At 41.0% G+C, this 117,528-nt stretch overlaps 1 protein-coding gene and 1 pseudogene across 4 annotated transcripts; both read right to left on the reverse strand.

Moving 5' to 3' along the window:
• Positions 1–3,128: 3,128 nt before the first annotated feature.
• On the reverse strand, positions 3,129–105,851 carry Btbd7 (BTB domain containing 7). Of its 4 annotated transcripts, none has more exons than XM_036205839.1 (11): positions 105,545–105,824; positions 63,556–63,743; positions 61,006–62,085; positions 37,510–37,718; positions 35,982–36,057; positions 30,807–30,967; positions 19,613–19,756; positions 17,536–17,725; positions 13,897–14,075; positions 10,560–11,009; positions 3,129–8,299 (listed from the first exon to the last, which is right to left on the reverse strand). In XM_036205839.1, the coding sequence occupies exons 2-11, from the start codon at positions 63,635–63,637 to the stop codon at positions 7,484–7,486; spliced, it is 3,387 nt and encodes a 1,128-aa protein (XP_036061732.1). In that variant the 5' UTR covers positions 63,638–63,743; positions 105,545–105,824; the 3' UTR covers positions 3,129–7,483. The 4 variants fall into 4 exon arrangements, with proteins under 4 accessions (XP_036061732.1, XP_036061733.1, XP_036061734.1 ...); XM_036205840.1 differs by lacking the exon at positions 105,545–105,824 and adding an exon at positions 104,992–105,034; XM_036205841.1 differs by lacking the exons at positions 3,129–8,299; positions 13,897–14,075 and having other exon boundaries at positions 10,914–11,009; positions 105,545–105,833.
• LOC118595612 lies at positions 21,636–22,122 on the reverse strand (annotated as a pseudogene).
• Positions 105,852–117,528: the final 11,677 nt, after the last annotated feature.

Below are 117,528 nucleotides of genomic sequence, written 5' to 3' on the forward strand. Positions count from 1 at the left end.
CTAAAGCTGTGGCAGCTTTGACATTTGAGACCGGCATCAGGAGGGTCCGCTAACTAGTCCTAGAGTGTGGTGGGTATTGTGTTCCCTGAAATATTGTGTGTTCCCCAAAATAAACATATCTGGGGTCAGAGAACAGACAGCCACTAGAACAGAGCCAGAAATGGTGGCTAGAAAATGGGAAGAGTAAACCATAACAGAAGTTGGGCGGTGGTGGTACACACCTTTAATCCCAGCACTTGGGAGGCAGAGCTAGCTGGATCTCTGAGTTCAAGGCCACTTTAGAAACAGCTAAGCATGGTGACCCAAGCCTTTAATCCCAGAAACATAACCTTTAACACCAGGGAGTGGGGGCAGAAAGAGAAAGGTATATAAGGTGTGAGGGCCAGGAACTAAAAGGAAATAAGCATGTAGTTAGTTTAAGCTTTGGAGCAACACAGTTCAGCTGAGATTCTTGCGGAGGAGGACTCAGAAGCTTCCAGCCTGAGGAAGCAAGATCACCTGAGGAACTAGCAAGGTGAGATAGCTGTGGCTTGTTCTGCTTCTCTGATCTTCCAGCGTTCACCCCAATAACTGGCCTTGGGTTTGTTCTTATTAATAAGAACGCTTTAAGATTCATGTTACATCTGGCACCCAACGTTCGTGGTACGAATTCATGAAATAGCCTCTTGCCTGTGGCCTTGCAGGCCCAGCTCAGGCCCGAGGTACACTCGGCCGGCTGTGGTGGCACATGCCGGTAGAATTTACTGAAGAAGGCAGAGGCAGGAGGATCCAGAGTTGAGGCTGGCCTAGGAGAAGCTTTGGCCGGGTCAGAGACACAAACAGTGTTGGTGGGACCATGGAGGCAGTGGCTGCTGCTTCGAGTTACCGGCTGCTTCTCATCGTGTTGGTGACTTTGGTGATGCTGCTACCTGGGACAAAAGGTTTACTGCTGCTTGTTCAGAGAAGAATTGCCAGGACCAGCATGTTACAAGAAAGCATAGGCAAAGGTCAGTTTGGAAAAGGTTGGCAAGAGAAATGGTGGGGAGAAATTGCTGTGAAGATTTTCTCTTCTAGGGAAGAACGTTCATGGTTCCAAAAGACAGACAGACATGAGATTGTGATTGCTCCAAACCACAGAGGAAGCACCAAAAAAAAAAAAAATCTAAAGGGAACCATGATCATGCCTAACAGTGACTTTGAAATCTTCAAAAGGATGATGGGACTCCACAATGGACTATGATGCCACATGGACTATGGTAAAGCCATTAACACCATGGAAAGATCGACTCTGGACTACAAACAGCTCAGGACAATTTCTAGATGACTGGCTGAGATGATACAGCCTGACAGACTACCTGAACAAGGACTTGAAACAAGCCCTGCACTTTCTCATTATGCAGCGGCGGGACAAATGATACAGGACTTGACAATTAACCCAAAAATTTTCTTTTCAGGATCCTCTAAAGATGGAAGTAATTTTAAGAAGATGACGCCCACATCCCCAAAAAGAGGGATGGGAGGTTTTCGGTCGTTTAATGAGTTTTGGATATTGTCATTGTTTATGATGATTGGTTGCAAGTTGTTAATTGTTAATGGTCAGGAAAAAAGCTGAACATGAAGATTAGATTCAGAGGTTTTGTTAAAAAAAGAAAAGGAAAAAGAGAAAATAGATATGAGGTAGATCACTGAATCTACCCTGAGAAAAAAGATAAAGAAATAATAAGATAAATGGGTAGATCACTGAATCTACTCTAAAAAGAAAAAGGAGAAGATATAAAAATGACAAAAGGTAGACTACTGAATCTATTATGAAAAGAAAAGATAGGATAAGTAATGAAAAAAAATTTGTCTGAGTTTATCAAATGTTACTGGACTGGACATTATAGATAATGGAGTTTTTCACCTGAATCTGTCAAATGTTAATGGACTAGACATCATTAATGTAATCTTGACTGTGTATATCATATATACTTATTGGATATGATTTTTCTTGTATTAGTTATAACCTTTTTTTTAATTTTAGACAAAAACAGGGGAAATGTGGTGGGTATTGTGTTCCCTGAAATATTGTGTGTTCCCCAAAATAAACATATCTGGGGTCAGAGAACAGACAGCCACTAGAACAGAGCCAGAAATGGTGGCTAGAAAATGGGAAGAGTAAACCATAACAGAAGTTGGGCGGTGGTGGTACACACCTTTAATCCCAGCACTTGGGAGGCAGAGCTAGCTGGATCTCTGAGTTCAAGGCCACTTTAGAAACAGCTAAGCATGGTGACCCAAGCCTTTAATCCCAGAAACATAACCTTTAACACCAGGGAGTGGGGGCAGAAAGAGAAAGGTATATAAGGTGTGAGGGCCAGGAACTAAAAGGAAATAAGCATGTAGTTAGTTTAAGCTTTGGAGCAACACAGTTCAGCTGAGATTCTTGCGGAGGAGGACTCAGAAGCTTCCAGCCTGAGGAAACAAGATCACCTGAGGAACTAGCAAGGTGAGATAGCTGTGGCTTGTTCTGCTTCTCTGATCTTCCAGCGTTCACCCCAATAACTGGCCTTGGGTTTGTTCTTATTAATAAGAACGCTTTAAGATTCATGTTACACTAGAGCCCTCATGTGCAGTCCTTGCCACCCTAGGCTCTGCCCTCCCCTGCCCTCCTTTGGCTCTTAAGCCCCAGCAGTAGTCCGATCTTTCTAAAGATCACCCTGCCAAATCTTCCCATCCCAGCTCCCTTTTAACCAGTATCTTTTCTTCCTGCAAGTTAGAAAGTCAAGGCAGAACTAAGGACGTCTTCAGGTCAAGGTCTTCCATGCTTGGAGACCTGAGTACGTCTTTGTCCTGCTGACTGACCACAGTGCAGTTCAGGTGCCTGGTATATACACATGGGTGGAACTTCCTCTGGAGACCATGGCTCCAATTTGTACAATGAAATCACTCAAAAATGTCCTGGGTGAAATAAAAGTCAACTTGACTATAAGGATGGATAATTTCCAAGGAAACCATTACCACCATCAACAAAATGTTTCTGAAAAATGGAAAACATGAGACAGAAAATCTAGAAAACCTCCAGAATCTACCCTCAAGTGGCCCAACCACACCTGGAGATAAAGACCACATGCTGAACTGCTAGAACAGACTATGTCCAACTCCGCAGGTTCTATACAAGCCATTTATTTGAAATGTCAACTCTATGTAGGATAAAGTCAGTGTTACATGCTTATCAGTAACAGTAGAAAAATAGAACCAGTGAAAACCTCTGTACAACTGTGATGGTACTCAAAAAAGAAATGTATCGTTTACAATGCTTCACACAGACGAGTTCAAGTTTGGAGGTACCTAAATAAAAATACTATATATTTCTTTAAAAAACACTATGTACAATTGAAGCGTAAACAAGTTTTACAAAGTACTGGTTATGCAGGTTGTAGAAAACACTTGCATAGGACATGAAATCAGTTTAAGAAAGATTTCTGAGCCTTTAGCATTGAAGGCACTTGACTTTACCATTAACAGCACAACCACAAGAAACTCGGTGGTGGAGGCCAGACGTGGCACATACATGGCAAGGGGAGCTCAGGAACCTTGGGTTTTCAGCCACCCCATCTAAGAGCTGAATTCCCTAGGGCCTACCCAGATAACCTGGACAGTCATGTGCAGGTACACCCAGGACTCTTCCAGAGCATATCTGATCTCAGAGCTCACATAAACACACAAGTAGAAGATATTTCCAAGACACGAACTTGCAAACAGTCATTCTACAGAAATGGCCGCAGCATTATAATATTCTGAATATGGAAGATTGGTACAGTCATGGATATATTTTTTAGGGAAAACAAAATCAAAAGACTTGCCCAGACAATAACCACACAACAACCAGTACAACTGATGGGACAAAAAAATTTACACATCACAGAGCACTGTTCACACAGCAGTGTTGAGAGAAGATAGTACAACACCTCTAGGGCGTGCAGAATAGCTCTTAGCAAGATTATCTGAATGAGGCTTGAAAGTAACTACATGGTAGACACTGTGAACCACTGCAGACCCGGGAATAGCACCCATCACTGCGGCATTAATAGTCTATTGACTACAAAGAGCTTAACTCAGCTCTAAGAAACACATAAATGCCTTATCATTGTAAAACAATGGCCTTATGCAAATTTTGTGAAATGTATTTTTTCCCTTAAAAGGCAAGTTCAGTATTATGAACATATCTCTTTCACTGTAGACATGGGGAGTGTTGATCCTTTAACTCCCGAGAATGCGCCTGAGGTCAGCTTCGGCCCAGCTGGCGCAACATGGCATTCACCGGCTTCCATTAAGTTCTGTAGCATCAGCTTCATTCAAATGTACAAGGGTTGTGTCCATTGCTAGAACGTCAACAAGTAATGAAAGAAAATGCAATAAAGGATGACAAATGTTAAAAGCCCAAACAAAACAAAACAAAATATTCATAAAACCAAAGAGGACAGCCAACAAGGAAGCAAAAATGAAGAATTAGGTTTAGTGAAAAGGTACAGAAAGACAAATATAATCATAATCAACACAGTAAGCCCTAAAAGCCCAACAGGTCACTAAAACGCTAGGCTGGCTTGGGCCGAGGGACCGCACTCAGAAATAAAGCTAATGGTGCTGTAAAAGGGAGATGGTATATGGAAATTTAAGGATCTATATTTTGGATGATTTTATTTTTTCTCCTTACAAGCCGCAGGTGACTTTAAATGTAAGTTATTTTTCAAAATTACAAAACTAAAACAAAAACACAAGAAAAGGATCAACAGCATCTTGAGAACCTAAGCTGGTTCTCCAGCCTCAGCACTCAGAGGGGCTGGAATGGTGATTGTCCAAACGGCCTGATTGTCTCTGGCCTCAAAGGGAAATCTGGGATTTTTATGATTTGGTTCTCATTAAATTTCTATACTAAGAAAAATGCCAGTTCCTGTGGCCTAAGTTTTATATTATACATAAATACCTTCTTTTCTGAGACTGACCCTACCCAGACTTCACATTTGTAAGTACAGCATTAAAAAACTTCATAGATGGGTTCACAGCCAGAGGCACACAGTCTAATGTCCCACTGACACTTATTCTATCACACACGAAACCACATCAGTCCACAATCCCACAGATTAAAGCAAGACTTCCCTCTATTCACACAGTTTGGCCAGGTTATCTACTAAGTCACTAAAAAAAAAAAAATTATAAATTAAGTAATACTATGAACAGTGTCCACTAATTTCTCTATAATTACATCATGTGGCTAGGAAAGCACATTTAATGAATTTTCAAGAAAATGAAAAATATGAGATCAATGGTCCTAAAATGTAGAGAAACAAAACCTGTCGAGGTGAGAAAGCGTTAAGTGTACCTGCTTCTCTCTGCAGTTCCCTGCACAACACAGTCTGAACTGGAACCACCTCAAACTGTAGAAAACGATGCCTGTCAACAGGTCCCAGAAACACAGGAGGAACAGAATGGAATTGCTTTTTACTTCTGTGACACCAACTCTTAAAAATGAGCAGAGCCCCGTGGTTATGAAGGAAAAGAGCCTTCAGGTGATTGAGCCCACTTTACAGCAGATGTGCCTGCCCTGTGCAAGCCTCTGAGCTCAGGATGTCCATCATCAGGGTCAGCCACAGTCAGCGGATGCATGAGCTGCAACTAACCTGTCAGGCAACAGAACTATTGGCAGTGCCTGCCGGGGTATACAGAGATGGACACCTTCCCATCTATGAGATTATCGACTGTTACAGTTGTTGAAATGTCAGATCATTCCTGAGTGTATATCCACAGGGTAGGGTGGGGAAAGACCGTTAGAGAAACTATAGTTTCAGGAGAAATCAGATTGCCAATACCTAATAGAAACCTATTTACTTCAAAGTGCATGGAATTCACTTATACGGTAGCTCATGAAGGCTCCCTAGCCCTGCATAGTTTTAGAGTGTGAATGATTCCTAATTATATGTACACACACAGAAAAGAGGTTCCCAAATATCTTCTCCACAAAGAATGTTCAGGAAGTTTCTTTTCCTCTAAGTGCTACAGCTGTGTGTGTTTATAAAAATACAAAGTGAATGTCTAAATGATGCTGAAGTGATCTAAAAACTTAAATAACAATATATTTACATTGGAGAATAAGAAAAAAACAAAATAAAACAAAACTAAAAGCAGTCCTTAGCTTACACATTGCCCTTCCAAGGGAAAGGATTGTGAAAAACCCCATGTGTTCAGTAATTCAGAAAATGCCAAACCAGCACCTCCAGTGGAGTTCAAGTAGGACATGTAGTGTTTAACTGAAAACCAAATAGTTTTTTGGTGGTAAAGCACTATGCAACCTTCAACTTTGAATATGACACCAAAAATCCAGACATACTTTGAAAACATTAAGAAAAACGTATGCTTACAAATACCAAATGACACTTAAGACTGAAGCCCTTTTGGTTTTTTTTTTTTGTTTGTTTGTTTGTTTTTTTCCACAAAATGCAAGACAACCCAAGGCAGTCATTTCCCCCAGCACAGTGAATCACATGCAGAGCCAAACCCCTGTGTGTGACATCACCATCTCTTTCTCTTTCTCATTTGTTTTTGAGGCAGGGGCTCACATAACTAGCCTTAGTCTTGAGTTCACTATGTAACCCAAGATGACCTTGAACATCTGATCTGCTGCACACACCTCCCAAGTGCTGGGATTACAGGTGTGCATGCACATACCCAAGCCCAGTTCTACTGTTTTCTAATACTAAGGTCTAATTTCCTTAGACCTTTTTGGAGTGAGTGAGTAACTCTACTCCAGACTCTACAAGGGTCTTGATAATGCCCATACTATAATTACAGTAGCCGCAGACTGGGCACCAAGGTTTTCCTCCTTCCCGTTCTTTACTGAACCCCAAAACTTCATGGCCTGGACTAGACTCCTGCTGTGGGGAATGAAGACTGGCTTTCAAGACTCATAAAAAAGAATGACATCAGATTTATGGAGACTGAGCAGGAAGATGTCTGAACTGAAACAATCACTGAAAGAGAGAGGAGCGTTTGATGTGCTGTTCTTTGGAATTTCTATAATTAAAAAATAAACACAACTATTTTGTAAGAAAATACATCTTAGTGTGCAACCCAATGCACGTGGAAACTGGTAGATGATAGGTAAAATGCAAAAAAGTATGAAAATACAGTCCTTTAAATGTGGCAATAAAGTTTAACACACTGTTATAAAATCAATACAAATAAAATAAATGTACAAGTGCAAAAAAATTAGTCATCTGTAAAGAAGAAGAAAGCGCCAGCTTGCTTTCTCTTTAAGATGCTTCCCACCCAACTGTTTCACACAAAAGAGACGGATGCAGCATTCAAAATAACCCTCTTAGCATGCCATGTATAATAAACATATATACACATAGAAACTAGAATAAAATGTGAGACTGAGCTGGCATCAATAAACCGGTCAGTAAGTTGTTGGGTTACATCATAAAACAGAATGTTTCACATCTCAGGCACAGACTCGAAGCTGCTTTCAGAGGGCAGACTTTTTGTAGAGGAAGTCTGGCTTGCTTGGTGACCTCCTTCCTCTGCTTATGGAATCATCCCTTTCCAGATCTGTGTTTCTCTGAGCTCCGTGGCTCAGGGACTCATTGTCTGTCAGTCTTCTACTGGATCGCTCTTCTAGAGCTTCAGAGCTACATGCAGAATGGGAAGGTCTGTTAGGTGTCAGCCCAAAGGTCAAGTCAGTTTCTACTGCAGTTCGTGCCCTGACATGAGCTGGACCATTGCCAGCATTTTCTGAGGCTGCCGAAGGAAAGTCTGACCTCAGGGGAGGCTGCTCAACAACATCCAGGCGAATTGGCTCACTCTTCTGCTTGTGGAGCTGTCCATCAGGAGAAAGTGGATATTCTCTCCTAGCGTCTTCCTGTTTTTTAGGAGAGGTCTGACCAGGTAGGTAAGCTGACTTTAAGCCATTTGGTGATGCCTTATTGTGGCTGTACAAGTCTGGACCAAAATGTCTACCATGGGAAGGGGAAGGAGTGCGTCTGCCTGGAGCAGGGGTGGAAGGTCTGCAAGCAGCATTTGAGAAGTCATAGAGATCTGGGTATTCCTGCTGATTTTCTCTACCATCTGCTTTCTGCTCTAGTGTGTGTTTTTTTCGAGACGTGTGTGTATGTCTCTGTGGAATACATGAGAGATGCTGGGGAGGCCCTGGTCCTGCTTCAGAAACTGGCTGGCATAATTCTGTGTCTGCTGCAAGCTCTGGGAGCCTCCTGTCCTTGAGTGAGAGTGTGGACACCCCCATTGCGATATCTGGCATCAGATCATTCAGCACAGGCTGTGTACACTAAAACAGAAACAAAGGGGAATGATTAAAAAGAAAAGGAATCACATATCTCTTTCAAATCCTTTCAAGATTACAAAGTACATGCTTGTATTTAGGAGTCATAAAAATACACAAAATTATACACATAAGAATAATACAAACAACTACACTTTCCTACAGAGGTTATTGCTGTTAGCATTATGTAGCTCTCTAGCTTTGTACCTATGAATCTGTATTAATCTCAAAATTTAATGTACATACATCATTCAATTTTCTTTGAGATTACTTGATTACCAAATAACATTTTACTATATTGGTGAGATATAATTTAATCATTCTCCTACTAGGTTTCTCCCATCTCCCTTCTCTCTCCTTCACCCTACCCCACTCTGAGACAGGGTTTCTCTATGTACCCTGGCTGTTCTGGAACTCACTCTGTAGACCAGGCTAGCCTTGAACTCAGAGAGATCTGTCTGCCTCGGCCACCCAAACACTGAGATTAAAGGCATGTGTCACCATTGCCTGGCTGCGGCAGGTTCTCTTAAACAAACCTAGAACTCACTGATAATGGCTAATCTGGCTAGCCATCTTACTCTGGGGAATCCCTTTTCAAGCTTCTGAGGCTGGAATTAGAAGTGGGTTGCCACATCTTCCTGTCTTTTATGTGGGCTCTAGAGATCTAAACTTAAGTCTGGAGCTAGAGAGATGGCTCAGTGATTAAGAGAACTGTCTGCTCGTCCAAAGAACCTGGGTTTTATTCCCAGCATCCACATGGTGGCTAACAACTGTCTATAATTCCAGTTCCAGGGGATCCAATACCCTCTCCTGACCTTCATGGACATCAGGCATGCATGTGGTACACAGATTATATGCATGTAAAATAATCACACACACACACACACACACACACACACACACACACACACCAAAACAACAACAAAAAAACCAAAACCCCCAACAATTTGGGTCTTGCTTGCACAAGAAGACTTGACATGCAAAGCCACTTCTCACACTCTTGGCCTGGCCTTCGAGACACGGTCTTATTGCGTGGCTGGCCGGCCTGGGGTCTGCAGCAGTTCTCATTCTCTGCTTCTTGCGCACGGGGATTAAAGCTGTACCACTACGCCAGCTTTTGAATTTCCATTTTCCAAGTGTCCAAGTTGAACCCATCTTTCTACCTCAAACTCCCACAGCACAACCCTAACCCTGACCCTGAGGGTGTGCTACCACACCTAGCTCTACTATTAGAACTTTGGGTTATTTACATTTTTTCACTATACTCAGGACTGTATGAGTGAATATATTAATAAATAGCCTTTAAAGGGAATTGTACTTAAATTATAAAATAGAACGCTGGGTGGTGGTGGTGGCGGCGGCGGCGGCGGCGGTGGCGGCGGCGGCGGCGGCACTCGGGAGGCAGAGCCAGGCAGATCTCTGTGAGTTCAAGGCCAGCCTGGTCTACAGAGTGAGATCCAGGACAGCCTCCAAAGCTACAGAGAAACCCTGCCTCAAGAAAAAAAAACAAACAAAATAAAATATAAAATAGAACTTCTGTAAACTGTAAGGCTTGGCCACTGGAAAGCAGAGAGAGAGGGAGGGACCAGAAGGGAGAAGGATAATAATCTGACCCATATATATAGTATATACTAGCTCATCATTTCCTATGAGGTCTATTTTATTTTTCCCCATTGAATGCTGCTGACAGCACATGACAGAATATGAAGAGTTAGAAGCCATTGTTGTTTTTCTCAAATCTATTACATAAAACAGAAGTCCAAACTCTAGAAGCTCAAAAATCAGATGAAAACCCTTCTCTCAATTATCACCTGCTCGACATAGCAACCAAAGCTGAGTCAAATGAGGATCTGATGGATTAGCTGGCAGTAGGTGGACCCATGTGTGAGGACTTTTATTTCGGCTGTTTTTTTAAACGGGGAGACTTTGCCACACCGGCCCTGATGGACTATCGGTCACAGTGCACAGGAGAACAGAAGATGCTACCTAAGTGCTTGCACAGAGGGTCAGGCACTGGTATGCACATGTGCACTGCTACTCACTGCACTGCATCCACCTGGCAGCGATCAGAACGCCACTTCAGACACCTCAAGCGTTTCCTATCTGTGCTTGTCCTCCTTTTCCATTCCCCAGAAGGGAATGCTTCCAGCTAGTCAGTAACACTTCTGGGTGTTGTTGAATCCCAGCAGGGTCCCTGGAGCTGGAGAAATAGTTCCTGAGGTCCCATACCTTTGATTTAGAGAAAGTTACCCAAAGGTAGACTTACCACTTGCTTCTCAGGTATTACTGCTGCTGAGGCGGCAGCAGCTGCAGCAGCAGCAGCAACCGTCTGTCTTCCCAGGCCTGTGGTGTTGGTACAATCAGGAGGGGCTACTTTAACCACTGGCAAATAGACTGGGGGAGGGCCAGGTTTAGGAGCTGTTCGGGAGTGAAACAGTGAATGATTACAGGGGTAAGAAAATGAACGAGAAGGGTGATGACTGGGAGGCCGTGGTTTCCAGCCTGTCTTGAGCTGGTTATGGATTGGAGTGGCTGGAGGGTGGTATGGAGGGGGAGGAGGGGGCAAAGGTGGATGGAAGGCCACAAAAGAGTCCAGGTCTGTAAACATGGTTTCTGCTGCAGGTGTACTGTTAACACGACATCTCCCAGGCTGTCTCATTGTCAAGAGCGGACTTTCATCCCCAAAACGTTCATCAGGAAAGAACTTGTGAGGATTCTGAGAAAGATTAACAAAAACAAAAAGTTAGCATTTTAGCCTAGGCTGCCCTTAAACTTGTAACATAATTAAGGATGACCTTGAGCTTCCTATCTTCCTGCTTCAGCCTCCCTACTGTTGGGATTACAGGTGTGTCCTGAAAACTGACCTTCTCTGCCTCAGCTTCCACGTGTGGGGATTCCATGTGTGTGCCACTCCATCTGGTTTTAGGTTTGTATTTTTATTAGCAGAGTTAATAAATGGAAATTTACAGGTTGAGAGAGTTAAGTCAGGTACTTTAAAAACAAGCAAACAAAGCTTTTAGCAGAAATGAAAGCCTTACCATGGTTTTCTAGGCCAGAAGCTGGAAGGAAAAATGACTTTATTGAGAGTACAAAGGGCTGGAGTGAAGCCGGGGCAGACAGCCAAAGCTGCTCCACTGAATCGTCCAGCACCCACGCCAGTCAGCTTTAATACGATCATGTGATGAAGCCAAACTCCAGTAGTCAGACAATTCAAATATGCCACTGCTAAAAACATAAAACCAAGGAAGGGCTGGGCAGGTGGATCTCTGTGAGCTCAAGGCCAGCCTGGTCTGTTACACAGACGTTATTTGGGGGTGGCAGTGGCAGGGATGGGGCAAGGAAGGATCTTTCTACAAAGTTTCTATACAACATCTAAGTATCTATCTAAAGTAAATACAGAATATCATTCTTTACACATTATGTATCAGTGAGTTTGATTAAGATACTGATAAATGGGCTGGAGAGATGGCTCAGAGGTTAAGAGCACTGGGCAATCTTACAGAGTTCCCAAGTTCAATTCCCACCAACCACATGGTGGCTCACAACCATCTCTAGTGAGATCTGGTGCCCTCTTCTGGCCTGCAGATGTACATGCAGGCAGAACACAGTATACATAATAAATAAATCAAAAAAAAAAGATACTACTAATACATGTAGAATATTTCTATACAATTTATGAGATTAAGATACTTTTTTGTTTTTTAAAGACAGGGTCTTTGCTGGGCAGTGGGCACATCCCTTTAATCCCAGCACTTGGGAGGCAGAGGCAGGTGATCTCTGAGTTCAAGGCCAGCCTGGTCTACAGAGCTAGTTCCAGGACAGCTAAGGCTACACAGAGAAACCCTGTCTTGAAAAAGCAAAAATAAATAAATAAATAAATAAACAATTTAATAAACAAATAATAAAATAAAACCAACCAACCAACAAAACAAAACCCAAAACCAGGGTCTCACTATATAGCTTTCACTAGCTTGGAACTCCCAATGCAGGCCAGGGTAACCTTCAACTCAGAGCTCTGCCTGCCTCTGCTTCAATTAAAATGCTGGAATTAAAAGCATGTGGCCACACACCCTTTCAGAAAATACAATTGAAAATGGCAAAGAGAATGGAAATGACCCTAACAAGGATGACACCAACAGCCACGCTAACACTGAAGGTGAACACTCGCATGGCCTTGGCCATGAACAAGGAACTGTGGGCGACTAAGGAGTGCTGCGAGTGGGGGAAATACTGTTCCCCAGAGAGGAGCCCAGCAATCTGCTATCCAACACCAAATGGTCAGTCCTGGAAACATACACGTAAGCAAGACAATATACACTGAGCAGGTCCTATTTACAAAGCTAGGAATACATACACATACATACATACCCCAACAATAATCCCTCCCCCTCACAGGGTGTCTCTGTGTAGCTTTGGAGTTTTTCCTGGATCTCACTTGGTAGCCCAGGCTGGCCTCGAACTCACAGAAATCCACCTGCCTCTGCCTCCCAGGTGCTGAGATTAAAGGTGTGCACCACCGCCAAACAATAATTAAAGAGAGCAGGGGGATACATGGGAGGGGTGGGACAGGGAGAAATGATAAGACTATAATTATAATCTCAAAAAATAAAAAAAACTATATGAAAAAAGTTAAATATTATATTGTATAGCCTTATTGATGGAAGCAATAGTAAAGACAGACCTAAATTATTTGCTGCCTTGCCAAAGGACACCATGCCACATTAACCATTTGCATGGGTCAACTAAGGTTAATAGTATTTGGGGGCAAGAAAGTTTGCATCATTTAGCCAGATGAAATTAAATTTTATTTAGTTATCATTTAGATATTTTCATTAGACTATTTTATAAGCCCTGTTTTAATTGTAAAACTGTTACTGCTTTTGTATCCAAATTACTAGACATGAGGGATTTTTTCTTGCTAGGTTAAAAAAAATAAATAAAGGCACTTGTTCCATGAGTCTCAGGCTTGCCCTCTCCCCCAGGGTTTCTCTGTGTAGCTCTGGCTGTCCTGGAACTTGTTCTGTAGACCAGGCTGGCCTCAAACTCAGAGATCAGCCTGCCTCTGCCTCCCGTGCTGGGATTATAGTCGTATACCACCACTGCCTGGGTAGGCTTGTGTTTGAAAACAATTCCTAAGAGAGAAGAGAGAAGAAACAAGAAACCTGAAAGACCTGTGAGCATAACAGAAAGCCAATCCAGAAATCCAGTGACCAGCGAATGAGCAGTGAGATCTGGAGTTTTCTATTCTCTCTTCAATCTTGACTGAGATTCTGCAGTAAGCACTTACTAGATGCTCATTATGCCCCAGGTACATTGGTGCTTTCTATCACGTCCTAGCTTCACTTTACAGGTGAGGAAAGAGATGTTCGGAGTGGTTAAGTAACTGGATCTACTCAACAGTTTAGGAAGCAGCAGAGCCAACTCTGCTCAGGCTGCTTTTTCACACTGCCTCTCACCAGGAGAAACTGCAGAAACCCGCAGGCTATTACAGACACCAGAACAGCAACAGAGGCAGCACAGAACAAGTAGGAAGAAAAAGCAGCTCAGGTAACACACCTGCCTGACATTCCAGGTTCCCTCTTCCCCTCAGTATTGTGTTCTACCTGCAAGAGCTCTGCAGCAGCATCTGCAAGACCAAACTCTCTCAGCACTCGGATCTGGATCTCATAGCTGACGGTGGCGCCCTCCCCGCAGTTCAGTGCATAGGCTCTCTGCACCTGCTCCGTGTGCCGCAGTTCCTGCAGGCGCCTCACCATGTCTTTCATAATGAGGAGACGAGGAACTAGAAGGAGAAAGACAGGATTCTTGAGCTACACAAGACTACCCAGCATGCACAAGGAGAAACATGCTATGGCAGAATCTTCTCAGACACCTTTTAGTTGCTTGGAAATGTTCAGTTTATGTCGCCAATTATTTTCCAAGGTTTGAAAACTTCTCTGAGCCCCCAAAGCTCTGGATTATACTAAACAGCTTCTGATCTTGTATCTTTTTTTTTTTTTTTTTTTGGTCACAGTTTCAAATAAAACTTTACTGGTATGTCCCAGCACTAAGAAGGCAGAGGCAGGTGGTTCTCTACTTCAAGGCCAGCTTGTTCTACATAGCAAGTTCTAGGACAGCCAGGGCTACACAGAGAAAACCTAACCAGACAAAAACCAAAAACTAAATCACTTTACTTGTACCTACTCTTTTCAGAAGGTGAGGGTATCTCAAATATATTCACTATTAGGGCTGTAATGCAGCTCAGTGAGACAGTGCTTGCCTAGCTTCAATTCCCAGCATCACAAACAAATAAATGTCAACTGACTGTTTTGAGTTCTGACCACACACCAGGCAGGGACATTCAAGGTTACAGAACAAAAGGCATGAACTCTGTTTTAAAAAAATTCTGGCTTTCGTTACAGTAAATTAAGTAAGCAAATACAGTGTAGGAAGCAGCACCAGGCTTGACTGAGGGCAGGAGGAAGGCTTCTTAAGACAAGCAGAGTCTTGACAAATGAAGGTTCTGGAAACTAAGCAGGCAAATAAAGCAGGGAAGCTTTCTGAGCAGACGTCAGGTGCATGTAACATATGCATGTGAGAGACAGCAGGACACAAACAGCTGGCTCCACAGAACTCAGTGCTCAAGGGTGCACACTACAAGATTACTGACAGACGACAGGGGAGCAATTTAAGCACATTCTGTGTACATCAGAAGTCATGTAAACAGGGGATAATAGGACCAGAGCTGTGACTCTCAAGAGTACTGACAGATAACAGGTGAGCAATTTAAGCACATTCTGTGTACATCAGAAGTCATGTATACAGGGGGGATAATAGGACCAGAGCTGTGACTCTCAAGAGTACTGACAGATAACAGGGGAACAATTTAAGCACATTCTGTGTACATCAGAAGTCATGTAAACAGGGGGATAATAGGACCAGAGCTGTGACTCTCAAGAGTACTGACAGATAACAGGTGAGCAATTTAAGCACATTCTGTGTACATCAGAAGTCATCGTATACAGGGTACTGACAGATAACAGGTGAGCAATTTAAGCACATTCTGTGTACATCAGAAGTCATGTATACAGGGGGATAAATAGGACCAGAGCTGTGACTCTCAAGAGTACTGACAGATAACAGGGGAACAATTTAAGCACATTCTGTGTACATCAGAAGTCATGTAAACAGGGGGATAATAGGACCAGAGCTGTGACTCTGTGACCAGCACTCTGAAACTATTTAACACAAGTGTGAACTTGACACAGCTGTAGTTACTGCAGAGGAGGGAACCTCAATTGAGCAAATGCCTCCATAAGACCGAGCTGCTGGCTTGCCTGTAGGGTATTTTCTTAATTAGTGATTGATGGGGAGGGCCTAGCCCATTGTGGGTGGTGTCACCCTTGGGCTGATGGTCCTTAGTTCCATAAGAAAGCAGACTGAGCAAGCCATGGGGAACAAGCCAGTAAGCAGCACCCCCCATGGCCCCTGTGTCAGCTCCTGTCTCCAGGTTCCTGTCCTGTTTGAGTTCCTGTCCTGACTTCCTTCAACAATGAACAGTGATGTGGAAGTGTAAGCCAAATAAACCCTTTCCTCCCCTAGTTGCTTTTGGTCATGGTGTTTCATACAGCAACAGTAAGCCTAACTAAGAGAACAGGAGAACCAGGCATGGGGGCACACACCTTTAAGCCTAGCACTTGGGAGGCAGAGACAGGTGCATCTTTATGAGTTCGAGGCCAGCTTGGTCTACATAGAGAATTCTAGGACAGACAGGGCTGTTACACAGAGAAATTCTGTCTTGAAAAACAAAACAACAACAGCAACAACAACACACAACAGGAGGAAGCAAATGGCCTGGAGCTACCCTTACTGTAGTTTTATTGGAACACAGCCATACTCTTTCATTTGAGTATCAACAAACATATTTGTGTGACCACTTAGTAGCTCTGAGTGAGGTTATATGGCCACAGAGCAGAAACTAGAGTAGAAGACAGGCATAAAAACCACTTGGGAACTGAACTGAGGCAAACAGGTGATGGAAGCCTACAGATTCATGACATAATTGCTAGAGTGGGAGCTACAGTTTCCTGAGTGCTTACTCTGAACCAGGCAGACTCCTAAGAATACAGCTGTGACACTTCATTAAACCCTCACAATGATGCTAGAGAAGATGCATTATCTGCATTCCACAGATGAGGAAATTAATGTTCGGTCCAAAGTCATGTAATAAGTGGTACGCTAGACAGTCTTCTCCAATAAGCTTCATAACCTTTTCGTAGTATGTTGAGAAGGACAGAAAAAAAAAAAAACCTTGATAGGGTCGTGTCTCATTAGCTAAATGACAGAGACAAGTTTTACTTTCCTAATCATACCGTGAATGTTTTGGGATTTTGAAGTTAAATTCTAAAATGAAGTTATACTGGCATGAATCTGCACTGTCTCAAATGTAAAGAAAACACTACAGGCTGGGTGTCGTGGCACAGGTTTTTAATCCTAAAACTTGGGAGACAGAGGCAGGTGGATCTCTATGAGTACAAGGCCAACCTGATCTACACAGTTTCCAAACAGGGAAGAAAAGAAAAAGAAAATAGAAGGCACAGTCACTGCAGCAAAGCTTCAAACTGTAGGAGAGTCTAAAAACTCTCTCTTCACATTGTTACCCAATGTACACCTAAGCAACCTACAGTAGCCAGATACGCTAACAACTGATGAAAGATTACAGTTCAGAATAGCACCGTGGATCTGATGGAAAGTTCTGTCACCATGTTGCTCATCTTTCCTGAGCAGAAATGAATGGTACTATTTATAATGCCACAGTTCGTTGGATTTATTTTAAATCCTGCAATGGCACTGGCAAGGTCTAGCAGTTAAGTTTCTGACCACTACTTACCACTCTCTGCAGGAGCTAACAGTGACAGCATTTGGGAAGAGGACAGAGCAGACTACATCACCTCTTGAAGGTTTTTGTTTCTAAGACAGGGGTTCATTATGTAGCTCAGGATCTTCTTGCCTTTCTTTTCCTCATGGGTTCTAGCATGACAGGTGTGCCATCATGCCTGCCTTGAAAAGACTCTCATAGAAAAAAATATAAAAAAATCTGAACTCCTGTAAATCAGTTGTTCTTAACAGGAATGATTCTGCTCCGCAGGACCTATCTGGCAATGGAACAATGCACAAAGAATACTGAAATGTGGGAAGAATTAGCATGTGTAAGAGGGTTAAAACAGCAATTATACAAAGAAATCAAATAGGTAACGAATTACCTGGAATTTCATTGGCTACAACCGATGGAGGGCTTGACTGGTTACTGCTGCTCTGCTGGTGGCTAATCATGTGGCAGCACTGTGGCACGGCATTGCTGACCATGTAAAGTGTGTCTGGGACGTTGGACATTCGAACCATTCGTAGCCGCACCAGGTCTGTCTGTTCCACCATCATCTCATCCAGCACTGACTGAACATTGAAACAGAGCTGGTCAACCTGCACACTTGCAGCAAGACATCATCATCATATGAAAAGAAATGAGGCTATTGTTGCTCATGTTTAAATTAGTGGTGAAAGGAATAATCTCTTTTTGAGTATCTTGAAAAGATACAATCATCTTCTTCTGAAAAGTTTGACTATAAGATTAATCAGAAATAAATTATAAACAAACCATAAAGTGTTTACATATGCTAAGTATCAGAAGCAACAAAAATGGTCAAAATACAAAATATTATTAGGCCAGACATTGTGATACACATCTGAGTTGAATATAATTGGCCCCCACAAGCTCATAGGGAGTGGCATTATTAGGAGGTGTGGCTTTGTTGGAGGAAGTATGTCACTGTGGGGGTGGCTTTGAGGTCTCACGCATACCCAAGGCATGCCCAGTGCCTTGGTCTACTTCCTGTTGCCTGCAGCTCCTTCTCCAGTACCATGTCTGTGCGCACACTGCCAGTCTCACTGCCATGATCATATGGACTAAACCTCTGAAACTGTTAAGCCACCACCTCAAATAAATGTTTTCTTTTATAAGAGTTGCTGTGGTCGTGGTGTCTCTTTATAGCAATAGAAACCCTAAGATATCATCTTTAATTCTAGCACTTAGGCTGCAGGGACAGGCAGGTCTGTGAGTTCTAGGCCAGCCTGGTCTACAGTGATTTCCAAAATAGCCAGGGTTAGACAATGAGGCCCTGTTTCAAAGGGTAATATGTCTCATATAAAAATTATTGCTACTTAACAGACCTATGAATAAGCCCAATTTTGTTATATAAGTTCTAGTGCATCTATCTCACTAAACCGCAGAATGGCCCAAATAACATAGTATATGAACATTCTCCACATTTACAGAGGAACTCTTCTTAGGCACAGGCCCAGTGCCACACCTGGTGAGTGTTCTGGCTGCCCAGCCTTGGAGCAGGAGAGAACAGGTAGCTGTTGCATGAGCAACATCAAGTGCTGCACTTACTCCAGAGAGGCCAGACCCAACCACTGCGCCTTTCTATTTTAGATTTGCTCACAATGTCGACCACTCCGGAAGTTTATTCCCTGGGACCCTTGTAAAGGTGGAAAGAGAGTAACTGACTTCACCAAGTTGTCCTCTGACCTCCACTCACGCTATATAGCACATGTGCCCACATGTATATTATGCGTGTGTGGCTGGATGGGTTAAGGGCACTGCTTGTGTTGGCTTTTTGCCAGGTATAGTGTGGTGCACACCTTTGATTCAAGGACTTTGGAGGCAAGCAGACCTCTGTGAGTTAAGAGGCTAGCCAGGGATACAAAGTGAGACACTGTCTCAAAAAAAAAAAAAAAAAAAAAAAATCTTGTTGATTTCAAAGACTTTATTAGTTTCTCAAACTCCACACCAACATTATGTGTGAATACATCTAATAAAACTTAGTGTTTTGTTTTTATATTATTATATTTTCTTGGAGAGTTCTCTATGTTAAAGTAAACACAGAGCCTGCTACTTACTAACAAGCTTGAAACTTAGTTTAAATGCTTACCCTAAAACTAAACTGAACTCAAATGTCGGCTATTCTGGAAGATTACTCTGAGGTCACATGTCTCTCAGTTTATGAGGAAGATAAGCAAATGCAGCCTCCTTCAGACATTTCCCTGCTCTCTAGACCATAAAGCACAGCTATGTCATGCAATTACAATGATTTACAAGGCAGTGAGGGAAAATACATCTCAACAAGTTTGAAAAACATCTTTGATAATTAAACATTTCAGGAAATTACTGACAAATTAGAATTTACTTTCATTTTCCCTATTACTAGAAGTCTGGGCCACTTCCAAATAGTAAATTAAATTTCTGTGCATGTGGTTGGTAATAAACTCCTCTATCATTACCTTCGCTTCTTCCACATAGGGAGAAAACAGCCGAGGACGAACATATATGCCAGCATTCTTTTGACGTAACCAGGCATTTGACTTTCCTCCTTCTGTTGTAGGGAGCATGTCTGATGGGGGAGTACTGATCAAGCCTCTTTTCATCTTAAAAACAAATAAATGTTTTTTTTTAAAGATAAATATATGCAGCACAATATTAGTAACACAGCAATATTTACACCTATAAAACACACTGCACAAACTTTACCACCATTCAAGTAAGAACTTAGGAATGTTATTATGTAAATTTAGCAATACCCTAAATGTTCGGTAGTAGTAAAGAATTCAGCACTAAGAAAGTACCAAAATTGTCCATTTTCCTTTAGAAGGATGTTTTTACAAAGACACAAATACAAACTCATTAATTTAGATTAATTTGCACAACATCTGATAAAAGCTGATTTCCCTCCCTTGTTCATTTTCCTTCCACCCCTAACCAAGACAAGATAACATGGAGCTGGCCTTACTTTATAGCACAGGACACTAGATAGTGCATGCTCTTCTCAGGGAGTGTGACCTGGCACCAACCCCAAATTAGTGTGGTTCTGGAATCGGGGATTAAGATTAAGTTGTTTAAATGTCACCTTGTGCTTCCCTCACTGATGCTATGACCCATAAATCAGGCCCCTTAGGTCTTACTGTCACGGGAAAGATCAAACAACAGTCACACTAAACACGTGCTATGGTGTGCACTTGCACCTACTAAGAGAAAGAACATGGCAGTGTACAGCCACAAGCAAACTTATATTGGGCTAAGTCTGGAATGAAGAACAAACAAGTACATCGTTCTTTTTTTTTTTTTTTTAATATTTATTTATTATGTATACAGCATGTTTGACTGCAGGCCAGAAGAGGGCACCAGATCTCATTATAGATGGTTGTGAGCCACCATGTGGTTACTGGGAACTGAACTCAGGACCTCTGGAAGAGCAGCCGGTGCTCTTAACCACTGAGCCGTCTCTCCAGCCCCCAAGTACATCGTTCTTAAACAATGTCCCAACAATACTTTTCTAGATAAAATACAAGAATTAATCTTGGCCGGGTGGTGATGGCGCATGCCTTCAATCCCAGCACTCAGGAAGCAGAGGCAGGCAGATCTCTGTGAGTTCGAGGCCAGCCTGATCTACAGAATGAATTCCAGGACAGCCAGGGTTACACAGAGAAACCCTGTCTTGAAAAACAAAACCTACACCTAGCAAGCACAAGGTCCTGGGTTCGATCCTCAGCTCAGAAAAAAAAAAAGGAGAAAAACAAAACCAAGAAAAAACAAACAAACAAACAAGAATCAATCTGGTTTGAGTCCAGAGTTTTAAACAGAATTGCAAATTATTTCCCCAGGTTTATTCCTTTTAAATATAACAACATCTACCTGATACGTTAGTTTATAAATTATTTTAATAAGACATAGTATAGTATTTTAAAAAGTAGAGGAAAAAAAATCAATATCTGTTATAACTGATTCTATTGATATATTTTCTTTTAGATTATTCCAAGTAAAGTTTTGCCTAACTGAATTTTAGACTATATAAAAATGTATTATATTTTTTAAAGGGTTTTCAAGGCAGTGTTTTTTCTGTGCAGTCCTGGCTGTCCTCAAACTCATAGATCCACCTGTCTCTGTCTCCTGAGTGCTGGGACTAAAGGTGTGTGCCACCACATCTTTTTTTGTAGTTGTTGAGACCAGTTCTCACTATGTAGCCCTGTTTGGCATGTAACTGAAGAGATTTGCTGTCTCTGCCTCTAGAGTACTGGGATTAAGGGTTTGTGCTACATGTCCAACTTTTATATCCTTTTAAAAGATTTATCATTAGCATTTTTTATGTTGCTGTATCAGTCTTTGTTTGTTTGTTGAGGCATGATGCCAGTCTCTATTTGACCACGCTGGCCTAGAACTCATATATTTGCCTGCCTCTGCCTCTGGAGTGCTGGGATTAAAGATGTACACCATTCTGCCTGGTGCTGTGATACTCTTTCTTTTAGTACATTAGGCCATGAATTTGTACTGAGTGGGCTCCAGCAGCTCAAGCTCCTTCCTGTTAGTCCTTACAAAGTATGCTTCTTTGGGTGGAGCAGGCTAGCACTTCAGCTGAACTCATTGCTTTTCTCTTTGGCTTCCTTTTTCTTCTGGTCATTTTCCTTCACCCACTTCTGGAAGCTGTCTTTGCTCTTAGAGTGCTTCAGGTGCTCAATCTGCACATTAATTCTCTTGGCCAGAGTCTTGCCCTTAACTTGCTTACAATGAGGCCCACGGCATGCTGGGGTGACATTGTGGACTCTTCTGGTTTTGCCATGGCAACACTTATGGGACATTCCTTTTTGAACAGTGCCCATTCCCTTAATGTCTACAATCTCACCCTTCTTGTAGATTCGCATGTACGTGGCCAAAGGAACGGCTCCATGTTTCCTAAAAGGCCTGGAGAATATACAGTGAGTGCCCTCCTCTCTCCCTTTGTGTTCGGCATTTTGGCGAGTTATGAAAGATGGCTACTGCCACCAAAAAGCAGTACTCTTATTATTCAAGGCAGCAAAATATTCTCTTGGATAGTCATATATATGAACATATTGAGGGCTCCTGATAGCATGAATAACTGCTGTACAGACTGCTGCAATCAACAAAGATGCCGCTGTACCTCCACCTAGGATAGTAGCAGTATTCCTTTCCTTTCCCCCCCCCCCCCCCCTTTCTCAATACAGAGTTTTGGAGCCTGTCCTGGAACTTGCTTTGTAGCCCAGGCTGGCCTCGAACTCAAGAGATCTGCCTGCTTCTGCCTCCTAAGTGCTGGGATTAAAGGCATGCGCCGCCACCATCAGGCTTAGTGGCAGTATTTCAAAGCTTACTAGCTCCCTAAGGACAAATAACTTACTACTTTATAATATTTTTTTCTAATTAGAAAGTTCGTAAATTCTCATTTCACATTTTCCAGATTTAATCATTTAATTTTTTAGTATTAATATTTACTTATTCTTTGACAGTGTTACCATGTATATAATGTAATTGTCACTGCTGTTACCCTCTCCCATCTTCCTCCCACAAAACCTTGTATTTCCACATCTTTTGCTTGCTGTTTTTGTAAGCCAAGAGTTTAAACAGAGTTGTTTGCATGAGCGTGGATGAGAGACTGTTTACTGGAGCATGAGCAACTTAGCAGTGGCTACATTCCAGAAGAAGACAACTTCTGCCCCCAACCCCCAGCAACCATTAGCTACCAATACCTCTCTCCAGGGATGGGTAGGGCCTCTTGAGCCCCCTTAACAAGTACCAGTTTTATGTGCAACAAAAAATATGTTCTGTTTTGTTAAGGAGATAATCTAGTACCATACTTATTGATGATATTATGTACTTAATTCTTACTTTGATTAGTTTTTGTCTAGGCTACTTTGCCTTACTTTGTTAGATATTAGTGTACGATATGTCTAGAAGAGTTATCTTCTTCTTTACTGGAGAATTCTAGAAGAACGATCTCTAAACATTAACATCATACCCCAAGAAAATAAAAAACAGAGCAAGAACCTGCCTAGGGTTATCTGGCCAGTCCAAGAGTTATCTTTTGAAAAAATAAAGATTGCCAAACCTCAGCCAGACTAAGAAAAAAGATTGAAATAAGTAAAATTTAATAAATGAAAAGGGAGAGCCGGACAGTGGTGGCGCACACCTTTAATCCCATCACTCAAGGCAGAGCCAGGTAGATCTCTGTGAGTTCGAGAACAGCCTGGTCTACAGAGCGAGATCCAGAACAGGCACCAAAACTACACAGAGAAACCCTGTCTCAAACAAACCAACCAACCCTCTGCCAAAAAGGGGAGACATTACATTTGACTCCACAGAAATAAAATGGAGCATGAGGTCATCATAAACAATATATACATGCCAACAAACTGGATAATCTAGAAGAAATAGATCAATTCACAGACATATACAATTTATCACAACCGAATCACTAAGAAATAGAAAATCAGAGCTGCAGAGATGGATCAGAGGGTAAGAGCATTGGCTGCTCTTCCAGCGGACGTGGGTTCAACTTCCAGTTTATCCACACAGTAGTTCATAACCATCTCTAACTCCAGTTCCAGGAGATCTGACAATCCCTTCTAGCCTCTGTGAGCACCAGGCACACACATAGTATACAGACGTAACGCAGACAAAACACTCTGTATTGGTCCATCTTGGTTGTCAACTTAACTACATCTGGAATTAACTAAAACCCAAGCAGCTATACCAAGGGGTACCAAGACTGGGTACACCAGTGAAGGATTATTCTTTTAAATTTATTTATTTATTTATTATGTACACGGAAGAGGGTCCCAGATCTCATTACAGATGGTTGTGAGGCATCATGTGGGTGCTGGGAAGTGAACTCAGGACCTTTAGAAGAGCAGTCAGCGCTCTTAACCTCTGAGCCATCTCTCCAGCCCCAGAAGGATTATTCTTGATTCAATTATTTGAAGTGGGAAGACTCACCCTAAAACCAGGTTGTGTGAGGTGGGAAGATGCACCTTAAATCTGGGCCACATTGGTGGCAGTGTATATAAAGGATAAGGAAAAAGGAAATGTTTGCATAGATGGATTCATTCTATCAGTTCTGTTCCTACAGAGAACCCTGACTAACATATACCAACACACATAAAATAATAATAGTAATAATAATAATAAAGAGGAAGAGGAGGAGGAATAGAAAAATCAGAGCTAAAGAAATGGCTCAGGCATTAACAGCACTTGTTTACCACATGGCGGCTCACAACTGTCTGTAACTCCAGTTTCAGGAAATCTGATGCCCTTTTCTGACTTCCCTGGGCACCAGACACATGTGTAGAGAGCACAGAAATACATACAGGCAAACACATGTATAAAATAAAAATAAATAAATCTTCAAAAACTATAGGTCAGGCATTGGTGGCGCACGCCTTTAATCCCAGCACTCGGGAGGCAGAGGCAGGCGGATCTCTGAGTTCGAGGCCAGCCTGGGCTACCAAGTGAGTTCCAGGAAAGGTGCAAAGCTACACAGAGAAACCCTGCCTCGAAGAAAACCAAAAAAGAAAAAAAAAAAAATAGAAAATCTAAACAGACCATTGACAACTGAGGAAATTGAAAGTTGTCTAGGAACTAGGAAAAAAAACATTTACTATTATTTATCCCCAAGATAGGGTTTCTCTGTGTAGCTTTGGCTGTCCTGGAACTCACTCTGTAGACCAGGCTGGCCTCGAACTCAGACAACCTCCTGCTTCTGCCTCTAGAGTGCTGGGTTGAAGCTGTGTACCACCACTGCCTGGCCAGAAGTCCTTTTCCAACAATAAGCAAAACTTTCTCTCTCTATAATAACGAAGTTCCAAGGATTTGTGCAGGAGGGTGGAACAGCAACAGACTGGTAGATAATGTGAAATCTCATTTTGCTTTGAGCTGTTGAGAGATCTATTAACTATACAGAGCACTGGCTGCTCTTTCAGAGCACCCAGGTTCAATTTCTAACATCCACATGGCAGCTTAAAACTGTCTGTAACTCCAATTCCAGGGGATCTGACACCCTCATACAGACACACATGCATGAAGAACACCAACGTATATAAAATACAAATAAACTATTTTAAGGGGCTGGAGAGATGGCTCAGTGGTTAAGAGCACTGACTGCTTTTCCAGATGACCCAGGTTCAATTCCCAGCACCCACATGACAGCTCACAACTATCTGTAACTCCAGTTCCTGGAGATCTGACCTGTTATACCAATGCACATAAAATAAAGTTAAATAAATCATAAAAAAAAAAAAAAATCAGCCGGGTGGTGGCGGCGCACGCCTGTAATCCCAGCATTCCGGAGGCAGAAGCAGGTGGATCTCTGTGAATTCGAGGCTAGCCTGCTCTACAAAGCGAGTTCTAGGGAAGCCTCCAAAGCTATAGAGAAACCCTGTCTCGAAAAACCAAAACCAAAACCAAAACCAAACAAAACCCCCCCCAAAATAAAAATCTCTTTAAATTATTAAAAATGAAAAAAAAAAAAAGAAAAAAGAAAAAATATCCACCATCATCAGATGGCCATCCCAGGGATGCAAGGATAGTTCAACTCTGATGCACCACACTAACATAACAAAGCGCAAATATATACTGTCCACAGATGTAGAAAAAAATACAACAAAATCAAGCTCCCTTTATGATAAAAACTAAACAAGTTAGATATAGAAGAAATTTATCTCACTATGATAGAGGCTATGTATTACATACTCATGGCTAATATCATACTGAATGGGGAAAAGATGGAAGGTCTCAAAGGAGACAAAGATGACCATTTTTCGCATCTCTATTCAGCATAGTACTTAGGTCCTAGCCAAAGCAATTCTGCAAGAAGAAGAAATAAAAAGGATTCAAGATGGAAGGAAGTTAAAATGTCCTTGTTGGTAGATGACATGATCTTATTTAGAAAAAACCTTAAAGATTCCACCAAAAACTGTTAGATCTTTGAATTTAATAAACAAATAAAGGCTGGGCAGTGGTGGTGTACATCTTTAATCCCAGCACTTGGGAGGCAGAGGCAGGCAGGTCTCTGTGAGTTCAAGGATAGCCTGAGCTACAGAGTGAGTTTCAGGACAGCCAGAGCCGTTACACAGAGAAACTCTGTCTTGAAAAACAAAACACAAAACAAAACAAAACAACTCCCCTCCCCCCCCAAAAGAAAAGTAGTAGGATACAAAATCACCACAGAACAACTAATAGCATTCCTAAACCTAAATTCCTAAATATGAAAAAAAGTTGACAAAACCATTCTATTTATAATAGCTAAAAATAAAAGTAAAAATTAAATTCCTAGGCATAGGGGTTGAGGATGCAGCTAGTTGGTAGAATATTTATCTAGCATTCATAAAGCCCTGGGTTCAATTGCTAGCACCATATAAACTGGGTGTGGTAGAACATGCCTGCAACTCAGGAGGTAGAGGCAGGAGGCTCAGAAGTTGAAGATCATCTTTGGCTACATGAAGGCCTATCTTCATTTAAGAAAAAAAAAAAAAAGAAAAGAAAGAAATTAAAAAATATACAAATAAATGGAAAGATAACCTGTTCATAGATAAGAAAAATACTAAAATACCCATAATATCCAAAGCAACAAGTATTGTTGTACTGGTTGTTTTCTGTCAATTTGACATAAACCTAAACATATCTGAGAAGAGGAGATCTTAATTGAGAAAACGCCTTCATAAAACTAGCCTATATGCAAGCCTGTAGGGCATTTTCTTTTTGATGATTGATGTGGGAGGGCCCAGCTCAATTGTGGTCAGTGCCACACCCTGGCTGGTGGTCCTAGATGGTACAAGAAAGCAGGGTGAGCAAGCTTTAGTTCCAGGTTTACTTCCAGGTTTCTGTCTTGAGTTCCTGATCTGACTTCCTTTGATGATAGACGTGAGTTGCTTTTGGTCATGGTGTTTTATCACAGCAGTAGAAACCTTAACTAAGAAAAGTATCAATGGAATCCTTAATTAAAACACCAGCGGCATTTTCAAAGAAGTACAAACCTGTTAATTTACAGTCAACAATCTGCAATAAAGAGGGAAAAAACACCTAATGGGGAAAGGACAATCTTGAAATTTAGGGAAAAGCTGACTAAACAGTCACTTGCCTTAGTTATTTGCTTTTACTTTTTGGGAACCAGAAGATGGTTCAGAGGCCAAAAGCATTACTGCTCTTGCAGGGGACCTGATTCCCAGCTCACAACCATCTATAACTCCAGTCCTAGGAGATTCCAATGCCCTCTCCTGGTTTCCATGTCCACCAGACACACATGTGGTGCACAGACACACATACAGGCAAAACACTCATACAAATAAAATAAAAACAACATAATCCATGATGAATTATGACGATAATGACTGCCTTGGTTATTTTTCAAGGATATAAACATCATTTTTACAGAAACCATCAAGCTAGCATTTAGGTCTAAGCAAGTATCCAAAAGGTAAAAAACGAAAACCTCATGCTCAGACTATGCTAGAGCTCCATTTTCTGAACGTGCGTGCTTCTGAAGACCAAAACCAAGATCTCATTACACTGTTGACTGATTAGTTCCTTTTTCTGTGTCTTAAATCACTTGGCTTCTTTATCCCCCAAACATCCCAAAGCAGATTTGAAACTAGGGTTTCCTTTATCATGCTAACTTAATTAGCCTTGAGAATAAACTCTTTCAAAATTTGTCTCATGATAGGCATACTGTTTGGTAGACAAATATGCCTGATTTGGTAGTAGCTTCATCAATAAATGGTGTTTGGAAAACTGAATATCCATATGCAGAAGAGTGAATAGACTCCTACTTCTCACTCCTCACACAATCTAACTCCAAAAGACATGAAACCATGAAACTTCTAAAATAAAACACAGGTAAGACCTTTTTGGCAAGGTTTGCACAGGCAACAAAAGCAAAAAGAGACAAATGGAATTGTAGCAAACTGAAAGTTCTGCACAGCAAAGCAAACGAGAGTGAAGGACAGCTTCAGAGTGAAATGTAATACTTGCAAACTTACATCTGATAGAGATTACTATCCAGAATATGAAAGATACTCAACTGTGCTGGCTAGTGTATGTCAATTTGACATAAAGTAGGATCATTTGCAAAGAAAGAGGCTTAACTGAGAAAATGCCTCCACAGGATTGGCTTGTAGGCAAGTCTGTAGGGCATTTTCTTGAATGATAACAATATAGGAGAGCCCAGTCCACTATGGGCAGTGGCACCCCTGGGCTGATGGTCATGAGGGCTACAAGAAAGCAGATTTAATAAGCAATGAGGAGCAAGCCAGTAAGCAGCATTCTTACATGGTCCCTGTATCTGCTCCTGCCCTGACTTCCTTCAGTGATGGACTGTGCGGGGAGCTGTAATCAGAAATAAACCCTCTCCTCACCAAGTTGCTTTTGGCCATGGTATCTGAAACCTTAATGAAGACATCAGTTTAGTAGCAAAAAATTAAAAATAAAGACCCATAACAGACATTTTTTCAAAAGAAGACATACAAAGGGTCAAGAGGGTATAGGAAAACATGTTCAACAACACTAAACATCAAGAAAAGGCAAATTAAAAACATGAGAAGACAAGAAGAGTGGGTATGTTGGTAGTGTCTACCTTTACTCAGCACTCTGGAAATGGGCAAAAAAAAAAAAAATTCAAGCAATTCTAGTAGTTAAAAAACATTACTTTAGGATAGAAGGCTCTAGAGCAATCTTGAGTACTGAAGTTTAGATTCCAGCACTCATGTTTATAAGCAAGGTATCTGATGCCCTCTTTTGGCCTCTGTGCTTAGGTACAAGTACACACACACACACACACACACACACACACACACTCACTCACTCACTCACTCACTCTTTTTATCTCTCTTTTTATTCCCTTTCTCTCTCTCTCTCTCTTTTTATTTTTTGAGACAGGGTTTCTCTGTGTAGCTTTGCTAACTCACTTGGTAGCCCAGGCTGGCCTCAAACTCACAGAGATCCGCCTGTCTCTGCCTCCCGAGTGCTGGGATTAAAGGTGCCACAACCACCCAGCCACAAACACACACACACACACACACACACACACACACACACACTTTTTAAAAAAGTAATTTAAGGGGTTGGGGATTATTTAGCTCAGTGATAGAGCGCTTGCCTAGCAAGCGCAAGGCCTTGGGTTCAGTCCTCAGGTCTGGCCAAGAAAAAAAAAAGTAATTTAAAAATTATGAGTAACATAATTAATTCCATTAATACATATTGCTCCCCACTTCTGTTATTTTCTTTTTTTCCCCCCCTGGACAGGGTCTTGCTATGTAGCTCTGGCTGTTCTAGAACTCACTCTGTAGTCCAGGCTGGCCCCAAACTCACAGAGATCCCCCTGCCTCTGCCTCCTCTGCTGAGTTACAGGCGTGCACCCCCCCCCCCCCCCCCCCACCCCCCGGCATATAGCCTGTGCTCTTAATGGCTGAGCCATCTCTCCAGCCCCTAGGTTTTATATATAGATATAGATTACACAAACACACACACACACACACACACACACACACACACACACACACACGCACACACACTATGAACTATATCCCTAGCCTTTAGTTTTTGAGACAAGGTCTCATTATGTAGCCTAGAATTTCCTCCAACTCATTATGTAGCTGAGGCTAGCCTTGAACATACGATCCTCTTGCTTGAGCCTCCTTGTGCTGGGACTGCAGGCATAGGCCGCCATGCTGGGTTCCTGTAAGACCTTCTTGAAAAGCAAATAAAGTCATAGTCCTGTTGTTGGGAGGAAAGACTTCCAAAGTCACAGGATGGTTTTGAGCGTGTTGGTTTTGATTTTTGTTTGTCTGTTTGTTTTTGAAACAGTGTCTTACTAGTAGCCCTGGCTGGCCTGGTATGTTGTGTAGACCAAGATGGCTTTTAACAGAGATCCACTTGCCTCTGCCTCCTGAATGCCAGAATTAAAGGCGTGAGTAGAGTTTTCCTTTTTTTTTTTCCAGATCTGAGGACCGAACCCAGGGCCTTGCGCTTGCTAGGCAAGTGCTCTACCACTGAGCTAAATCCCCAACCCCTTTCTATGTGGACCCCTCCCCCCCCAACAGGGTTTCTCTATGTCTGTTATTTTCAAGACAAGGTCTCTTATTATTGCCCTGGCTGTCTTCGAATTCACAGAGAGCCACCTGCCTCTGCTTCCTGAGTACTGGGATTAAAGTGTGCCCAGTTCTATAAATTTCAACTTAGTCTAAAATGCACTCAAATGGCTCATGTATCTTACATACAGGAGCCAATGTCCCTCCTCTGATTTACTGCTGTTCTGCAAAGGTAATTTCTCTTTTCTTTTCATAGAGATCAAATTGATTTATACTGATAAATGACCAAATTAATTCCCTTAAAACTATGTTCTTGAGACAGGGCAACACAGAGAAACTGTCTTGAAAAAACAACAAAACAAAACAAAACAAAATAAATAAAAACCCCCAAAATCAAAACACAAAATAAACAAACAAAAAACTATCAGCACTAAACACACTTTTTTGCACTATGTCAGACACTGGGAACATAACATTATACCAAACAGATATTTGTTTCTCTCCTCAGGTAATCTGGTTTCAAGTACTTTACTAGTAGGAGAAATTATTTATAAGAATTAACACAGGATAAGCTTGGCATTTTTCTTTCCCTGAAAGGAATGAAGAAACTTACAGCATCACTTAAGACCTCACTGTTTATAGGCAAGATGTGTTCAATCCGCACAAAAGGCAAGAGAGAAGCAAGGACCTCTCTAAGTTCTTCCATGTCCAGGTCTCTTCTTTTCACACCTCTTTTGTTCACACTATGTGCAGTACCACTCAGTAAGTTTGGCTCTATGGAACAGAAAAGAAAAAGCCTTCAGCAAAACCCCAATTTTCACAGACATAGTCTTTAAGGAAATTTTTATGTGCATGTTTGTGGGGGTATGTATGTGCCACGACATTGAGTGTGAAGGCCAGAGAACAACTATACAAACACTTTTACCCACTCAGCCACCTTGCTGTTCCTAGGGACAGCCTTACTTTACTCTCTATTACATAAAATCTTAGTACCAGACTTTGTATGTAAGAGTATTGGCTTTAAGAAAGGTTATAAATAAGTTTAATACCCAAGTTTTTGGACAAACAGAAAGTACACTGTCTACAACACAGGAACATTCTTAATGACTTCTGTACTAAATGAATCTTTTTATGGATATTAACTCAAAATAAGAAAAATGACAATCTGTTAATATCAAGACTGTGACCGGTTTTTAATATAAGGGGGACATTGTAAAGCATTTGCTATTTCTAGTCATGGTAGCATGTGTAGGGGTAGGGGGAGGTCTCATGTAGTCCAGACTTTCTGATCCTTCTTCCTCTACTTCCTAAATTCTGGGATTATAGACATGGACTACCATGCCAAACACAGGCTACTTATGTATAAAGGTAATTTAATAATATATTAACCAGCTGTATCCAAAGGAGCAAAATCTAATGTAGTCTACCTAGTTCTAAACTTCTAAATTTCTGTAACATGGGTCTGTTACTGCACATGGGTCAATCTTTAGTATCTGACATTTAATTCCTCTGTCCTGAGCAAGAGATAGTTATTTTTCATAGGTATTAATGTGATAGGAAAATCTGAAGAAAAATAGTATGCTTATGACACTGAGGTATGAAGAAAATGATAACATTTGGAAATATTTAATTGTATTTTTAATATCTAAATATTTTTCTTAAAATTTGATAATTTTTACAATGAATATGATCTTTATTGCTAATAGTAAAAGTGACAATCTTTTGTTTGTTTGTTTGTAGACAGGGTCTCACTACATAGCCTTGGCTGTCTTGGAGCTCACTATGTAGACTAGACTGGCCTTGAACTCAAAGAAATCTGTCTGCCTCTACCTCCCTAGTGCTGGGATTAAAGGTTTGTAACACCATACCCAGCCCAAATTTTTATTTTATAAGCAAATACATCTTTCTTAAATCATGTGAGGGAAATATATGAATATAGTCTCTCTATATAAAGACACATATAGAGAAAACAACTTATATGTTTGTGATATTGAGGATAGAATCTAGGGCCTTGTACACAAGGCAAGTCCTTTACTATTGTTGAATATCTCCGACTCACAATTTTTTTTTTAAAGCACTGTGTTGTGGGATATTTGTACAATGTGTGAAGATGTATTAATGTGATTGTTATAATAAAAAGCTGAATGGCCAGTAGCTAGGCAGGAGGTATAGGTGGGACTTCCAGGCAGAGAGAGGAAGTAGGAGGAGATGACTGAGGCATAGAGGAGACGCCAATGAGACATGGAGGAAGTCGGACACACAGAATGAAAGAAAGGTAAAAAGCCACATGGCAAAATGTGGATTAATAAAAGCAGGTTAATTTAAGTTTTTTTTTGGTCTTTTTTTTTTTTTTTTCCCCAGAGCTGAGGACCAAACCCAGGGCTTTGTGCTTACCAAGCGCTCTACCACTGAGCTAAATCCCCAACCCCTAATTTAAATTTTAAGAGATAGTGGAACAAGTCTAAGCTATAAGCCCAGCTTTCATAATTAACAAGAGGTCTCTGTCATTATTTGGGAGCTAGCTGACAAGGCAGAAAAACACATTTCTGGATAATCTTATACAAAACCTTTAAGCAAGGGCAGACCCATCCATACACAAGTATGACTAAAGAAGAGTGGCCAGTGCATGCCTGGTGCCCTCTGAAGACTGAAGAGGATGTTGAATCCCCTGGGAATGGAGTTACAGACTGTGGGGAGCCACCAGGTATGTGTTCCGAACCAAACCTAGGTCCTCTAGAAGAGAAGCAAGGGCTCTTAACCATTGAGCCATCTCTTCAGCCCCCCAAACTACTTTAAAGGAAATTTTATCCATGAAGGATTCTCATTACCTGCCCAAATAAATATGACCTTTCATCATGACCAACCTTTCCTCATTATTAATCTGTATCAATCAGGAGACCAATGGCCTATAGTAATTAGGCAGTTCAGGTGTGGTAGTTATGTCATTCACAAATAATTAACAATGAATTAACCACCGATCCTAGAAGTTAGTTTCCTGTCTGTGGGCCTCTGGGCACAATCATTTTGCCAACTCAGCAAGACATAACTTTGTGTGCTTCTGTTTAAAGGCTCCTTAATACATATTTATTCATTAACACTGAACTCAGCCAGGCGGTGGTGGCACATGTCTTTAATCCTAGCACTTGGGAGGCAGAGCCAGGTGGATCTCTGTGAGTTCAAGGACAGCTTGGTCTACAGAGTGAGTTCCAGGACAGGCACCAAAGCTACACAGAGAAACCCTGTCTCGGAAAACCAAAAACCAAAACATTGAACTCATGGCTAACAGCCTGTAACTTATGCCTCAATGAAGTTTATCAAACACACTCTTATTTTCTCCATAAGGACATCTCAGCCTTCTTGCATTTCAGAATTTGAGACACTTTAGACTCACTTGGCAGCCATATTAAACTGAGATCATGAATACAAAAACAAAAATGTAAAAACACATTAGATGGGGCTGGAGACATAGCTCAGTGGTTAAGAGTACTTGCTATTCTTGCAGAGGACTGGGGTTCAATTCTAGGTACCTACATACTGGCTCACAACCATTTGTAGGCACATTGTACACATATAAAGATGCAGGCAACATACTTAAACAATAAAGATAATTCTAAAAAAATTATTAAGAAAAACTCCAACATATTAAGTAGACTATGAAAAGGACAAGCATTCATAATAGATCTGAAAATAAGGCAAAGTATCAGTGTCTTAATTCATCTTCAGGTTGAGAATGTGTGTGTGTGTGTGTGTGTGTGTGTGTGTGTGTGTGTGTGTGTGTTGTTGTTTTTGAGACAGGGTCTCTTCTACATAGCACTAGCTGTCTTGGAACTCATTATGTAGACCAGGCTGGCCTTGAACTTAAGAGACCACCTGCCTCTGCCTCCTGGGTGCTGGGATTAAAGGTGTGAGCTACCATGCCTGGCTTGAGAATTTAATTCTTGGTCACTCAAAACACTTATTTTGCCACTCTGTGCATGTCCATGAATAACGCTGAAAGTGCGTGAATAAAGATTTGAGGTTATGGACTGAAGAGATGGCTCAGAGGTTAAGAGCACCAATTGCTCTTCCAGAGGTCCTGATTGCAATTCCCAGCACCCACATGGTGGCTCACAACCATCTGTAATGAGATCTGGCGCCCTCTTCTGTGTACATAATAAATAAATAAATCTTAAAAAAAAAAAAAGATTTGAGGTTACAAATAAATTGTAATAAGTTGATAAATTTGCAAATACAAAATCTATAAATGAGAGTGTATGTTGGTTGGTATTCAGAAATCTTTCTATATTGATTATAGTGGTTTTGTAGTGGTTTTTCAAATTTGAGAAATGCTGAAGACTTTTGAAGGTCACAGAAAAGTTAATTAGGAGAAAAGTAGGAGGCCTGCCTCTTCCTCGACTGTTTAGGTAGCAATATATGACAGGTCTCAGCAGTTCAGAGAACTTAACTGCTTTTGAGGAGGGCCCAGGTTTGCTTCCCAGCACCCACATAGAGGCTAAAAACCATCTGTGATTCCAGTTCCAGGTGATCTGATACCCTCTTTTGACCTCTTCCAGTACCAGGCTTGTACATGGTACACATATATGCATGCAGGCAAACATACACATAAATAAATCTAAAATCAGATTTTAAAAAATCATCCCTGGTTACATAGGCCTGGGCCATATGAAACCCTGTCTCAAAATAAATACTGAGAAATGACAGGAAAGGGAAATTAATTAATTTTCCTAATTGAAGCTTACTGATTTGGATTCAGTATGTAGAGGAATACAGCACTAAATGAGAGGAAGGTGACAGGTGGGTGATCTAACATATAAAGACCAGTACAGAATCCTAGGTTTCAGTGAGTAAAGGCACCTGCCACCACCCAAAAGCACTTGAGTAAATCTCTGGTGGAAGGACAGAACCTATTCTTGCAAGTTGTACTCTGACTTCCACACATGTACTGTGGTGTGTGCACACTTCCGTGTGTGCATGTACACAAACACAAACAAAAACGTAATAAAAATGAAAAGAAAATGAATCATGTATTTTCAAAACCAAGAGCCCAGATTGTATATGGAACTACCCAGAAGCAGACTCAGCTGGAGGTGATTTTATTAAAAACAAACTACACAAAATAACACCTTTGTGTTGCTCAATGTCCCACATTCTAGGGCCTCCCATCTACTAAATAAGCGCCATGCCACTGAGCTACACCCTTCATCCCTCTCCCCTTTCTAGGCTTTTTGAGACAGGCTCTTACTATACACCTTAGCTCTGGTTGGCCAGGAACTTACTTCATAGACCAGGCTGGCCTTCAATTCACAGAGATTTGCCTACCTTACTTCCCAAGTGCTGAGATTAAAGGTGTGTACCACCATGCCAAAGCCTCTGCATCTTTCTTAGTTGAAGTAAAATTTATACAACACAAATTCACCATTTTAATCATTAAAAAAAGTACATTCATATTATATATCTATCATAATTAATTCTAGAACATCTTCAACAATGTTTCTCTCTAACACCTTAATCATTACATGACATTTTCATTTTTGGCATTCCATGAAATTAACATATCACAGACATAAATGTAATAAAATAATCTTTTTTGGAAAATAATTAAAAAAAAACTGATATATTTATCAACTCCCCTTCAACTCCACTGGAATACTTTACTGATGGTAAAATCCTCTACTTCCTTCCATTCACATTATGTTTCCAAGACTGATGCATGTGTGTCTCAGTAAGCCACTGGGAATATTAAAACCATACAGACGCTGACTGGCGCAAGTGTCCTTTCTGAACTTACCTCTGTCTGCTATTCTTTTCATCAACTGATGCTCGCCCCATTTAATCAGATACTTAAGAATATCTTGTTCACTTGCCTAGAATAAAAATTGATTATTATTTATTCTAATAAAATGATAAACGTGTTTATTTTCACCAATGGTTTTTCCTAAGTTCTAATGTACATGTGGAGCACAACTTACCACATTGCTCTCTTTATATCAGCTATGCGAAATTTTAGAGTTAATCCTGTGGTCTATAAACGATGATGTTCCAGATAGCATCAATTTATTGAATAACTTCAATCTTCATTCCAGCTGATGTTTTTATTATTACCATTGTTTTTCTTTACTATGTATTATTTCCTACTTTTAAATTTATTTTATCTTATTATAAACCTTCTGTATTGCTGATGTTTTCGGGATAAGATGAAGATAAACACATTCTATTCTCCGGTGATGGAAAATCAAGAACGAGGAATTTTCCAGGCAGATACAATCTCTATAAGGTATTTTGTAGGCTGAGGAGGGAGGGGATCCTACAGGACAATTTATGAAATGGCATTGTACCTCTCATTTCTTATTTTATTTAGAAGCTTACAGCAAACAGAGGCTCCTCCAAGGTGCTTTATGTGTTATGAAGGAATGCATAGCTCATGACCAACAATGGGACAGCACTGATATGTGTTCCAATAGACACGTGGAACTGACTAGGACAGTGAGACAAAGTTAATGAAGAAAGACCCTCCTACAAATGAAGACCAAGTGTTTCAGCATCTATTACTGCAAACAAAGTAACGTTGAAGAAGCACAGTGGACAATTCAGTTGTTGTTTTTTTTTTTAATTTAGTATTTTCTAACTATGGTAATGCCATTTTATAGTTTATGTGGTATACACACAAAGAATCAAATGGCTCAAAGAGTTTATAGCTTCATAGCATTAAAAGCTGTTGTATAAATTTTAGCATAAAATTAACCCAATGTAAAAACAATTAAAAACATGTTACCTTATAGAATTTTTTGCAGTATTTAAAATCTATTATTAAATTACAAGCTAGATTAACATGTAAGCCAAAGACACAAGAATTGACTGAAAATATAAAGTAGAAAATATAATTATGCTTTAGCAGAGCAGACACTCTGAGTTTTTATGAGTTGAACAGATCAGAAATGGAATTTCACTCTTGCTCTGTGCTGCCTAACCTATGGTCTACAATCTAAGTATCTGATAGTCTACCAAAAGAAATTATTATAGTTAATAAGTATCAGTGGAAGGCAGACGTTCATTTTCAGACTGTGCTTCTGACCTGGCCTATCCTCTTTAGAGTATAGCTGGTTAAGTCCTGGGCTTGTTTACAGTGTTGAGTCATGATAGCAGTGTGCATGAAAGCCCAATGTGCCAGCAGGCTTTTAGTGCACAATGGAGCAGAAATTCGCTAAGCAAAGCCTGTTTGTTTCTCTCTGCCCCACCCTGTACAAGTAACAGAGTGCGGATGAATTTCTTTGTGCATGTGGAATGACAATGAACTAGAGAGGTGTATAAATGATTACCTGTAGGTAGTCAGACTGGATAGCAGTAAGCAGATGGTCTTTGCTGAGTTCATAAAAAACATCCGAAGTCATGACTTGGGATAATTCCTCACAAAGGAAATGCAAAGCTTGTCGGTGCACCCACTTAGAGCCATATGGATGTGAGCTCCACTTGAGGATGGCAATTAAGGTATCTAATGAGATGCTCTCAGCAATGATATCCTCACAGCCTAAAAGAGAAGGCAAATACTTCTTAAGATTAATCAGAAATATTACTTATTGAACATTATTAGTGTGTTAGGCTACACACTTAAGAAGTGGCAGCAATAAAAAAAAAAATTCGAGGAGAAAAACATCTCCTGGAAATCATCAAGACTTCCTTGGCTAGGATAACAAGAGATATGACATCTATAGGAAATCTGATGCCTATACAGAGACAGATCTACAGAGAAAAACACATAACTGAATAAGACAGTACAATGGAGTCACTGGATCAAAGGGGAAGAAGTGTAGACTGCAGATGACAGAGGAAGAACATGGATGACATTTGATTGACAGAGCACAAGGTCTAAGGAGATGATTTAAGCCCTTAGAAAATAGGTAAAACATGTTTGATATTCTTTTGAGTTTAATTCTGGCAAATTAAAAAATAAATAAGTGAATAAACTAAAAATCCAGAAAAGCAACGACGGCATTTTAAGAGCTAAAAGCAGGAAGTAAAGACATCTGAGAATAGTCAGTTATTCTCCTTAGGAGAAAAAAAATCAATATATAGGACCAGGCATGGTAGCATAAACCTTTAATCCCAGCACTTGCGTAGCAGAAACAGAAAGTTCTCCATGGGCTTGAGGCCAGCCTGGTCTACATTGTGTGGTTCAAGGCAAGCCAGGGCTAAAAAAAAAAAAAAAAAAAAAAAAAAAGAGACCCTGTCTCACTCCCTCTCCCCAAATATGAGTGACAAAAATTATGGAAGGGATATGACTAAAATTGAATAAAAATTTTTCACTGTTTATTATAAAACATGCCCTTTTCTGGCATGCAGAAGACTCATACATAAAATATAAGTAAATAAAATTAAAACAACAACAAACCCCAAGCATTTAAATACAACTACTGACACACTGTGCTGTACTCAGAGCCTTATGAAATACAGATCAAATATTATCAATGAAGTCTACAGACTTTTCAGAGTCTGAAAGTTCTAAGTTCAAATGATAGGAGTGAATCCCATATTCAGGTGATACAAGACCATTAGTGGCCATATGGCACCTATTTACCTTTTCTCTCTTTTTTCTGATACACTACCAGATAAGGGGATGATACATCACAAATAACTGTGCCACACGATTTCCACAAAGCATTTAACAAAATACTTCCTGATGCTGCTAGTACCACAAACAGGGATGCTGTCTTCAGTGTAGCTTTATAGCACCTTTTGCACATGGTAAGCAGTAAAACGTGTTAAGGACACACGTGAAATCCTTGCAGATAAGAGGTACAAAACAAAAGAGAACAGTGCTTAAAGGATCTGCTTGTAAAAAGCACCAATTAGAGTGTAGGGGATAGGATGAGCCTGTTTTTGCCATGTTGATCATGAGCTTAGATGAAGATATGGAAAGCATACTTCAAAATCTGTAGATGATTGAATCTGGAGAGCACAGTTCCCAAGATGCTGTACAGCATAATCACAACTGGCTATAAAGATCAGTCAAAATGAAGTTCAAATAAAGCTGGGAAAATGAGGACTTTCTACACTTTAGAATGATGAAAATCAGCTGCACAGTGGATGACAGAGGTGAACTAGCTTAATATAGAGCAGTATCTGGGTATTTTACCTACATGAAAATGAAATGTGGTATGGTTGTTACAAAACTGAAGCACTCCTGGGTTTTAGTTCTCAACAGAGCCTAATGCTGTACTACTCTCTTGTGTTGGTCTGAGCCCCATGTTTAGATGGGCACCGATCAAAAACACAAAATGCTAAGAGGTGGTAACAGAGTACAAGAGGGGAAAAGTTCTCGGCAAACATATTATACAACTTACACAAGAGAAGGCTAAACAGAAATATAAGAGATGTTGTTACATGCCCAGTGGGCCTTCACCAGACAGAGAAAAAAGACCTGACTGCTATTGCTTTAAGGACAGACACCAACAATCAGCTGGATGTTAAAAGGAGAGAGATCATGGCTCAATAACAAAACATAATTACAACCACAATTTCTCTCTTCTTTGTTCAAAGATCCTTCTAGAAAAGTAGGAGTAGAAACTGGCTCAGCAAGTTAGGAACAGAGTACAAAGAACTCTGAATGGGAACCAAGATCAGAAAATATCTAAGCTATTTTACTTTTTAGAAAATAGTAATTGGGCAAACACAAAATTCATTTATCTAATCTAAACATTAAAATAACATCTTTGAAGGAGAATCACATTTTTAGAGGATGTGTCTACTGACAGGTTCCCATGCTACAGGCTCCACATCCCATACATATTGGCTGCACTGACTGAACTTAGTGGACTGTTTAAAAAAAAAAAAAAAAGGAGAAATTGTGAGGGTAATCTACTGGGAGGGATATGGGAGAAGTTAGAGGGGAGTAAATGGGAGGCATACATGATCATATTTCATTGCATACATGTATAAAATTCCCAAGAAGAAAAAAATTTAGCCGGGCGGTGGTGGCGCATGCCTTTAATCCCAACACTGGGAGGCAGAGGCAGGTGGATCTTTGTGAGTTCCGAGGCCAGCCTGGTCTACCAAGTGAGATCCAGGAAGGGCGCAAAGCTACACAGAGAAACCCTGTCTCGAAAAACCAAAAGAAAAAAAAAAAAAGAAAAAATTCCTCCTAAGCACCAGTGAGATGACCACAATGAGATAGATATGCTTGTGATAGCAGAAGGCACACATGCTGAAGAAATGTGCAAAGCATGGAAAAGTTCAAGGACACTCTGACTTCAATATCTAGTCCGTATGTTCCAATGACTCTTCCTTCAAAATACTCATTAGCCTCTTTCTCTTCCATTCCCACTAGTATCACCTTACATCCCAATATCAATATCCCAATATATTCCCAGGATCAACTCCTGAAGTTTCCTTCTTACTTTCTGCATTCCCCAAGTGTTTCAATCCACACCAAACACATGGTGGAAAGGTCTGTGGAACCTTTTTAACTATCACATCATCCATCCCTATTTAACTATCTTAGAAAGGCAACAAACCGAATGGGATATGCAGGCTAGAAGACAAGCTAACCTGTGCCTCTGGTGTAAACTCCCAGTTTTTGGACTCTGCAATGTGTTAAGATTGGGGGTGGTGGCGACTGTTTCTTTACTCTTCCTCTGGAGGACAATTCTTGAGAGTCTAAACTCTCATACTGCCCTCCCGTTTTCCCAGTGTCACTCCTTCCTGTTCTTGGGGAATATTTACCAAATGAACATCCTGTGTGCAATCACTTGAGCCAGGCTTTTGGCAAGGGCTGTGGGAAATGGGAGATTCCCAGACAAGAACAGCTAGTAACAGAAACACCCTAGAAAACCACCGTTCTTGGGTGAAATTCTAGAACTATGGATGGCTCTCAAAAGGCTACCACCCGACATGTAAGTGGGAGGTGATAATGTCATGCTGTGTGTATGACATCATCAGTTTCTACCAGAAGCAGATAAACACAAGCAGAAATGGAGAATGAACTAGCTCAGCAGCAAGTGGTGACTCAATGAGAAGTTTAAGATCCTGGTGCTGGTTGGCTTTAACTAAGTCACAAAAGCCCTGACAAAAATAAGAAGGGAGGGAGGAAGGAAGGAAAGACAAACTAAGGGCTCAGATCAGCCAATTCTCAAATGCAGACATTTCATCTTTAAAAGTCTGAAGATTTCCAGGTCAGTATTAAAAAAAAAAATAATCCTATTTCACTGCAACTGCAAATGTAGACTGTATACCTCAAGATTAAGTTTGGCTCAGGAACTCAATTACAAAGACAACTCACAGGAAACCCCCATAGTCATCTGGATTAAAAAGTCTGCATGCACACGTGGACACAGAAACCTAGAGCAGGGGTATTTGTATGGAAGAGCCAAGACAGTTCAGCTCCAATTCAACCCCATATTCTAGGCTATTAGAACAAACTCCTCTAACTCCACATTAGAATCAAGCAGATGTTTGTTTGTTTGTTTGTTTCTGGAGACACTGACTATGCCTGTTTAAGTCCTTGATGGTTCTCTTCAAGATTTGCTGCCTCTTCTCACTACCTTGTAATTACTAATCTGGATCAGGTTTGCAGTACACACTCCGAGTAGGAAAAAACAGTTTTAGAATGCAGTCAGTGGATATGCAAAGAAAAGCAAGACCCGTCCCTCCCCGGTTGCAGTACTCAAAAGAGTGGTTCCCTTTGCTTAAGCAACACAGTAGAGCTGGCCCTTGTGGCATGGGCGTGGCCCTGAGGCTGTGAGCCTGGGAGAGTTGGCCCCGCCCTTCGACTGGGCAGTGTTGGAGAGGTTGCAAGGGTGGAGGATGGATAAGGAGAGACAGGAGATGAGTGGGACTGGGGTATAGGAAGTGATATTCACAAAGAATACTAAAAAAGTTAAAAAGAAAAAGAAAAGTAAGAGTTGCCAACTTACACTGGCAGGTCTACTTGTGGATGTGAATTCTTGAGTGTGTTAGATCAGCAAAGGGCTCATGCAGAACCCAAAGGATTCACTGAGCATCTTCTGGTGCTTCCTTGTCTGGTGATAACAAAGAACTAGCAATGATAACAACTGAAGAGAAAGAGCTCAGCTACCTCTGGGATGAAGGCTGGCCTACCTCACTTGGTAGCCTCCCTAGATCTGCTGAAGTATTGGCAAAGGAAAAAATAACTCTAGAACAGGTGAGGGAAGAGGTTGCACTGACTTTAGTGTTTCAATTAGCATAAGCTTGAACTATTTTCCTCAGTGTCCATCCCAGCACAGTTCCGAGTTAGTTAGCCCAAGGAGGGACATGCAGCTCAAAAGGCAGAGGACATTAGCAGTCAGTGTTCTCTAAAATCAGTCACCTCAGCAAGGTACAAGGAATGGTAGACGAAAACATGCCCACGGGCTGGAGAGATAGCTCAGAGGTTAAGAGCACCAATTGCTCTTCCAGAGGTCCTGACTTCAATTCCCAGCAACCACATGGTGGCTCACAACCATCTGTAATGAGATCTGGCACCCTCTTCTGTATACATAATAAATAAATAAATAAATAAACAAATCTTTAAGAAAAAAAAAAAAAAAGAAAACATGCCCACAAGTACTGGCTTGTGCTTGCTTCTTCCCTGCTCTAAGATCAGCTCTTCCCCTTGGTTTCACACCGCTGCCACCACTAGGTTCCATGGCCACCACTAAATGCACGGCAGTGGTTCCTGCGTCTCTTCACAGCTGCACTTCCGAAGCTGCTGAGCTTGGCTTTTCCAGCTTACAACCTATCCAGACCCGGCTATCGTTCATTTTAGAACTTTATTTCCTCAGCTTCCCCCACAACTGTGTAAAACTTAGTTCTGATAATAAAAATGAATCAGAGCTCCCAATCAGTTTTGGTAGCTGGACTCTGGCTAATTCTGTCATCTTTTGTACAGGCCATGTCACCAGGCTGACTATGATGAATTAAGTTTAACCAGCCATACAGATTGATCTGTATCAAAGAAACTGAATTTAGCAATCCTACCTCACACCCTCTCTGCCTTCTACTACAGCAAGCCAGTTTTAAAAGTCTAGATTACCAGACCTTGCTCCAGCCACAACGTTGTAAATTTTGCTTTCTGCTATGGAAATAATGGCATTCTGGTGTAGTCACCTCCAGGAATTTGCTAGATGCCTAGACATATGCAAACTCCAAGAAACACTTTCTTAGCAGGGATGGTGGAGGATGAATGTCCCCCCTTCTTCCCTATGGGCAATTCTGAATGGTATTCCATCCCTTCTGCTCCTCAGAGGGTTCCAGCAATTGGCCAGAACAGTGATCATCTCAGAACATGCAATTATATTAATTCTCTCATTCCGCTTAACCCTTCCTAATCACACATTCTTATTTTCTGCAAGAACTTCCCAGAAGAAACCATTTACAAGCAAGTCTTTATCTTAGGAACCAGTTTATGGGGGAAACTTAGAATAAGACACAAGGGGCTGGGAGATGATTCAGTGGATAAAGGTACTTTCCACATCAGCCTGATGATCTGAGTTCAATTCCCAGAAGACACACAAAGGTGGAAGGAGAGAATCAATTCCACAAAGCTGTCCTCTAACCTTTACCAACTTCTATGTGTGTGTCTCTTCTTCTCTCCCTCCCTCCCTCCCTCCCTCCCACATACCTCTTGTGTTTATACAGGTCTACAAGTAATAATTATAGTCAGATAGGTTGCTCATGCCTGTAAATCCTAGCACTAGGAAGGTTCGACAGGAAGACTACTGTGATTTCAATTCAAAGCAAGTCTGCGCTACCCTGTGACACTCTGTCTCGTAACACCAATGAACAATCCAATTTTGTTCCTCTCTGGGATTTTGATCAAATAAATGGATCATTTGGCCTTGGATTCCAGGTTACCTTCCTATTTTTCATTTTAAAAGATTCACTTGTTCAGTTGTGTGCCAAACTCTATACTGGATAAAATGTGATCAAGACTATATAGCTCTTGATCTCAAGAGGCTAGCAATTTTCTAGAAGAAATAGAAACAGATTTGTTATCTTTACTATGCTATGTCAGGAGTGTACAAAAGACTATATGGAGAAATTGAAAGTATACAATTTTTTTGGAAAACAAAAACTGCATTCTAGGAGTAGAAAAGAACATGTGCATACGGCCAGTTGTTAAGAGTGCAAGAATGCACAGCTCTAAAAAATAGCTTGTTGAAAAAAGAATACTTAGAACATTCCCATGGGCTGGAGAGATGGCTCAGAGGTTAAGAACACTGGCTGTTCTTCCAGAGATCCTGAGTTCAATTCCCAGCAACCACATGATGGTTCACAGCCATCTATAATGAGATCTGGTGCCCTCTCCTGGCATGCAGGCATACATGGAGGCAGAATGTTGTATACATATAGTGATATTTTATTTGTATTGAAATGTGATTTTTATTTGTATGTTAATAAAGTTGCCTTGGGGTCAGAGCAAGCCAGAGAAGAAGCTGGGTGGTGGTGGCGCACACCTTTAATCCCAGCACTTGGTAGGCAAAGCTAGGTGGATCTCTATGTCTTCTAGGATACAGCCAGCATGGCGACACACACCTTTAATCTCAATACCAACCATAGAAGACCTGGAGGTGTGTACAGACAGGCAGTGACGAGGAGGTTATGTGGCTGGGTTTACAACCAATGAGAAAGCAGAACAGAAAGTCTATAAAAAGAAAACACACAGAAGTAGCTCTCTTGTGGAGAGGAAGGACAGCAACAGCAGTGAAGGGTAAGGTTTTCAGCTCTCAGCTATTGCTCTGACCTCTTGGTTATAAACTCTGTATTTGGCTCTGTGTTTCTTATGTAACAAGACGGTTATATCTACATCTACATCTACATAATTAAAAAAAAAAGAACACATTCCCAATTCTAGCTGCCTGTAATTCACCAATATTATGAATTTGCCACCCAGAGTGCTTCATATAGCTTCAACCCATTCTTCTAGTAAGAAACCAAACTTGCTTTACAAATCAAAGAAGTACTTATGTGTTTCATCAAATTTCAATTCCCTCCTAATTATTAAAACCTAAGAAATTATTAGCGTTAAACAGTTTTGACCTAAGAAAATAGCATCAAATGGTTAAATAATGTATTAGTTTTCTATTGCTATATAATAAACTACTACAAATTACTGGGTTAAAACAACACACATTGATCTGTTCATACATTCTGTGGGCGGTGAGTCTGGGCATTATGATCTGGGTCTCTAGCCAGGACTTCATTAAGCATGAAAGAAGGGAGTCAGCTGGGTTTTTTACTTTGTCTGAAAGCTCAATGGGGATCATCTGCCTCCCATCTCATTAAAGAATGTTGGCAGAATTAGTTTCTTGTGGCTACACGTCTATGGACCCAGCTTCTTGTTAATGGCTGAGGAATCACATTCAATTCTTGCCATATGATTCTTTGGTCAGGCCGCCTTACCACACAGCTGCTTTTCTTCAAAATCAGCAAGAAGTGTGGAAATGACTGTTATCAAGTTGGAGTCCTCTAAGAATGTTATTTCATCATCTATGCCTTTAAAGGTCACACCCACATTTAAGGAAGGAATAAATGTCAATACAAAAAAAAAAACCCCAAAAAACCCCAAACAAACAAAAAACCCAATGGGGACTACTAAGTGCTACTTAGACAGTGTCTACTTGTCCTAGTAAGTTTCTGAGCACCTCAGCAAACACAATGGCAGCCTGGATGAGCCTCATCATTTACTCTGCCCTTAGCATCCCCACTCCTTTGATCTATTTCAGCTATTTTTTTCCTCTTGATATAGCTAAGTGAGTAATTCTCTGAAGAATGCTGAGGCAAATCAATACCTTAGAAAGATTCTTTAGTTCAACAAAGCAATCAAGAAAACAACTAACCCAAAAGGAAGCTGAGTGTTTCTGGGTTTTAGTTCTTATACTTTTGTAGCTAATACTCAGAATCTGGTTGTTTTTGATGAGTAGAAAGACATACTACAGAAACATAGTTGTTTTTGGTTTGTGTTTGTTTGTTTCAATGCTAGGAGTGAATCTAGGGCCTAACCCAACAAGCTCTCTTGAAAGAGTAAGATATTTAACCACACGGAAGTGCATCTTCTAGGGTTCTGTCTCTCTTAGAAACCTTGTAAGTTTTTTGTTTTTTGTTTTGCAATAGCTGAACAACAGAAGCAGTACTATTAGAGATCTAATTTAAGTAGCTACATTTTCTTTTAGTTTAGTTTAATGATTATCTCCCAAGACACTCTGGATTGCTTATTGGAAAGAATCACCAGAACTACCATGTAACAGTGGCTGCTTCTGTAGTACCAAGATAGAAGGGTAGAGATGTGCAGCTTTGAATTTTGTTCCATATGAATGTATTCCCTACTGAAAACATTACCACCACCAGGCTATGAAAACTGCCAGGAATTCATTTGTTCCCTCAGTGCTCAGCAAAATCCATCACTGACCACAAAGTCCAGGCAAATATTAGTAAGGAAATGAACAGGTTTTTTTATCCTGAGAATATTCTTCCTTTTGACAGGAAGAAGGCAATCACTAAGATTCATGCAGTGAATGTGTAAAATGTGCACTTTGTGCCTGTGCTCTTTACCCTTGGTGTCAACTGTGTGGATGAAAAATAAAGGTGGATGTCTTAAGTTGATGTTGTATAGCTGTGAAGAGACTCCATGACCAAGGTAACCCTTACAAAAGAAAACATTTAATTGTGGGCTGGCTTACAATTTCAGAGGTCAGACCATTATCATCATGGTGGGGAGCATGGCTGCATGCAGGCAGACATGGTGCTGGAGAGGTAGCTTAGAGTTCCACATCCTGATCTGTAGGCAGAGAGAGACACTCTGGGCCTGGCTTGGGCTTTTGAAACCACCAAGCCTACCCACAGTGACACACTTCCTCCAATAAGGCCACACCTCCTAATCCTTTTAATCTTTTCAAATAGTGCCATTCCTGAAAACTTGAAGGAGCTTCATTTAGTAACTTAGTAAAGGAAGATGTTAAGAACACAGACAACTGAGAAAAAGATTTCTAAGATCCCTTTCTAAGCTTCAAGTAGACACACCTAAGAACTCTCACTATGCTTAAATGAATACAGACCGATATTTCTTTATGATCATTTATAAACGATGATTCTTTAACATGGCATTTAAAAGTACTTATTTTGAGACAGGGTCACACTATATAGTCCTTGGGTGGCCTGAAATTTGCTCTGTAGACCAGGATGGCCTCAAACCTAGAGAACCAAGTCTCTGCCTGCCTCCCAAATGCTAGGTAGGAATAAAGGTGTGTGCCACCACACCTTGTCTAACAAAGCATTTTAAATGCTCACACTACCAAGTTTTCAAATAATTTGAAAATTAATGGGAAAAGCATTCCTGAGAATGTTGGTTTTGTTTTGAGAAGCCACATTCTGGAGAGAAACAGGATATATCACTAAAACTTGGACTGACAAGGGACCCATCTCCAATTGCCTTTAGCTATATGTGTGAAATTTTGCCTGCTCATTTGAAAAATGTAGATAATGCCATCTTATTCATGAGACTGTCCTTAGGCTTAGAGTAATTTATGGTAAACATGAAAAAAGCACTGACTATGCTTACAAGGGAAGTAAAACTTCCTTGGAACTATGCCTGCTCTACTGATATATTCTAATCCAAAAACAAGCACAAGATTGGTGAGGGGTGTGAGAGGGTGAAAGGCAGTCTCACAAAAACTAGCCAAAGATTTCAACATAAAGGGAACAGAAACAGTGACAACTTTTTTTTTTGCCACAGATTTATTAAAGTGTTAAAGAAAAACAACCCTGAGAAGTACATAGGCTTACACTCATTTATCTAAAACTAAAAGATGCCCATTTTAGGAACTGGAGAGATAGCTTAGCGGTTTAGAGCACTGGCTGTTCTTCTAGAGGACCGTGGTTCAATACCCAGCACCCACATGGCAGCTCATAACTGTACCAGTGCACATAAAATAAAGTTAAATTAAATGTTTAAAAAAAAAGATGCACATTTTAGTCGGGTGGAGTATCACATGACTTGAATCTGAGCACTCGGGAAGCAGAGGCAGGCTGATCTCTGAGTTTGAGGCCAGCCTAGTCTACAGAGCAAGATCCAGGATGAGCAGGCTACACAAAGAAAGCCTGTCTAGAAAAACAATACTTACTTTGGGGAACAGGCTAATAACTGTACCTTGTTCACTACTATATCCCAGTGTCATTACTATCACTTTCACTGCAACAGGAAAAGAAAAAATCTACACATTTTGGGATAGGGCTGTTTTTCCAGACCACCCAGGTTTGAGTCCCAGCACCCACATGGCAGCTCACAATTTTCTGCAACTCCAACTCCAGGGGATTCAACACTCTCATGCAGACATACATGCAGACAAAAACACCGATGTACATAAAGTAAAAATAAATAAATCATTAAAAAAAGACTTCACCTGTAATTCTAGGTGAGTAACAATTTATACATGGCAACTGGACCTACCACAGTGAGTAAATAAATCCTTCTGAATAAATAAATACAGTACAAGTAAGAATTAGTAGGGGCTTGAAGTCTGGTTCATTGGTAGAGTGCCTGTAAGCATGTAAAAGGCCCTGGGTTTGGTCCTGGTGTACACACACATACACACATACACACACACACACACACACACACACACACACACACACACACAAGAAAAAGGAAAAAAAGGTAATTTTGACCTACTATAGATTTGTATCTGCTTAAAATTATGTATCTAAAAAAATTACCTATTTTCAGAACACTTCTCATCTCTGTATCTTGTAGCCAAAGAGTTTTCCATTTTATGCAAATGGCATTATTGGAAGACTCAGCATGGTCTACAGAGCATTTTATAGAAGCCTTGTTTGCCTCTGTAGCCTATTTCTTGCCATACCTTTCTTATCTTTGTAATGTCATCTTCCTCCAACCAAAAGGGTCTTTATCCTTTCTGTTAATATTCGGATCCACCCCTTGAAATCCCACTCCTTGGCTCCGCCCCACATCCTGCCGTAAAAGCCTCATTCTAAGGAAAAACTCATCCCTTTCCCCTCCCTCTCTCTCTCCCACAAAGTGTGTACCCCCCACCCCCCCGTCTCTTCATCTCTCTCTTTCTCTCTCTCTCTCTTTTTTTTCCCCCCAAGACAGAGTTTCTCTGTATAGCCCTGGCTGTCCTGAAACTCACTTTGTAGACCAGGCTGGCCTCGAACTCACAGAGATACACCTGCCTCTGCCTCCCAAGTGCTGGGATTACGGGCGTGTGCCGCCCGGCTCATCTCTCTATTATAATAAACTCTCCACGTGGATGCAGTGTCTGGGTTGTGAATTACTGGCCACCGCTGCCATGCCTGCATGGTGTGCATCTGCCCTGCATGCTTCCCCGCAGAGCAGGATACCATCTGGGTCATTGCCACCCTCCCCCCCCCCCCAATAATTTATAACTTTCCCCTTTGTATCCAGACCTCTGTCTGGATCTATTATTCCTTCTACCTCCAATCATTATGGGACTATTCATTCTCCAGGTCTTGTTTTTCTGGCAAGTTCCTGATCGTGTCTCCATATGCCAAGTCTTTCCACTGGGTTCTGTGGTTTCTCTGCCTCAGTTCATTGCTTTGCTCTAAGAAAGCACTTTTGCTATAATTACCTAGTGATATCACTGGACTGCTGTATTCATTCCTTTAATCTAAGAGCTTAGCAAACAGTAAGAACTCATTAAATGTGCTAAATGAAAAAAAAAACCAGCAGTCATAATACTAATACTACACTGGGATGCTATATGAATGGAGAAGCTATAATTTTTCCACCTCCAGTATCCCACTTTTGCTTTTACTTGTTTGAAAACTCACATAGCAGTTATGGCCTCAAATTTACAGATTCATACTATCCATCCACTATGCATATGTATATGGTGGTATTGTATTCCCCAAAATATTGTGCACCCTAATAAACTTATGTGGGGTCAGAGACAGAACAGCCACAATATTAAACATAGAGGTTAGGCAGTGGTAGCACACGCCTTTAATCCTAGCATTCCAGAGGCAGAAATCCATCTGTTCAAGGATACAGCCAATCATGGTGACTCACGCCTTTAATCCCAGGAAGTGATGTCAGAAAGCAGAAAGGTATATAAGGTGTGAAAACCAGGAACTAGAAGCATTTGGCTGGTTAAGCATTCAGGCTTTTGAGCAGCAGTTCAGCTGAGAGCTATTGACATGAGGACACAGAAGCTTTCAGTCTGAGGAAACAAGATCAGCTGGGGAATTGGCAAGGTGAGGAAGCTATGGCTTGTTCTGCTTCTCTGACCTTCCAGCATTCACCCCAATACCTGGCTCTGGGTTTGATTTTATTAATAAGATCTTCTAAGGTTCCTGCTACATATGTATGTGAGTGATACTGGGGAGCAAACACAGGGCCTTGCTCACTCTATGCAAGTGCACCAATTACCCCAGCCCCAGCTACTTTTATTTAACCTAGTTAACTAAAAAACAAAACAAAACAAAACAACAACAACAAAAAAACCAAAAAGAAATCTGGCATAAAAACATAGAAGTGGGGGTTGGGGATTTAGCTCAGCGGTAGAGTGCTTGCCTAGCAAGCGCAAGGGTTGGGTCCTCAGCTCTGAAAAGCAAAAAACACAAACCCATAGAAATGGTGTATTTATACCATTAAACACTTTAAAAAGAAAGATCTTTTGGGCTGCAGAGATGGCTCAGTGGTTAAGAGCACTGGCTGTTCTTCCAGAGGTCTTCAGTTAAATTCCCACCAACCACATGGTGATTCACAACCATCTATAATGAGATCTGGTGCTTTCTTCTGGCATTCAGGCATATATGCAGGCAGAAACATTATATACATAATAAATAAATAAAATCCTTTTTTTATATGTATGAGTGTTTAGATTGCATTTATATGCATGGTGACTGTGGAGGCCAGAAGAGGGTGTTAGGTCCCATGAATCTGGAGTTCTGGATAGTTATAAGCCACCATGTGGATGCTGGGAATGAAACGCAAGTCCTCTGCAAGAACAGAAAACGCTCTTAAGCAATGAGTCATCTCTCCAGCCCCTGAGTGCTTACTATTTTTACTGCTTACAACTACAAACCAACAAAACATCTACCTAGTTTATTTATTCTTTAAAAACTTTGTTTTGTGTACATGTGTGTTTTTGTGTCTATGTCTGGGCATGTGTGATGAGGTAAGAGGACGGCTGGGGGAGTTAAGTGCTCTCCTTCTACCATGTGGTCTCAGGGACTAATCTCGGGTCATTGGGCTGGGCATCAGGTGCCACCTCCTGAGCCATCTCTCTGGGCCTATTCATCCAGTTTTAAATTAATATGAATAGAGAATAACAAATTAATTACCCAGTTTAGCTTAGGGCATTTTCTGAACCTTTCACAGTAAGATATAAACTCAAATATCAATATATTTAGAAAACAATAAGATCCATGTATTTCCTGGAATTCTAGTCAAACATAATTTTAAAAGTCAGCACTGTTTTTTGATGAACGCTTCAATTTGGGAAGAACACTGATAGTGTAAGCCTCATTTTATTTTATTTTATCTATCTATCTATCTATCTATCTATCTATCTATCTATCCATCCCCGAGACAGGGATTCTCTGTAGCTTTGGAGCCTGTCCTGGACTAGCTCTGTAGACCAGGCTGGTCTCGAACTCACAGAGATCTACCTGCCTCTGCCTCCTGAGTGCTGGGATTATAGGCGTGCGCCACCACCGCCTGGCTCTCATTTTATATCAAATCATTGGAAAAGGCTTAATTATCACAATTAAAGAGGAACATGTTTGATAACATACTTCTTTGATAACAAAAACATTTAAGTGTGTAAATGTATTTATGTTTTGTGGTATTAGTTTTATTTTTTATTTTTTTGAGACAAGGTCTCACTATGTAGCTCTGGCTGTCCTGGAACTGGCTTTTTAGACGAGGCTGGCCTTGAACTCAGAGACCCGACTGCCTCTGCCTTTCAAATGCTCGAATTAAAGGTTTGCGCCACCACCGCCCAGCTTTTGGTACTAACTATAGATATGTAGGTATTTCACCTTCAAACATGAACATGTAAAAACATAGCACACATACATGAACACTAAGCACAAAATATACAAAAATGTTTTATATACATGTATATGCAAAGGCCAGAAGACAAATGTTTTTTGGGTACTTCTACCTTTTCTTGAGACAGGGACTTTTACTGACCTGGAGCTTGCCTGGCTAGCTACTGTGCCCGTGGGATCTGCCCTTCCCTTTCCAGTGCTGGGACTGTAAATGCATACCAACATACCCAGCTTTTTACCTTGATTTTGGACCTTTATCAACTGAGTTATCTCTTCAGCCCTTAAAGTCTTAATACATCAAAGTCATTTCCTTCATGGAGACGTATTTAGTGAGACTAGAATCATGTCAATTTGTACTAGAAAAATGGCTGAAGATGTGTTTCTGGCCAGGCTTTAGTCACTGAATGTTTTAGTAGTTCTATAAACACACTTGGAGACATTCACAAACAGTATCTTTGTTTGTGAGGAGCCAGGACTGGAACCCAGGTCTAAATTCAAAGTTCATGTTTACAAAACACTGCATCAAACACTGTTTACTTACTACTAAACCTGCATATGTTTCTCAGGGTATTAAAGACCAAGTGAAACAACTTATATCCAGTGCTGTCATGAAGCTAGGTACACCTTGGCATTCAAAGATTCTCTTTCCCCTATTATAAACTTGAATAACAATGGTGTCATAAAATTTTGTTTGTTTGTTTGTTTTTTGAGACAGGGTTTCTCACTCTGTAGACCAGGCTGGCCTCAAACTCAAAGAGATCCTCCTGCCTCTGCCTCCTGAGTGCTGGGATTAAAGGCGTGCGCCAACACTGTCCGGCATCAGTAAATATTAACCTGAAATTTGAAAATAGTTTATACTTGCACCAAAAGTTCTGGTAACTTGATGTTTTAAATTTTTATGCTTTACTTTGAAATATAAATAATATGTAGAAAGTATAGTGAATAGATCTTTCAACAACTCAAAGCAAAATGAGACTCTACGTTATTATCCATCTGTTGCTATCTCATTCCTGCACCAATCCTTGGAGCTTCATTATTATATACTGGCTGTGGTAGCGCACGCCTTTAATCCCAATGCTCAGGAGGCAGAAGCAGGTGAATCTCCAAGTTTGAGGCCAGAGGAGTTTCAGGACAGTCAGAACTACACAGAGAAACCTTGTCTCAAAAACAAACAAACAAACAAAGTAAAAAAAAAACCAACCAACCAACCAACCAACCAACCAACCAACCAACCAAAAAAGGACTTCTGATTAAGCACCATATAACTTTAAACAGACATTCAACAGGTTCTGCAGCAAATGAATTGCACATATTTTAGAAATACTTGTTATGGCTACAAAGTAACAGATACACACTTATATTAAAAATGTCATACAATAAGTCATAATATCCATTACTGTGGTGCTATTTTATTTGTGCTGAAATGTGGTGATTTTATTTGTATGTTAATAATTAAAGTTTGCCTGGAGATGAGAGGAAACAGCAAGCCATTTTAAGTGAACACAAGTCAGGCACATGCCCTTAATCCTGATCACTTGACAGGCAGGGATTGTGTGTGTGTGTGGTGTGTGTGTGTGTGTTTTCAAGGCCACACTAGGGAACAGAGCCAAGTGGTGACACACACCTTTAATCCCAGGACCAACCATAGAGACCTGGAGGTCTGTACAGACAGGCAGTGACAAGGAAGTGAGGTAGCTGGACTAAGAGCCAATGAGAGGGCAGAACAGCAAGGCAATAATAAAAGCCTGGGTAGACAGGAAGTCTTGGCATTTGTAAGCTGCAGAGCTGGTGAGGTAAGGTGGCTGGTGGCTATTCCTATTTCCCTGATCTCTAAGGCTTTCACCCCTATATTTGGCTCCATGTTTTTTATTTAATAAGACTGCTTGGAAATTTGGCTACACATTACTATACACATTTTAAGTATACAAATAAGGGAAAATAAATATTCCATTTTCAATAGAAAATAAGTATTGGCAACTGCTTACAATTTTATTTTCCTTAATAAATGAAACAAGACAACTTAGAATGAGAATTTCCAAGTTATGGGGACATTTAGTTATATAAATGATTACAAATGTGAGTAGCTGTCATTACTGTAAATAATTTATTGCTGAATTTTAGAAACATAATTAGTTCTTTGATCTACATTATAAATTAGATCAAAAGGTTAAGATTGCTCTTAGAAGCCCTACATGTGGCATACACCTTTAATTCCAAAGAGAAGCAGGCAGATTCTGAGTTCAAAGCTAGCTTGGGGGACTGGAGAGATGGCTCAGTGTATAGGCACTTACACACACATATAAAAATAATAAAACAAATTAAAAAAATAATTCACAGTACACAGTGAAGACTCTACTAAGAGCAAAGTACTATTCTAGGTTCTTGGGGTGATTTGAATACTATCAAGATTTTGATTCTCTCTTTAGGGAGCATATACTATGTGACCAGAGGAAATCAGACAGTATACAGGCATTTCTAGAGCCTAGTTAGAAGATGGAGATACCTAACAAATACAAATGTTTGAAAGTTCTCAGAAAATTGAAAATACTTTTTAACTTGGAATGGCTAATATAAAACAGGGCATAAAAGCACTTGAGTTTGTTCTTAAAGGTTAATGCAGTATTTGGAGATTTAATGATAAAAGACAAAGGTGCCCTGGACAAAGGTGACATCAGAGGGATAGAGAGAAAATCTATAGTCTACACCAAAAACTGTTTAAGGTTTCAAACAGGATAGGTAAGATTTCAGAACTCTACTCAAACTTGCAGCAAAACTGTTTATAAATGCTAACACTCCTTGATTAGATATGCATCACCTCAGTCACTTGAACCCAAAGTAATTCTTTATGCTTCATGTTTGACTGACTGCTTTGATCTGTTGTAAATGGTCTTTAGCTTAGTTCACCATTCTTTTAGAATTATAGTCAGACTCATTTGCTAAAGAGGGTACAATTACAAACAAGTAAAATGAATTGTCAGCTTCACTGAACCTTGACAAAAGGAAAAGTGTCAACATGCAGGATAATGGAAAGAATGGAAAGAGGAGAAATGGAATAGTGAATGGGGACAGTGAGTCTGCCTTTTTGTATTATTCCAGGCACACACTCTTGGAAGCTGGCCAAGTTGTTAAGGGTTTAAAATTAGGTCACTGTTTTGGGGAGGCTTATTAAGATTTTTAATTCAATAAAATATAATCACATTCATAATGACTAAACATATGGCAAATACAATATACAGTCCATTTTAAAATGCAGATCATAAATAAATTTCATCTTCCAAAGGTTGAAAATGTATTTCTGATCCAGATAAGAAGTTTAAGAGACGTCTGCAGTGCAATGTCTGACAGTGAAGGACACATAGTACTTATGGTGGATACTGGTACTACTCTGGGCTATTTTGTTCTGAGGTCAGCAATATTTATGTCAAAGACAGCAGTAGACCTGTGGATTGTAAGACATTACGCTTCTAAAAAGTGGACTTTTCTTCACAAAGGAAAAAAGGCAGTAATAGTACACGTTCACTTCTGTTCTCACAGTGTTAGAACCACTGCCCAGCAAATGCCACGGGTGCTGTAAAACGCCACAATGGTAAAACATTTGCCCATCTTTCTGGCTTCTCCCAATTCAATAATCTATTTGGGGATTTTAATTTTATATGCTAATTTCTCTTTCCTTCCTTCTTTCCTTCCTTCCTTCCTCCCTCCCTCCCTCCCTTCCTTCCTTCCTTTCTTTTTTTAAATGGAGCTGAGGACTAAACCCAGGGCCTTGCGCTTGCTAGGCAAGCACTCTACCACTGAGCTAAATCCCTAACCCCTGCTAATTTTGTTTTTAGTATAGGTACTAACTATCAATCAGGCTTCTGGAGTAGCAACCACAGAACAATTCCAGGTACCTTAAGAAGAAAAGGGATTTATCTGAGGCTTTGTGCTAGTCTCCAGCATTGCTGGGAAGGCTAGTGACTAAGCTCAGCAAACAGGCTGGAACAGAGATGGCTGTAGAGCGAACATTCTACCATGAGTTATCCCAGAACCTGGGCCACAATAGCTCCTAACCTGTGGCAGGACAGTGGTGACTGTGACAGTGTAACCCTTTGTCTTTTGTAGACACTATTGCTCCACTCTGCTTCCAAAAGCATTCTCAATAGCCTCTGCTTTCTGTGCTACTAGCTCCTAACCTAAAAAGCCTATGTTGAAACCTAAGCAGTGGAGAAAGGCTCAGGAAGCCCTTTCTGGCTTTTCTTCTGGGAGGCAGCCTCTCCCCTCTATTAAGACCTATGCAATGCTGGGTGGTGGTGATGCACACCTTTTATCCCAGCACTGGGGGGCAGAGACAGGCGGATCTCTAAGTTTAAGGCCAGCCTGGTCTACAGAGTAAGTTCCAGGACAGCAAGGATTACACAGAGAAACCCTTGTCTCAAAACAAACAAACAACAAAATCTACCCAAAACCCCAAACAACCAATCAACTAACCAACTAAAACAACCTACATAAAACTGGGAAGGCTCTAGTGCTAGGAAGCCAAAACCCTCTAGTGACCCATACAGAAAAGCAGCCTATTCAGAATGGCTACAATACAGCAGCCTCTGTCCTCTGAGTAAGTGCTCTGGATTCCAGAATCTAGAGCAGTTTGAGCAGCAAGTCCCTGCCCCCACCAATCATCAGTCTACCTACTTGGGCCACTACCTCCTACCTGAGCCCTGTCAAACTGGTTCTCACACTGCCCCCTTTCTATCTCCCACATGCCCAAATTCTTGGGCTTAAGGGTCAGAAGAACTACTATGAGTTATGTATGTAAAAACTTTATTGCGTACAGGCTAGTTATTAGTTTCTGAACGCATCAAACTTGGAGGTTGTCAGGATAATTAGACAAAGTAAACCAAAATTACAAGCACGATCTCATTTGTTATCAATTTTCATGAAGCCGAGAATATGGTTTGGTTGGTAGAGCTGTTGCCTGACATGCACATGGCCTTGGGTTCTATTTCCAGCATCACAAAAACAGCAGGTGTAGTGGTATATGCTATAATCTCGGTGCTTGGAAGGTGGGAGCTGAAGGATCAGAAGTTCAAAGCCACCCTCAGTTACTTAGTAAATACAAAGAGACAAGACTATATAAGGTCCCGTCTTAAAACAAACAGACAAAATACAAACAATGAAAAAAAACTTCATATTCATATAACAGCAAAACAACAATCTTCATAAATGATGGCTTCTTAATCTTTTTCCCTAAGGACTGTGGCCTCTTCTGGAGACCTCTGGATCTAATGGGCACTGATGTCATATCTTTATTTTAAAAATTCATTTTGGGGTTAGCAAGGTGGTTCAGTGGGTAAAGGCATTTGCCACCAAGCTTGACAGACCTCAGTTTGGTCCTGAGGCTCTACCTACCTCCATGATAAAAGGAGAGGACCACATTCCACAAGTTGTCCTGATCTCCATCAGTATGTTTGCTGTGGTACATGAACGCCTTTAGACACATTCACAAACATAAATGTAATAAAATTAATTTTGTAATTAAGTTTAATATGCTTGCCCTAAAAAACAAACCCCTATACTACCCAGTCCTGCTCCCAATTAATTCTTTAGCTCTTTCTACTGCCATGTACTTCCACATATTCTAATTTTTATTAAGTTAATATTCTGTGTTCCTATTATAACAAATATTTAAATACTAATTACTGCTGAGCCAAGCTCTGTACTAGTATTTTATTTTCTCTCATGTCGTTTAAATTTTTCTTCAGTATTAACTTTATACATTTGCTTCATTGTCTGAATTTATTCCCAATTCTTCCTAAATGCACTAAAAGAGTCATCAAATCTCAATGACATTTGCTCCTTACTGTTCAAACATTAAGTAACTGATACACTAGACTTCGTGGGGATTTTTGTTCTGGTCCAGTCTAGACAGGATACATTCTTTCCCCTCTCTAAGCCTAACTTGACTGATACCTAAACTGCACTTAGCTTCCCTCCTTGCATTTGAATGCCATTTCCTGACCCCACTTCTCCATTCTTAGTCTGCCCCCCCCCCCCATAGGGTTTCTCTGTGTAGCTTTATGCCTTTTCCTGGAACTCACTTGGTAGTCCAGGCTGGCCTTGAACTCAGAGATCCACCTGCCTCTGCCTCCCAAGTGCGCCACAACTGCCCGGCAGTTTGCTCTTTCTTAACTGAGCATCCTCATTTGAATCACAGAACAAAAAATACAGACCAGGAGGCTAGAGATATGGCTTAAGAGCACTGGCTGCTCTTCCAGAGGAGCTACGTTCAATTCCCAGCTCACAACCATCTGTTACTTCAATCTGAGGGATCCAGCGCCCTCTTCTGGCCTTCTCAGACACTAGGCATGCACATAGTACATATACATACACACAGGCAAAACACATAAAATAAATACAGACTAATCAATTCTCTCTAAAATAGTATATACAACTAGAACCCTGAGACACGCGTGGAAAGATTCAAATTGATCACATACAATAGATGCCTGAGCACAGGTATCATTGGTATGTAGAACTCCTGTTGGGAAAAGCTAACTGGAAAGTGACAAGTAGACCAGTAAGAGGTAGAAACCAACTTAAAATTGTGATAAAATTATAAGAAAAATCTTAAAACTAATAATTGTCTAAAAAGAATCTATGAAATATACTGAGTATTGGGCTTAATTAATAAAATGATTTTTAGAAAAGACTGTGTATCTAGGGATGAAGCTCAGCAGGTACAGTGCTAGCCTTAGCCTAGCACAGAAGGAGAAAGGAAAAAGATGACTGCAGCAATGAAGAATTACCTGCCTGAAAGATTAGCAACTAATATTTATTGAATGCTTATTACATATCAAATACTGTTCATATCAATTAACATCTATGGTTTCCTTAATCCTCAGAATATTACTTTATAGGGTTATTATTCTTTTTGTAAATCAGTAAGACAGAAAATTAAGAGCTATATGACTCATTTGGGGTGAAATGTGTTAAGACACTGTTGAGGAGGATTCAAAACTAGTCCATTTGGCTCCAGACCTGAACTTTAAGCTTTATCACATGAAATCCTTCCACAAGTGAACTACATACTGTCCTCCTCATGGAAATGAGGTAAGGCTATGTTGAAGGCATAAAAGGCCTAATATGAATCTATCCTAGGTATGAGGGAAAGGTATGTCTCACAAAAAGCACAAGAAGCTAACGTGAAAACCATGGCTGCAAATGTTGAATGAGCTCTTACTTGTTTAGCCAGATTGAGACAAAGAAGGGACATTTTAGATCTTTAAGTGTCTTGCATAAAATGTAATTTCCATGTTAATGACAGAAAAAATTAACTCACCAAAGAAAATAAAAGAGCTCCAGGTAATCGAGTACCACCAAAGACCTAAGAGCTAGCTTGCAATTTCACTTTTCATTAAAAACTAAAAAGTTACATTGAGATATGTTCTCTCACTTTTAAAAACAGTTAAATATATAAGACACACAGTTTGAGAAAAGAAAGATTTGTCATACCTTTTTGGTGCTGTGGCAAACTTCAAAATTTTCTGTAGAAGCATTTTCTCACAAATTTGGCTTTATAGAATAAAGGAATGGTAGGTCAAGCTGCTAGGTCATTTCTGATATTGTCCCTATAAACTGGCATCTCTAAATAGTCAGCTATTAACATAATGATTATTATCTTAAATTAATAAAAAACATTCTTGCTGTGACAAAAACAAAACTGTTACTGAAAGACAATGGTAAATTAAATCTTAAAAGGCTATGTAAGAGAAATTGTAACCTTTGTTCCTTTATCAATGCCCAATTCTCATCTTATTATTAATGTAATCTACTAGGGTTTTAAAAAATTAGTTTTCAAAGTCCTATTAATTGGTTGATCTGGCCATGTATTTTTCAAGATAGAAAACCATGGTAAGTTTTCCTTACTGAAAATGATACATTCTCTTCTAGCTGGCAGCTTTTAAAAAATCTTTTAGTGACTCTGCACTAGCAAAATTAAATTTCTCAAATAATACTGGGTCATATAACTTGCTTTATTTTATTTTATGGCCACAGAAAACTAAGTATACACTCCCTTTGTGTAGGAAAGGAAGGTCTCTTTCCAGCGCTGAACTGTTAAGATTTTAACATTTGCCAAAAGACCTATACTTCTCTTAACACAATATTCATATACTCATTTGCTTAGAACACACAAAAAAATATGCTATCCAGATAGGTAGATAGATAGACAGACAGACAGATGATAGTTTGTTTTGTTTAAAATAAATGAAAAAGGTACGTGGGTCCGGCACTAATAAGCTAATGCCTCATGTACAAGCCAAACTTGAAAGTTAAATACAAACTATTTTAAAATGCAAGTCAGACTTAATTAAAATAAATGTCAGTGTGTTCTACCTTTTATTTTTATAATGAATCTATTCTAACTATAAGCAATTAAGAACCAACAAGGTGTTAAATGTAAATATAGGAATCTAAACTTGAAATCTGGGGAAATGGGCGGGTTCAAAGTTAGAGCAGAGATGGTGTAGGTGGCTCATCACATAGCCCCACACCCATCATCTTACATTATGCAAGAACAAGGCTGCACTCTCAACAATATTCTTTATCATCAGTACTGAATATTTGATTTTAATAGTAAATGAAGAGCTACATTAATATGACCCTGAAGTTGTCTCAGCATTCCTAATTACAGACTGAGAAAAAAACTAACCCTATATATTCTAGACACTGATAGGAATTAAAGTAGTTGTGTTTTTAATTTGATAGACAAATATATAATTTTAGAAATAAAATTTAAAGTCAGAATTTCATACCTTGTGCAAGCATGTTAAATTCCAAGAACAGTGCTATGTGGTAAAGTTCCATGGCTTCTTCTGCTCTGGTCATGTTTGGCTTCCCTGCAACGAGAGCCTGAACTTCACTGAGACTCCCCACAGAAGGGCTACAGTGCAAAACAGAGAGGTCCACCACGTCAGTATACATACAGTGTAATATCACTTTTGCATATTTTTTTGGTATAATGGACTCATCTAATATAATTCTTGTGGGAGTTCTCAAAGTTCGGTCTGTGATTTCTTCACCAGTCCGTATCCTCCTTTGTAATAAATTTCGGAAAAATGGGGACCGTGCAGAAATAATAGCCTTGTGGGCTTTGAGCTCTTCATCTAAACAGTTCTGATTTCCACCAAAAGCTTCAACTAGTTCAGAGTCTGAAGAAAAACTAAGAACGACATCATAATAACACATGTAATCAAAGAGTCCACGCATATCTACATCAAGGGAATTTGGTGTTCCAAATTCTTCACTAAGCTGAACAAGGATATCGACATTCTGAAACCTTGAGTCCTCCACTCCAAATTCTCCCGTGTAAAGGTAGTGTAACAAAGCAGAAAACATGGACATATCAATACCAGCTGTACTGATGTCCATTATTATCTCTGCCCCATACTCAGGTGAGGAAGAAAGCAGTGTTTTAAAAAAGGGACATCTTGCTGCCAAAATGGCACGATGAACAGGAAAACAAGTTTCTTGAAATATTAAGTCCACATCAGTACAGTACTTATACTCATAAAGGTCAGCCATATCCTTCTGTAGTGTCCGGGCTTCTGGTCTGGCCAAACTGGCTTGCAGAGAAAGCTCCTTTAAGGCTGAAGTTCCCTCATATTCTTCTACTAGTGCATTGACGTCTCTCACATCCCACCCAGAGAGGAGTTCTCGCATCTGCTTGGCGTGATCAGCCGATCTATTTGATTTTCGGCGTTTAATAAATTTCTTTTTGAGGGTGGCAAGGCCAGAGGTTCTCTTTTTTTTGTCTTGTGGTTTCTCATGGCCATGGTCAAGGCTATACAACTTTGATTCACAACCATAGCCTTGCTGAGAATAGGATGATGTTCCTAAGAAGAAAATTAAGCAAATCATAATTTCTTAACATTCAATTTCAACATTTTATTTCATGCCTAAAATTTTTATAAACACATTCTGATACAACTCAAATAAACTGAACATTGTTTTTTATTAATGAAAATAACTCATTTTTATATTAAGAAAGAGGGCTGGGTATGTGGGGCAGACTTGTAATCCAGCACTTTAGAGGCTGAGGCTAGAGGTCAAGAGTACGAAAACCGCCTAGGCTGGAGAGCTCCTATAAGGGTGTGCGTGCAAGGGTATGTGTGTGTGTGTGTGTGTGTGTGTGTGTGTGTGTGTGTGTGTACACGCACGTGTGTACATGCATGTGTTTGGAGAAGGGAGCAGAGAAATGGCTCAGTGGATAAAGTGCTTGCTCTGCCAGCATGAAGACCTAAGTTCAGATACCCATCAGACACATAAAAGCTAGACACAATGGTATTGTGTTGGGAAGCTGGAGACAAGCAGATCCTAGGGACCACAGGCCAACTATTGTAGCTAAAAGATGAGCTCCAGGTTCAGTGACAGACTCATCTGTATGTAGAGGAGCTAGAGATATGGCTCAGTGGTTAAAGAACTGCTGTTCTTACAGAGGTCCTGCATTGGGTTCCCAGCAACCCCAACAGGCAGCTCATGGCCACCTGTAATTCTAGTTCCAGAGGATCCAATATCCTTCTGTGGACTCTGCAGGCACTTGTCACACAAACATATATTCAGGCACAAACACATACATATAAAAGAAAATAAATCTTAAAAGTAAAATAAAGTGGAGTGTAATTGAGAAAAGATACCTGATGTCAATGTCTGCCTCCCTGTGTACACACAGGCAACTATACCTGCACACCCATGCATATAATACACCATATATATGCAAAATAAAATAAAATAAATCTATTTTAAAAGGGCCAGAAAGATGGCTCAGTGGGAAGTCATTTGCCACCAAACCTGATGTCCTGAGTTTGATTCCTGGTACCGACATGGGGATTAGGAAAGAACTGACTCTCACAAATTGTCCTGACTTTTATGTGCCATGAATACTTCCACCAGATTAAAGTGTTCTGTAACAATTTTTAATAAAAAGGAAGGTAAGGAGGGACGAAGGAAAGAAGAAAACAACAAATAGAAACAAAATTTTATCTGAATTTTTAAAAATGTCTTTGGTTTTCTAGTAATCAAGGACTATCTTAAGGGCTCACTCATGGATTTTTAGTAAATGAGAGGCAGTTTGCAAATTAAGAATATTGTCTATAATTGTGAAATGTTTTTCTCTTCAACCACACTAAGGCTGCATTTATAATAAGCCTGATTAACATTGGGGTGGGCAGGGAACATAGATATCGCAGAATTATTACCTATAATAATTTTTCTATGGCTCAGCACTCTTCATCTAAAAAGATAACTGTTGACACAGTCCTATTTACAGTCACAATAGAAAATAAAATTTAGAAATGCAAAGTTACCTATGAAAGTCTGCTGGGCCTGTGAATTTCCCCCTACCCGTGGGGAGCATGAATGAGGATAGTTAGATGCATTAGCACCCATTTTCTTCAGTCACTCCGGCATTCCATCTGCTGGTTCTTCAGAGTGTAATCCCAGAGGCCTTTACGAACCTTCAACCCTGGATCCAGCAGCCTCTTTTCATCCATTTCTTGATGGAAACAAAAGATAAAGTATTTATTGTTTTAAATTATTTTAAACGAACAATTAAAAAAAAACAAAAACAAAAACAAAAAACTCTTGGGCTAGAGAGATGGCTCAGCGGTTATGAGCACTGCTTGCTCTTCCAGAGGACCCAGGTTCAATTCTTAGCATTCACATGGCAGCTTATACCTGTCTGTAACTCTAGAGTCAAATACCCTCTCACAGATACATGCAGGCAAAACAACACTGCATATAAAAATAAAAATAAAATCTAAAAAGCTACCACAAAATGCATTTTTTTTTGTAAATAATATACGGTTAGGCCACACATACATTTTTTATTTTTATTTATTTATTTTGTTTTTTTGAGACAGGGTTTCTCTGCATAGCCCTAGCTGTCCTGAAATTTGCTCTGTAGAACAGGCTGGCCTTGAACTCAAAGATCTTGCCTCTGTCTCCCAAGTCCTGTGGGATTAAAGGTGTGTGCCATCACCATGTATATGTCCATACACACTCTGACAAACACTTATATGGAAATCTAGTTACAGTGTTCAGTTAAGGCTGGAGATTTTTTTTACCTAGATACAGATACTAGGTAAAGCAGAAGTAACTGCAGTCAAATGACACACTTATATACGCACATGAATAACCAAATGTTTTCTAAAGTTTGATGCTTGGTGACATTACATTTTTAGTAGCTCAGTAGTAGAGTACTTGTATATGTGCACAAAGTCCTGGGTTGGATCTCTAACATCACAATTAAAACAACAAAAAATAAAATAAAGTTTATATTGTTCTTTAAAAAAAAAAAACAAAACAAGTAAGTCTAAGAAATCTTAGTTTTCAGGTTAAGCTTTACCGAAGCTTCAAGATTCTATGAGCCATTTTCTAAAAAATATTTTTATTATTTTTAAATGTGTGTGTGTGTGTGTGTGTGTGTGTGTGTGTGTGTGTGTGTGTGTGTGTGCATGTGAGTTCAGGTGCCTGGGGAGGCCAGAGGCACTGGATCCCCCAAGACCCAGAGTTACAAGAGGTTGTGAGCTGCCTGACATGGGTGATGGGACTCAAATTCAGGTCTTCTGGAAGAACTGTGCATGTTCTTAACTATCAAGCCATCATCTTTCTAACCCCATTTACTAGCTACTTTAACCATTCTTTGAACTGAAATAGGTCCTATGAACCAAAGTTGTACCCTTATTTATAGGTCTAACCTCACTCTTCTTACTCATTAAAGACTTAGATTTAAAGCTAGGTGTGGTGGTGCACACCTTTAATCCCAGTATGTGGGAGGTTAAGGCAGGTAGGTCCCTATGAATTTGAGGCCAGTCTGATCCACATAGTGAGCTCCAGGCCAGCCAAGGAAATACATATATTAAAAAATTAGCCGGGCGGTGGTGGTGCACGCCTGTAATTCCAGCACTCGGGAAGCAGAGGCAGGTGGATCTCTGTGAGTTCGAGGCTAGCCTGGGCTACAAAGCAAATTGCAGGACAGCCTCTAAAGCTACACAGAGAAACCCTGTCTCGAAAAAACAAAAAACAAACAAACAAACAAAAAAAACAACAAAAAAAATTATATATTGAATAAAAACATCATACAACAGCAAGTCTACCAAAATACTTGGGAAATCCAAAAACTTTCAAAGATGAGCTGTGAGTGTGGCATAAAGATGGATGTGAGAATGACAGGTCACTTCCTAAGAGTGCAATGACATGGTACTGCTCAGGAGCTAAAGCTGATTCTTGCTTCCTTTACTCATTCCTGAAGTCATGTTGGCTCTATTTTTGTTTGTTTGATTTTTGCCTTCTACTGACTACTGAGAAACTTCACTGACACAACACAAAGCATGCCAAAGGCATGAACTATTCTGAAATACAAGAAAAATGAGACTAGCTTCTAGACACAAGTGTCAGTGGAAGTGGACACAGTCCACTACTTTTGCTTTTAACACACACAAGAATTATTTTCATCTGAGAATCTTAGGTGCTTTGCTCAAGACACTAATACTGCTGGGCTCTGTGGTGGACACCTGTGGTCCTATCTACTTGAGATGAGAAGCTGAGACGGGAAGATCCCTTAAGCATAGGAATTAAGACCACGCTAGAGAACATACAGAAACCCTGCCCCCTAGATAGATAGATAGATAGATAAAGTAAATGAGTCACATTAATCTGTTTAATATATAAACGTTTTAAAAACATCCTTTTAAGAAAAAAGATTTAAATTTTATTATGAACATAATTAAAGCAACAGGTAGGTCATACAACATCAGTTATGCAGGATAAATGAGTATGTAGCAGGTACCAAGGAAGTACCTTTGGCTGAGCTAAAGATCAATGGCCATCACTCCTTCCCTAAGAACAGAGGCAGAAGGACCTTGAAGCCAAAATGAAATACCATTGAAATTCAGGGACAAAGTCTCTGCTGTGAGGCCCTCATCAATGGAAGCACCCTTGAAGATGAACTCATTATCTCCTATAGGAGCTCTATTACAAAACTGAAACAAGCCTTGGAAAGAAATGCGAAGGACTCAGAATCAGATATAGTCTGAAGTCTACCCCTTGTCTAAAGCAGTCCTAAATCCTCAGGGTAATCCTGGCTTTGCAGATTTAACACTAAAGCTATAATTGTTCTTAAAATTCTGAAGGAAGCATTTCCTTACTTTTCGGGCAACCAACAACCTATCCCAAATGGTACACAGTAGTACCTATTACTTATTTTATTTTTGAGACAGGGTTTCTCTATGTAGTTTTGGTGCCTATCCTGGATCTCCCTCTGTAGACCAGGCTGGCCTCAAATTCACAGAAATCCGCCTGGCTCTCCCTCCCAAGTGCTGGGATTAAAGGCATGCGCCACCATTGCCTGGCTATTACTTAATTAATCAGAATTTCAATAGCCCAGGGATTGTTTTCTTTCCAGGCAAGCCTTGGAAATATCTTCTCCAGCCAACAGGGTAAAATCCAATTTCTGGCTGATGTAGCAGGAAAGGTTAGAGGGCTTTTGGGACTGGGGAGGCCCAGATGACAGACACAGCAAACCAAGAGAGCTGCTAATAAGTTCCTTTTCTAAAGTCACCATTTTTGGGAGATTCCTTTGTTAACCCTCAACATGATCAATCCCAATCAAAAGATGTGAATTTTAAATATGTCAGCTGGGTGGGAAATCTCACACAGAATGAATAAACAATTGAACGAGAATTTTAAAAAGTTAACACATATACCAAGCTCTTCTTTCCCCATCATCCACCAAAGTCTAAATTAACATTTCCAAAGATTCTCCCCCAAATTTGGAAAATGCAGGGTTAAAAAAAGCTAGGTTTATTTACCTCAGGACTTTTCAGTTCTTTCAAATGTTAAGGTACACTGTGAAGAGAAGTATTCAGCATGATCTAAAGGAGCCCTATTGCTCTACAGATCACCAAAGAAATGAACTTCCAAATGCAGCCTGGAAAAAAAATGCTGATTGCAGCTCTCAAAACACTTTTTACTGCTTTTAGCAGAAGACAGACAGTAGAAGAGTAACACGAAGCCAGGAGGTGGTGGTGCACACCTGTAATCCCAGCACTCGGGAGGCAGAGCCAGGCGGATCTCTGTGAGTTTGAGGCCAGCCTGGTCTACAGAGCAAGATCCAGGATAGGCACCAAAACTACACAGAGAAACCCTGTCTACAAAACAAAAACAAAACAAAACAAAGACACCCCCCTCAAAGAATAATATGAAAGTTAAGCCACCTAAAGATGGAAATTACACAAAGAATCTGGATACTACATATTACTATATTGTTTTGGGGATTTTTAACTGCAGAGAAACATTCAACTGTAGGGGTTACCAAGTTAAACCAATGTGTATATTTTAAAGGTATCTTGACTTCAAAATTTATGTCTAAGGATATGTTGCTTTGAAAAGAGGTTCTGCTTTCGTTTCCACAGAAGATGAGATCCTGTGGATTGCTTCCAGACTAATATGGTTTGATCAACCAAGAGACCCCCTGAAAAGTCTATGACGACAGCCATGGTCCAGATGATCCAACATCCAAAACAGCTTCAAAGCGACTGACTGAGATGATCCAGCCTTGCAGATTACTACAGCCATATTTAACTATAATTCTTAATTTTCTCATGATCTCCATAAGATTAAAAGTGCCCCTAATCAGCAGGAAGTAGCCTAAAGGACTATGCCCACATTTCCCCACCCCTAAAAAAAATGATTATGGATGTTTGTCTTTGTTTAGGGGCTGGTTACAAATTGTTATTTGTCATAGTCAATCTCTTTCTAAAAGAACAAATAAGGAATATGATATAGAAATGATAGGAAAAGAGGGTAGATTATTAAATCTACTTTTAAAGAGCAACAGCTTGTTTGGAATGTTTTACATTGCTATGGATTTTAGTTTATTGATACAAATTTAAAGTTAATTTTGTTATTCTGTATATTTCTACCCTTGTTTAAGGTATTATGTTTATGCAATTCATTTAAAATTGTAAAACATTATGAAAGACACATTAATAGTAATCTATGATAATCAAGCTTGTAGTCATGTTAGTTAAGTTTTTTAGGTATACAAAGGTGTATTTCAATTAGGTAGGTAATCTTCAAACACTTCAAAGAACTTCAGAATATGGTATTTAAAATGTTTTAAGAATTTCTACTTTTCTGGACAATGAGACATGTCTGCTCCTGGCAGTACCTATTACTTCAAAGAGGATGATAGGCATCAAAGAAACTCATTATGGAGTTTGCTTTCTTCATGGAAAAAGTTAGCTAATGGGCAAAAAAGTGCTCTTGGCTTGACTGCTTGACAGTATGCTGTACAAACTGGACAGGAAGGACCCACAGGAAGGTGACCACTGAACTTTGCGAGATGAGAAGGTTCTTCAGGTTCCTGCTTTCCAGAGGAAATTGCCAGACATTCTACAGGACATAGGAAGAAGTGACTGATGAACTTTGCCAGAATGGGTGGAACAGTCCTTAAAATTTCCTGCTTCACTGAAAGCTATGCCAGAGTCTAGGCCTGTAGGCTGAAGACAGATGCTCCAACATTACAGAGGAACTTTGGATGACTGTCCAGACAGCTAGGTATCTCCGTTATTTCTAGAATTATGGAAGTTGCTTGCCATGTACTTCCTGTTTACTTAGGTAATATTGTATCCTTATGGGGTTTTTGATATAGTTGAAGACTAGATAGTTATAATTTTCCTTAGTTGTGATAATAGATAGATTAGATATAAAACTTTGGACTCAACAAATATAAGATGGATGATAGAATGTTTTCTTTAATTTTGCCAAGTACAAATAGATTAGATACTGTAATTCTTGTTTGATAACTGTTTTATTATATGTAATTTTACTATGTTAAAGTTAAAATCTTCCTTTTTGATTAGACAGAAAAGGGAAGTGCTGTGAGATGTCTTTCTGTATGCTGTGAATATGTGTTGCTGATTGGTTGGTAAAGAAGGCTGTTTGGCTAATAGTGAGGCAGAATAAGGTTAGGCAGGACATTTGAATTGGAGAAGAAAGGAGAAAGGAGACCCAGCCCACTGACCAAGGAGCAACAAGATACCAACAGACCAGTAACACCAGCCACGTGGCAACATATAGATTAACAGAAATGGGTTGCGTTGTTATAAGAGTCAGTTAACAACAAGCCTGACCATTAGGCCATACAGTTTGTAAATAATATAAGACTCTGTGTGTTTACTTGGGACCAAGCAGCTGTGGGACATGGGAGGGAGAGATTCGTCCCGATTGACCACGGGCTGGGTAGGACTGGAGAAACTTTCGGCTACACAATATCACTTACACACAAGGTTGTTTGAAGAATTAAGCAAATATATAGTGCTGCTGGAAAACTACAACAACAGCCTAGCATAAGAGGAATGTCACTGGAGGGATCATTTGATTTGCACCATGGATATGGAAAGGATGAAATGTATGTTGAAGATGTTGAAGTAGTTTCAAAAACTTTACTTTATTCAGCATTTAAAGCTAGATACCAATTCCCAGAAGGTGAAAAATGGACTTAGCTGCACTGTAAAGATTGGGAAGCTTTACTCAGTTTATATTCAAAATAATTTATCCAGACCTACAACCTCAGAATGAAATTCTACTGAATTGAGTGTTAGGAAGTGGGTAGAGTGTAAAAGCTGGCCCCATACACTGCTTGTTTAGCCTCCTTATTGTCATCGTTGACAGTCTGAGTCAGAATAGTGATGCCTACAGTAGCCACTGCAGGAGGCCTTGGCCCCATTACTACCCCCAATACCAAATCCTGTGTTGGCCTCTCCTACTAGTCATACTCCCCACACTGAAATGACTCTGGAAGGAGCAGGGAGTTTCCTGAAAAAAAGAAAAAAAAAGAGCTATAAGCAGAGAGTGAAATCAAATACGAAGCCCTGCAAGATAGCTTGTAGAGCTTATTGAATCAACTGTCATATAAGGTAATGATGTCATAAGTAACATTTGTTTATGACTGACTGTCTTTGAGCAGGTCATATATTTGCCTCAACAAATGAAATCTTGGTTCTAGTTAAAGGACAGTGACTTTTACTGCTGGCTTAGTAATGAACAGAAAATAGCTCCAGATGACTTAGAGAAGTGACGAGAAGTCTGAGTTCACATGTGAACTTATAAAGGATTTCAGGAAGAAATGCAGCTGACCTCAGAGAAAACATTGAAAAGAACTTAATTTAAGTGAAAAAAATTCTTATAAACTAGGTATTTAGATTTTCTTAGAGCAAACTGCTAATAACTATTAAAAATATAAGGGTATAGACTGGTATAAATAGTAGTTCCAGGCTAGCCAGGACTACATAGTAACTCTGTCTTTAAAACGAACAAACAAACAAAACAACAGCACCACAGCGGAGAGTGGCGGCACCTGCCTTTAATCCCAGCACTTGGGAGCCAGAGGCAGGCAGATTTCTGAGGACAGACTGGTCTACAGAGTTCAGTTCCAAGATCGCCAGGACAATATAGTGAGAACCTGTCTCTAAACAAGCAAGCTTGGCATGTAAACCTGATGATAGTAAGTTTGAGATTATGGCATGAAATGGGGAAGAAAACAGAAACACAAAGACAGATATTCAAAGGTGCCTGGGCAGTCACCATTAGGACAGTTCAAGTTCCAAGCTGATGGATGGATCATAAAGGGAATAGTCATGTGAATGGCATTTTAAATTCTTTGAAATGGGAATGTGATAATGATTAAGAGTTGGATATAATTTTGTACTAAAACTCAAATTTACTCACATATTGAAGCTAAGAGAATCCAAATAAACATGGGGTGGGAGGTTATTACTTAAGTTTTCAGTGAAAAGGAACTGCAATCTCTATACAACAGCTTGCTTAATAATGGCCATCCCAGGATCCCGAGCTTCCACCTGTCCACCAGAGCACCAGTTATCTACAGAAAGTTCTGCATGACAAATGAAGAGTCGTTCTTAAGTTTCTTTTCCCTCTCAAGTCAACAGTTAAAGTAAATCTTGTGTATAGTGGTTCTAGTATTTATGGGGTGGATGGTGACCACTTTTGTGAAACTTTAGGTATTAAAGAGTCTCTGGCAGAGACACTAATAAGGCCTGTTAGGAAAAGTAAGAGGTGGAAACATCAGAAATTCTTTTTTTTTTTTTTTTTTTAAAGTTTACTTATTTTTATGTGTATGTATGTCTTGCCTATGTATATGCATGTGAACCACATGCATGTCTGGTGCCCAAAGAGGTCAGAAAAGGGTAGTGAACCTCCTGGAAGTTGAGTTAAGGATGGTTATGAGCTATTACATGGGTACTGGAACTGAACCTAAGTCCTCTGCAAGAGTAGTAAGTGCTCTTATCCACTGGGCCATCTCTCCAGTTCCACCAGAGAAAATTCTTAACCTCATCAGCATTATTGGAACTATCTTTAAGTTTTTCCTCTTCCTTACTGCTCTTATGCTAACTACTTGTTATAGCAGATACAGTGAGTGGGAAGCTAAACATTGTGGCAGATACATGTAATCACAGGTCTTGGGTGGAGAGCAAGACCAGAAAACTGTGAGGTCAAGACTAGTCTGAGCTATGAAGGGAAATCCTATCTCAAAAAAATTAAAGTTTCCCAATATTAATGTTTCAGTTTCTAAAGGTAAACATATTTAACATAGTATTCTCCCAGGATAACATTTACTTTTGACTATTTATTTATAAATAATAGTTTAAAACCAGATACACAAAGAGTCTAAGATGCAATGGTATTCATTTCTTGAAACTCAAAGCCATTTCTGACATAACTTCATTTTAGTACATCACCCAGTGAAACACAGGCTGTTATGAGATCTGCATGTGCCTGAACCATACTTGTATTAATTTCATGTTCAATATTAGTCACTTATTTGGCTATTATAGTTATTTTATCAGATAAGGGTTTTTTTTTTTTAAAAAAAATATTTATTTATTATGTATGCAGTGTTCTGCCTGAAATGTTTGCCTGAACACCGGTAGAGAGAGATACCAGATCTCATTACAGATGGTTGTGAGCTACCATGTGGTTGCTGAGCATTGAACTCAGGACCTCTGGAAGATCAGCCAGTGCTCTTAACTTCTGAGCCACCTCTCCAGCCTCCCAGATAAGGATTTTATAGGTTTTCACTTTTGGAAACCTAGATTCTCTTGATTAGTTGTCTCATTACTGCCTTCTCTGAATAGAAAATAATATACCTTTGGATGTACTACATATGTCCATATGCCAAGAAATAACACCCAGAACAAAACAACATACCTTGCAGCATCTTGCTCCTCACTACCTGTCTTCAGTTTTCTTGTGGTTTATTTTTTCTACTGGCCTCTTCATATGGGACTGGAGACTGGCTGAGACAGACATTTGATTACCAACATGTCTCCCAAAAGAGCACTCATCAGTCTTACCATATTCCCTTTGTCTGGAACACTTTCCCACCAGTTCATACTCTTACTAAAGTTTTGCTAAAATGCCCCTTTCTCAGAGAAGGCTAATTTATTAGTCCTATAAAATAACATTATATCTCATCATAACCTATCCCTTCTTTTCAATATATTTTTCTTCACTTGAAATATTAACATAAACTTTTTTTCTTCCTAATTGTTCTATGCACTATAATATAAATTTCATGAGGGCCATTCCTTCACTTAGTCTCGAAAACAATTGATTAAGTTTTTAAAAGACGTACTGACAGGTAATCACAAGTTAGTCTTTGAAGCTCCAAAACTGTTTGTTTGTTTGTTTCTTTTTTTTTTTTTTTTTTGGTTTTTCTGAGACAGGGTTTCTCTGTGTAGCTTTGCACCTTTCCTGGAACTCGCTTTTTAGACCAGACTGGCCTCGAACTCACAGATATCCACCTGGCTCTGCCTCCCAAGTGCTGTGATTAAAGGCATGCGGGACCCAAAATTGTTTCTTTGGAACCATATTCCTTGTTCATAGTCTTAAACCTCTTAGAAAAACATTTTCAGGAAAAGAAAGGACTCATGGATCAGTGCACAAACAGCACAAATGTGACTACTTGGATGTTTCAAATACATAAGTGACCATTAGTTTTAAAAGCACAGCTTCCTCAAGTAGTAAACACAGAATTATTATTTGATCCAGCAATCTTACTTGTGAAAATCTACTCCAAATTATGTTCCTATGTGCACAGCAACACTCTTCGTAACAGCCAAGGGTGAAAGCAACTCAAGTGTCCAGTAATGAGTGAATGGAGAGACAAAATGTGATACATACATAGAATACTTTTTATGTAATGAAAAGTCTTGTGATAGAGCTAAGTGTTCATCTCATTTTGTGTGAGGCCTTGGGCTCAATCCTCAGAAATTCATGTTTTTTCTTTTTCTTTTCTTTCTTTCTTTTTTTTTTTTTTTAAAGAAAGGGTCTCATTATGTAGCCTTGGACAGCATGAAACTTACTAAGACAAGGCTGGTCTTGAACTCACATAGATCTACCATGTGCCACTACATCTGGCTGCACTAAGCTTTTTCAATTATTATCTCCCCCCCCCCCCCAAGAACTGAGGACCGAACCCAGGGCCTTGCACTTGACTTGCTAGGCAACTGCTCTACCACTGAGCTAAATCCCCAACCCTCAATTTTTAAAAAGGAAATTCTGCCCCATGCTAAAGCATTGATAAAATGAAAGCATTGTGGTAAGTGAAAGGAAACCCATCACAAAAGGACAAACAGGGAATGATTATACTTATATGAAGCATAATAAAATTCAAAGACAGAAACTAGAATAGTGGTTGCCAGAGTTTGTGAAGCTAGGGTTTAATGAACAGACTTTCTTTTTTTGAGACAAGGTTTCCCTGTGTAGCTTTTTGCCTTTCCTGGAACTCACTTGGTAGCCCAGGCTGGCCTCGAACTCACAGAGATCTGCCTGACTCTGCCTCCCAAGTGCTGGGATTAAAGGCGTGCGCCACCACCGCCTGGCCATGAGCAGACTTTCATTTGTAGAAAATGAGGGTGCTTTCGAGATGGATGGTGGTAATGTCTGCACAACTATCAGTTATTTAATTGTGGAGGGGCCCCCAAACAGCTTGTCCACACAGCAGCCATGACAGGCTTAGGGGTCTAGACACAGCTTCTGTGGCAGGCTTACTGGCAGGCAACACCCAGATTCAGTAAAAGCCTTAAGCTGATACCAGCCAGGGATCCACCCTGGGATGAGGAAGTACTGGACATCCCAAACATTCCAATCATTAGATAGGGTGGCTAGATGTCCCTGGAGTCTAGCACACACCTATTTTTGTTATATAGATACCCCTAGACAATTGTCAGCCAACCAGAGTCCTGAACCCTAGAAATCCTCTCACCCCAACCTCTGCTATGATTAAAAACTCTGCCCCACCTAAGCTCAGGGCTCTCTGCTCTCACAATTGCACCAGACAGACAGAGGGACCAAGCCCCGGAGCTTGAAGTAAGGGCTCTTTGCTTTTACATATGGGATTCGGTCTCTGTGGTGGTCTTTTTGGGGTCCCCGAGATCTGGGCATAACATTAATGTCATAAACTATATACTTAAAACTGGTTAGAATAGTAATTATGTATTTTATGCCACACAGAAAATGAAAACATTAATAGAGAAGATTCGTGTTTTTTTTTTTTTTTTTTAAATCTCTCCAACTTAAAATTTCTTTTCATGACTGTAATGGGATTATTACACAACAGAATAGGGATGCAGAATTTTCAAAGAGCTTTTTCATGCATTTACTTTTCAAAACAAGTTCACCATGTAGACAGAACAGGCTGATGGTTATGATAAACGGCACTGGTTACCGGCAGAAAGTCACGGGCCACAGCCACGACTACCAGAGTTATGAAGAGCTTTATTAGAAAGGAAGAGGGGATAGGAGGGAGAGCCAGGCCTGGACAGAAAGGAAGATGGTGGGAGCAGAGAGAGAACACACAGAGAGAGAGAGAGCGCGAGAGAGCGAGAGAGCGCGCGAGCGGGGGGGGGGGGTGGGGGGGTGGGGGGGTGGGGGGGGTGGGGGGGTGGGGGGGGGGTCCGTGTCTGGCTTTTTAAGGCAGGGATGGCGTGACCATGCAGTGGGTATGGAATCACCAGCACCCACTGATGATGTAAGATGTAAGACACAGGACCCCGAGCTGTGCATGTACAGAATCCTAACACAGGCACCACTTTTCATTCTCTGAATGAACATGTTAAGGTGGAGGTTAAACTGTTAATCTAATGTTGATTTTGTTGCTGTGATATATCTTGACAAGAGCATCTTTAAGGGAGAAAGGATCTATCTGGCTTACTATTCCGGATACAGTTTCATCACTGTTGGGAAATTAAGACAGGAACTTGAAGCAGTTGCTTATATCCAGTCAAGACAGAAAGAAAATGAATGCATGCACACTTATTGCTCAGCTTGCTTCCTTTGTTCTTATACAACTCAAACCCAGGAAATGATACATTGCCCACTTTTAGGTTAGGTATTTCCTCATCAGTTACTACAATCAAGATAATACCTCGCAGACATGCCCACAGGCTAAATTGATCTAGACAGTCTCTCACTGAGACTCTCTTCTAAGGTCATTTGAGATTGTGTCAAGCTGACAATTAAAATGACTATTACAACATGACTATTACAACTATCTTACTCAAAGTTAAAGGGAGTAAAATGGGAAAGCCAAGACTAGATGCCAGGGATAGAAATTCTAATCTTGTGTGCATCCCCTCCTAACAGGAAGGCATCTCAAAAGCCTTCATTCCAAACAGTCTTTCTGAAGGGTAATGCTGTGTCTTATGCTTTCCACATCCACTACATTGTTATTTTTAGTCTTCTATTTTTATGCTGCTAAAGTTTGTATTTTATCACTCACCTGAAGTTAAATGGACCAATCATGGTGTGTTTGTGTGAGTGGTGTGTATACATGTGTGCATACGTGTGTATGGAGACTAGAGGTCAATCTCAGGTATCATACCTTAGTGCCTTCCACCTTTTATTTGAGATAAGGTTTTTCATAAGCCCAGAACTTCACCAAGAAGGCTAGGATGGATGGCCAGTGGGTTCTAGGTATCTACCTGTCTCTGCCTTCTACCTGTCTCTGCCTTCTATTTCACCATCCATGGGATTAAAAAGGCAAACCATCGCATACAGCTTTTTATGTGGGTTCTAGGGATCCAAATTTCAGGTTCCCAAGCTTGCAAGGCAAGCAGTTTACCCACTGAGCTATCTCTGCAATCCCAAATGGACTGATATAATACTCTGAATCGTCCATGAATAGTGACGTTTCCTGACTGTGGATTAACATATCATAAATATCACATCTCTTAACATTCAGATACAGAAGACAATTCTCAGTCCCTCTTTGCAGGGGATATTTTTGCATTTCTATAGAAAGAATTTGTACAAATATACACAAAAGTGGAAACACTAGGTCCATCAGTAAATTTCAAAATTAATTGAATGGTAGCAATTTCATATCAACTCTAACAGAACCGTCCCCCTCCAATCCTGAAATATTTTGATACGCTCTCAGATAGAATATTGTTTCATTTGTAAATTCTGTATATATAATCTCTAAAAGGAAAGATATAAAGCAACTACAGTATCATCAACTAACAGTAATTTCTTATTAAGAACTTCACAGACAATACATTTTCCCCCTTACTATTCTTAAGTTTGAATCAGGGTCTAAATATGGTCCACACACTGTGAGTGGAATGATGACCATGAACCTCAAATCTTCAAGTGTCTCTTCTTCTGTGTCTCAATTTCCTTCATGTAATTTTCTGATGTTTATTAAGAAATAAAGTTAGCTGGGCGGTGGTGGTGCACACTGGAGGCAGAGGCAGGCGGATTTCTGTGAGTTCGAGGCCAGCCTGGTCTACGGAGCGAGATCCAGGAAAGGTGCAAAGCTACACAGAGAAACCCTGTCTCGAAAAACCAAAAAAAAAAAAAAAAAAAAAGAAAAGAAAAGAAATAAAGTTAACTGACAGTGTTTGGATTTTGCCAAATAAATCACTTCAGTGAGATTTAGTAGAAAGGTCCTCTGGCTTCTTTTACAATGAGCTGACATATCTAGAGATGTGGTCAGATTCAGCATTATCCTTGTGTTTGTGTTTATGTGTGTGAGAGTAAGTGTGGGCATAGGCATGCCAAAACACACATGTATATAAGACAGACAGCCTTAGTGTTGGTCCTCCCCTACCACCTTATTTAAACAAAGTCTTCTTTTATTTTGTTGTGTAAGCCAGGCTAGCTGCTCTGCAAGCTTCCATCATGTATTCTTTTGTCTCCATCTCCCACCTCCCAGGAGGGGCATACTGGGATTAGAAATGCTGTGCTACCAGGATCTGAACTCAAGTCATTAAGCTTGTGTGGGCAAGTTCTTTACTCACTCAGTTACCTCCTCAGCCCTCAATATTATTACTGTATGTATTTATTTAGCCAAGATTGCCTCATAGGTAGTTGTCACAGTTAGTTTTTGTCAACTTGATATAAACCTCGACATACTTGGGAATAGGGAATCTCAACTGAGGAATTGCCTTCATCAGATTGGCTTGTGAGCATTTTTTTTTAAATTGAAGATTGATATGGGAAAGCCGGAGCAGGCAGGGAATCAAGGCAGTAATCAATGCTCCTTGGGTGCTCTCTGCTTTAGTTTCTTCCACCTTGAGTTCCTTCCTGCCGTGGCTTCTCTTAATGATAGGATGTAGGCTGTAGGACGAAATCACTCCTTTTTTCCCCAAGTTGCTTTTATTTAGGGTGTTTATCACAGCAACAGAAAGCAAAGTATAACAACCATGGAATGTACTTCACACTGTTGGTAGAAAATTTCTACTCCCAATCTTAATTCTCAATCTTTAACAGTCACTATTAACTAAAGTCATTACTTTGTTAGGGTTTGCAAAATGGTGACCTTTAATCATTAGCTGAAAGAATTCTGTAGAACTTGTCAATTGGTCAGTTCTGCAATTTGCATAGAAGGGGCAGAATATTTTTTGCCTGTTCTTACTAAGTTTGAAAATAATCAGTGACAAACTAGTTTTTCATTGTCTTCTAAAGGTGGCCAGTGAAACATACTTTAAAACATTTAAAATATACTTTTAAGAGTTCCTGAGTCCACATATCTGACATATTCTAATTCCTTGTAACTATCTCATGTTACTCATACTGTCTCCTGAGACCTTATAATTCTGGCAGTTTCTTTAGTTTCTGGGTTCACAAGCTAGGGCTAGGGCTGGAGCTCTCAATCCTCCTGCCTCAGCCTTCTGCATGTTGTGATTACAAGGTTGCATCAGCAAACCCAGTTTAGCTAATGGATTGTCTCAGTATTAAAGCTACAATTAAATAAAGCATTTCCAAAATGACTAACTACTATCTTTATCTACTCTATCCTAGTTTTTTCTTTATCATACATAATCTTACTTACACTTTTACATTTAATTCCAAATCCTTTTTTGAGTACTATCCTTACAATATCAAAGTTAGTAACTCTTGCCTTTTATGTCTCATGCTCCAGTACCTAAGTATATTTTTGTTAACAATTGCTAGATATTGCCAATTAGTGCACTTATTCTAATATTTTATAAGTTCTCCACTTTTTAGTATGTGTATACATGTACATAGGAATAGGAAGCATGCATATATGTGGATGCATGTAGAGAAGTTGACAATGGGTGTCTTTTTTTTGCTTGCTTTCTTCCTTCCTTCCTTCTCTCTCTCTCTCTCTCTCTTTTTTTTAAGACAGGGTCTCTTCTAAGTAGCCCTGACTGTCCTGGAATTCTCTATGTAGACCAGGCTAGCCCTGAACTCACAGAGATTCACCTGCCTCTGTTTCCCAAGTTTTGGGATTAAAGTCGTGGGCCATTATGTCTGGCTCTCACTTTATTTTTTATGCAGGGCATCTCACTGAACCTGGAGTTTACTGTTAGAATTCTGCCCTCACTCCAGCTACATTACCGCGCAGTTAAGCAAAGGGTCTTACGTCACCAGTGTGCGCTGGTGATCATGTACGCAGTGTGGTCACACAATCAGCGCATTCATGACAGAGCTCTGTAAGACCATCTGTGCCTTAAAGAGCCATGATTCAGACCCCACCCTCTCTCTGTGTTGTGTTCTTCTCTATCTCTCTCTCCCTCTCCCCCCATCTCTGTCTCTCTCCACATGCTTTCCTCCCCAGGCCTGGTCCCCCCCACCACCCCATAAAGCTCTAAAACTAATACTGGGTTCTGTTGTGACTGTGACCTTTCCACTTGGTAACCAGTCCCGCTTATCATTCATTTCATTTACCTGCTTAGTGAGGTTAGTTGGCTGGTGAGTGAGCCCCAATGATTTTCCTGTTTCTACCTCCCCAGAGATGTAATTGCAGGTACCTACTTTTTATGTGGGTGCTAAGGATCTGAACTTAGGTCCTCATGCTTGTCTGGCTGAGCCATCTCTCATCCTTGTTTATTTTTCTCATTGAGTAGCTCTGGCTGGCATCTAACTTGCCATTGTCTGCCTGTCTCTGCCTCCTGAATGCTGGGATTATAGGTGTATGCCCCCATACCCAGCTTTCTCTCCAGTTTTGATAATTAAACTTACAGAATTAAACTATTGAGTGAGTACATATTAAAATGTGTTTCATTCTTAGTTCTACTAACAAAATAAGCATTTAATGATTATAACCAGTTTAAAGCTCTGAACAGTAATGTTAAAAATATGTCATGATTCTTTTGAAGCCAGATATATACTAAGTTCACTTTTCCTTTATTTATTTATTTTTCTTTTTAAAGAAAGCAGTATTGCCAGGTATGTATTCCCAGTACTTCAGAGGTAGAGGCCAGCCTGGTCTACAGTGAGTTCCAGGACAACCAGGGCTACATAGAAAAACCCTGTCTCAAACAAACAAAAAACAAACTCACTCACTCCAGGTTGTATCAATATCTGCCATCCAATCTCAAAATGATGTTAACACCCTGGGATTACAAATTATAAAACAGTGTGCACTTATTAAATTGCTCAAAGTCATATATATAAAAATAATCAAGAAAAGGAGGAAAAGAGTTGGAGATGTAGCTCAGTTAGTTGGTAGGTAGAGTGCTTGTCTGGCATGCCTGAAGGCCTGGGTTCAGCTCCCACACTGCATAAACTAACTGTGGTGGCACATGCCTGAAATTTCAGCAATTAGGTGGTAGAGGCAAGAATGTTGTAGAATATTATTTTAATGTGTGTTACTTTTGTTTAGCTCCGTGAAGCTGTGCTACTTTGCCTGTCTAAAACACCTGATGGTCTAATAAAGAGCTGAATGACCAATAGTGAGGCAGGAGAAAGAATAGGCAGAGTGGCAGGCAGAGAGAATAAATAGAAAGAGAAATCTGGGAGAAAAAAAGAGTGAGCCAGAGAAAGAGGAAGACTCCAGGGGCCAGCCACCTAGCAACACAGCAAGTCACAGAGTAAGAAACAAAGAAAGGTACACAGGAATAGAGAAAGATAAAAGTCCAGAGGCAAAAGATAGACTGGATAATTTAAAGTTAAGAAAAGCTGTCTAGAAACAAGCAAAGCTAAGGCCAGACATTTATAATTAAGAATAAGCCTGTGATTTATTTGGTAGCTGGGTGGTGGGCTTCTCAAAACAGCCCCAAGAGTAAAGAGTCAAAAGAGCAAAAACAGCCGGGCGTTGGTGGCGTAAGCCTTTAATCCCAGCACTCCGGAGGCAGAGGCAGGCGGATCTCTGTAAATTCAAGGCCAGCCTGGGCTACCAAGTGAGTTCCAGGAAAGGCGCAAAGCTACATAGAGAAACCCTGTCTCAAAAAACCAAAAAAAAAAAAAAAAAAAAAAAAGGAGGTAAAACAAGCAACAGCACAAGAGGACTTGGTGTTCAAGGCCATCCTTGACTACAAAATGGCTTTGAGGTCAGTCTAGTCTACATGAGACCCTGCCTCAAAGAAAAAGAGACAGAGTTTGGAAGGAGGGGAGGGAATGTAGGCCTTTCTTCCCTTGTCTACTTTCCACTGAACAAAAGAGTAGCCCGAACACTTTTTTATTTGTGCACGTTAAAGGTATCTACCTCCTCCCTGCTTTGAGACAGTTCTCACTATGTTTCTCAGCTAGTCTCAAAGCCCTTGAGCTCAAGGATTCCCTGTGCCTTCAACATGCTAAAATAACATGTGAATATACTACCACACCCAGATTTAAGATAACCTTATGAAGCTCCTATGGGCTTTTTAGAACATAGCCTATTCTAACTCAAAACAGCTGTCAGTTCCCTGGTGATATTTTTCTTACTCTATTAATTTTTTTTTTCTGGGTAGTGGTGGCATATGCCCTTAATTCCAGCACTCAGGAGGCAGAAGCAGGAGGATTTTTGTGAGTTGGAGACCAACCTGGTCAACAGAGTGAATTCTAGGATAACCAGGGCTACACAGAGAGACACTATCTCCCCACTCCCAAAAAGCATTTTTTAAAAGAACATAAATGCACATAACATCTCACTTATCTGTTCAACATTCTTGTAAGTGTAATTGTAAGATATTTTTTGAACCAGAGGATAAGGAAATGAATGCAGAGATATGAGGTGAATCTGGTTCTTAGAATTTTGGCTCTATGAAAGAAACTTATTTTAATTTGGGGGAGTGGGTGGTATTTGAATTTCTGGCTGACTTCTGCTCCTTAAATGAAATTATATATTCTTAGTGTTCTTGATTTTTCTAGTTATGAAATATTTCTCAAATTAATTATTTGGTAAAATATACATGGTCTGCAATTTATCTCTTAGCTCTTAAAATTATTATTATTGTTTTTAGAGACAGGATCTCACTATGTAGTCTTGGCTGGCTGGAGCCTGCTATGTAGGCCAGGTTGGCCTCCCAACTCACAGAGATTGACCTGCCTTTGCCTCCCTAGTACTGGGATTAAAGATATAAGTCACCACACTGGGCTAAGATTACTTTTAAAAAAAAAAAATCTTCCAAGAGTCACTTAGGCAAGAGTTTGAGGACAGCCCAGGTGACCTAGTGACAAAAGAAAGCTCAGGGGTGAACATCGGTCATGGGAATGAATCTCAGAGAAACCCTGTCTCAAAAACCAACCATGGAGACCAGAAGAGGGTTCCAGATCTTCTGGAACTGGATTTATATGTAGTTGTTAGCTGCCATGTGGATGGGTGCTGAGAACTGAACCTGATCCTCTGAATGAGCAGATGCCCTTAACTACTTCGTCATCTCTTCAGCTCTCTCTACATCTTATTTTTTGAGTCAAGGTCTCTCACTGAACTTTTGAGCTTGGCATTTTGGCTAGACTGGTTGGCTAGAAAGCCTCCAGGAACCACCTGCTTGTTCTCCTCAAGATGCCTGCCATCATACCTGGCTTTTATTAGGTTTTGGGGACCTAAACTCAGGTCTTAACACTAATACAGCAAGCACTTCACCCATGAAGTCATTTCCCAAGCCCCAGATTATTCTTAATAGGGTTGGAGAAATTCAATCCAGCAGGGCATACTAGGTTGTAATCTTAGCATTTGGGGGGTAGAGGCAGAAAATCAGGAGTTTCAGGCCAGCCAGGGGTACAATGAAACCCTAGCTCAAAAGGGGGAGGACTTCAAAGCAATGAATCTTTAAAGAAGATATTTTACATTACTAGGAATAATTTTTAAATATAGTTATTTGATTTATAAAAATTAAAATTAAATCTTAACCTTGAAAACTATTATGCATTCAGATGTGCATTAAAATGTGACTATTGCAGACTATCCTTAGGTTTAGCCAAGTGTTTCTGTGTACTATTAGAGCTTGAAAGTGCCAGTGCACTCTGCTGAGTCAAGATAATCTTAAACGCTATTTAAATGGATCATAAAGTCAAAGAGTATATATCTGCTCAATGTTCTCTTCTCCCTTCATCTCAGAATTAGAATTGTCCCCTACTCAATTATGAGAATAATTTGTTGTTTAAAACTGTTTGCAAATATACAGAACACTACATAAAAAAGCAATTCCTTATACCTGCCTCTCTCCCCAAAGACAACTTGCAATAACTCAATTCTTCCTTTCTTAGGATTTGAACATAATTATTATTTTGGGAGACACGATCTTCCCAACATAGAGTTCAGGCTGCCCTCAGATTTGTGATCTTCTGATCTCTACACTGATATTAAGTCATGTGACTCCATGCCTGGCATAAATTAAACAGTTTTAAGTAAGTTATCTCACAGATAGGGATCCCATTGAACCATCCTGCTGACCCTCCTTGCCCACTTTTTATAAAAAATTCAGTTGTTCTTGTTATTAATTTGTAATCATTCTATATTGATGTTAAAATACTAAGAGAGAGGGGCTAGTAAAAGCACTTGCTGCTGTTCCAGAGGACCTGGTCCAGTACCCACATGGTGGCTCATAACCATAACTATAGTTTGAAGGGATCTGATGCCCTCTTCTCTTTTCTGTAGGCAATGCATACACATGATGCACATTCATACATGCAGGTAAAACACTCATACACATAAAATATATCAGAGAATATACAAATGAATCTTTTAAAACTACTATGTTTTTTTGTCAGTGTTTACACACTTCTGTATAGTCAATTCTGTCAATACTCTTTAACGTTCTGATACACATGCTTTTTGCGGTACTTTGCTGTGCTGGGATTACGGGCAGCCTACCAAAAGGGTTAAGTACTTAACACACAGTGGATTTTCAGGAGGTATGTTTGAAACACAGGGTAGGGCAGAAACCCCAACTCTTTACGCAAGTATCTTTCTAAAGAAACACCACGTGCTGTGGATGATTGATAAATAAAACACTGATTGGCCAGTAGCCAGGCAGGAAGTATAGGCGGGACTAGCAGAGAGGAGAATTGAGAGAACAGGAAGGCGGAGAGGAGGAGACGCCAGCCTGCCTTCCAGGGAGCATCATGTAAAGGCAGCCGGTAAAGCCACGGAACATGTGGAGACATATAGATGAACAGAAATGGGATGAGTATAAGAGTAAGAGCTAGATAAAAATGGTAGGCCTGAGCTAATGGCCAAGCAGTTTAAATAATGTAAGTGACTGTATGTTTATTTTATAAGTGGGCTACGAGACTGCCAGGGCTTGGCGGGACCCGGAGAGAAAAACTCTAGCTACAACCATGGACAACAGGAGACAGAACTAGGCATTTCCCCCTCCTTCTCCTTCTCTATACAAAGTTGGTTCACAAAACTTAGACCAATCATTTACTTCAAAATCGTGTGTATGTCTCTCTCTACCCCACTACACCAAAAATTCCCATTAGCATACCAACAGACTATTTTGTTTAAAAAAGAAAAAAAAAAGGGAAAGAAACCAGCTTCAATTAAGAGTAAAGAATAAGGGATACAAAGATGGCTCAGAGGTTAGGAGCAGAGGACCTGCTTGATTCCTAGCACTCATACCAGCCAGCTCATAACTACCTGTAACTCTCCCTAGCTCTAGGGGATCTACCTCTGGCCTCCACACACACACTCATATGCACATGCCCACATGCAGATACACACACATACACATAATTAAAAGCAAATTCCTAAAAAAAAGTGCAAATTTCTTGTTGTAAATCCCATTTCCTGTTTATACTGTACATGTCACATATGCATAAATTATTTTAGTATTTGTATTATTTATTATGTGCATTCCACCACAAAAAGGGGGTCAGTTTTGGAGACCTACACATTACATAGTATCTGAGTACTAACTACACGGTTAAACAAGTGTTGGTCTTAATGATCTTTACAGTTGAATTAGAGAAAACAGAAATCTAAACAAATAATTACATAAAGTTAAACAATGGGATCAATGCCATGAAAAATATAGGCTGCAACAGAGAAGGATGGATAGTGATATATTATTGACAGAAGTGGTAATTTGGGGAATTAGGGCAAACAGTTGTGCAAATTAAGCAAATGGGGTGGAGAACAGACACGAGACAGGTAGGATATGCTTAAGGCAGTGAAACCAGATGGCGGCGCACATCCTGCAAAGGGTCCTCAAAGAGCTGCAACAAGCCTTTCCACACTTAGTGGTACAAACTTTTCTAGCAAAGCCCAGTAAAAAGCTATGTACAATGTTCCATGGAACATATTTTCAATCATACCATGGAAGTCATTAGCACTGAGCTGACGTTGATGTATTTTGAAAGAAAATAACAGAATATGATATTGATTAAGAAATAAAAAGCACTATGCAGAAAGCAGTGAACACAGGTAGCAGGCTTTGGATCACTGTTCTCAGAAAAGCTTGCTTACAGGTTAACCCTGGCAGTATCTAGGTACAGGGGTCGGGGGTGTTGTTTCCATCCCTTAACTGTCTGACAGGGTAGTTCACAGAGCCTCAACAGTTTGGGTAAACAATATGATACATACTGGATTCCTGCTTTCCTCATCTGAGCCTAGAATTTAGGCAGAAGTAAAGTCAAGAGTCCTATGTGACCAGATGTCAATAAATACTCTGTGCACTGTATCACCAATCAACTTACATAGGAGATAACACTTCACATGTACTGCCACACTTTCACACTGGTAGGATGAAATGTGTCCTGCATGTCTCCTCTAGAAGACTCAAGAAGCCTTCCTTTGTTTTCCTTGGGACTGTATTCCATGATCCCTTTCCCTTTGTATCCTTGTTCTATATTTCTTGGCCATGTAAGAGTTGTACCATGCAGAGGCCTGTGAGACTTGGTGAATCACTACACCTGAGTTTGGCTTTGAGGGTCTGTCTTGAAGGAACCAGTATCACCTCAGGTCACTCCAAGACCAAGTTCTTAGCATAAAGGAGATTTATTTGCTCCAGAGGGACAAAAGGTAGAGTGTAGTACAATATTATTTTAAGGTATGTTACTTTTGTTTATGTTGCATTTGTTTAACTCTGTGAAGCTGCGTTACTATGCCTGTCTAAAACACCTGATGGTCTAATAAAGAGCTGAATGGCCAATGGCAAGGCAGGAGAAAGGGTAGGCAGGGCTAGCAGGCAGGGAGAATATATAGGAGAAATCTGGGAGAAGAGATCAAAAGAGAAGTAGCCAGAGAAGGAGGAGGACTCCAGGGGCCAGCCACCCAGCTATACAGCAAGCCACGGAGTAAGAGTAAGATTTACAGAAGTAAGAGAACGGGAAAAGCCCAGAGGCAAAAGGTATTTAAAGCTAAGGAAAGCTAGCAAGAAATAAACCAAGCTAAGGCCAGACATTTATAATTAAGAATAAGCTTCTGTGTGTAGCCAGAAGTTTCTCCAGTCCTGTCCAGCCCTTGGTCTCAAGTAAACACACAGATGCTTCCTCCTCTGCCCCGCCTTGTGGGTGTGATCATTACTGAAGCCTCAATGGGGGGTTGGAACTTCCAGGCCAATGCTGGGATGGCTATCCACTACAGTTTATAAAGGTAAAAGGGGAAATACATGTTAGGATGAGGTGTTTAATTTTAAGTGGGCATGTTAATTAGGGTAGCCACAAGGGGGCTTTTGATTGTTGGATTTCAATACTTTGATGGCAGGACCTTGTTAGTCTGGCTCAGCAAGAAGTGTCCAAATAAAGGAATAGACCTTGATGGGTAGCTTCAGAAATGTAATCAGTTTTTAGCAAGGCAGAGGGAAGAGAAGGGCAAGGCCTACCAGAGCCATGTTTGCCATGCTGGGATCAGCTAGACTCCTTAAATGTCTTATGGTTTCTATTACTGTGATGAGACACCAGGACCACAGCAACTCTTTTCTGATTATAGAATCTTTTTTATTTTTTAATTTTTTAATTAAAATTTTCTCTCTCTCTCTTTCTGTTATCAGCCCGATACAGTACAAATCCTTATCCTGATAGTGAAATGTTTCACTGAGGCTTGCCCAGTGATTGAGTAATACCAAAACTTATTATAAGCCACAGTCATCCTAGCCCCCCACCCCCATGTAGCCTCCCTGGTTCTGTGGGTCCAGTCTGATTGTTCTTTGCTTTATATCTAGTATCCTCTAGTATCCACTTATGAGTGAGTACATACCATGTTTGTCCTTCTGGGTCTGGGTTACCTCACTCAGGATGATATTTTCTAGTTCCATCCATTTGCCTGCAAATTTCATGCTGTCATTGTTTTTCTCTGCTGAGTAGTACTCCACTGTGTATATGTACCACATTTTCTTAATCCATTCTTCAGTTGATGGGCATCTAGGTTGTTTCTAGGTTCTAGCTATTACGAATAGTGCGGCTGTCAACATAGTTGAGCATGTATCTTTGTGGTATGATTGCGCATTCCTTGGGTATATGCCTAAGAGTGGTATGGCTGGGTCTTGAGGTAGATTGATTCCCAATTTTCTGAGAAACTGCCATAATGATTACCACAGTGGTCACAGCAACTCTTATGAAGGAAAACATTTAACTGGGACTGGCTTACAGTTCAGAGGTTTAGTCCATTATCATCATGTCAGGAAGCATGGCAGTGATTAGGCAAACTTGCTGCTGGAGAAGAAGCTGAGAGTTCTACATCTGGATCTTCAGGCAGCAAGAAGAGACTGCCACACTAGGCATGGCTTAAGCAGAGAACTCAAAAGCCCATCCCCAGTGACACACCTCCTCCAACAAAGCCACACCCACTCCAATTAGGCCACACCTCCTAATAATGGCACTCCCTATAGGTCAAGCATTCAAGCACATGGGTCAAGCATTCAAACACATGAGTCAATGGGGGCCATGCCTATTCAAACCATCATAGGGTCCCAAGGCAAGAACAGCATGGGGTACCATGAAATATCATCTTCTAACTCCTTCAGCTTCTCCAATTGAGAGTATATTGTTTTGAGATAAGTATCTAATTGATGTTCAGGCATAAAGCTATTTTTAGCCAGGCATGGTGGTGCACACCTCCATTTGAGAAGCTGAGACAAGTGGCATGCTATGTGAGTTCAAAGCCAGTATGGGCTACAGAGAGAGACCCTGTCTCAAAACAGGTTTTTTAAAAAATTGTTATGCTTCGCGGGCAGTGATGGCACACACCTTTAATCCCAGCACTCGGGAGACAGAGGCAGGCAGATCTCTGTGAGTTCGAGGCCAGCCTGGGCTACAGAGAGAGTGCCAGGAAAGGTACCAAGACTACACTAAGAAACCCTGTCTCAAAAAACCAAAAAGTTATATTTCAGCTGAAACCCTGAAACTGATCTATTTTGTAAAGAAAGGGCAGAGAAGAATGATTGGAAAGCTATGTTCTGGGCCTTAGGAAATAAGGAAAACATTAATCAGGCTGGGTGGGGCCAGAACAGGCTACAGGAAGAAATGGCATTTAAACGGGGTTCACTTCAAACTGAGAGAACTCTCCTCTTCTCTGAGGCCAGGAAGTACACGGACTTCAGCTGCACTACTCTCCCTCTGTAAGGGATACACTGTCTAAGCCCTCAGCAGACTAAGTCCCCAGAGGATTAGAACTGTGTCTTACTTCATTAACTATATATGCCAAGGACCTTCAAGAATGCCTGGCTGGTAATGAATGCTTATTAATAATGAGGTGCTTAGGAATGAAGACTGCAATCGGAAAAGACCCACAGAACAACTGGGAAGACAGGAACTCATATGAAGGATTCCATTTTCAGTTTGAATTCCCTTTACTTTTCCTTCCTCCTCCCTTCCTTTTGTCTCCCTTTGATAACTCTGCAAATACTAGCCATGCAGCCAGTACATGTGCAAGGCACGTAGCCAGGTAATGTTGGGGAGGGAACCAATTTCGCATACAAAAATGACATGACACACAGGGTACAGTGAATATAGAGAGAAAGATTATGGCATGAAATTTGAGGAAGGTGATTAGACTTTCTCTGGCTGTCCCTTGTTAGACTCTAAACAAGAAATGTAGATACAGGCTTTTCAGCATGGAGGTCAGCTTATGAACAAGTGTCAGGCTTATGTACCACCAATTACTGGAGTAAATGATTTAGTACTTTTCAAGATTTTTCCCCAGGCTACTCTGGAATAATTTTCTAAAGTTTTGACCAGACTACCACAATGCTTAACCCCACTTTGACCCCTGATTCTTTCTAGTTTTCCTATAAAAAACTGCCCAAGAATTCAGCAGGCTTGTTCTAAAAAATGTTGATAAAGGACCTTCATAACCTCTCAACCTTAGAGAGAGTTCCTTACCCTCCTAGAAGGTCTTCCCTGGGCCTTGGACCGAAACAGAAGAATCTTATGGGAGACCAGAAGTAGTATTCCCTACAGGCAGAGAGGAGTGAACATTTCTATCTTTGTAGAGACAGCAGAGTCAAAATTCAGATCTCCTGAGCAGCAGATATCCCTGGCTTGAAAGAAGATAACTAAGAAGCACTAGTCTTCTGGAGAAGAGAGAACCAAGAGTATGAGCTCAGATATCCCTGAAATTCTTATGGATGTCATGGATGAGGCCCTTCCCAAGGATGCTAGAACATGGAATGGTATGACAAAGGGGTGACTGCAGCATAAACCTTACACTTTATTTCCTGCTAGAATTTCATGTAGCAAGCTGGAAAGCTACAAGAGACTGAAAAGAATAATTTTGAGTAAGATACATATGCTGAGCTCTATGATGTATCTCTTTTCTACTAACTTTCCCACCTCTGCTCTCAGAACCTTTTCCTACCTTGCCACCAGTATCTGTGTAGTATGATGTAAATGAAAACACTTCAATACATGTCTAGCTTTTGATTTGGCCCAAATAAGTGTCAACAAGTCTCAAGTGCTCTTGTGCAGGCTGTGGGGTGGAAGTGAGTTTAAGAGATATAAAGAGAACAGTGGGTAGCTGAGTTACAGTGTAGTAATTACAGTAAATTGATTTCCTGGTTTGCAAAATTTTGCAATAAGAGGAAATGTGTTATTGGAGGTAGTGGGACAGGTATCTTAAGAACCAATATGTATAGACAACATGAATGTCCATCAACAGATAAATGTCAAAGAAAATGTAGTGCATATGTAAACTGGAATACTATTTGGCCTTGAAGAAGAAACCATTTGGCAATATGGATGAATCTTGGAGACAGTATGCTAAGTGAAGTAATATAGTCATATAAAGAGAAATATTACATAAACTCACTTACATGAGGTATCTGTCTAGGCTTTACTAGCTAAATTCACAGAATCACACTGAACAGTAGCTATCAGTGGTGGGACTGAAAGGAATGAGATTAGCCATCAGGAATAAAGTTATAGATAAGCAAGAAAATTAAGCTCTAGAAATCTGCAGTACGACAATGTACCTAGGTCAATGCATTGTGTACTTAAAAAGCTTAAGATGGCAGATCTCATATTGTTACTAAAATAAAATGTAATTTAAAAATACAAATATGTTGGGGCTGGAGGGATGGCTCAATGGTTAAAAATGTATACTGTTCTTGCCAAGAACTGGAGTTTGGTTCCAGGACCCATGTCAGGTGGCTCACAACCACTTGTACCAGCTCCAGGAGATCTGATGTCTCTGCATGTGCACATACCTACACACAGATATCATTAGAAATAAATCTTTAAAAAATAGGAATATGAGCAATAATATATAAGTCCTGGTAAAGAGGTGAGGCAGGAAGACCTAGAGAAAAAGAAAGTGATAATGCCATTGTTCTTTTAGGTAAAGCTGATAAGCGAAACAAAAATGAAGATACAGAAGAAAACCAGAAGAATGTAGTGCCATGGAATTTAAGGGAGGAAAACTGCACTGAAGTGAAAACCTGGAAGGCATTTATTCTGATTCTACACTGTAAGTACAAGAGCATGAAGGTGAAGGGAAGCAATGCAATCACAGAGGGGATGTGGTATTTAAAAAGATGTGTGTGGGCTGGAGAGATGGCTCAGGGGTTAGGAGCACTGGCTGCTTTTCCAGAGAACCCGGGTTCAATTCCCAGCACCTACAAGACAGCTCACAACTGTCTGTAACTCCTGTTCCATGAGATCTGACACCTTTACATAAATGCAAATAAAATAAAATTAAATAAATTATAAAAAATATATAAAAATATGTGTGAGAGGGAGGAACAGCTATTAAAGATGGTCCCTCTGGACATTTAGTAATATCTGGAGGAGAGAGTACTATGCCATCCACTGGAGAGACACTGCATATTTTGAAGTAAAGCACAGTCCCCACAACAAAGAATTGTCTGGCCAAAAATGTTAAGAAGAGGCTGGCAAGAGGCTCAGTGGGTAAAGATGTTTGCTGCCAAGCCTGAAAACCCCAGTTCTACCCCTGAGACTCACATGGTAGAAGGAAAAAGACTGGTCCTGAAAGCTGCCTTCTAATCTCCACGGGCACACGACGGCATATATGCACCTAAGTCTCCCCCCCAATAATTAAATAAATCGATAAAAATTGATTAAAAGTATGTCAGTAGGGCCAAGATTCAGAAACCTACAGACCAATGTAAGGGATTCAGAAGGGAGAAAACAAAGCAGCAAAGCCTTTGGTAAAGTGAGGACACACGGGGGAGGTAGACTTTTCTAGGTCTCTATGTGGTGACATGATGGAGAATTATAGCAAGATCTTGGAAGTAATTTTAAGGCTTTATTTGCAAAGTTAATTGAGGTATGGTATCCCAACTTCTCCAAGAAATACAAGAGCTTGTGTATATGCCTTAAGTCTTCCAACTTGTGGTTGTTTGATACAGATAAAGTGCTTAACCTGTGGAATACTGTCAAGGTTTAAAATATTTGGGATACTGAGATAGAAATGTAGCTCAGTGGTAGTGTCTGCCTACCATTATATAAGGCTCTGGCTTGATTCCTAGCAACACACACACACACACACACACACACACACACACACACACACACACACACTATGAGATACACTTTTTAAAGAATTCTACATGCACACAGAAATTATACCCATTAAAGGTTAATAGAAAGCTGGGGATGCAGCTTAGTAGGCGAGTGCTTACTTTGCATGCACAAAGCCCTGAATTTGAACCTAACACCACATAAACCAGATATGGCATATGCCTGAACCTGTGAGATGAGATAGGATCAGAAGTTCAAGGTCATCCTAGGATACAGAGTTTGAAACCAACCCTGGACATCCAACCCCACTCCAATCCCCAACACCCTCTCTGCTCTGAAACTGAAGATAACTTTTTGGCTGGAAACAGACAGACAGATAGACATCTCCTAATGGTAAGGTACATGCCTACCTTGTGTGTGAAGCTCTGGGTTCAAGCCATAGGACTGTCAAAACCAAGGAAGATACTTTTCATTCAACAAAATATTTTCCTGGATATTTATGTGCTGAGCACATTGGTGACATAAAATGAACAAAGAGTAGCATAATTTTTGTTCCAAATGTGCCTAAAGTCTAACAGAACACATCAATAAACAGACAACTATACTGCAGGGGAAGTGTAGACCAGTGAAGATGAAGAACTCTAGAGCCAAGGTACCTTCTTTTGGATCTAGCTCTGCCATTTCTAAACTGCACAATCTTGGGCAAAGTTTCCTCCTTCTCTCCTTCTCCTTTTCTCTTTCTCCTCTTCCTCCCCCTTCTGTTTTTTTTTTTTTTTTTCCGAGACAGGGTTTCTCTGTGTATCTTTGCGCCTTTCCTGGAACTCACTCTGTAGCCCAGGCTGGCCTCGAACTCACAGAGATTGGCCTAGCACTGCCTCACGAGTGCTGGGATTAAGACGTGCGCCACCACTGCCCAGCTTTAACTTCTTTTTGATGGTAATGAAAAAGTCTATTTTATAAGATGGTTAAGAAAATGACATATAAGCCAGGCACATGTCTTTAATTCCAGCAAGAAACAGAAGAAGCTGGATCTGAGTTTGAGAGCAGCCTGGTCTACATAGTGAATTCCAGGACAGCCAGGGTTACACAGAGAAACACTTGTCTGGGAAAAAACCAAAACCAAAACCAAACTGCAGGAAAATGGATGGAACCGGAATACTGAATGAAGTAACAAAGGCCCAGAAAAACAAGTATTGCCTATTCTCTCTCATATGTGGATCCTAGCTACACATTTTTACAGTAGTGTGATTAATAGTACTGTGTGCTGGTAAAGGCCAAAATCTTGAAAGGGGCCATTAGAGGGAGGGACTAGGAATGGAACACATTGGACATAAAGTGGAAGGGGGAAATACTGGGAGTATAGAAGTCTACCTAGGGAGGCAAGCGGAAAGACAGGGACCAAAAAACTATAGCTATATGAAAAAGCCATACAGACATCTACTCTATAAGCTTATTGAAAAAACAATGATACCCTCCACAGATATAGAATACTTTAGTCAAAGGATAGGGAGAAATCAGGCTGGAGCTGAGCTGAAGCGTCTTCCCTACCAGCTAGGCTTCATGGTGCCAGAAAAGTCCTATGTAGGTGGCTGTTTCAGGGTTGGGGATTTAGCTCAGTGGTAGAGCACTTGCCTAGCAAGCGCAAGGCCCTGTGTTCGATCCTCAGCTCAAAAAAAAAAAAAGAAAAGCAATCAAAGCCGGGTGGCGGCAGTGGCAGCGGCGGCGCACACCTTTAATCCCAGCACTCGGGAGGCAGAGGCAGGTGGATCTCTGTCAGTTTGAGGCCAGCCTGGTCTACAGAGCGAGATCCAGGAAAGGCGCAAAGCTACACAAAGAAACCCTGTCTCGAAAAACAAAAACAAAAACAAAACAACAAAAAACCCAAAGAAAAGTAGTCAACAGTTTTACTTAATGAAACTTCTCTATTATTAACAGTTGCTAACATTTGACACAAACTTATCTAGATCTGCCCAAAGCATTTTGCTTGCAAGAAAAATTTTCATGCTTAGTCTCTGTAGTTGGAGTTTTCCTGCCTGGCCCAGTCAGGACAAATCTCTCTTACCTGCCATGTGCCAGTCTCACAGTCGCTCAGACCCAACCAAGAAAGCACACAGAAATTTATATTGCTTACAAACTGTATGGCCGTGGCAGGCTTCTTGTTATCTACTTCTTCTATCTTAAATTAACCCATTTCTGTTAGTCTATACTTTGCCACATAGCTTGTGGCTTACCAGTGTCTTTACACATTGCTTCTCAAGGCGGCGGCTGGCGGTGTCTCTCCCCAGCCTTCTACATCCCAGAATTCTCTTCTCCCTTGTCCCGCCTATATTTCCTTCCTGACCACCGGCCAATCAGAACTTTATTTACACAGAGCGATATCCACAGCAAGTCTCAAGCAAGCAAAAAATAATTTGGGAAAGTCTAGGTAAGAATATTTAAGTCTTATAAAGCATATCATAAAATTCTCTAAAACACAACTCATAAATAATCCTAGCTAGAACAGACCTAAATACAATTTCAAAACACATATTATCCAATGTATATATAAATCAAAACTTTACACTGTACTTCATAAGTATATGTAAATATTTTGGCAATTTTTTTTAAAAACTTTTTTTTTTTTAAACATTAAAAACAAAACCAGAAAAAACCCAGACACAATACTGAGGACCATGCTGCTCTGGGGCCATACTGCGCTGCTGCCTGGGGTCATGGTGATGTCCAGCCCAAATTACTGCTAAGGGCCATGTCTGGGTCCATGGTCCTGCTGCATCTGGGTTCTGTGTTGATGTCCATTGGCCGAGTTACCATTGGGGGCCATAGGAAACACACCCACTGAAATCCCAGGGTGGCACTGAGCTGGCCCCATCCTTCACTGACCCTCAGATAGCTTGCCTTGTCCCTCCCTGGTCACTGTAGAAGGAGAGCCACCCCTACCTCTAATCCTTACCACAGGCATGGGAGAGGTGGCCTGATGGCAAAGGCTTAGGAGAGCTGTCTTTGCCCCTTGCCTAAGGGGGTGGTAGTCCTAGCAGCCTGGACTGACCAGCTTAGCTACCACCCAGACCCACATCCTGGGACTTTGGTTGGCCCACCCTAACATCTACCTCATCTATGACCTGCTGGCATGAAGGGGCTGGTGCTGCTGAAATGATACCCAGAGGATCTCCATGACTCGGAGCAACAGCAGGATATCTGAGAGGAGTTTCAGTGAGGGTCCAGTAATGGTGTGTGTGCCATCATCAAGCCTTAAACCAGACCAATGATTCACTGCAATGAACATTTGTGGATGGGGCTGATTGGACAAAAGTTGTGTATGACACACTGCAGCTCCCAATACCACTAGGAAGGATGAAGAAGTGTTGGAGAGGCAGGAAAGACTAAGGAGCAATGTAGGTTTTTTTGTTTGTTCTGTTTTTAATTAATTTTTTTGGAGGGGGTTTATTCTGGGGTGGGGACACTGAAGGGGGAGGGGCATATGGAGGGACTTGGAGGTGAGCAGGACTGGGGTACATGATGTCAAATTCCCAAAGAATCAACAAAGAATTTATATATATATATATATATTACACAATAGAGACTAGGGAGATGACTCAGTCAGAAAGGACCTGACTTCAATCTCCCCACCTATGTTTATTTAAAAAAAAAAAAAAAAAGCCAGGTGTGATGGACTATGCTTTTAATCTCAGTGCTAAAAATGCTGAGACAGGCAGATGCTCAGGACTTGATGGCCAACCAATTTAGCTTAATTGTTGAGATCTCAACTGATGAAAGACTGTCTCAAACAAGGAACAACATCTTTATGGAACAACACCTGAAGCTGTTCTCTGGGCTTCATCCACATGCATGTGTACAAACACGTGGACACATATACAAGCACATATACACAATATATCTGAAGTTAGTTCTGGCATATAAGTCTCCCTCTTAAAAAAAGGAAAGAATAGTACAATAATAGTACAATTTAATACTGCTCCTTCCAGAAGGGACTATGACAACATGAGATCCACCTTTTAAAAAAAGATTTATTTTTGTATTATACATATAGTATTCTGCCTGCATGTATCCCTGCAGGCCAGAAGAGGGTACCATATCTCATTACACATGGTTGTGAGCTACCATGTGGTTGCTGGGTATTGAACTCAGGACTTCTGGAAGAACAACAAGTGCTCTTAACCTCTGAGCCATCTCTCCAGCCCCATATTTTCTTTTTTAAAAGAGACATGAGAGATGATTCTCTCTCTATGATTTATTTTATTTTTAAATCATTGTGTGTCTGTGTGTGGATGTGTGCATGTGTATGTGGGTGCCTGCAGTAGCCAGAAGAGGGCATCAGATCCTAGGAACTGGAGTTACAGGTAGTAGTAAGTTGCCTGATGTGGGTGCTGGGAACCCAACTCCAGTCCTCTGTACTTGCTTTTAACTGCTGATAGAAAACCCCACATTTTCTATCTAAGTGAAAATATCTATCCAATCATAGTAGCTCACATAGGTAATTCCAGCATTTAGGGGAGGATGGCAAAAGGACTGCCATGAATTCATGACCAGCCTCGATTACAGAGTAATTGTCTCAAAATATAAATTCCAGGTAATAATTAAGAGCCAGCAAACAATGTCTAGTCTAAATTTTCCATTTTACCTTGACTTAAAGATAATAACACACCTTACATTTATTTTAAACTTGCTTACACAGTACTAATATAGTCATGTTATTTTATCCTATCAGGTTACTTGCTGGATGTCTATTAGGAACAGACACTACATTACATTCTGTATACTTTGATTTAAAGTCAGACACACCAAGTGACTGATTATAATATGCTATGATATGGATGGGAGAGAGGTCTAAAGTGCCAACAGAGTTGGTAACTGTTAGTAGAGGTAACATAACTAGACCTTCAGAATAGAGAGCACTGTACCAACCAGAACATTTTTTTAATTCCAAGGAGCTGGTTTAAACAAGAAATTTGTGGCTGAAGAGATGGCTTAGTGGTTAAGAGCACTCACATGCTGCTTTTCCAGAGGAGCTAGGTTTGGTTCTCAGAACCCACATGGTTAACCAACTCCAGTTCCAGAGGATTCCAAGTCCTCTTCTGGCCCATGCATTTATGTAGTATACAACATGTAGTCAAAACACCCATAATACATACATATATAAACAAACAATGACTAAATGATGCCATCAAGGACTCAAGAGCCCCTCTACCTCTGACCTAACATCTTTAGGGGTGTTTTACCCCTGTGGTTAGAGGACAACTGCCAGCAGCAACAGGAGCCTCATGTCCTCTAGGTTTTGAACACCAAGGGAGAGAACCATTTTCTCCAGAAATAGTCTGTCTTCTTCAGTTCAACCTGACTGGGACAGGTAACAGATTACAGGGGAATGCAATGAGCTGACTGGCTTAGACCAATCAAAACCTAACCCTGGAGTTGGTGATGAATCATCTCTAAGTGTTCTATATTTATGAATAAAAGCATATTTGTCAGGAAAGGAGATAGATGATGGGCAGCTAACAGAGTTGATGACAAAGAATAAGGAAACTCTAAGCACTTGGATAAACACATGAAAACCACAGACAGAAGCACAGGAAATAAACAGCTTGGTTCAGCTGGAGTCATGGGAAATGTAAGATCAGATACACCCTGCACTCTTTTTTCTGAGTTTGGCCTTTATCCCACAAGACAAGATATAGTTAACATTTTTTATTTTTATTTTTTGGCTTTTTGAGATAGGGTTTCCATGTGTAACGAACAGTCTTGACTGTCCTGGAACTCTCTTTGTAGACCAGGCTAGCCTCAAACTCACTGAGATCTGCCTGCCTCCGCCTCCCAAGTACTGGGATTAAAGGCGTGTGCCACTACCACCCCCGCCAGATTTTTTTTTTTTTTTAAGTAGAAAGATACTACTATTAGGTTTTCCAGGAGTACAACTGAGGAAGTATTATCAAGAATAGTCAATGGTTGGAGAGAAGGCTCAGTGATTAAGTACATGAAGTTGGCTCTCAACCACCTGTAATTCCAGCTCCATTGGGATCTGATATCTATGGCCTTTGTTGGTACCTGCACTCGTGTGCACATATGCCCATAGACACACATACACATAATTAAAAATAAATTTTAAAAATAGCCAGAGATAGGGAAGAGTAAGGGAAAAGAAAAAGTAGCACAGCTTTAGTTAGAGTCTATTCAACAATAGTCCAGACTGGTAAGGAGAGGAATGGAAAAAGAATATGACAGGATTTAAAATCCACACAAGTGGAAAACCTAGGCAGGAGCATTCTATAATTTTTTGTTTGTTATGTTTCTTGAGATAGGATCTCACTATGCAGCCTTGGTTGGCTAGGAACTTACTATGCAGACCAGAGCTAGCTTGTAGATTATAGACATCTGCCTGCCTCTGCCTCCTGATTACAGGTGTATGCCACCATATCCAGCCCTATAAAAAAATTGTATGTATACGTGGTGATAATTTGTACTCTAACAAATAAAATTTGTCTGAAGATCAGAGGACAGAGCCAGTCACTAGATTAAACACAGAGGTCAGGCAGTGGTGGCACACATCTTTAATCCTAGCACTCGGGAGGTAGGTCTGGATCTCTGTGAGTTCAAAGCTACCCTAGACTACAGGAGATTAATTCAGTCTAAAAGAGAAGCAGAGCGAGGCAGTGGTGGCATATACCTTTAATCCCAGAACTTGAGATCTCATTCTTCTGCTACCAGTATTTGGGAAGCACACACGCCATTAATCCCAGCAATAGGAAGGCTGAGACAGGAAGTGATATGGCTGGGCGGAGAAAGACATATAAGGCGGTAGGAGACAGGAACTCAAAGTCTTCTTGGCTGAGGACTCAGGAACATTCAGTCTGAGGATTTACAGAGACAGGATCTTCCCTTTTGGCTGCAGAGGTAAGAAGTGGCTGTGGCTTGTTTCCTCTGATCTTTCAGCATTTACCCCAATATCTGGCTCTGGGTTTTTATTATAAGACCAATTAGGATTCGTGCAACATATGTATATGTATTCCTGCTCTTCACAATACACGTTGGGGTCAGAGGACAGCTGGTGGGAATCAGTTCTCTTCTTCCACCATGAGGATCTCAGGGATCCTCATCAAACTCAAGTCATCAGGCTTAGTAGCAAGTGTTTTTATCTGCTAAGCCATCTTGCTGGCCCCTATTTCTTTTATAACAAGAGAGAAAATTAACCTTCAAACAGATTAGGCAACTTACTTGTGATCATGAAGTGATAAAAGTCTGGTACAGTGGTGTGTATTTATAATCTCAGCTACTGGGGAGGCTGAAACAGGAAGATCACTTTTGCCTAATAGTTCAAGAGCAGCCTGGGTAACAACGTGATGCCATCAAAAATAAAAAAATCATAAGACTATAGTCAGACTGTAAACAGAGGTTTGGTGTCCAAAATCAGTGTTTTATTACAGAACAAACACACATGAAAGTGGTTTTTAATGTTTCACAAATAAGTTTGACAGTGGCTTGCACCAATAATCCCAGCACTTGGGAGGCCGAGGAAGGGGTTAGTTAGAGGCCTTTACTAGTTAGAGGCCAGCTGGATTACACAGTGAGTTCCAGGACAGTCTGGTGTACACAGCAAGACCCTGGCTCAAAACTACAACAATCATGCAAATAAACCCAGTACTGCCATATCGGTCTGCCAATGACACTACAATTTTCTCATTTACCAGGATAGACACTCTTGCAGAACCCACATTTTTTAAAAAAAATATACCAGCTCAAATAATAAATCTAGACTATAAGAAGACTAACTCGCCAGGCGGTGGATCTCTGTGAGTTCAAGGCCAGCCTGGTCTACAGAGTGAGATCCAGGAAAGGCACAAAGCTACACAGAGAAAACCTGTCTCGAAAAACAAAAAACAAAACAAAAAGACTAACTCACATAATAAATGCTGCACACAAAAAACTTGTGCTAACTTTTTTCTCAGTGGAGTCTGGGCTACATGAGACGTGTGTGTGTTTGTGTGTGTGTGTGTGTGTGTGTGTGTGTGTGTGTGTGTGTCTCAATGGTAAAGACTGAAAACTTTCCCTCTAAGATCCACAACAATCTAAGTAGGGCCACTTCCACCACTTCTAGTCAACACAAGTACTAAGAACCCTAGTTGAGCACTAAGACAAAGACTAAGTGAAAGGCATTCAAATGGGAAGGAAAAAAAAAGATGTAAACTGACTGCTTTTAGATGACTTGATCTTATTGGCAGAAAAGAATTATACATTCCCCCCACCCCAAAAAGAACATGTTAGGATAAACACAACAAAGATACAAAACACAAAAATCATTAAAAGTGAGATGTATTTTTATTTATTTATATTTTTTAAAGATTTATTTATTTATTATGTATACAGTGTTTTGCCTGCACACCCAGAAGAGGGCACTAGATCTCATGTAGATGGTTGTGAGCCATCATGTGGGTGCTGGGAATTGAACTCAGGACCTTTGGAAGAACAGCCAGTGCTCTTAACTTTTGAGCCATTTGTCCAGCCCCGAGATGTATTTTTATATACTAACAATAATCCAAAATGAGCCTGGTATGATGGTTTAGACTAGAATTCCTGCACGTGGGAGGTGAAGGCAGAAGGATCACACCACAAGTTCAAGGCCAGCCTGGTCTGATCTACATGGCAAGTTATAAGCCATCCAGGGCTACATGGGAAAGCCCTGTCTCAAAGCAAAACAAAACAAACAAATAAACAACAGCATCAAAAAGAATAAAATACTTGGGAATAAACACCAACTTGATGAGAGACTTTGACATTGAAGATTGAAAACCACTGCTGAAAGCACTTATTTCATCATTACATGTGTGAAACAAGAGATGTAAGCATGGCCTGTGGGGAAGAAGGAGAAAAGCTGAGCATAAGCATACCTGTAACTCCAGCACTTGCCAGGCTAGAGACAGATATCAGGAGTTCAGGGACTGTCTGGGCTACATAAGACCCTGACAGAGAAAAGGGGGAAGGGGGAGAAGAGGAAGGGAAGGAAGAACACTGCTGAAACTCAAATCGAAGATTTAATGTTGTTAAAATGCTAAGATAAGCTGGACGGTGGTGGCTATGCCTTTAGGTCCAGCACTCAGGAGGTAGATTCAGGAGTTCAAGGCTAGCCTGGTATACAGAGTGAGTTCCAGGAGGCTAGGGGTACACAGTGAAACCCTATCTTGACACCCTCCACACACACAAAAAAGTAAAGACTGGGTCATGGAGGGTAAAAGTTATCGCTGCCAAGCCTGAGGACCTAAGCTTGATAGCCAGAACTCACAAAGTGGGAAAGAAAGACCCAATTTCCACAAGTTGCTCTGGCTTCCACAGGTACACAAGAACACTGACACACATGTGCAGTTACAGTCTTATACACACAATCATACACACACAACAAATAAGTGCAAAAAGTTAATAATACCCAAAGCAACTTACATATTTAATAAAACAACAAAATCCCAATAGTTTTCATTAGAAAAATCTATTCTAAATGTCTATAGCATCTCAATAGATCCCACTGCAAAACAATCATAAAAAAGAACAATGCAGAGGATCATGTTTGTTGATTTTAAATCTTGACTACAAAGCAGATATTAAAACAGCCTAGAAACAGGCAAAGGAGCTGAGCATGTCTCCAGCACTAGTAAAGTTAAGCATTTTAATGCTAGCCTGGGATTCAAAACCTCTCTCAAAAAAATCCAAAGGGGCAGATGAGGTGACAAAATGCATTACGTAGAGGAAAGATACTCACCACTAACCATTAATTAAATTCAAGTTAAAACACAATGATACTATTCATAATAGCCAGAACCTGGAAACCTAAAAGCCTGTCAACTAAAGAATGGATTAATAAAATGTGGTACATATACACAATGGAGTACTACTCAGCAGAGAAAAACAGTGACAGCATGAAATTTGCAGGCAAATGGATGGAACTAGAAAATATCATCCTGAGTGAGATAACCCAGACTCAGAAGGACAAACATGGTATGTACTCACTCATAAGTGGATATTATATGTAAAGCAAAGGATAATCAGACAACAACCCACAACTCCATAGAAACTAGCTAACAAGGAAGACCCACAGGGGGATGCATGGATCGCCCTGGGAAGGGGAAATAGATGAGATCTCCATGAGTAACTGAGGATGAGGGGTGGGCAATGGAGGGCAGGGGATAGGGGATGAGAACATAAGGGAATGGGATGGTTGAGCTGGAACAGGGATGGAGTGGGAAAGCAATGAAAGAGATACCATGATAGAGGGAGATATCATGGGGATGGAGAGAAACCCGGTGCTAGTCAAGTGACCAGGAATCTTTAAGGATGACCCCACCTTGGACTACTAGAAATAGTGAAGAGGGTGCCTGATCTGAACTGGCTTACCCCAGTGATCAGACCGGTATATACCCTGTCATCACAGAGCCTTTCTCCAATGACTGATGGAAGCAGATGCAGAGATCCATAACCAAACACCAGGCAGAGCTCCAGAAGTCCAGTTAAAGAGAGAGAAGAGGGATTCTATGAGCAAGTGCATCAGTGCATAATGATGAGGAAACCTGCAGAGACAACCAAACCAAACTAGTGAGAACACATGAAAGCTGGATCAATGGCTGTGAAGCCTGCATAGGACTGGACTAGGCCCTCTATATGGTGGGACAATTGTGTAGCTTGATCTGCTCGGGAGCACCCCCTGGCAGTAGGATCAGAATCCATCTCTGGTGCATGAGCGGGAGTTTTTGGAGCCCACTACCTAAAATGGGACACCTTGTACAGCCTTGAGGCAGGGGGAAGGGCTTGGACTTGCCTCTATTGGATGTGCCTCCCCAGGGGAGGCCTTGCCTTCTTATGGGTAAGTGAGAGGTGGGTTGGGAGGGGAAGGCTGGGGGGGGCAGGAGGAGGGAAGAGGGGAATCTTTGATTGGTGTGTAAAATGAATGAAAAAAATTTAATTAAAAAAAAAACCCCACAATGATACCATATCACACTCTTTAGAATGGCTTAGTATAAAAGGAGGGGAAACCCTTCACCCCGTCTCTCACACACACACACACACACACACACACCCCAGGACATAATCTTTGTGCATTATTGGTGGAAATGTAAACTTTCTTGAGCTTGATAAACACCCAAAATAAACTAAAGAAATGGCTTGAACAGGTTATTTTTATATTATGTTCATACCAGCATTATACAGTGGTCAAAAGATGAAAGCAACTCAGATGTATAAGAACAGATGAATAAACAAAATGTAGTATATACTTAGAATGAATTCTTCCACCTCAAAAAAGAAGGAAATTCAGACACTGTACAACATGAATGGACCATCAAGTCAGTTGCAAAAAGACAAATACTATTGGCTCATTTTTTTCTTGCTTTCTTTTAACTCAACCTGTGGATGACAACTTATAACAAACAGCATCTTTAAAGGGTTGTTATAACTTGCATAAAAGAAAAATCCAAATCTCAGTTTGGCACTAAAACCCTTCTACAGAGATAACCTTCTGTCTGTCTAATGTTTCCTATGGAAAACATCTTCCTAAGAAACTCTACTGTCTGCTCATTTGTCTCCTTCTATTCCCCTTTCCCAGTGCCATCTCCAGTTTATACACTTGTTTTTTCTCATAAAGTAACTGCTCCAACCTCTCTGTAAATATAAACACTCATTGGCCAGTTGAAGTTCCAAGTGTCCCAGGAAGTTATTTAAACTCCTAAGTCCCTGCTAGAACTTCCTCTACCCTGAACTTCCACAGCATTCTTTGTATTAGTAGAACTCACTAGATTGGCTTCTAGACTCATGTTAGTGCATCTTTTTCCAATAAGAACCTCGAGGCAAAGTCTATTACATATTACATTTCTTTACTTCCTCCCCCAGCTCTGGAATAATTCAAACACAAAGCAGACCTTCAATAATCACTTGAGTAATCTGAGCTCAGTGACTAAAACATGAAAACAGAATCACTTGCTTCTATTATATTTCTGAAAGTTGACCTGTGACACACCATAAATAAAATTCTGTAGCCCAACAAAAGGAGAGAAGGAAACTAGGTAGTATAATCTGGAAAACCACTGTGTTTTAAATCCTAAAGTTAAAGCCAGATAGATAGAAAGGACTTCCTGAGACGCTCATCATGTTGGAACACAGAACACTATAGGAGTTAAGTTTAACAGAACAAAATACTGACCTGTGGGCTTTACTAAACTCATGCAAAAATGAGCCAGGCTATAATTTGATGAAAACCTAGTCATGCACCTAAGAAAACCTCAAATGAAATGTCAATTTTTAATAAATATGGTGTGTGTGTGGGGGGGGTGGCCTCTTCAGCAGTTACTTTGAGGTAGCTGCCAGGTTTCAGAGAGACATGCTCATTTCTGCTTTCAACTTTATTGTGCAAAGGCCTAGTGATTGGGATGAACAGTGGTGAAGAAAGAAATGCACGAAGAGTAGGGAGTGCAGGAGTGGAGTGAAAAGAGCGCCCTCTATAAAGGGTCTGCAGGAGCCTGGGTTCCAGGTCAGGCCTCACCCTTCCTTAGCTAAGACCCATGGCAACTCACCTTTCAGGTTCCACTTTCCCCACTTTCTAAAGGTTTCTCTGACTCGGAAATTCCAAGACAAGTCTAATCACAGCTGTTCTTAAGGATGTACGGTTCATAGAACTTCAAGTCTTTCTTCCACACTTAACAATGTGAGGAATCTTTGAAAAGACAGGAATGCTAGCTACTCAGGGACAAAAGAGAGCGTTTGCTGGAAAAGCTAACAACTGCAAAACTGCCTCCTTGCTCATTACAGTGCGATGTTTAAGCTGAGGAAACAGTGCGCTAGGAAAGAGAGCCAAGACTGCCTTGTAAATTAGGCCCACTCCAGAGTACTTATTATGCGTGCTGCTATGTGAAGAGGCGCTGTGCTAGTTCAAAGCAGATCCAACACTCCTCGGAGTTTCTCCTAAGACGGTGAGAAAGTTCTCACCCTAGAGTGCGAGAGTGAGTGTGAGTGCGTGGAAGGGAGTAAACAGCAGAGCCCAAGAGAAGGCGCTGGGAAGGCACGCCTTTCGCCAAGTACTCGGGGGAGCTCAGCCTCCGCTTCTCCATCAAACGCTCCCTCCGTATTGTCTCTCCACCTACCTGTCAAAGCTCCACGCCAGTTTCCTTCCTCCCATAGTCACTCTCCCCGGACGAGTTCACTTCGCCCGCGGGGAGCGGCCCGCCCCAGGCCCGCTCCTCCCCACGCTCCGGCCCTCGGGCCTCAAGCCCACCCGCGCGCCGCCCCGCACCCCGTAAACAGGCGTCCGCGTCGGGAGCGGGTTCCCCGGTCCAGGGTGCGGCGGGTCCCGCCCCTCCAAGCCCAGGGCAAGGGAGTCCGTCCCCGCCGCCACTAGGGCGGGGGTGGCTGGGTGGGAGGGGCGTCCGATGGCCCCGAGCGCCGCGCCTCTGCCTCGGCCCCGGTCGGACGCGCGCTGTCCGGCCCGCCCCTCTGGGCGCTCGGACCGGCCCGTCCCGCGCCGGCGCACTGGGCCCTTAGACGGCCGGCTGGCCAGCGCCTCGGCAACTCCCGCGGCGTCCGGGCCTCAGCCGAGGCGCTACCACGCCCAGCCACGGCCCGTTCCTCCGCCGGACGTCCCGCACCGCGCCAGACAGCGAGGCGGCTCCGCAGCTCCAGCCACCGAGGGACACTCACCTCGGAGGCTCCTCCCGCCGCGGCTGCTGCTGGGACCGCTGCCGTCGCCTCCGCCGCCGCCGCCCCCAGCGCCGCCGTCCGCACTGGCGCCAGCCCCCGCGGCCATTCTCCTCCAGCCGTCGCCGCCGCCGCCCTCCCCGCTCCTGTCAGTGGCTTAGGCTCCCGGACTGCTCCAGGTTCCCCCTGTCGCCATTTTGACTCCGACAGGGAGCAGGAGGGGCTCGCTCCGGCGCGGCCCTGGCGCGCCTGCGCCGCTCTGCGGAGCCGGACGGCCCCGCCCGCCCCCGCTGTCGGCACGCCCCGGTCACGTGCCCCGACGTCGGCGCGCCGGGTTAGGGGGAGGAGGGGCACGCTGGGAGGCGCGTTCCCAGGGGTACAGGCCCAGAGGCGAGTGCGCGCGCATTCTTCTGCCTAAGTCGGCCGGAGGCGGCTGTGAAGGGGCGCTGGGTACTTGTTGCAGCACCCTGCCCAAAACCTGGCATTGTAGCATATTATTCATTGTATCTGAATGGGATAAGCACCACTAGGCACCGGAAAGCCAGTTCCACTGATTCATTTCCTTTCGGCGGCCGCCATCCACCGGGTGTTGTTGGCATACGATGCTTGCCTCAAAAAGAACTGCGATCCGGAGGAAAACTCCTTCCTGGCTGACTTTGCGTTTTGGTGGCTTCTTTTTGTCAAGATTTTCCTAAATCATTTTGTCGTCTTGGTACTTTCATAAGTAGTACCTTGCTAGTTACCTAGTAGGCGAGAAAATAAGACACTGTAAAGTTTCAACAACAAAGAACTAGGCTGATGAAGCTCACGGTACCCCCGTGGGAGAGCCAGCTCTCTCCCATCAACAGCTCTTGTTTATGATTTTGCGATAATTCCAGCGATGCAGTTACAAAAACGACTTACATTTATGGAATGTCCTACAGTTTTCAAAACACAGTTAAATACATGGTTTATGTCTGAAAGCCAAAACCGCCCTTTGAGGTAGTTGGGACAGGCGTTATTATCACTTTTACAGCTAAGGAAGCGGGCAAGCCAAGACAAGAATCCAGGCTGTGTCCTCCAGGGATTTGCGTTTTCCGTCTTTCCCCAGTCTTTCCGAAACAAGTTTACTGTCACACTTCTTTTTGATGATGTTAGATTTATTTTTATGTGTATGAATTTTTTAAAAATATATTTTTATTTATTTATACACTCGCCAGAAGAGGGCACCAGATCTCATTATAGATTGTTTGTGAGCCACCATGTGGTTGCTGGGAATTGAACTCAGGTCCTGTGTATGAATGTTCTGCCTGCATGTATGTGTCCAACGTTGCCTGCCTGGTGAGTGCTAGGAATCCAGCGCAGGTCCTCTGCAAGACCAGCAAGTGCCCTAAATCACTGATCTTTCTGGCCCCTTTGTGGTCTTTTTGAAAGCATCTCTGAGTAGAAGCACTTGCCCTAAGTTCCTGAATAAACGGACTCGGTTTAACCTATTTCACTTCTTAGTTCCAGAATAATCTTTTAAAGACGTAACTGGCCCTTAAACACATCTATCTATCTATCTATCTATCTATCTATCTATCTATCCATCCATCTATCTATATTTGTATCTCTCTCTCTCTCTCTTTCTCTCTCTCTCTCTCTCTCTCTATATATATATATGGTGGTGTTTGTATTGAGACTTTTATGTAGCTCAAGCTAAACTTTGACTTCTGAAATTGACCTTGAACTCCTAGTCCGACTTTCATCCATAGAGCATTGGGATTACAGGGTGTATCATTGGGTCCAACAATTCACTTTCCTTGATGAGTTACTTCCTTCAGTTGACTATATGCATCATTTCTGATGTATGGGTCATGATGGTCAAGTTATAGCTGATGGAACTTGATCCAATAAATATACCCTTACTCAGTTTTCTGGGAAGTGGATTTAAAACTTGCGCTAGAGTTTTCCTGCACTTGACTCTCTATGAATAAATACCATGTTTGTTTTGGTTTTTCCAGACAGGGTTTCTCTGTGTAGCTTTGGCTGTCCTGGAACTCTGTAGACCAGGTTGGCCTAGAACTCAGAGATCCGGCTGTCTCTGCTTCCCAGTGCTGGGATTAAAGTGTGTGCCACCGCAACCGGCAAATATTGTGTTTTTCAAGTCATTTTTTCCCCTGTGGTTGGCATACTGTGTACAGGGAAAAATGGGCATAGCTTAGGTAAGAATGCCAACTTCAAAGGATAAAAACAATGAAATTTTGTCATGGGTTTGGTTTCTGATTTTCTTTCTGTTTTGTGGTAAAAAAAGGACCCCAGCCCTTTGATACGTGTTTTTGTTTTGTTGACTATATGATGTGTGTGTGTGTGTGTGTGTGTGTGTGTGTGTGTGTGTGTGTGAATGTGGTTGTGCAGGTCAGAGGACAAACTCAGGAGTCAGTCTTCACTTTTCACTGTGAGACAAGGTCTCTCTTTTTCTTTTTGTCCAGCTGGCCTGCAAGCTTCCAAGGACTCTTCCATCGCTGCTTCCATCTATCCATGGTACCGCTGAGATTAGAGATGAAGACACTATGTGCAGCCTTGTGTGGGTTCCAGAGATTTGAATTCAGGTCCTCATAGTTGAAATTCGAACATTTTACCCACTGGGCTGTCTTCCTAGACCCTGTTTTTAAAAGATATTTTGATCTTTATTGTTTTAGACATTAGGTAAAGGACATCGATTGTTTCTGTCAACTTCCACTAGAAGAACTTTTATTTCTCTGAATATTTTCCTGAATTATTTTTTGGACATTTTTCAAATGTATTATTTTTTCTTGTGTTGATTCATTAACTCCTTTCTTTCAAAAAAAGAGCTCTTCCTGGATTTATTGGTTTACTTTTTCCTCTTGCTCCCTCTATGTGGTCTCTATTCTAATCCATGAAGAGCTGGTGACTATAGCAGGGACTCTAACTGATGTTCACAAAAGGAATCTTGTTGTACCATTTTTCCTCCCCTCTGCTGGGGCTGTCTATGAGGTGGCTTCCATCTCCTATGAGACATTATGGCTGCCCCCAGATCTCTGAAAAAACCTAAGATCATGAAAAAGAGGACCTAGAAGTTCACCCACTTGACCAGTATGCCAGCGGGAAGTGTAGCTGACAGAAGGTCAGAGAGACTGACAACAGGATGTGTGAAGACCCAGGAGCCGGATGCTCCACATGGCTTATGGTACACATCGCCCCCTGGTTTCTGGAAGTTCCTGGTGCACATCGTCAAGGAGCTGGAAGACCTTCTGATGTGCCGCTGTGATCACTCAGAGCACTTCCTCCAGGAACTCAAAAGGCATCATGGGAACAGCGGCACAGCTGGCCATCAGAGTAACCAATGCCGTGCAACAACCACAATGAATGAAAAGTGTTTTGTTTTCACTTAAGTAACACCACAAAAAGTGTCAAAAAGTGGAGAGAGACTCCGCTATAGTTGATGAATATATTCAACTGGTTACACAGCTGGGAGCAATAGATAAACGGAGAATGGAAAAAAGAAACGTTGAGGAAAACTGGTCCATCTAGTTGGAGCTGATGGGTAATTAATTCTTCGTGCTTACCTCCTGCCCCCCTCCACTGTAATGCTAGCCCACAACTGCATGTTATCTACACTCAGGCCTTCACCACTATTTTCTACTACTTCAGCTTTATTTACAGCCATTGAACACTCACTAGGGGATGGAGAGATGGAGAGAGTTATTAGCACTGCCTGCTTTTTCAGGGGACCCAGGCTTGACTCTCAACACCCAAGGCTCACAATTGGCCTTGACTTCAGTTTCAGGGGATCTGATGCCCTCTTCTGGTCTCCGGCAGCAACGTGTGTGCCTGTGCTGCATGGACACATTCAGGCAAACACTTGTGCACATAAAATACAACTTAAAAAATATTTCAAATGAGCACTCACAAACTTGCTTTTACTTATCTATAAACATAGGAAAAGGACTTATTTTGTGTTGTGGTGCCAGAGTTTCAGCCAGCAGTCTTTGGTCTCACTGCTTCTGACCCTGTGATGCGGCACACTGCCCTGCAACATGAAATCTAAATGGCCTTTTAATAAAAAACCTGGGGGTTGGGGAATTATCTCAGTGGTAGAGTGCAAGACCCTGGGTTCGATCCTCAGCTCAAAAAACAAACAAACAAACAAACAAAAAACCTGATACCAGATATTGGTGTAAATGCTGAAAGATCAAAAAGACAAAGGAGGGCTGGAGAGATGCCTCAGAGGTTAAGAGCACTGACTGTTCTTCCAGAGGTCCCTAGTTCAATTCCCAGCAACCACATGGTGGCTCACAACCATCTGTAATGAGATCTGGTGCCCTCTTCTGGCCTGTAGTCATACATGCTGTATACATAATAAATAAATAAATCTTGATGGGGTTGGGGATTTAGCTGACTGGTAGAGCGCTTGCCTAGCAAGCACAAGACCCTGGGTTCGATCCTCAGCGCCACAAAAAAAAAAAAAAAAGAGAGAGAGACAAAGGAACAAGGCACTGCCAAGTCTCACCTCACCAATTCCACGACTCCTGTGACTGAAATCCTCTCAGTGCTCACCTGAAAGGCTCCAGCCCAAAAAACCTCTAGCTGAAAGGGGTTCCTCAGCTGAAAAGCCTTCTAGTGGAAAGGCTTTAGTACCTATCTCTTCACGCCTTATATACCCTTCTCTGCCTGCCCAAATCATTTCCTGTCTCAACTTTCCTAGTGCTCGGATTAAAGGCGTGTGACTCCCAAGATGTAACACAAATTCTAAACGGTCTTTTGATAAAAAACCAAGTATCAGATATTGGTGTAAATGCTGAAAGATCAGAGAGACAAAGGAACAAGCCACCTCTTACTTCTAGGATTCCTCAGCCTGAAAAGCCTTTAGTTCCTATCTCCTCATGCCTTTATATACCTTTCTCTGCCCAGCCTTCCTAAGTACTGGGATTAAAGGTGTGAGCCACAACTGCCTGGCCTCTATGTTTAATCTAGTGGCTTGTTCTGTTCTCTGATCTTCAGGCATATTTTATTAGGGTACATAATACATCACCACACTGCCCTGTGATGAGGCACAGTGCCCTGTGATGAGGCACACTGTGGCAGTAGAAGCATGCAGCTACTTGCCTTGCGGATAGATAGCAGAGACATGAAGAGACTAGAGACAGAGTTAACCTTCAAAGACAAGCCCCAGTGACCGACCGACCTTCCTCCAGCTATGGCCTACTTCCTGAAGTTTCCACCAGTTCCCAGAATAGCACCCCTGATAGGGACCAAGTGTTCAAAACATGAGCCTATGGAGTGTACAGCTCATACTTAAATGAAAACGTAGTCAGAGGTAGATGACCACGTGGACACAATCCAGCCAATGAGAACTTTTTCTGAAAAATATTTTCCCTAAGGAAGTATTTCTTCTCGCTGGATTCTCTGCAATTACAGGACCTTAAAAGACAATGTTAATTGTTTTCCTTCACTAAGATGAGAATGCACACACATCAGGAAAGGAGGAGGAGCAGAGACAGACACAGAGACACTGAGAGAAAAGCGATGGCAGCATTGTAACACTTGTGCTTAGCTCTCTCCAAATCTAAACCACCCCCAACTTTTGTGGTTTTAGAAGCCATTATGTGGTCCTAACTCTTCATTTTATCTTCAGCTATTTGAAAGTGGATAAAAGCAGTGGGCTTCTGTTGCTTGCAATCCAGAGGTCTGAATTCATAGCCAATTCTTCCTCCTCCCTTCCTCCTCCTCCTCCCTTTCTCAGAGTCTTATTTACATGGTCACTAAAGTTGAAAACCTGAGACATTTATATCTGTGAATTCTCTAGGATCTTGTGTTTCTTTTTCTTTATATATATATTTTTTGTGTGTGTTTACATATGTATGTGGCCATGTGCATGTCACAGTATGCATGTGGAGGTCAGCAGACACCCTGAGGGTATCTCTTCTCTCCCTCTGCCATGTGGTTCCTAGGGGTCTAGCTCTGGTTTTCATATTTGACTAGAAGCACTTTTACCTAGTGAGCATCTCATCAGCCCAAACTCTAATATTTTCTTCCCAATGTACTTGCTTTTCTACCATTCATAATAATTTACTGAAGGCCCTTCTCAAACCCCTTCCTGAAGTATGCTATGGAAACATTTTTTTTTTTAAAAGTCTTGGAGAAAGGCCAATTGCATTTCCTACAATTGCTTTGCATATGATACTACTTCCACACATTTCTTTTAAACTTCCTGGAGTCTAAATAGTGAGAACTGAAATACATATGCTAAAGTGTCAGGGCTGGAGAGATGGCTCAGCAGTTATGAGCACTGACTGCTCTTCCAGAAGTTCTGAGTTGGATGCCCACCACACACATAGCAAGCAGCTCACAGATATTTGTAATTCCAGTTCCAGGGGATCTGATGCCCTATTCTGACCTCAATGAGCACCAAGCATGCCTGTAGTGCACATACACACTTGCAGGCAAAACTCTCGAACACATCAAAATAAATGGATAGATCTTTCAAATTGTTTAAATGTCCAGGGCAGTAATTAATGTTATAGTGCTTAATAAATTAATGTTTATGAATTATTAAGTTAATAAGTAATAAGAGTAATAAAGCTTCTAGAAAATAATATTGGAGAATATCTTAGTTGAGTTGGGGAAGGAAAGATTCTTTTCTTGAGATAGGGTCTCATGTATGTAGCAGGGGCTGGTCTTAAACTCTTTCTAGCCAAGATGATCTTGCACACTTAATCATTCTGCCTATATCTTCCAAGTGCTGGGATTACAGACCTGTTTTTTTAATTCAAGGGACAAAAACCAAAACAAACCATAAAAAAATGTAAAGATAAGGTTCATAAATTCAACTGCATTTAAATGTTAACTTCAGAGCAGAGTACCATTTGTGTTCATATTCCAAACTCAGACATGAGGTAGGAGAATCAGGAATTCAGGAGTTCAAATCCAGCCTCCAGTTAGCAGTAGGTTCAAGGCCAGTGTGAGCTACACGAGACCTTGTCTCAAAGGCTAATAAAAACCAACCAACCAACCAACAAACAAACAATACACCTTTAATCCTAGTATTTGGAAGGCTGAGGCAGCAGGAGTTTGAGGCCAGCCTGGGCTACATAGTGAAATTTTGTTTATAAATAGTGAGGTCTAGTTCTTCAAAATATATAAAAGAGTATAAGGAGATAAGGCATGCAATGAAGAGAGGTGTTTATACTTTATAATCAAAGGGAGCTGAGAGAACAGCTCAGAGGTAGACTAGTTCTCCAGCATGTGTGAAGACCATGGATTCAATCCCCAGCATGCCTAAGCCTACTTCAAATGGAAAAGGATGAAAGACTTGAAGAAATGAAGAATTCCAAATAAGAGAAATGAAGAGGGACCCAAACCTGTTAATATAAGGAAGTACAAATTTGAGACAAGTTAATACCGATGACTGAAATTGATTTAAGAAAGCAAAACAAGACCATTTGCCAGGCAAGATGACTCAGTAGGTAAAGATGCTTGCCATCCAAACTTGAGGTGCCCAAGACCTGAGTTCGAGCCCTGGAACCTATGTGGTGGAAGGACGGGAACTGACTCCCCCATAAGTTGTCCTCTGACTTCTACACATATACTATGACACATGGAGCACCACACACACACACACACACACACACACACACACACACACACACACACACAAATAATAATAAATAAACATTAAAAAATGTGAGGGTTGGTTAGGACATGAACTTAAAAATTTTCTTTTCCTGTACTACCAGTGGGTGTGAAAATTGAAAAACCATCCAGGAAAGCAGTTCAACCTTGCCTAGGAAGGATGAAAATGTGTTTGTGCTACCACACAGCTGGGACAGACCAGAAGGCCCATCCCTCCCTAAAGGTACTTAGCTGGTACTTAATTGTAGTTAGGAAAATTTATTTGAGGAAGTATGGTAATTTCATATTGAGTCTCTGTCAAAGTTGTTCTTTAATGTATTCATCCCTTTAAATGATTAAAGATTTTGTGGCCTAGTAGATTAGCTAGTTGATTGACAGCTGTCAACCCCCTTCATGCAGCAGCAGCAGCAGCAGCAGCAGCAGCAGCAGCAGCAGCAGAAGCAGCAGCAGCAGCAGCAGTTGCCTAGGAGCCTAATCAAGGCTCCAAATCAGAGAAGGCTGGGGACTGAGTGGAACTGCTTCTATTGTGGGCCATGGTCTCTGAGTCTCGAACACTGGGAACAAGAATGTAGCTGCCCCTAAAGGTGCGTTGGGGGTGGCAGTGACTTCAACAGAATGTGGCAGCTGTCAGTCTGCTTCTTGGAGCAGCTTGTCCTTGTGACGGCCTTCTCTGTTTTACACCTCACTGCTGTTCATGGAAACCTCAGTCCAGCCACAGCTGCCCCCAAGGAGACTTCGTTCTAACCCCAGACATTGCCACAATAGTCATGTCCTCCTATGTAATGACAGCTTTGCTTTGGGAAACTCGGCTTCACTCACTCCTGTGATGGTTCTGAGACTTCATCCTGCTTTTGACAGCTTCCGATGACCCCTAGGCGACCTTGTCTGCAAGGATTTGCAGGTGTCTCCCTCCCCCTGAGCAGCTCCGGTCATCACAGCACCTCCTCCATCCGTGACAGCTCGTGTTGCAGCCTTAGGTCTCAGGAAAGCCTTTCCGAATGGTCTCATTGCCTGCTTGTGGCATAGCAGGGTGAGCTAGCTGCCCCAAAGAGCAGAACATTCTCTGGGCTGCCAGTTGCAGGCACAGCCAGAAGCAGCAGCTAGAGGGCATCGGAAGAGTTGAGGGAGCAGCAGAGAGCTGAGAAAATACAGATTGTGGAAGAGCTAAGAAGGAAAGATACCAAGGAGCGGGGAGACTATGGAAAGTGAAGGGCCGTGGAAACTACAGGAGGCAAGAGGCTGCAAGAAGCTGTTAGCCCTAGCTGCTGGAAGAGTTCCAGAGAACTGCCCTGTCACCCAGAGTGGCTAAAAGCTGAGGGGCTGGGCACTGAAAACTCAGAAATGGGATACTAGCGGCAATACGCCTTAGATTTTGCAAGTCCAGAGCCAGACATCTGTGGGTCCCAAAACTTAAGAGCTATCAACTGGTGGCCTGTGGCTGATTTCCACTGAACACAATAAAAGGAAGGCTCACCTGGTTGGTGATACAAGCTTTCCACTGTTGGGTGTAGAGAGTTATTCCCATGTATACCAGTAGATATGCCTATCCAGCAAGTGCTCATAGGAGTCCAAACAGCAAAAATGGATCCAGAGAGCCATTAATACCATGGATTTCAAACTGGGGTATTTTCACTGGGGGAACTTAACTTTGATCCCTGTCAATTCCTTTCCACAGCTGGTCATGGTGGTGCAGCACTCAGGAGATTGAGGTAGTGTTACCAGAGTTGTTAGTGTTAGCCAGGGCCTTGGCAGCCCTCACTACCCAGGCGCCCCCATCCTCATTAAGCCAATTTAGGGAGACCGACAGAGCAAACAGCAGGCAAAGGACAGTTACTTACTGTGACTGCACCGGGAAGGGGAACAAAGAGGCCCAGTGTGCTCCACCTTCAGGGTCTTGACGTGAGATTTAGGTTTTAAAAAGACCCGAAAGGTACCTAGAAGTAAGCAGGCCTGGTCAAAGTGTGGGCACACCCACCAGCCTTGACTCAGCCACAGTCTCTTCCACAAGCTGGTCTGACAAACTGTCAGAACTGTGAGGTCTCCTTCTGGGAGATATGTTCTCTTACAGAAGCACGCTTTCAGTCTTCTCTTCTCCCAGCTTAAGCCTCCCAGTAACACACCAATTTCTCAGCGTTTATTGTTTTAGTAGTCTGACACCCAAACTGAAGAGCAAAAGCGTCTCTTTAGAATATTCATTAGCACAGAAGTATTGCAAATGCCAGGCCATCCTGGGCTATATAGCTTGTTCTAGGACACGTTGGCTTACATATCAATATAGTCTCGAAATATAGGGGGAAATGTCTGAATATAGTTCCAGAGAGATAATGAATGTCAATTTTGAAAACAAAAGGTGATATATGAAAATGAAAACTGCTCTTATAGTTTAATATATATGTGTGTGTGTGTGTGTGTGTGTGTGTGTGTGTATACACACACACACACATATATCTATATATACACACATCCAAAAAGAAAAAGAATATAGAACACCAAGATTTTCTTTTAAACTGCCCGAGGGCACTTCTGCCTTGAGATTCTTTGTAATAACAGACCACAGCTTTTCTTGGGTCTTTTTATATTGCCATCATGCCTGCAACTCAAAAGTGTGTTACTGATGCTACTGCTTACATAACTTGGATGTTCCCACCCTTGCAACTCGTCTGCCCTTCCTGCTCGCTTATCTGAGTCTCTCTGTCCTTGAGGTCATGCAGTTGCAAAGACAGACACAAACAGAGACAAAGAGAGGCATTTCATCCCTCAAAGACATCTGGTCCTTGACCAGAAATTAAAGGTGCTTTTCTAGAGGACACAGTTCAAGATATTTGGACAGGAGGCAGTACAGTATTAATGCTGTTATATAATCTTCTAGAAGCCCAACATCAGCTTATTTAGAGAATAAGCACTTTTTTAAAAACCACATTAAAAAAAGGTGAGTGGGTGAGGGCGTCTTTCATATTCATTGTATACCGAGAGCTAGAGCTCTAATTATGCCCTTTTATGTAACTGCAGAAGGAAGGCCTGCATTGTGGGTCACTGGGAATACACCGACTCCAGGCCCACTAAGCCCTTTATTGAAAATGGTAGAGGTCTGAGTTAACAGTGCAGGCCTTTTGTGACTTGGAGAAATTAAACTGAGGAAGGGTTGTTCGTACCTGTAATTTGAGCAGCTAGAAGAACTGTCTCCTGGGGTGGGAGTGGGTGGCTGGGCGCTTAATTGTGTTGTGGCTGAATTTAGAGCCAGATTTACTGACATTGTCAAAAGTAATTTAAGTCTGTTGTCACAGAGAAAAACTTACAATGGTTGATTCACCCATCAGCTTTGTCCTGTTTCAAATTTCCCAAGGTAGGGTGAGTTCGGCCAGGTTTCTCTGCGCTAAGCTCTTTCTCAATGTTTTTTTTTTCAGGTTGTTGTTCTTACTTTGCTTCATTTTTTGGTTGTTGTTTTGTTTTTTAAAGACTGGATCCTACTGTATTGTCCAGAATGGCTCTGAATTCCTGGGCACAAGCATCCTTATGCCTCATCCTCCTTATTAGCTGGGACTGCAGGTGCATGCTGCTGCTCCCAGCATCAGGGAGGAAAGAGAGTAGCATGGAGATGGAGGCTGAGTGGCATCAAAATTAGCATATGAGGAGCTGGAGAAATGGTTTAATGCTTAAGAGTACTTACTGTTCTTGTGGAGGACACAAGTTTAGTTCACAGTGTCCACCTCAGGAGGTTCATAACTGCTTGTAACTCTAGCTCCAGGGGATCTGATCTCTCTCCTGGCCTTCATGGGCACCCCCACACAGGTGCCCATAAAAATAAATGACTTTTAGAAAGGTTAGTTTACGAAAGACACCATTGCAAAGGGAGACCGGACCTTTTCCACCCCCACTGGCTACACGAAACACAACAGAGCATTTGCAGAAAAAATGAAGAGGATGTAAATGATTCTTTAAAAGGTCACAGGTTCTAGGCAAGGGCCATTGAGCCTTTGACCTTTCTCTAGAGCTGGCCTATTTCCAATATGAAAAGTGCTTTTCTCCTTTAATAAACTGTCTCTGTTTCTACCATTATCTCACATGTCCCTGGACCAGCCTCCACCTTTAGGCCAGATCCCACTGCCTGGATCAGGCCACATCTCCTTGCCACTCTCTCTAGGACAGAGAGGTAGAAGCTGTCTGTGCTGTGACTTGACAGCTCTCGGTATATGGCAGCCGTCTCCTCCATGCTCCCTGTCATTCCTGCCACTCCTAAAAGGCTATACAAGACAGACCTTTCCTTTGTTCTGGGGATTGGTTCAAACTCACCATCAGAACCACTGGGTGTTCTGTAGGCTGCTTTCTGAAGCAGCTCCACTATTCCGCCCCTTATTTCTCTCATGGTGGTAACT

This window comes from Onychomys torridus, chromosome 14 (genome assembly GCF_903995425.1).
Source record: "Onychomys torridus chromosome 14, mOncTor1.1, whole genome shotgun sequence".
NCBI lineage: Eukaryota > Metazoa > Chordata > Mammalia > Rodentia > Cricetidae > Onychomys > Onychomys torridus.

Bases quoted from the DNA above. Each gene is read 5' to 3' on its own strand.
- Btbd7 (XM_036205839.1), bottom strand. From the start codon at position 63,637: ATGGGTGCTAATGCATCTAACTATCCTCATTCATGCTCCCCACGGGTA. The intron at 62,086-63,555 runs GTAACTTTGCAT...TTTTCTTCTTAG, and splicing joins GGCCCAGCAGACTTTCATAG to GAACATCATCCTATTCTCAG. The intron at 36,058-37,509 runs GTAATCATTTAT...TTTTTATTCTAG, and splicing joins TCCAGTCTGACTACCTACAG to GCAAGTGAACAAGATATTCT.